General features: G+C 39.2%; 1 protein-coding gene across 2 annotated transcripts; it reads left to right on the forward strand.

Moving 5' to 3' along the window:
- The first annotated feature begins 15745 nt into the window (after positions 1–15745).
- FLRT2 (fibronectin leucine rich transmembrane protein 2) lies at positions 15746–114193 on the forward strand. Of its 2 annotated transcripts, none has more exons than XM_037984350.2 (2): positions 15746–16413; positions 106219–114193. In XM_037984350.2, the coding sequence occupies exon 2, from the start codon at positions 106594–106596 to the stop codon at positions 108574–108576; it is 1983 nt and encodes a 660-aa protein (XP_037840278.1). In that variant the 5' UTR covers positions 15746–16413; positions 106219–106593; the 3' UTR covers positions 108577–114193. The 2 variants fall into 2 exon arrangements, with proteins under 2 accessions (XP_037840278.1, XP_037840279.1); XM_037984351.2 differs by lacking the exon at positions 15746–16413 and adding an exon at positions 19041–19135.
- Positions 114194–144179: the final 29986 nt, after the last annotated feature.

The raw sequence follows: 144179 nt of genomic DNA on the forward strand, positions 1-144179 counted from the left end.
CCAATACTAACCAATTATTATAGCTGTCTGAAATGCTGGGTTGAGAAGAATTCTAAGATTTCACCAGGAATCAATGTGAGCTTACATAAATCTAGTTATACTGTATTCGTCTGTTCTCACACTGCTATAAAGAAATACCCCAGACTGGGTAATTTATAAAGGAAAGAGGTTTAATTGACTCACAATTCCCCATGGCTGGTGAAGCCTCAGGAAACTTACAATCATGGCAGAAGGGGTAGCAGACGCCTTCTTCACAAGGCAGCAGGAGAGAGAGAAGTGCCAGCGAAGCACACAGAGCCCCTTATAAAACCATCAAATCTCATGAGAACTCACTCACAATCACTAGAACAGCATGGGAGAAACCGCCCCCATGATCCAATTGCCTACTTTTCTCCACTTGCAGGGTTTACAGGTCCCTCCCTTGACACGTTGGAGATTATAATTCGAGATGAGATTTGGCAGGGGACACAAAGCCAAACCATATCAGAAACCTTCCATGGAAGCAATGAAAATAACAAGTAGTGCTCCTGTCATATGGTTGTCACATATGGACCAGAGGTACCCAGCTCAGATAGTTTGTGTTGTGGTTTTAAACATCCTTAGCTCATGAAAACTTTCTTCAAAGGAAACTTCACCTGAAAGGTAAACATAACAGATAAAAGTAAAACTGTCTATGTAATGTCCACCTGTTCTACTACTTCTTTCTACCTTCCTCCCCACTGACATTACTATTCATAACTTCTGCAGTTAATTCACTAGTTGAGAAAGATAAGGTTAGCAGATGCTCAGGAAGGCTTGATAGGATGTACACAAACATTTCTACCTTATCAGGGGAAATACTTCTTTTTTCCTTTTCTTTTCTAACATTTAGTTCCCACTTGTTCCTTATGAATATTCAGTAAAGATTTGGGGAACTTCCAGAATAATTCAGTTTTACCAACAGACAATTAAAGGGAGGGATTTTGGTTTCACATGTGGACATCAAAAGAAAAGATTGGCATGTACAGCTAAGGGACCCAGGTGAAGTTGAGGAGTAGATTGGCTGCAGTCACTGAAAGTAGGAAAACCCTAAGAGGAAGACATTATCTGTGGTAAGCAGAGTCAGTGATCTCCTCTCTCTCTCTCTGGCAATTACCCTTGTTGAACCTTAGAGGTTTTGAGATGTATTTAATTACTAGCGAAGGATTTTTTAACTTAATCATCTGTCCAGTAAACTCACAATGAAGTGCAAAGCACAGGCTCCACATGTTTTAAAATCATATTTTGTTTTGTAGTAGAAGTACTACAAGAATAATTTGTCACTTTGACAAGCTTTGAATAGCTAATGAAACTAACAGATACCTGGTTTTTAAAAAAGATTAGATCTAGAACAAAAGCAAATCAATAATTTGGAGTAGGACAATAATTGACAGGTTTTACCGGATACATTCTTGTCAAGTAAAGCAACTTAATGTTCTCTTCTCTAGTTGCAACCAAACAAATTCTGAAGGCTCACAGCTAGGACAGCTTCCTCTTCAGCTTTGCATCTCCAACACCTTGCATACATGCTCAGCACATGTGTAGTAGGTTCTCAGGTATTATTTGCTGATGTAAGGTTATTGTTTTCTGAGTGTCTAGATAATGTGCAACAGCTACCTTACTTCTGAGAGATTTAAACAATAAGGAGGATGAAAAACTCTAGCCCTCTTCTTGGAGGCCTTGTAGATATGTCTGAGAGAATAAAATCTGTGCCCAAGTAGTTGCAAAGTCCAGAAAGCATGCAGACTCTGTCTTCTGACAATTTTTGAGCAATGGGGCTAAAAAAGTTGCTAACAATGCATTTCTATCCATAGATTGAAGTGATTAACAAAGAAGATGGGGTAATTTTTGCTAAGTTACAAACTCCAGTTTATGATAATACAGATTAATAAGTATATTTTAAGCAGTGAATCTCTGAACATTTTCCACATGACTGAGGTAGTTATTTGGTGAGATATGACTTTTTTAAGTGGGTTTTTAAAAAGCATTGATTTTGTGTTTCGAATTATCTAAAATGCATTCTATGCACTGTGGCTATGAAATTTTGAAGAGGTACAATCTTGATCACTTACTCTGGATTTGTTTCAGCCAAAGCAATACCTTTTTTTTTTTTTTTCCAACTAATTGTAAATATCACCTTTCAGGGGTTTTAATGAACCTAATAAAAAGATATGGCAATTTGTCTGCTCTATGCAAACACTTAGCTATGAGAAAATTAAACAAGAATGAAACCATATTAACCCTCATTACTAAGTCAAAGTAGATATATATTTGTATAACTTAAGACAATAAAACAATGTTATATGTGAATGTTCATAATTTTTGAAACAAACATCTGATATTCTTTACAGTTATATTTCAGATGCAATAGATGGGATTATTCCTTATACTTTGAATAAGATGAAACATCTACAGGGACATTTGGGCTTGAACCTGGATAGACCCAGCTTTATTCTAACCATATACTTGGTAAGAAGCAGGCGCTTTTTCTTTCCTTTGTGTGTGTATGTATGTATGTCCTGTTTCACTAAAGTAAACCCTGTCATTATAGAAAAAAACTCAAGGATATGTTGTTAGACCTGTGTAGTCGTGTCTACATGACAGACAGTACAACTAACAGGATCTTTCAAAGCTGATAAAACAATTTTTAAAATTAGTGAACCCTAGGTTCTGCCTTTTGGAACATAGAGAAACCATGCATTTTGCTCTCTGGACAATGGATCCCTCTGAAAATGTAAATCACTACATATACACACACACACACACACACCACTACACACACACACACACACATACACACACACACTCCAAATAAATGGCCTTCAACTGTATGCCTCCATGTTATTTTCTGAGCACACTAAATGAAACCTTATTCTCACACATCTGGACATACTCAGGGCTTGTCATGTTGAAATTAAGAACTCAAGATGGCAATGACCCTGCTGTCATTGGGTTTTGACATTTGTATCAGTGTCCTCTCTTTAAAACAGGGGCATGTAGACAGTTCCTGGAGGGGTTCTGGAGATCTAAAGCATATGAATGTGACTCCATCTACATGAGAAGGAAATGTTTCATTGTTTGGTAGTGGTTTCCATGCCAAAAGTTTCCGGACACTGAAGACATTGACAGCAAAGTTTCAGAGACTAGGAACTGGTAGAATGGCAGGGAGTGGGGCTATGGGCAGAATCTCCAGATTTTGGATGCTAAAACCAATGAAAGCTTGAGGTCCCAAGTTATATTTGCCAGGAATTTAAAAGCTGCATCTTCTCCATTTGATGGGCTCTGATGGCCCACAAGAGAGGCATGCCAAAAAGGAGGAGCAAAGAAGTTTCCTTTCCTTGTAAGAGAATAACATCTCCCAAATGTCTTGCAGAACCCAGTCATCAGGAGTTGCCAAAACATTTTAACATCACATTTGGCACATTATGGCACAACCTCACTGACTTCATGTTCATCTGCAGAAAATGAAGGATGGAAGCAAAAATGGAGATGGAACGAATGAGAAAAAATAGCATAAGAACACCAGGTCATCAAGGCAACAGTAGTGATATTATCTGGGAAACTGGAAGAAATCCAGTTGTGGATAAAGATAAATTACAGATGAAACCAGTGTTTAAAAAAGAAAGAAAGAAATGGAATAGAAACTATAAGGTATGTAACTTTCAAAGGAGAAAAGGCAGATTCTTCACTCATCTTATCTTTTAAGAATGAGATATTGCACCATCTGCTCCCCAAACCGTTATTTCATTTCACTCTGGATTTCTCCTCGGTCTCCTCCCTGTGTTCTCTGAATTTTCAGATTGGCTCTCTTCCTGTGACTCACATCCTTTCTCTAAATGTTTCCATATTTCCCCCTGTCTCTGCTGCTTATGTATGACTCTTTGTTAAGCATTTCAAAATATTACATGTTACTGGGTTGTAATACTTTGCTTGTATCTAGCACCTTTTATTTTTAGAACTTGGTGTTTAAACAAATACTAGCTACTGTGTTAAAAATGCCTGTACATTTTATAGGTGTAAAGTTACATCATAATTTTTTAAATGATAGAATGGCTAGCTCACACTCTCATACTACAATGCTTACTCTAACTTCATGTTTTTGTGGGGCATTTCAAGATATACTCCAAATTATAATAACTTCTATTATTGCATCATTGCCCTTTTCTATAACATTCTTCATAGTACATTAACACACATGCCTTAGAATTATTCACTGGTAATTATCTGCTTCACATTGACTAAGCCAGAAACTTACCATCTCTGTCTCCCTTACTTCTAGCAGGTGACCAAACCCTTGCAATTGACCTTAGCAGCAGCTTTCTAGGTTTTGCAAATTCTGACCTGTGGGTCAGTTCCAGCCACCCACTTTGCTTTGTAAATAAAGTTTTACTGGAACACACTCATTTGTTTACATATTGTCTATGACAGAGTTAAGTAGCAAAGTTATAAATTGGATGTTATTACCCTCCTGTTTAAAAAACCTTCAATGCTCCTTATTTCCCTCAATATAAAGCTCACCCTTCTAAATTCAACCTGCAGAGCCTATTTCTACCTCTGACTCTTCTTTTATCCCCTTCCTTCACATAGACATTTCATGCAAAGTGTGAATGACATTAAATCAGTTTCTGCAGTATTCCATGCCATACCAGAAAAAGCTCCTGGCTCCAAAAGAATATGTTAGATGCCTCTTCCATGCTCTTATATAGAACGTATGTTTCCGCTAATCTAGTCCTTACTAGAATTGCACTGTAATTTTACTTATTTGTCTGAATCCTCTGCAATAATCTGCTGCAGACCTAGCATCCTTGCTGCCACATTTAACTGAATCAAATACAGCACCTAACACATAGTAGGGTTTCAGAAATATTTAATAACATGAGTAATAAAATGCAGATACCATTCATATACTAAAGAAAAAAAAGAAAAATAATCTATAATATCAAGATGAAGTTTAATCTGGAAAAGTGCAAAGAAAACAACCATTAAGGAGAAGTTCACAAGGTCCAAGAGTGGTAGAATGAACATGAATTTTTGTTGGGACATTAGGGATATCTGAGAAAGTGATGATATAGCTATGAGAGATAATGATGTAATAACTAGACATTTATGGATTATGATACACAATGACCAGGAAACAATTCCATAGCTGTATTTCACACAGCTTCGTCCATCATTATAAGCATGTGGATGTCTCCACATCCACATTTTCTTGTTATTAATGATTCTAACGTACCCACTGCAATTATTTAGATATGCATTTTGATTAATTCTTCTTCTAAATAATTGCATAGTTTGAATCTCACTGTTTTAAAATATGTTAAAAGTAGTAGCATGAAAGTGGTAAACTTCTAGAAGGTAGAAGAAGAGACATTAGGGTTGCTGATGAATCTGAAGAAGTTTGCGGGTATAGGCATAGGAAATACATGCTTTATTTTTCATAGACGCATTTTACAGATGGTGACCCATTGTCAGCATATCCTATATCTTAACTAGTTTATCCATAGTTGGTAATGAATTGTCTCAGATACAGCTGTACGCATTTTCCACATGGATGAATATCATCCTGTGAGACATATGAAGTTTTCTTCTTTCTTTCTTTCTTTCTTTCTTTCTTTCTTTCTTTTCTTCTTGAGACATAATCTCACTGTGTCACCCAGGCTGGAGTGCAGTGGTGCGATCTTGGCTCACTGAAACCTCTGCCTCCCAGGTTCAAGCGATTCTCCTGCCTCAGCCCCTGGAGGAGCTGGGATTACAGGCATGAGCCACCACATATGCTAATTTTTGTATTTTTAGTAGAGAGGGGATTTTACCATATTAGTCAGGCTGGTCTCAAACTCCTGACCTCAAGGGATCCACCCACCTCAGCCTCCCAAAGTGCTGGATTTACAAGTATGACCCACCATGCCTGGCCTGAAGTTTTCTATGTTACCTAAGTGGAAGGAAGATAGCTTGCCTATCACATTAACTCCACTTGCCTCATTAGACCAATCCGTAACCACGTAGCCAACGGTTTACCTGGAGTAAAATGAATGGAAGGGTTCACAGGCAAGAAAAGCAGCCAGGAAATTAATGTTTTAATTCACCTTAGAGTATCTGGCCCTCCCAAAACGACTTGGAAATTGGGACTGAATATAGTCTTCTTCAAAAATATTGTAAAACTAATTATATTAAAATATACTTTTATATGCTCTATACAAATTTCACCCACACAATTATTTAAATGGTCTTGTTAGCATTAATCCTGTTGAAATCTTTGCTTGTATAACTACAAAACCAAAGTATGTTCCAACTAATAGATGTGCTTTAAAACAGTTCTAAGAAGGAAAATATGAATAGAATATCAGAAAGTAAATAATAAAACATTTACAAATAAAAGAATTTTAGAGGGTTTGGAAAGCTAGGTATAACCAAAACATAAAAAGGAACCTTAGGTAAATGAGTCCTAGTGAATAAAGAATGTACTCTCACCCATAGTCCCTAAGGTGCTCTGGCTTCTTGCTTGTCCCAAAGTAGCCTCTTCCTACATAAAAGTCTTTGCCAGTAGAATTTATGAATCACTTAGAAATAACACTTGCCTTTTAATCTTAAAATATCCATGGAAAGGACTGTCAGCATTCTTTTCTAACTATAACTTTATAGCATTGGTTTCTAAAGGCAAATAAATGTGGGATATTATCTGATTCACATAAATGACTTGACTTACTCGAAGAAAGGAAAGCCCTCCTACTGTTCTTAATGGTTATGTGACAGGACAAACCATGTTTGAACTGTTTGAATACATATCCCCTTACTTCTGCCTGGTGGGATTCATAGTCACCCACTAGGCAGGGTTAACTAATGACTGAAATGAAATCCAGTCATTTAAAGAAATCTCAAAGGCTTCCTGGAGTTAGGTTGGAAAGATGTCACTAAGAGAAGGGCTGTACTTTATGCTTTTGCAATGTTTACAGAACCTGTAGCACAATGGAGCATGATTAATGAGACTCTTCAAACTCTAGCACAAGCATAGGACTTTGTACTTGTCATGTCTAAAGATCAGCCTTTATCACCCCCATAACATAAGAAATGTAAACCAGAACCTAATCATTTCCTAAAGGAGTTACCTTGGCTGTTATTCTCAAGTAAACTTAGGGGTTAAAGAGGAGACGTTCTCATTTTTTAATAAGAATGGCACCTTTGCTTTGGGAAATGCTTTTCCCTTAAATGTTTTTACATTTATCATTTTATCCTATACTTACAAAATGATGTAAAGCATGTTTGCCAGAAATTATTATCACCTGTGACAGATGAGACATCTGGGGCATAAAGAGATTAAGTGACTTTCCTAAATACCCAGTTAGTTTGAAACATATTTGACACCAAAACTCAGCCTGATTCTATTCCAAATAGACTGCAACATGCTATTATGTTTAAACACACCCTACAAGAGATTAGCAAAAGAACTTGGGCAATTAGCAAATTTTCTTAGTATCTTTGAATCTACTTTCTATTCTTTTCCTAAAGTCTGAGTAATATAAAGAATTCTTAACAAGATAATTTATATCCACAATAAAATATTTTCCATTGTGTTAATTCAAGAAGTTGATCTCAAAACCTTCAGAATTGTGTTTTTCCGTCCATTCAAAGCTCACACCTCATTAAATGTGCTCACCCTCATCTCTCTTCCATTCGGGATACTGTTGTAAATGGGTGATGGATGGCTCACAGGTTCAGCAGATCCAGTAACAATTCTAACCTCCTTCATTCTATCAACAGTTTCCTGAGGCCTGACAAACAAGATCTTCCTGCCTGTAAAAAGGCCATTTAAGAGCATACAAACTCAATTTTACTACATCTTGTGGGCAAACTTCTATTTGAGAAAAATAAACTCAGAATACCAACTAGGGTCCGTTTTCAACTGAGAGCAACTATGTCAGTTGTCCTGAAGCTTCTTGCATCAGAATCACACATCAGTGCTTTGGATCCCTCTATATTGTTGAAAGAGATGTGAATTATTCTTCCTGGATGTTTTCATCAGCTGCATCTAGAAAAGCATGATAACCATCTACCCAGATGTAATAGACATGATACGACCCTATTCAGTTTTCTTCTTTTTTCCTTTTCTATTTTGGTTACTTTTTTTTCAGGTAATCTTCCCAGTAAAATAACATGTTTGCCTATTCCAGATATTACAGTGGAAACCATGGAGAAACACTTTTGGTGGTTGTGCTTATTTATTTTCTCGTTGCTCACAGCTCTGGAGCTGTCATCATTTGAGAGAAGAAAGAGCCTTTATCTGAGTTCCTTGATGGACAGGATGTTGTCTTTACTTGTTTTCCCCCCTTTGGCAACTGATACTATGTCTGACTTTCTTCTTAACCCATCTGTCTTATGCTTTCTTGTTTTGCCAAAAAAAAGAAAAATTTGACATCCTCACAAAATGGTATTTATATTGCCCTAACTGGACAGAGTAAAAACTACGTGACTGATGAATATCTGAAGGAATTAAACCATTCTTGAATATGTAAAAATACTTCTTAACTATATTATGAAAGATAGATTTTTATTAATAAACAATCATGTTAACGTGGGCCATAGTAAATAAACGTACCTTGGGCTGTAAAAATAGAAGAATCTTTTGGCAGAAGATCCTGGTGAGCAGAGAACTTAATACAAATACAGAAAATTTGTTTACTCTTGGTGATTCATAAAGCTTTTAAAAAATGTAAACTTTATTAAAAGGAAAATAGAGTGAAAGAGATATGTCACTTTATATGTTGTTTATTTCATTTCTAAATTTTACAGATCAAAAAGTGTATTTAATTAGATTGCAAATTACCTGCTGTTTTGAAAAGTTAGGGAACTACAGGAAAAATTGTTTAGACTTGCATATTTGTTTACTATTTCTGATACATTTCATATTCTTTATTTATCCTCTTAAGATAATTCAAGTCCTATTTATTGATGATGTATGAGGATCTAACAAGAATTTGACCAAGATATAGGTATTGACCTCTTCCTTCCTAGCTTTTTAAAAAACAATTTTATTTAGATATATTTTGCATATCATATGATTTGTTATTTTTGTGTGTATAGCTCTCCATACATCTTTTTAGTAATTTTTTTTTCTTTTTTTTTTTTTTTTTTTTTAGGTGGAGTCTCGCTCTGTCACCCAGGCTGGAGTTTAGTGGCACAATCTCAGCTCACTGTAGCCTCCACCTCCTGGGTTCAAGTGATTCTCTTGCCTCAGTCTCCTGATTAGCTGGGATTACAGGTGCATGTCACCATACCCAGCTAATTTTTGTATTTTTAGTAGGATGGGATTTCACCATGTAGGCCAGGCTGGTCTCGAACTACTGACCTCAGGTGATCCACCCACCTTGGCCTCCCAAAGTGCTGGGATTACAGGTGCTAGCTCTCGTGCCCAGCCTCTTCTTAGTAAATTTACCAAGTTATGCATCCATCATCATGAATCAATTTTAGAACCTTTTCTTCACGGCATTATGATCCCACATGCATATTTACTGTTAACCCCTATTCCCTCTTCTCTCCCCCAAATCCCACTCCTCTGGCAACCAATAATCTGCATCCTGTCTCCACAGCTTTGACTTTTCTGTAGATTTCTATAAATTAAATCATACAATATGTGGTCTCTTGTGTACATCTTGGACAAATTTAACTCCTTTCTCTATACGATTAATAAAAAGCAAAAATCTAATTCTAACAAACTCACTTGTATTCACAGTAAGTGATTGTCCAGCCTATTTATAATATTGTACTAAAGGAAACTTCAAAAGATAAAATAGAGACAGAGAAACAGACACTATTTGTGAGGAACTGTTTCTTTAACTTTCTTATCAAGTTTTTAGTGTTAATTTTATTTTTCAAAGATGTTTTATGTAGAGAAAAAGGAAACATAAAATCCGAGTGTTCCAACCAAGTAAGTAAATGAGATGACTAAATCCAGAAAACTCAAGCACTAAAATAATTCAGGAATAAAATTAAAAAGCAAAATAAAAGACTCACTTGAAAAACTTTGCAGTTACCTCTATTAGCTAAGGAAAAGAAGGGTGAAAGAAAATTGGCTAAGCAATTTATACAAATTTTTAAATAATATATATAGTGAAAAGGCAAGCTCAGAATTCTCTGGTTTGAGGAAGTTTATTTCTAGGGTAGGTCACGTTTATTTCTAGGGTGGCAGATGGTGAAACCTGAAAGCACTGCAGAGTTAACTGTGCAAGAACTAAGCAGCTCTACACCTTCGAAGCTCTCAGAGGTTATATGGAACAAGGTTACCAACAAAGCAGGAAGTAGCAATGCAATTAAAACTCCATGAAATGGCTGAAGGTTAGATGGACTAAATATATCTCACGCTAAATTGTGTTCCTATTAATTATATAAATTATATATATTTATATATTATAGAAACACATTAATTATATAAATGACAGCTTATTCTTATTTTGAGCTTTGAAACACCTCACTTTACTTGATCTTTTCATATCTACCCTGAAAGATGATCTTTATTATACTCTTTTTATTTGATAGAAGGGATGCTGAGGCTCCGAGCAGTTACGTGATTTCCCTGATAAGATGGAGACTTGAAATAAGATCTTCCAAGACCAAGCTCAGAGCTCTTTGTAACTGTATAAAGTTTGAGTGCAAATATTCATTTTTTTCTGTGAATAAGCACTCTTGAAAATTGCCTCTGTCCTTCCAAAGAAGGCAATTTTATTTTTCTAGCACGTTGATAGTGAGAGAAAGTACATATCAATTTTAATTCAGAATCTTTTATACATGTTCGATTAAGTGTGTTTTCCCAGATTAAAACATCACTTCCCTCTTTATCAGAACTATAGTTAGATATAGGTAGACTCGGTAACTTTTTTTTCCATATTGCTTATTTTATTATTATTATTTTATTATACTTTATGTTCTAGGGTACATGTGCACAACCTGCAGGTTTGTTACATATGTATACATGTGCCATGTTGGTGTGCTGACTCGGTAACATTTTGTACAATGGTAGCATCTAAGTTTGAATAAGTCCCTAAGTAGATCTTTTATCTGTTTGTATGCCTTTTTAAAAACGGTGTTACCTTCACTTATTCCTCCCAGTGCAGTTGGAGAATGTTTGTATCAAGTTTTTGCCAGCTTCCCTGTGGAATAGAGAGCAACTGCTTAACAAATGGCAGGTTTATGTAAGAGGAAATCTCCATGGTTTAACGTGCTTTTGTTTCCTGCCAGTATGTACCTTCTGTTTTTGTTCACGCATAATCATCTTGTAACCTGCACAGAAAGGCAAAGAAACCAAGGCTTGAGGAAATGGATATTCAAGCAATTACTTTCACGCTGATTTTCCAATTCTTGGCCCAAAGGAATTTCCTTGAGACTGGGGACGCCAGTAGCTGGGGCTGCTGTATGCAGAAGGCTGGATATAAAATAATGCCACAAAGTCCCCGGTAAAATCAGTACATTGTCAAAAGAGCCTCATCATCATTTGAATGAGCCTTTTCTCTAGAAAGAACCTGTTTCAGGGCACAAAAGTACTTTGCGCATATCTAAATTGTTATATTTCCCTAAAGAGAGGATAATTATTTTTCTATGGGTCTCCTCTAGACTTTGAGTTTTGACAGACAGGGACTGAATCTATTCATCAAGGGCCTGCTACATGTTTTGTGTTTTCTACAGATGTGTGTTGGATAAATGGATGAGCCATTCACTGTAGAGTGGTGTTTCAAAATCAGAAGGGTATGCATTTCAATGTCACAGATTCACGTGAATCAAGTCACACTCACTAAAGGATGTCATAGACTGAGTATTTTATACTCATGGGAGAAAAGAAACCCACTTCTCCATAGTGTGGTAGCCATGGGTTTCCTTACACTGGTCCACATCGTGGAGAACAAGATGCTCTCTACCTGACAGAGGAGCTTATTTGTGAACTCAGCAATCGTGTTTTGAGCATCAATCAGGTGAAAGTTCTATACGGAACACTAAGAGAATAGAAAAGTAAAACCAACTTAATTCTCGGAGTCAGTAAGATCTAGTCACGATATTAAACATGTAGATTGCTAATATTACTTTAAGAGAGAATGAAATGAGTACCATAATGGTGGAAAAATGTAAGAGAAAAGGTTAGGATGTAATGGATATTATCTTTTCATAGAGAAGTTGGAGTTTTGAGTCATCCAGAAATGTGGCAATGGGACTGGACAAAAGGGAGAATAAAAAAAAAACAAAAACAAAATAAACAAACAAACAAAAAAACTTTACCAAGATTTGGAGAATGACTGGGTTTGGGAATTGTAAAATACAGACTAATTGAAAATTGCTTCAAAATATGTAGCCAAAGGAGATTGTTGAGCACTTTCTCCTTTCCTTTCCTCTCCTCTCCTCTCTACTCTACTCCTCTCCTCTCCTCTCCTCTCCTCTCCTCTCCTCTCCTCTCCTCTCCTCTCCTTTCCTTTCCTACTTTCCTCCCTCCCTCCCTCCCTTCCTTCCTTCCTTCTTTCTGTTTTTTTTTTTTTTTTTTTTTTGACAGAGTCTTGCCCTGTTGCCCAGGCGGGAGTGCAATGGCTCGATCTTGGCTCACTGCAACCTCTGCCTCCTGGGTTCAAGCGATTCTCCTGCCTCAGCCTCCAGAGTAGCTGGGATTACAGATGTGCACCATCATGCCTGCATAATTTTTTGTATCGTTAGTAGAGACAGGGTTTCACCATCTTGGCCAGGCTGGTCTTGAAATCCTGACTTCGTGATCCACCCACCCCGGCCTCCCAAAGTACTGGGATTACAGGCGTGAACCACTGCACCTGGCCTGCTCAGCATTTTCCTAAGGAAATACAGGAGGACTTCTCTAAATTGTATACAGGAAAAATTTTGTGAGAGATTATTCCTGAGTAAATTTGATATTTGAGATGTTTACAAATCATAAATGCTTATTCTGCTCTCTTAAAAATTTTAAATTCATGAGGGTGGGCCAGATTCAGTGACTCACTTTCAAAGAACTGAGTATTGAAAGGGCAAATAACTTTATAGTAGAGAACCCTGATATGAAATATCTTGGAGAATGTTAATGTCATCAGTGGCATCATGCTGCTGTCATGTGCCAGCTGACATGATGTGACCAGTAAAGCATTCCACCTCGGATACTTTTTACCAAGAACTATAGCTAGAGTCTAATCATGAGAAAACTTTAGATGAACCAAAAGTGATAGATATTCTACAAAATACCTGACTAACACTTCTCAAAACTTACAGGATCATACAAAACAAGGAAAGACTGAAGAACTATACAGAATACAGGAGATAGGATGTTTAAAGGCAATGGGGTATCCTAGATGAGATCCTAAAACAGGAAAAAGACTTCGTGGGAAAACTGATGAACTATGAATAAAGTTTAAGATTTAGTTATTAGCAATGTAGCTGGTTTCTTAGTTTTGATAAATGTTCTAAGGTGATGTAAGATGATAACATCAGGGGAAACTGACAATGTTTACACTAATATAATTTGTCAATATTTTGAAGGCTGATATGGTGTGATGGAATGATAATATCATTAGCAGTAACAAGTCGAATTTCTAAAGCACTTTCTCATATGCTGACTCATGGTGGGACAATGTTATAAGGCTGGCAGAACAGGGATTTTTTTTCATATTCATTTTATAAATGAAGAGGCACTTCAGCGTCGAATTTACCCAAGATCAAAACTGAGCTGAAATCATGATCTTATTATACTGTGTTATTTTTACTTTCACAAAGTATTAGGAAAAAAAGGTCAATGTACATATGTGTGTATAGATGGGGAATGATGTAAGAAACATGGGGGTGGGGGATTACAGAATTTGAGATGATAGTCAGTTTCAATTGAAAGGAAAACTATTGAAGACTGAAGTCTTAAGAATAGTGGGCTGACCCTCTGTTTTTTGAAGCTTGCAGATTTGCTTTTCGTTTTTCTTTCACCCACTTCTCTTATGGATCAGTGAATTTCCTAATAAAAATAAAGTAACGTAATTATTATAGTTTTGTGAATCTGCAAAATTATCGCTCTTTGGAGTCCCTGAGCCACATTTCCTATTCTTTTGCTTCCTCTGGCCCCATCATCACACATTTCTAAAGCCGACTCATAGGTCATGTGCATAAGAAATTTGTTACAACGATTCTGCTTGTATTTTGGCATGATATTTTTCCTTACTTAATTTTCCTTGTCCTGATTACAATAGCTGCAACCAATAGCTTTTAATAGGTGGTACATACTCATAACATGGTTTGCTCATGGTTTAGAAACAGCAATAATTTAAAATATGAATTCTGTACATCTGCAACAACTCCCTCCCCCATTTTCGATCTCGTTCGTTTTCTAGCAGCATAAATCAGAAAACAAAACCTTTGTTGCTTTAAAAGTCCTGCTTTGCCTTTTTAAAATGTGTTCTTAAAGATGAAATAATTACGCTGCTTTCTTGGATCAAGATTTCAAAGGAAGAACCTCCTGCGGATACTTATGTACACTTACATACGAAAATGGATGTTTAAATGCAGGTAGATGAGTATTTGTCCTAAAATGTGATCTTCCTTGTTGATGCTGGAGCTTGAGGAGCTATCCCTATGCTCTGCTGCCACCTTGGCAACTCAGACGGATTTACAACGGAGTTCTGCACAGGGAAAGCTGGAAGCAGCATCCCCACAGCCTCTCATGGGGCTGGCACGGCTCAGAGAGGCATTTGAAATGGCTGTTACTGATACCCATAGACTTGGGTATGCTTCAGAGAGGAATTATAACATCTATCTGGTGGGAAAACATACTTTCTCTGTTTTTAAGTAACTCCGTTTCAGCAAGATCCATGTGTGTAGCCTCTGAATGCTCCATAAAGGTTCCGTATTTCTTTCTTTCTCTCCTTAGCCCGGAATAGAGACAGAAGAAGGATTCGGTCGAAGATGTCCGTGTGTGGATCTGAGTTTGCGCTCTGAGCGACGTCCTCGCTCATTTGGGTGTGACGGTGACAGCAGAGGCGCTCTGCTGACAGTTTTTTCTTGTCTAAGCTTGCATTCCACATCCACAATATGACTCGCCTTCCACTCCGGTTAACTTCTTGGAAGTCCAGAGCTGTGTACAAAATGCAAAGCATCTGGGCGGCTAAGGCAGAGGCTCCTGTATTCTCTATGTAACCTCCAAAAAAGCTGGGAAATTTCGCGGATCAAAATGTAGGCGCTTAAAGCTGACCCGCTGCTGTCAATGTTGGGACTTAGATACATTTTTGCGTCGTCATTCTTGTATGTGTTTCCCGTTAATTCCATTTTAAGGCTCAGGCTCCAGCTGTCTCTCTCGCGCGCGCTCTCCCCTCTCTTTCCATTTCCCATTCACACATCAAATTCCGGCCTCCGCACCCCTATCTTCCTGTGTCTTCGTCTTAGTTATGTGAATGTGTGTCATTAGGTTTACTCGGACACTGGATGGGTGAGTGGGAGGCAGCTTTTCTTGCGGTTTCATTTACACTTGGCATGGGTGGCTGGGTACCCTCCACAATTCGTCTCTCATACGGAACACAGTTAAAATCTATAGCTAGAACCAGTGAAGAGCTCCGAATCTTCAAAGCGCAGCTAGGACAGGAAATAATACAGGGTTGGGGGGCGTGGACGGGGGCGGAGAGTAGAGAAGTAAAGGAATAAAACCAACTTCGCTGGCAACTTCAGTAAATTCGGTAACTGGAGGCAAAAAATAGACTCCGAGGGCTGGGTCTGGTCCGGATGAAACGCTAGGGCTCCTTCCCATCCTTGAATCTGGGCGCTGGAAGCCAGCCACGGGCGTCTTGCCACGCGAGTGCCCCTAGACAGCAACACACCCACTGGAAACGCACGTGAACAAAGCTCTCGCCCCCGGGAGCCGCCGCCTGCGGTTTCCTAGTCGATCCTAGCTTCTCTAGGGAGTGTCAGGCGCTCACAGGGTTAAGTTAGTTCCCTCCCTGGTAGGAGGGAGAGGAGGGGGAGGGGAAAAGCAGCGTACTGTCTCAGGCTGGGTACCTTGTAGTTAGTTGTACGTTCGAAACCTGTCGCCGTCACTTGCGCTTTTGGCATTATCCATTGTCACCGCGGAGGAACGAGCGCTTGAGATAACATCAGCGCCCGCAAATCTCCGCGCCAAGGCGCTGCGCTACTCTTTTCGAGGTGCGCCTCTGGTCCTCCGTCCCGGGTGCCCAGCGGCGGCGAGGCGGCATCTCCGCTCCCACCGCCGTGTCCACCGAGCCCCGGGATCAGGGTAGCAGTTCTCAGCGATGGGCAGGAGGGACCTCGGCGGCGACCCCTAAAACAATACCATGCCCCGGGAGCCCCGCTGCTGCCGCGCCAGCGTCTTCCCTTTCCACCTCCCTGACCCTGTCGGATTTGGATGAGCCCTTTGCGAGGAGAAGACGCAGCCGTCAGGTAAAAGGGGCTGCGGTGCCAGGTGAAGTTTCCAGTAATCGGCCGAGCTGCTGCTACGCTGGCACCATGCTGTTTCTTTGGGGGATTTCTTTTTTTTTGAAAGAGTTGGGGTGGTCATCTTAAGTGGGGTGTTCTAAGCTTTGTCTTTTACCTGGAGAGAAAATAGGCAGCTTAGCTTTCTCTCGACTTTGGGGACATCTGTCTGCTGGTCAAATCCACCTCCTCTAAGGAGCTTCATAACTGAGTTCTGGGTCAAGACGCAAATTTGCTTGTCTAGTAGATGCATCGATGCTAAACTGGGGTTCTCAGTGCCCCTAACCTTGCCAGAGTTCACCCTCCTACTTCCGTAGATTGAATCTCTTAACTTTCACCAGTAACAACCGTCTCCCCTCCACAAGCTGTTGTTAATGTCACCAGCGTTATTATCAAGCGGTTGTATCTAAAGACACCAGCGTGCTACCTGCCCATAATCTGGGATCGATTAGCAGTTAAACAGATAAGGTGGATACTAATTCCTTTTCCTTAGAGTTGGCGGGGGTGGGAGTGGGGGTGGGGGGGGTGCTTTTTCCAAAACCAAGTCCCTTCCAGCCCTGCTTGTCCTCTTCGGGCTGGCGGGCACTGAGCTGGGGCCATCTAGCCTTTCTAGAGCGCCTGAGGAGGGGGCGAAGGTTCGGGGAGCACAGCGGACGGAATCGGGATCGAGTTCCTTGAGCCGTGTGCGTGGGACGCAGGGAGAGGGAGAAAAAAGCCCCCAGGTGCCGAATGCAGGGGCAAGGAGCCAGCGAGGGTTACTGGAGCAGGGCCTTGCCAGCTGTTACCCAGTCTCTGAACAGGCTTGGGAGCTTGGAGCCTCCTGGAAAGATCCCTCCGCCGCGCTGACCAGCACCGGGCTCGCCCCCCCACTTCGAGCGCTGCCGCGGTCTTTTGTAATCAAGCCCTAGATCAAGGCTGTAAGTTGAAGTCGGGGTACCGACCAGGGAAAGGAAGCCATAGTGGAAGAGGGTGACTGGGACGGGCTGGATCCATATTTGACACCCGGGAAACTCCTAGAGCGTGTGGGGCTCCTGCCAGCGGTAGTTACTGGTGGAGCTGAGGCCACCGCCACTGTCGTCGTTGGCGCTTTGCTCCTGGAACCTCCCAGCAAGATGGCACTCACTGTCTGTTCCCTTCCGATTAACACCCCCAGCCGCGCCCCCTCCTCCCCGGGATACTTATTAGTCACACACTGGGGAGAAGACGGGCTATGTAAATCAAAGTCAAGGCGCGATCTTAGCCACCTTTGCATAATGCAACAGGAACGGAGACCCGCGCGCACGAACCGGGTAGTGTGAGCGTGTGTGTGTGCGCGTGTGTGAGCGCGTGTGCCAGCGTGCGTCTCCGCCAGGGCGTGCGTCTGGGTGGATCCTTGCGTGGCAAATCGGGCTTTTCTCCAAGTCGTCTTAACATGATTTAGGCTCTCAAATACGTGAAGGCGGTAGACACAACAGGGATGCGAAGGAAATAAAAAACAATTGGGGAAGTGGTGCCAAGTCACTCACGCTTTGAACTGAGGACGAGGAGTGCGGTCGCGCCTGGGGCGCGTCCGGAAATCATCCTCTGCCTGTGGCGGCCACCGCCCCAGTTCAACTCTTCCGCGGGGAGAGCTGAGCGGATCCCTGGGAGGTTGGTCCTGGGCTAGTTTCAAACTCTCCGGTTGCATCTCGCGTGGCCACACCGACGGCGCGTCTCGGCGTAGCTCTTGGAGCGGGCTCGTTCTCCCTCTTCTGTTCAGATTCAGCCTCACCGGACTTGTTATAACATGACAGCAACTTGCTGGAGGCAGAAGGAGCAGCATGAAATAAGATGAGAAAACCAAAAACATCTCCTCCTTCCGACATGGAGACGTGCACCGAGTTTTTTTGCTTGTTTGTTTTTTACGTTACTCTTTAACCTTTGGAAAGAGATTGCGAAGTGGAAACGTTGCCTGTACAGAAATCAGGCTTCTTAGCTGTCAAGACTGTTTGCTAATCTTTAGGCTGAATCTCTCGTTGTCCGCTGCAATCTGTGGGGAAATTTAGCAACGCTCTTGCCAGAAGCAGCTAGCATGAAGGAAGAAAGTGGGGGCGTTTAAATTAATCCCATTCATTTTTTGATCACTCCCCCAGTTAAAGTCATTTAAGGTGGTCGAGGATGAGGGAACTAGTGATGGGGTGAGGAGTGGGGGGCACATCACCAAGGTTGTCTGCATTTGAAATAACGCCATTTTGGTTGAGAGGTTTGCTGTATTTTACCCTCTAATCTCACGTTTCGATCATTTCTCAATGTCTAAGTAATAGATCCTCCCTCTTGGCAGTACACCATTAAGCAGGCACGGGGAAAATCTCCTTTCAGGGTTCAGATGGTGGCATTATCCCTAAGGGCTGGTGGTAGGCACGGTATGTGCTGGGTAGACAGAGAGAAGGTCAGGTTGGCATCTGCTGGGTTAGCCAGGCGCTCTGAAACTCTTTTCAGAGAGGACAGGGTTAAAAGCCAAGTCCGACTTTGCCTCTTGGAAATCGCTGGGTAGCAGCCGCGCCTCCCAAGCATTCTTTAAACCAGAAAAGTGGGAGGGACTCCCAGAGAGAGGGAGGGAATGAGGCAGGGAGAGAAAGAGGGCTCCAGGAGCGGAGCGCGCCAGAGCGCGAGGGACGGAGGGAGAGGAGGAGCGCGGGAGCTGCGGAGACGATCCCGCGAATTCATTACTGTAAACATCTCCGGGGGTGTCAGGAGGGGTGGGGGTGGGGGCCGCGGCGCCTACATTAGCCCGGCCGCGTCGGATTGAGGCAGTAGTGTGGTTTGAGCAGCCTCCAGACCCACGCCGGGCGGGCGCAGCACTTGGAGCGAGCCCTGCGCCCGCCCCCGCGCAGCGCCGCACGCCGGGCTCCGAGCTGTCCGCACACGCGCGTCGGAGGAGCGCCCGCCTCGCTCTCTCTCCGAGTCCCGGGATCCTCCAAATCCGAGGAGCTCGGGGGCCGCGGGGCCGCTTTCTGCCGCCTTCCCCGCTCGCTGTACTTCTTTTGGGGTTCGTTGGCTTGACGAAGCGGAGTGGGGGAGGCGGAGGAGGAGAGAAGGCGGGGGCCGCGGCGGCCGGAGCCAAGAGAAAGTGGCATGCCCGAACCCTGGAGGCGGAGGTGGCGGAGGACTGGGGAAGACGATGCCGCAGCTCCGTAGGGGACGTAGGCGAGAGCGAGCGAGGCGAGCTGGGCGCCCCGGCCCCGGCCGGCTGCGGGGAGGCGCGCGTCGCTCTGAGGCTCTGGCCTCCGCACCCCCGCGCCCCGACGCTGCGGGCGACAGGGCTTGGCTCCAGCAGCCGCCGCCGTCTCCTCCGCCGCCACCCGGAGGACCCAGCAAAAGTTTGGATCTGGGGGAGGGCGCGGCGCTGAGCGGGATTACCACCTGGGCTGGAAGGAGACCTCGAGAACCTTTGCAGGTAACGCGCGCCCCCAAGCCTCTTCCATGCCCCTCGGTTGCGCTCCCGCTTCCTCCCAGAACCTTTCCTGGCCCTTGCGGGTCTGGCAGGAAGTAAGAGGGAGGCGAAGTTCAAGGTCCCGGGGATGGGCACCGAGCACTGGCAGATCACTAGTCACGTTAGAGGGGCAGCTGTACCGCGAGGCAAATCCCCCCAGGAGTGGATGAGAACCCTCAGCCCCAGCTGGCGCCTCATCTTGTATCTCTTTGGAAATTTGGAATGTGAATTTATGGGCTTTTAGTATTCTTCAGTCCAGAGAAATGGTTCATGGATTTCACTTACCGCACGCACCCCTCTTCACACGCTCACCCGTTTACCATTTTAAAAAAATGATTTGAGCCCACTCCCTACTCGCCTGCTTCGTTTAGCTGGTCAGCAAATTTCAGGGGTGAAATACTGCAAGCAAAGGGGAAAAACATATCCTTTCCCCTTTTGACATCCCTGGAGTCCTCGTTCCCTCCCTTCACCTTCTGGCGTCATAAAATAGGAACTTTAGAAGTTACATTTTCATTCAGGGGTGAGGTGAAACGTGTTAGCTATTGGTGATGTGAATTTGCCACGACTGTGCGTATGTATGTTTGTGTGTGCGCGTGTTTGGGGGAGGGGGTTAGTGGTGTTGCAGAGAGGCTGAATTTTTCTCGGGGGCCTGAAGCGCAGTGGTCCCAAGGTAGTGAGTGGCCGCGTGTGCGCATTGAGGCGGCGGCAGCAGCGGAGAGAAGACGGTCACGTTTCCGGAACGACAGTCTTACTCAGGCTAAGAAAATAGCTGCAGCAGCTCACTCCAAAAGCAAAAAGATTCCAGCCCCAACTCCCCGACGCCCCCTTGCCCCCAACTCAGTTTTTACTTTCAAAGCATTTCAGCGTTTGCTGCTGCTATCTTTATTATGATCATTATTTATTCGCCTGGAAACTCATCCTGTCTTCTCCTGTGAATGGGAATCTGTCTTCAAGAGCTTTTGATTAATTTTAGTAAGGGAATCTCTTGTAAAGCTTCCAGTTAGCTAACCAAGTGCAAGGCACAAATCCGTGTAAACGCTCGCTCAAGAGTGCAAGATGCTGATTAGATTTCTTTACATGCTGCATTTGCTATGCAAAGCCTCTTCTAAATGGGAGCTATTGCTCCCCACTTAACTGAGAGGCTGTTTAATCACAGAGGGTTACAGGGCGCTTTGGAGCATGTCTACTCGCCCACAGACTTATTGCTAAATTTATTATGTCTAACTTCTTATAGCCAAAAGCTAACACGAAAGCTAGCTTCCATATCGGACCGATATTGTCTGTCGATTTAACCGATATGACCTTAATAAATATCCAATGAAAAGGCCCCCACCAAAAAAATTTTTTTTGAGGTAAATAGAATGCAGATTGGCATTTTTCCAGGGATATATTAGGTTGTTCAGTGTGAATGTAAAATTTTAGGTCAGTATTTGAAATGTTAGAACTAGATTCTTATTTGTTTTCATTACTGAACAACATGGGCCAGCTACTTACGATGGGCAGGCCACCAGCCACCATATTAGCAGAGAATCAATCTGTGGGTAATACGCGTACCACGAAAAGTTGCTTTTTTCTCCACAGCTTTATTGCGTCTGAGAATACTACTTCTCTTCCTCCCCTCCTTGAAAGCCTGAAACAGGATAGGGTTAAACCGTTTAGGGATTTTTAATAATCACTGAAGACAGCGCAACACCATACTGTCATGTTGAGTTGCAAATATCTTTGACTGGAGGAGGTTGGAAGATGAAATTTCAAACATTATTCCATGTCTCTGCCAGTAGATACAAGAAATTGTAAAAAGAATTGGGCTAGCTGTACTTTAGCAGAACCTATTACAAACCTAGCGTGGAAGGAATGCTGTTTTTTTTTTTTTTTTTTTTTTTTTTTTTTTTTTTTTTTAAAAAAAAAGCCCATGTCTTAACACTTCAGTAGTTTCATTGCAGTTTTAGAAATTCCAGGGGATGCTTTTAGCAGAATAAAGTAGATTCCCAAATGACACCATGCTGGGTTACCCTGGAGTCCCCAAAGCAGTCCTGGCTTTTCCTGTATGCTAGGTTTCAGATGATGTGATCATATCCGAGTTTGACTTTGACCGGCTGGATCTAATTTGAACCTTCTCTGATGCCCGTTACATTTATATTCTGGCCTGCTGGTGAGTTTGATTTAGGATTTAGACAACTTTATATTTTCCCAGTTTGAAGCTGTGGTTTTAAGAAAGGCCCAAGTATGTACAAGTCCAGAAGCTTTATTCTGTAGAGACCCAGTGTGAACATCTGATCTAGTTTGACTCTTGAGCTTTGTACTTTACAAGGAAGAATTCCTGCTTCTGGGATCTGAAGCGTCTGAAGTTAAAAAACAGCAAGGGTGCCAAGCGGCTTTTGGTTTTGCTCTCTCTTTAGAAGATTCAAAAAAGGTCAAGGTGTTGTAATATTTGTATTCAGGTCAGACTTTTCCGGATAATCATCTTTTGATATCTTTAATTTCAATTCAAGTTCCTTTTTCACTAGATTACTTTAATAACTTTGTGGTTTCTGACTACAGTGATTCAAATTCAGTCCATTAGTGACCTCTATCTGTGAGAAGTGAATACTCATTTTTTTTTTTTTTTTTCCTTCTCATCAAGGTCTGAAGATAATATTGGGGGTGCTGGGGGTGAATCCCAACAGCTCTGTAGTTCTTTCTGGATATTTCAGTTTACCTAATTTGATTTTTCTAATACAGAGTTCAATATGGATAATTACATTTAATTACAGTAATAAAAATGTTATGGACTAACAGGCAACTAAATGGTTATTCCATATAGCATTGACAATATGATCAACATAAATAAAACACCAGAGCTATCCACTGCCAATGAAGGGATTGTACAGTCAGGCTGACTATTGTTTTGGGACTCACAATGCTGCTGAATGTAAGTGAAATTTTATTGCTCCTAAGTGCTTACATAACAAGGGAAACTTGAGAGGAGCTCAGAATGTGTATGTGGTAACTAGACTTCATGGTAGCTGTGTGTATATGTCTTTAAATTCAGCTGTGCTTCTACTGTGAACTTATGGTACAGATCAAAGAGTGTGAGAAGAGTATTTATAAACAGATGGCCCTTTTAAGGATACTTTAAAAATCTGATTCCTTATCCAGGTTTGTCTTTTGAGGGTTTTCAGATAGAAATTTCAATTTTAGCTGATTATTTCAAATGCTAATTGAAGACAAAGTTTACTGAATTTCTTAGGTGGGTGGATACCATTATCTGACATTTTCCAGATGGTTTTGGATCTAGAGGTATTTGGGGATATGGAATTTTTAGGAGGTTTTCTTTCTTTTCCCTTGGGCATTTTTTACACAAAAGACTTTTTTAAGACTAGCTATTATTATTATTGAAGTTAAACAACCATTATCATACTGCAGCCAACTTTCTTACCTTTTCTACTCTCCAAATTGCTTTTGTGCAATTATATCTTTCTTCTAAAACTACATGTTGCAAATTGAAGTATCAGTATACTTTTACTCCTTTCGGTAATAAAGAACCTCCAATTACATATCTGTTTATAGTAAAACACACACACACACACACACACACACACACGAAGAACCATTTTAAGACAGAGATTCTTTTAAAGGTTTTAAGTATGTTCCTTTTTTAAAGGCTACGACACAAATATTGTAATAAAAATATCCTGTGTTCTGATGAATAGAGACTTATTTCAGTCTCATGGAACAGTAAAACACTGTATTAGTAAAATAATCAGTGGTATTTTGAGTACATGGTCAAAATCTGTTAGAACCTTCATGTTTTTTTTTTTTTTTTTTTTTTTTTCCTTCCTTGGCGAATTTCACATCTACTGGTCTTTTTGGTTTTCTTTGATTCCTTCTACTGTGGCTCTTTGAAGTGATTCAAAATTAAACAGTAGCTACTTTTTCAGGGGAATTCATCATGTTATGTTCAGGATTCCAGAAGAGTTAATGATGCAGAAAAAGTCCTGTAAAACATCTTTCTAAAAGAAGTCCTTCTCTTGCAAGCTTCCCACTTACTGGCCTCCTGTACCATTTGCAGTGAATTGGAACTCCGTTATTTATTTATTTTTCAAATACCACCTCTAACTTAATTTAATGTAGGATGTGTTCCTGCAAAAGTGTGCAGTGCCATGTGTCTTGAGTCACCCAAACAAAGCAGTGTCATTGTTATGTCCGGATCTGTTAATCAGGGAAGGTCAAATAAAATATTCTTATATAATTTGGAAAGTCAAAAGGGCACGTTGGTGACTCTCAAACACTGGTCAGTTATTCTACTAATACTTAATAAGGACATACTTTTTCTGGCAGTTTAATGGTTACAGACCTCAGCCATTTGTGAAGCATTCACTAAATAACTCTCTGAAGCTACTAACCATTAGATGCTCGTTAGAAACTGAGCAGTTTTCCCCCCTACTTTGTTCCCAGGTTGCTTTTAAGGGAATGTGCAAGAAACTTGGAAAAAGGTCTTCTCTTCCCTTGGTTCACATGTCATACTGTTATATTTCATTTCTCTTTATTAGAGCTTTCATGACACAGATAAAAGAATCTTCCATCTGAACCCCTTAAGAACTTGAGGGCTTTTGGATTTAAACCCACTGAAAAAATACCAGGTCCCAAAGTTTATAGATGATATTAGGCCTCAGAACAATTGAAACCACCTTCAGCAGGGAGCAAAAGAACAGTGGCTTCTAAATTGGTTCACAAATATACTATCCATTGAAGTCAACAGAGGTCATATGACTGAATGGAAAGCATTAGACGCATATCAGTCCTGAAATAGGTTCACATGCTGGTGTCACTCTTAGCCTCAGCTGCCTCTACATGTCACTTTCATCAGAATCCAGCATCTAAACAGCCTCTGTAATGACTTCCTCTCTCACTTTGGCCCCAAAATTGGACTCAAGTACTTAGACAAAGGAAATAATGCATGGAATTATAATATTCATCATATCTAATAGACAAAATGGAGGTTACAGGTTAGTTTGGGTGCATATGGGCCGTAGAGGTTCGAGGAGTCTCTTTTTAAGATTGATTTTGAAAGCACATTCGTATCCACCCCCATCACTCCCGGCCCTTACGTTTTCCAGTTCTCACATCCAGGATTTCATTTATTTCTCACAACTGCTTCTGAATTTATACAAGAAAATCCTACCTGCCTCACTTCTGATTGGGTAACCGGAGCCAGAAAGAAGTTAAGGGCTACTAAGGCTGGGCATTTTATTATACAGATGTAGAATTCTGCAGATAGAATTGAGAAGTTCCATTCTTTATGAACCCACCCAGAATAATGAGAGTTGTTTGTTTTAGTTAGAACAGTAAGAAAAATCACAAACCTAGAAATATTTAGATTTAAAATAATAGCATTTCATTCTTCTGCATTAGATTAGATGACAAGTTTGCCTGTTCTGAATGAGTATAATCCTATGATGTAGGTATTTGGCACTTTGACTGTGGTGGGGAGTGGGAAATAAATGAGGTTGCCTTAGGGGAAAGAACAGAAAATCTGCATTCTCCTGTCAGCATACTTCTTTCTATAGTCAACCTTGTATGAATTACTTAATCTCCTGGAGACTTTATTTCCTCTCTACAGAGTTCAACAGAGTTGTTGAGAGGTCACATAAGATTAATGTGTGTGAAAATACCTTTATAACAATACAGTGTTATATTCCTATAAAGAGGCATTATTCAAATTGATAACATTTATCACTGCATGCCTGTCTTGTGCTATGACAGACTAGGTTTTATATAAATAAGATGGTAACCAAGACAGAGTCCTGCCTTTCAGGAGCTTTCACTCTTACGGGTTCAAGGGATATCGTCTAACCAATACAGTGTCTGGTAGCCCCCGCATCATTTCTTCCATTCAGTTAATAATGGATTATCTCCTTTTCTGAGTTTGTGCTATTTTGATGAAAGTATTTATTTTAAGGATAAAGGATAATTAGGGTGAGTTGAGTTCGAGGGTCAAACTTTTCCTTTGACAGCTTGGCTTGATTTTGGAAATATAATTTTGAGGGGTTTTTTTGGAAAAAGAAATCATCAATGTTTTGTGAAATGAGGTTGTTTCTCTTTTTGACTGGATTTACAGTTTAACCATCCAGGTTACCTTTTGCAAACACACACCAATAGAAATACAATGATTTTTTAAAATTTTGATTTGCAAAATAAGGCAGGCTAGTGCAAAAGAGTCATTTTAGTACATTGACAAAGCTCCGCAGCTCATTACCAGTGAATAGAAAGATAATTTATTGTGAAGCCAACATATATTCCAAAGCTTGGCTTTATTTTGATGTTAGTGTCATTAAACCCTGTGGAACAGTTCTTTACAGTGTATTTCTGCATGTTTTGTTCAGTTCTGTTTTTTCTGTTGTCAAATCTGAGACACTTAATTTTAAATGTTCCAAGAGTGAGCGTGTTTATTTCTTTCTGCTAAATTGTTTACATTTAGGCCTTTGTAAAGGTTAATTCTTAATTGTTTTTGTGTTGCATAGTTGAAGCCTTCAGAAAACAAATTCCTTGGTGAAATCTATATTTATAAAATATGTAGTTGGATTCTGATTCTTGGCCAAAATGAATATTTCTTTCAGTGATTTGAGGTACGAAGTCTGTATCCAACAACATTCTTTTCAATCTATGATTTGCTATTGTAGGAGTTCCGACACTTGCTTTTTTAATGTTTTTGTTTTTGTTTTTTTAAGTTGATTAGTAGTTTAGCAGTACATTGTAAAATATGTGGCCACAGAACTGTATTTTAACATGAAAAATTGCTTGCATAGTTTGGCAAAATTAATCTGAATTCCTTTTGTACTGGCAGTGTTGAATGATATGATATTTGAAGAGAGAAAATATTTGCTACTACTTTAAAGAGGTCTACTGATAAAATGAGAATCATCTGTAGGTATATATGTGGGGAGTTAGTACGTATTTAAATCTCTGAAATGCACCAACAAATATAAGTCTTATGTACCATGGGGAGGAAGTACTGTTATACCCTGAAGCTAGGTGGTGCCAGTTTAGCCCATATGTCCTTAATATGATAAAAATAATGATATAACCCAAATAGTTTTTAATTGGTGCTTTTCTTTTCCAAATAGGTCTTAGGGAAACTGTAAATGAAGAAAAGTACAAAATGAAATCAGAAAATATATTTAAGTCTGACTGGCCTGATCTTGATGAAGGAGATATTCTTATGGAGGTTTCACCAAATGAAGAAAGCTTGCTCATTGATTCAGGAGATGATTTTTAGCACTAACAATGTACTGGGCATAGAGTAAGATGAGACAGGCCAAAAGTAGGTAAGGCACGATCCCTCCACTTGAGGCCAGCTAGGCTGGTAAGCAGAGAGGTAAACACAAAACCTAATTGCACTGCAGTGCTATACAAGATTGAAGGGAGTGCAGTGAACACTAAGTGTGCCAGAAACACATAGTGTTAGTGAAAAGAGCTCTTCATTGGAAGATGGACAGTCCTGGGCTCTAGTGCTAGCTCTGTGACTTGTTAATTTTGTAAACTTGGCCAAATTTTTAAATGTCTTTTACTCTTTGTCTCCTCAAGTAGAAAATGGAGGAAAATACTTTCTACTCGTAGAGCTATTATCTTAGGATCGAGGTAGTTCTTTAAAATACCTACCTGTTCTGGCACATAGTAGAGGCCTAATGAATGACGACTGTAGGTCCTTCTGTCTCCAAAATGGTAATGATTTCATTGTGTTCTCTTACCTTCTACTGACTTGTCTCAGTTTGGGGAATGAACTGGGTCCTAACTTGGGCTTTATTTGTTCGTTGAAAGCATAGCCTTTGTGACAATTAACGGGTTTGTACCCACCCCATGCCTTCTACCTCACAGCCATGTGTCCTTCTACCAATGACACCAGTGCCTGCAGCTTCCAAGGAGTTCCATGTCTAGACTGTGACACCGAGCTCAGTGAGCCATGGTTATGCCTTTGCCAAAGTACAAAGATTTTTATCAGAATGAATTTTAACAACTTTCCTCATACAATTCACTTTATACATGACTCTTGGCAGAGTCATGAAAATACTTTATTGTAGAAGATTAGCATGTAAATTATCGTTATGCTTGCTTAAGGCTTATTCTATCTTTATAGAATGATTATACCTTGCTGTGGACATTAGAATCAGAATGATACTCTTGGGCTATGAGTTCAGTGTGGAACTATTTCTTTCAGAAGATAATTTTCAATTAAGTAAAGGAACTTCTTACTGTTTCTACTGCAGATACTTCTGAACAAATAGCAGTGCTCAGATGTCCTGGTAAAAATACGTGGTACTGGGTTATTTTTCATTTATCATTATAATTGCATGTATGTATAGTATAATTTCTGTGTTCCACTCAACATTTGAGATTTGCCCCTGTTTTTTTCAACACTATGAATCTGTAAATTTATTGATGCAGGAAAGCTATATTTAACAAGATGTTAGGCATGCCCCAGACCTCCAAGCTAGGAAACACATAGGCTTTTTCTGTTAAGATCACATAATATATAATGTAATATATACATATAATTAATCAAATTGGACCTGAGAGAAGCAGTCACTAGAGTGTGTTTTGTAAGCTGTTAACATCTTGGTAAGTTGCTTCTGAACCAACATTCAACCCAACATAAAACAAAAAGACCTTGTTTTGCTACTTTAGGAAATGTAAGAGAGATTAAAATTCTTTGGGAAATGGTTTTAAAAAGTATTTTTGTACTTAAATAGGTAAAGAACAAGTCCAGTGGTGCTGGCAGCAATGGAATTTAAAACTCAATTCTAAGAATCTCTGAGTCCCGAAGGAATGCAACGCAGACATCCGTTTGAGTCACGAGCTTGTAACTGAGGATTTGACAAAGATTGAGTCCTCACTGTGTGCCAGGCACCATGCTAAATTTTGTGCTAGGCCCTTGGGAGACTCTTTCAGACAAGACTTTGTCCCTGTGCACAGAGAAATCTGATAAGTTGGCCTATAGTCACTCTTTTCTAAACTTGACCTATCTACCCGAATTAACCGAAGGAACTGGTTAGAAATACAGATTCCTGGGCCAATAAGAAGAACCTGAAGTCCAACTTCCTGTAACTATCAACACATTAAACCCTGTAAGTTTAGAGTTTATTGTAACCTTCTCATGCCCTTTGCTGTTCTCAGTGTGCAAATCATGAAGACCAAAGTGGATCCTGTTTTGGTGGTGATCCTGGTGTGTTAAGTCTGTAATGAAACCTGGGAATGTGAGTTCTTGAAAACTCCCATTATTGGAAATCACTGAGCAGGATAGTTTTTAGAATTTTTTTTCTGACCTGGAGAATCAGTGATTTTTATAGTTGTCTGACTTGTAGTCACTTGTGACTTTCTGAAAGTTTTTCTGTGTGTTTTACCACATAGAAAATATTGCTGAATTTAACTCCATCTTCCAGAAAAGTATCTTCAGAGAGGCCAGATATTAGGGCTGGCTTCCCTGTTGGTAGTGGCAATCTCCTGTATGTTTTTCCCACCATCAGTATCCCCTAAACCATTGTACTGTTCTTGGTGTCCCCAGAGTTAATTTCCTAAAAACAAAATAAACCACATCATATTCCTTTAGAAACCTACCTCTTGTATCCCCTATACCTCTGGATAAAGCCCATCAAAACTTGTTATCATGCCATGTGAGATCCGTGACAATCCAGATCTCAAACCACTCCTCAGACCTCATTGTTCAGCACACATTCCCTGTACCCTCATGCCAAACATGGTGAGGCATGGCCCTCTGATACTTTGCCTTTCCCGTGCTGTTTACCATTTACCTAGAACATTATCGCATACTGTCCATTTGGCAAACTCTTCCTTCAAGAGGCACGTGGATGACACTTTCCCTCCTGGTCACTCCTTTTTTCTGGGCTTCTACAGCGATTTGTTTGAACCTTGATTGGTTCCCTGTTTATGTTGTATTATAAAATGTGTCTGCTTACATGTCCATCTCTCTCATTAGACTTTAGGAACATTGGCCCATTCATTTCATCTCCATGGTGCCAACAAAGTTGCCCAATGTACCACATTCTGCAAAAATGTAATTGAGTTAGTAAATGGCATAGCACCGGCCAGACCTGGAACACAAGAAGATCTTCATAATCCAGTGAGAAGGACTGCTTCCTCAGAAGTACTTTTTTGTTCCCATAGATTGATTGCCCAATCTATCTATGGGCAATGCAGCCACCACCTTTCTGCCTTACTGTGAGCAGGTTTGTCAGACAAATGTTGGCTGGTTAACCCAACCTTGATAAGGAGCAAGCTTTCCAAACCACACATGAGGCAATTCATATGCCACACTGGATAGGTCTGTTTAAAGAAATAATAATTCCACTTGATGATACATCTTTCTTGGCACTGAGTAAAACTGTCAGTTAAGTAGATGTTCACACAGATGTGGTTTTCCATACAATGAGAAATTTAACTCATAGCATTAACTTTGTGTATCTGTCTTGGCATAATTAACAAGAGCAAAGCAAAGATCTTGTGAAATTTTGTGCGTTTGCTCTCTTCTTGATTTTTTGCTTTTCATTATTTTGTTTATTTCATCCTAGGCCCATTATTTCCTGATGGAGGCCTCTGAGGACCCAGGGCTCTCCAGAGAAGGGAAAAGACTAGAAATCACAACGCCTTAATTTGGCTCCACAAAACAGGATCCATCCTTAGTCTTCATGATTTGCACATTGAGTACAGCACAAAGCTTGGGAAAGTTACAATAAATTCTAAATTTATATGGTTTAATGTGTTGATGGTTACAGGAAGTTGGACTTTAGGTTCTTCTTGTTGGCCAATAGAAAACTCTGACAATACTTTGCTGAGTTTTGCGGTAGATTGTCATTTGATGGACAAAGTTGACTTGCATGCAAGTGGTGTATTTGCAAACACACATTAAACACACTTTAATCCCTTCCTCCCTTTTTTTCAACAAAACTTTTCAGTGGCTGAAAAGAGTAGAAGAGGATAGAACATAATTTGATATGCCCCTTTCTAGCTTTTGGTTCCATCTGGGATGTCTGCATGTTGGGAATATTTCCCAAGCCAGCGGGAAACATGTGAAAAAACACCTGAGATGATTTTTGATCAGACACTACCCCTTAATACTGGAGGCTTGCAACACCACCCCAGATCTTTTCGTGTTAATTTATGAGACTGTTTAGAAACAACGTGCTCTCCTGATTTCTTGAATTACAGAGAGTATTGGCAAGGCCAATTTCTTATCCAGAAGTCCAGTAATACAACAACAATAACAACAATACTAATAATGATATTGATCATAAGGTTTATTGAGAGTGCTGCTTATGCAGTTCATGTATATTATCTCTTTTAAACCTTGTAAAGTAGGTTCTGTTGATTTAAGTTGTGAATAGCCTCATTTCACACAAAGGGAAACTAGAGTTGCCTCAGATTGCTTATCTTACTTTAGAGTTATTATGAATTGTCTTAATAGGGTAGATGAACACTGGATAATTTCCAAAATCAACTCAAAATTTATTTGTCCAGGGCTTAAAAATCAAATTCAGGGGTGATTACTCACTGTCCAGTGGATATAAATGATGAGCTGCTAACCAGTGGTCCAACTTTTTCTATTTGACTTTTTTAATAGACAACTGCCTAAGAAATCATTAGTTAGTCTTTGCCAGTTTTGAGTGAAAGAGATTCATGAGTCTCTCAATGTATTTCTGTAACATGGAAATAGTGAAGAATCATTAATTTGAAAACAAAGCATGACGACTTCTAGCACATTTTCAGTACTAAGGAAAGCTTGCGGATACATGCCTAATGATTAGGGGCTATATTTATTGTAGAGAACGCTCTCCATTTTTTCCCCTTACCCTTTTACCAGCACTGCTAATAAATAGTTAAATGGATTGATTGGAGATTCACCTCTTTTTCCCTGTGGAGGTGATAATGGACAATGGAATGGCCAGAGGGAAGATAATAGCATAAAGTGTGTGTCCTCTGAGAGGGCCTGCGAAAAATGGAGAATTGACTGTGTTATTAATAGATCAGCTTCACTGGTTTTCGAAATCTTTGTAATTGCTCAGGTGATAGACTTTTATTGGGTGAAAAAATCACCAGAGATGGGCTGGGAAAGACTTGTTCCACATTGATGAATGGAAAATAAGCACAGTATGTGCTTGCAAGTTTTTCCACTATTCAGTTAGATTTTTGACCATCCCTCACTTTTTGCACTTTCTGTGGTTGCACTAATCTCTACATGTACGAAAGTTGTGTTTTTTGAATTCTAGGGTTGTAATTAAGACCCTTCAGTTATTTGTCCATGGTATTTCTATGTAAATATTATTAATACTGTCTAAAGTCTGTGATCCATTCCTTAATTCCTTCACTTCCCTTTAAGCAGCTAGACAGTGGCTTCTGTCACTTCTGTGTTCTTTTGTCACCATCTGCTCATTATCTGTCAAGAGGCAACTGTGAATTGTTTTTGCCCTGGGCCAGTCTAATGGAATCCTTGATGGGGCTGTTTAGGGAAGTGGGTACTACCTAGGTGTGGTAGCAGTTAGGTGAATGGCTCCACAGCCAGCCGGCTCCATTACCACATGAAAGCACCAGGACCATTTGGCTTCCTGGTGAATTCTGCGGTGTTTCTTCTGTCTATGGAAGTGCAAATTTAGCTGAATTGGGTGGAACCAAAAACGCTTGCTCTCTGCAATTTGCTACTGAAAAATGGTCAGGCCCTATAAAGGAAACCAGTGTCTCTGCTGCTAGAAATGGCTTCCTGGTTTGGCTGGACTGCATGCATCTGTCAAGAATCAGCCTATGGCCTGGTGTCCCTCTTCCTTCCCTCCAAGTGCCGAACTCACTTGAATTTTCCACTGGACTTCAGTGTCAGTGTGTTTTAGAATGAACCATTTCCAATAAAGTCCACTTGTGCTGAATTAACATTTCTTTATTAAACAAAATATGCTGCCTAGAATCAGTAGTTTGAGTCTTCTTTGATTACTGTCTTTTATTCATCGTCATGTGTTCTGTCACTAGTCTTAGGCACTTAAAACAAATTTCTGTTTTGGTTATACTGGGGTCATTGTAATTAAGCCCATAGTTCTCCCTCCCTTTCATCTTTCCTTTCCTGACCTGCACACCAATTACATTACTCTTCCTCATTCTTGTGGTGACAATATGACTCTCCATTGGTTAGAAGATCAAGTCTAAACTCCCCAGTTTGACTTTCAAGGCCCCTCTTTCTCAAACTGTCCCTAATCTTTCCAAAGAAAGTTATTCTTCCCTTCTTACCTAAATTTAGGATGTGTCCCCATTTTTATCTGCGTAGTAGCCCCAATGTGATATAAAATTTCACCAAATACTTTGCCTTTTCTTTTTTTTTGACGGAGTTTCTCTCTTTCGCCCAGACTGGAGTGCACTGGCGTGATCTCGGCTCGATACACCCTCTGCCTTCCAGTTTCAAGCGATTCTCCTGCCTCAACTTCCCGAGTAGCTGGGATTACAGGTGCCTGCCACTACATCTGGCTAATTTTTGTATTTTTAGTAGAGACGGGGTTTCACCATGCTGGTCAGGCTGGTCTCGAACTCCTGACCTTGTGATCAGCCCGCCTTGGCCTCCCAAAGTTCTGGGATTATAGGCTTGAGCCACCTTGCCCGGCTGCTTTGTCTTTATTTTCTGAGGGTAAGCTCATCTAGGGTATGAACCCCGAAAATCTGAGACAGGTCTTAGGTAATTTAGAAAGTTTATTTTGCCAGGGTTGAGGATGTGCACCCGTGACACAGCCTCAGGAGGTCCTGATGACATGTGCCAGGGTGGTAGGGGCACAGCTTGGTTTTTATACATTTTAGGGAGGCGTGAGACATCAGTCAATACGTGTGAGATGTCCATTGGTTCTGTCCGAAAAGGTGGGACAACTTGAAGCAGGGAGGGGGCTTTCAGATCATAGGTAGAAGAGAGAAAAATGGTTGCATTCGTTTGAGTTTCTGATTACCTTCTTTAAATGAAGCAACCAGATGTGCATTTATCTCAGTGAGCAGAAGGGTGACTGAATGGAGTGAGAGCCAGGTTTGCCCAACCAGTTCCCAGCTTGACTTTTCCCTTTAGCTTAGTGATTTTGGGGCCCCAGGATTTATTTTCCTTTCACAAGGGCAAAAATAATGCTGAATAAATGTTTGAGGAGTTGAGTTGAACTCAGGTGTGTGGCCTCAAACTAACTCTGTGACACTTACATAGAGTACCACTTTGTCTACCTCATGTATGCTACTGCCCATTAGATTTAAATATTGGGTAAATTAATATTTACCAAGTATGCACAAATAACTCTGATATATATGAATTTTAAAATTGTCTCATAGAAGAAGCTTCCTTTGTTCCCTCCATGGAATCTTTTCCAAAGCAGTGCAGCCTCTTGCCTTGAAAACAGGAAGGTAGCACATTCCAACAGTATCATGAGTCCTCTGTTTGTATTTGTAAAACCTGTGCTCTTTCCAAGCCTCTAGGCAAGAACAAATAGAAATAATCAGAGGCCTTAGAACTTGATTGTGTTGAATTGGATTCTTATAACTGAGGCTTGATAGCCAAAATTAATTGTGCTATAGTTTATATTGAAAGAGATGCTTGTGATATTGCAAAACCATAGACTAGCTTGCTGCAATCTTCGAAGACATCTGGATGTTTTGGAAAATACAACAATCACATGCTTTTTATTATCTCTATAATTGTGTTCTTTTTAAAAAGGAGCTGTGTAAATGATACAAACAGGAGGCAGGGAAATACTGGGTAGAAGAAGGTGGTCCCTGGTGAGGGCCACACCCTCAAGCCTGGACCTGTGGCCCAAAGTGAGAACATGCATTTCTGTTTTCCCTGCCCGAATATTTCCTTTTCCAAAACCATACTGGCCTGTCCGGTTCTCCTTCCTGTACCCATAAAAACCACAGGCCCCACCGACACAGCAGCAGAGCAGCTGAGAAAGAGAGAAGGGAAGAAGTAGCTGGATGTTGGAGAGAAGCAGCTTGACTTCAGAGGGACAGCTTGACAGTAGGACCTTGGAGAAGAGTTTGACCAGGGATGACCAAACTCCAGGGGAAGACCACCTTCCCACTCCATCCCCTTTCCAGCTCCCCATTCCACTGAGATCCACTTCCATCAGCAATACAATCCTCTGGGTTTGCCATCTTCAATTCATTTGTGTGACCTGATTCCTCCTGGATGACAGACAATGACCCAGGTACAGGTGCAAGAGACTGTCACACTGACCCTCCACTGAGCTGTCTAACACTTAAGCCATCCGTGAATGGCAAAACTAAAAGAGCACACTGTAACACAGGCCCTCTGGGCTCCGGGGGCTTGTGGGCAACCCCTAGATGCTACCATGGGCCTGCATAGAGTTTTGCTTCTGCCAGTTGCCCAGAAGCCCTTGTCCTGGCCTCTGCACCTGCTCACCCCATGAGGGGTCGAGAGCTGTGGGCTGAGTAAATGAGCCAACCCCTTCACGAGTCTTGCAAAGGGTCCAAGGGGAATATCCCATTTCATAAAGATAGAGAGTGAACATAGAGAGAAGGTCATGGAGTTTGGAATCAGATAGACGAGATTTGAATCCCGGTTCTGTCTCAAGCAGCTAGGATGACTTCAGCATGTTTCTTGGTGCTTATGTTTGTGTTTACTTCCTCAGTTTTTCAGTAGAGAAAAAATAATACTCATAGGACCACTCTGGTGAATTGTTGAATAGATTGCGTGTTATCTGCCACACTTCAAGTACTAGTATGCATTAAAATTCCTATCCCTTTGCCCTCCAATGTAAAATAATATGAATTCTGTGGCTTACACATAGCTTTTTTTTTTTTTTTTGTCCTGCATAGATAAGGCAATTCTGTAAGGCCAGTGTTACCATTCTCCCAAAGGGCCTCCCTGTGGGGCCACAGGACATCTTGCGTAATTTCTTTTTAACAATATTTATTTCTGTGGTCAAGAAGAAGATAAGGTACCTTAGAAGTAGTCACTGTTCTGTCTCAATGTGGATATGCTGGTTGAAGAACTCTTACAACCACTTATTTCTGGGGAAAAAAAAGAAATATTTTCAGACATCTCGTCACCTCAAAAACAGCAGGCATCATGGATTATTGGAAGGGAATTACCCAAAGCAAATGCTCTTAAAAACAACTGCATGTAGAGGAGGTTGGCTTATCAACAGGCAAAAAAGGAGATTTTTTTCTACTAAATTTTAGCTTGTCACTATAAACGAGAAAATAGCCCCATTTGTAATATAATCTATGGGGACAGTGCTGTGAGTGTTTCCACTAGGTGGAATTCTCAAGTAAGAGGTTCTAAGAATGAGCATTTACTCTTAGAAAAGCCTAGGGAATAGCTATTAGGAATCAGGTAAACAATGAAATGAGAGCCCTTTCAAACAGGGAAGCAAAAAAAAAAAAAAAAAAAAAAAAGGCAGATCAAGTAAATGAATTCACTATAGACCACATTGTGGAAAATGTGATGTGATATGAGACACATTTCATTTACCTTGAATGACCAATGTAATTACAATCAGCTAATGAGTATTTTTTTTCTTTTTCTGCATAATATTAACATCACCCAGAGTTAAGAAAGTATTTTTTTCAGATGAAAACCTAAAGTCATGTAAAATTATGTGGACTTTTTTTCTGATGCTTGGAGAGAAGTTAGGGTTGTTTTAGCCTTTACTTACATTTCAGTTTAAGGCTTATCCATAATCTAGAAACTCAATGTTAAAAGATAAGGATCTATAGAACACATTTTTTTTCAACTTAAAACATGGATATTAGAACTTATATTTGATTGTGTTTTTCTTTGTGCTGAAGGATTGATCTTGTCTAACACACTTTGAAAATCCGGAGGGAGTTTCATGGGAAAATTGTAGCATTTCCTTTATTAGCTACCCTTAAAATAATAAGAATAATTAATCTGCTAGTTTAGCTTAAATTTGGTCTTATGACAGGCATGCACACTAGCTGGCTTGTCATTACCCTATCCTCCTCCATAATTCTGTCTTGTGAAATCATGAATGGAATTTCTATGAAAATATATAGCAAATGTGTTCCTGAAAAAATTGCTGTTCACATAGTTCATCATCCTTAAGTGACAAAGATTTGTAAATAATGAAATCTAGTGAGAAATCTTTAATATAATTTAGCTAGTAGCTTAGAAGTGATTCTGATTCCACCTTTTTACCAGAACTCCTAAAGAGAAAACGAAGGAATTTAAACTCCAAATCTCATTTCTTTTTCTTTTTGAAATTAAAAGCACCTTGCTGATGGAGGAGCAGTGGTTGGTATCTGTGCAAGGTGGTTATGGGGCCATTTGATCATAACTGATGTGATGTAAGGAGTGGGGTTGTCTGGAAAAATTAGGAAATGAGAGGCGCGGGAGAGAAATTTGAGAAAGGTACAGGCATGGCACTGGTGGAAATTACCTTCTAGTATCTCCTTTTCTGTTTACAGTAGCTCTTACCCTTCTCCAAGGGATATGTATTGAGTATTCATGAAAAAAGTAAAATGGCTCCAGTGTTACCTCCATTTGTCCTGTTTATTGTTGTGGCTATGATGTTTTTGGCTAATTATCATTGTATCCTAAGTTCTTTACTAAATGAGTGGATGAATGCATGCATACATGGGTGGATGGACACATGGAATGGATGACTATATATAGGGGTTTCATCCTGAAATACCTTAAGATTTATGGTATTTTAGATTTTAATGGACCTGACTGAGATTACTGATGACTTAATTCAGTTATTGCCAGTGAGAAAAGGTAGCCATGTGATGAGAAACTTGAAGGTGAGAACCATTTTCCACAATCTTTTCCATTTTTGTAACTCACATATTTTCTATTTCTTAAAGTTTCCATTTTGGTTATCATTTCACTTCTTTATCTCCTGTGGTAGGTAAGGCATATGTATTTATCCCTGTTTCTAGATTTCCAGAGAGGAAAATGAACTACCGAAGGTCATGTCCCTTTTTGTTTTGTGCATCTGTGTAGCAGATGGACATCTTACCAACAACTCTTGCCATGAATTGGATTGTCAAGCAATGAGGGATACTCAAAATATCAATAAGATAGTGAGCGGGAGCATTAAATTCTAGGTTTTATGTTGCCCCTAAAAACAATCTGTGACTTCTGTCAATTTACCTAACCTTAGAGGCACAGTTTCTTCATCTGTACAAGGCCGGTCAGTTCTAGTAATTCTCTGATTCTCAGACTCTAGGGAGCTTGTCTTATTGGTTAGAGTTTGGCTCTGGATTTAGTTTACTTGGGTTTGTAGCTGCCTTCACTGCTTCATAGCTTTGTTACCTTGGCAAAGTACTTAACCTATATAAGCCTCACTTTTCTCATTTGTATAGTGGGGATAGCAGTAATAAAATCCCTTGAAGAGTTGCCAGGAGAATTAAATAAGATAATCCACAGGAGCCTTTTTGCATAGTGCCTGTTGCAATTAAGTGCTTAATAGATTAGCAGATCTTCTACTGTGGCTTATTCAGAAAAAGTTCAGGTGAGTTTCACTGATGTTTTTAGAAAGCAGTTGATATTAACAGGTTACTATATGACTGATCCAACTGCCTGAATCATGCCCAAATCATGAAAGCTCTCTAAAGGGCAGAGCCATCAATAACTAACCCCACAATGTCCCACAGGCCTCTTCAAAGAGAAAAATGGCCCCTCTAGGAGCTCAGCAATTGTTTGAGGATGATAATGTTGATAATTCCGTCGCAGCATTGGGTTTTCTGGTGCAGACAGGTAAGACACAGAGACCTTTGGGTTGATGGCAAGATTCTGAGGGCTGATGGTGGCACCTTCGATGTGAGGAGGTATTCCTGCAATCCTTCCGAGACACCTGTGCTGCTGTAAGTAATGAGTCTTGTTGCTTATGTATCTGATGCTTCTGCCACTGTGTTAAGTCTCTGAAAAATTTGCCAGCCTGACACCCGGGATCTAGTTGTAGAACACCGCAGGAGTAATGGTATTTTTTCACATGGTGCTCAACATACAACTCCTACATTGAATTTCAACTATGGGATTTTTGTGAATTAAAGACTTTCAGGTAAAATAGATACAGTGAATAAGGCAGGGATAAGAGAGCAGCTGCCTTTCACCCATTGGCCCTTTTCTTTTGATTTGGTTAAGATTCTGTGAATATCTGCACTAGTTATTGTTATGAAATGCATACGCAGCTCTTCTTTGTAGCCTTCAGAAAGAGCAAAATAATTTAGTATAGTGCAGCATTAAGGTTTATTGGCCAAGAAACACAAATAAGGACAAGATGTGATGATAAAATCTTAGAATGCAGACAGGGAGTTTAGTAGTGGCCACCTTTTAAATGCCTGTGTCCAATAATCCACGTGCTCTCTCACTTAGTGAGGCTGTGCTACTGGGACCATCTAAGGTAAGGGCATCCAATCTTTTGGCTTCCTGGGGCCATATTGGAAGAAGAAGAATTGTCTGGGGCCACACGTAAAATACGATGATAGCTAATGAGTTAGAAAAAAAAATCACAAAAATTATGTTTTAAGAAAATTTATGAATTTTATTGGACCTTCATTCAAAGCTGTCCTGGGCCATAAATGGCCCATGGGCTATGGGTTGGACAAGCTTGATCTAAGGGTTATTTTTTCTCGTTGAATCCTGTGGGGACTACAGACATTAGATTCATACTTTTATTCCCAGATCCAAGCACTGATTAGTCACCAAGTGAGGAATTAACAAATATTTGTGGAAGGAAAGGGTGAGGATGGAAAGGAAAGATTGAGAGAGAAGGAAAAAGGGAAAAAGATTAGCGCCTACCTCCAGTAGTTGGTTATAAATATTTTGTTGTTGTTGCTTTTAGTTTTCATTCTGCATTGTCACTTTGGGGTTGATAGAGTGTTTTCGTGCTGTTGAAGAAATAGCATTAACAGATGAGTTTTCGGGTGTCTTAAAACTGAACTCTGCCTACAAGATGGACACAGTTGTCCAAAGTACTTTAAAAACAGTGCATTCAGTTTTATGTTAATTGCTTACAGGGTAGGATAGATACTTGTCAAATGTAGTTTTGAGGGTTTACATTGGAAAGAAAAATCTCATCAAAAATAGGAAGCAAGGCGTCCCTTCTCTTTTCATTCTCATTTGGAAGAAAGGGGAGAACATCTTATTTTATTCTTTTTTAAAGAGCATAACTTATTTGAAGGCTTTGTTACACTCTGCAGGACACCACCCATATTTAAGTAAAAAAAAAGATTCATGAGTGAGCCAGCAATCAACAAGTATTTATTGAAGACTCACATACCAGAAAGTTCAAAGTGCTAGTTTAAGTGGTCTTCCTAAGGGATTTAACAAAATCTTGTCACAAAATATATTGTAGAAGATAAACATTTATCAGTGAGCCATCACAGGCCACAAGTGCCCTTACAACAGAGCGGACTTAGGTTCTTCATTTTCTGACGTATTAGTAAATCTGAGAAATTTTGTCCAGTATGTATAAGATGTACAGTATTTTCATTGTCCTTAAGTGCCAGCGGACTGCAGATGGCTCTCAGATCCCCTCGGATCACTTCTGTGTGGTTTGTGTACCTATTTTGAATCCTCTAGACTTTTCCTGAATTGAAACCTCACATTCCGATTAAAATTGCTTAGAAATTCAGCTCACCTGATAGGGTGGAGAATATTTTCTTCTCAAACTGTGGGATTTCTACTTGATCCCTTATCTGTGAAACTGAATTCACTGACTTTGATCTAAATAATTAGGGTTGTGAATATTAGTCTAGGTTTTAACCTAATCCAAGGAATGGTTACTTCTCTTTAGTTTTTCCTTTCTGATGATAAAAATAGAGGGTTGCTGCTATGAATTTCAATAAACGGCCTGGTTGAAAGAGCAATTCTGTCTGTATCATTACAGGATGCCCTCTAAGGGTTGACTCTAAGCTCCGTTTTCCCTGTGGGTGAAGTTGGTAGTTTGCCGTCCTGCAGAGTCAGTGGTGGCATCTGTCACATGCCACTTCTGCAGAATGCACTGATGTGTAGTAAAGATCTATAACATCATCTAATAATGCCTACCTATTGGAGATAGGCATCACTTTGATAGTATAACTGTGGGCCTTAGAGATGTGGTATGCAAGTTAGAAATTTGATTGTACTATTTGTATAAAAGCTGTCTCTTTAATGGAAAAGAAAGAACTAAAATCTAAGGTGGTAGTACACTAATGCTTAGTTTCTTACTTTAAATATCATAGTAGATTCAGATCCTGACTTATGGGCCAAAAAGTTTAGCAGTCCTGGTAATCTTGCTGTACATTTAGAAATGACCTAGTCAGTATGTGAGAATATGCGTAGATTCCTAGAAGATGTTACACATCGGCAGATCAGCAGTGTATTAGTCCGTTTTCACACTGCTGATAAAGACATGCCTGAGACTGGGTCATTTGTAAAGAAAAAGAGGCTTAATGGACTTTCAGTTCCATGTGGCTGGGGAAGCCTCACAATCATAGTGGAAGGTGAAAAACACATCCTACATGGCAACAGACAAGAGAGAATAAGAACTAAGCAAAAGGGTTTTCGCTTTATAAAACCATCCGATCTCATGAGACTTACTTATTCACTCCCATGAGAACAATGTGGGGGAAACCACCCCATGATTCAATTGTCTCCCACCAGGTCCCTCCCATAACTGGTGGGAATTATGGGAGCTGCAATTCAAGATGAGGTTTGGGTGGGACCACAGCCTAATCATATCAAGCAGTTTAACTATTTCTCCCTTATCTGAAATCTTTTTTATTTTATTGTATTGTATTTTATTTTTTTAGAGACGAGGTCTCACCCTGTTGCCCAGGCTGGTCTCAAACTCCTGGCCTCAAGTGATCCTCTTGCCTCAGCCTCCCAAGTAGTTGGGAATACAGGTGTGAGCCCCTGTGCCTGGCCTCTATCTGAGATCTTAAAATGAATCTGGTGAGGAAACAAGAAAATTGGAAGAAAGCCAATTATTGAAAACTAGAAAACACTTTTAAGGACTTGAGGAAGAAGTAAGCATTAAGACATACACATGTTTCTAATTTCTAGCAATGATATGTTAGTGTAATATAGATGGAAGGCATGTAATTAAGAAATTTACCATTAAGTTGGTGAATCCTATCCCATGAATACAGATGTTTTAGGCTTGCATAAAACTACATGGAATATAATCAATGCAATGATAATAAGCAGTGCTGTCTGGACATTTAAAACTTTTTTTAAAAGTTTGGTATCCTAGAGACAGCTATATAGATTTTGCGAGAAAATGCCCACTGGGTTGTTGAAAAATAAGCTTATAGGGGTATATGCGTGGCACAGTAATTTCATTGGTAGGAGATTTTTAGATTTTTAGCTTGCCTTCAATGAGCTCTATCCTGTATCCCAAATACCTTCTTTTCTTTTCCTCCATTTCACATACAAGTGGTGATCTGCTAATTTCAAAATGCTAGTGATAAAATACTATTGCTAAAAATATTTCAGCTTGCCTGAGCTTGATCTGGGGAGGACACATGTTTCTGGGAGAGAAGCCGCATTGAACCCTGTAATGTTGTGTATATGCTACTCTGCAGGGCGCACCTATGCCAAGAGGCAGTTGGAGAAAATGGTTAAGCTGGTTGTGGAGCCAGACTTCCTGGGTTCAAAGTCTCATTTTGCTACACACTGGTTGACTGTAGATAAGTTACTTGTTTCTCTGCACCATAGTTTTCTCATGTAGAGCCTGGAGATAAGACCAACTTTATAAAGTTGTTGAGAAATTAAATGAGTTGCTACATAGAATAGTGCTTGACACATGGTGTATACACAGTAAGTATTAGCTATTGCTATTAGTTGTAAGTAATGCCTTACTAGCACAATTTCTGTACCTTTTGTGATTGATCTGGTAAACCATGTTGTATTAGTCTGTTTTCATGCCGCTGATAAAGACATACCCAAGACTGGAAAGAAAAAGAGGTTTAATTGGACTTACAGTTCCATGGCAGGGGAGGCCTCAGAATCATGACGGGAGGCAAAAGGCCCTTCTTCCATGGCAGCAGCAAGAGAAAATGAGGAAGTTGCACAAGCGGAAACCCCTGATAAAACCATCAGATCTCGTGAGACTTATTCACTACCACAAGAACAGTATGTGGGAAACTGCCCCCATGATTCAAACTGTCTTCCACTGGGTCCCTCCCACAACATGTGGGAATTATGGGAGTACAATTCAAGAGGAGATCTGGGTGGGGACACAGAGTCAGACTGTATCAGATGTTATGAATAAACCTGCAAAACACAGAGACCCTCTTACTAAGGTAGAAGCTTAAAAACCATGACTAATTTCAACTGTTCTTTTTCTTTTCTTTTCTTTTTTTTTTTTTGAAGCATTTTTTTTTTATTAGCCAGCTACCTTACTGGTTTGCAAATGCCTTAAGAACAAGGTTTATATCATATTCATCTTGTAATACCTCTGCCACACCTAACGGAGTATTGAAGTGTTGAATAAATAAATCTTCTGGAATTTCTTTTTTTTTTCAGGTTACATTAGGAATATGAAGTATTATGAGTAGGGCACCTAGATTTTCAAAAAGGAGATAGAATAGGTGGTATCTCCACTAGGCCCAGATAGAATATAGAAACAAAAGCACGGCAGAGCATGGTGGCTCATGCCTGTAATCCCAGCACTTTGGGAGGCTGAGACAGGTGGATCACCTGAGGTTGGGAGTTCGAGACCAGCCTGACCAATATGATGAGACTCTGTCTCTACTAAAAACAGAAAAATTAGCCTGGTGTGGTGGCATGCGCCTGTAATCCCAGCTACTTGGGAGGCTGAGACAGGAGAATTGCTTGAAGCTGGGGGGCAGAGGTTACAGTGAGCCGAGATTGCGCCATTGCACTCCAGCCTGGGCAACAAGAGTAAAACTCCATTTCAATAAGTAGATAAATAAATAAATAAATAAATAAATAAATAAATAAACAACAGCAAACTAAAAAGACACTTCTCAGGGCTACTTTGCTTATGCCACTAGTTTATGGTAGAAGGAAAATGGTGACTGTAGGAAGAGTCAAACTGGGATCTTTCTCAGGAAATGAAACACGTAATGTAGACTTCCATGGAAAGCATCCATAGACTTATGTGGAAAGCATCTGTAGACTTCCGTAGAAAGCATCCATGGACTTCCATAGAAAGCATCCGTGGACTTCAGTAAAAAGCATCAATGGACTTTCATAGAAAGCATCCGTGGACTTCTGTAAAAAGCATCAATGGACTTTCGTAGAAAGCATCCGTGGACTTCTGTAGAAAGCATCCATGGACTTCCGTAGAAAGCATCCATAGACTTCCGTAGAAAGCATCCATAGACTTCCGTAGAAAGCATTTATGATGTTGTATGAACAGATCATAAGGAGAATGAAGCCCTCCACGTATTCTGTTTGCCCTGGGAATATATGTGCATGTACATGTGCTTGTGTGTTTATTTTCATTTGGGTTTATGCCCTATTTTTATTTTGTAAGCTGAAGAAGAGGCAAAGGACTCTCCTGTGCCCCTAGAGTTATGTAGTCAGGCTTTTCAGGAATTTTTTTTTTAATCCTTCAACATTTATCTTTGCATCAAAAGTAAATTTTTTTAAAAAGTAAATAAGGATAAAAGAAAAACTGAGTAGGTGGGAGGGAAGGAGGAATTCAGAGTCATGGGAACAGGCAGGTGTTCAGCTGATTTAAAATGAGAAGTAAAGCAACGGCTGATATTCCTAGATAAATGTCGATATGCATTATTAAATGAAACAGTGGTAAAATATAGACCGTCAGAAGCATTTTTCTTCTAGAGACATGAGAATTGAAATGCAGTTTCAAAGGAGAAGTCTCGTTCAGTGCTTCTTCAATCATTTTTTTGTTTGAAGCTTTAATTACAGTGCTCCTTGCTACCTAATACCTTCAGTTTAAAATCACATCACAAAAGAGAGAGGGGAAGATGCAATTGCTCAGATGAAGGGCAGCCATCGCAGCAGCATTGAGGTATTTATTCACCCAGGGAGTTCCTGCTACATGATTCTTTTCTAGATCAACATTTTGTTTTTGGAATGCTTTTGTGTCATGCATATTTGACACGGTTTGTCTTTAGAGTGATTGCTGTGATACTGCTATTGCCAGAGCAGATAATAACCTTCAGGAAATAACATATTCTGAAATACGGCAACTAGTTATTTGCATAGTTTTCTCTGGATTGGATAATGTGTACAGGTGGCTAGTGGCTTCCTAAAGGTTTAATATTCTAATCAAATAAACTTGTATTTAAATACATCAACATGGACCGATACACGCACATAGAAGCACATGTGTACACATAGATAGGTGCACGTGCTTATGTACACGTACATCACTGTCAGAGCTCTTCACGCAGAATACTTTGCTATTCAGCCCCATCAAGACATACTTTTTGAAAATGTGCTCAGCAGAGGGGTGCAAGCATACAGAGGACTCAGACCCCATTTTCAACTTCTTCAAAGTCTTGTGGGAACAGACTTGGGAGCAGAGATGCTATGATGGGAGAGGGTGTGTACACTGCAGCCCAGGAACAGAGTAGAAAAGGGCCCTTTCTCCTGCGGGCCCCTGAGAAGACTCCAGGAGGTGATGGATGACCTTTGAGTTGGTCCTTGGTGAAGGGACATGGATTAGCTGAGCAGAAAAGAAGAAGGAATACTGAACGCAGTAAGTAACCACTTTGGGACTAAATTTACACCAAAATGAGTGTTAGGTCCTTTCGTTCCAAAGGGTTCAGATGTTCTTTAAAGGCACTGTTCTTACTGCCGAGAGGAAAGGGAGTGAGCTGAACAATAGGTGCTTGTAGTAAAGATTATATCTGTGTCACATATGTATATCTATATATAATATATCTACCCATGAATATACGTTGTCTATGAAACCCCTTTACACTTTTTTTTTTTAACCTCATAGCAGCTCAGCAGGTCAGTTTAATATGATCATTATTTTTCACCTAAGGAAAGGGAGGCTCACAGAGATACATGGCCCAGTTTCCCTCCAATGATGTTCTGGGACTCACTGCTCTTACTCAGGTCTGTGCTGCCCATTACCTCCCTGAGGTTAGATCACAGGTTACAAGTTAGATCTCTGATATCCAGATCTCCTGATGGCATTAGCAGCATTTAGTCAGTGACTTGGATCACTCTCACTTCATGTATGATGATCTGCTTCAGGAAGCCATAGAATTTGAGCAAAAATGCAGACTTCCTGGAGGCTTTGCCGAGTCCTCCATCTCACTCCCCTCAGGAATTTCAACAAATCTCTTAATGCTGCTTTGTCATTTCTGTACTTCAAAGTGTTTCTGCCAGGCATACCTTGTCTGTCTCAGCTCTGACTCTTTGGGGCTGAGTAGGTTTACTTGTTTATGTTTTGGTTCTTTCTTGTCTCCAACTCCATGTGGATTTACATCCTATTGGGTGAAGTTTTGTTTTCCCTTGTGTCTATAGGTGAGAAGATGTGAACATACAATTCATTGAAACTAAGTCTAGAATCATGAAGCCTGAAGGAGAAACACATCAGAATTAGAAATGACATCACAGGCTGGGTGCGGTGGCTCATGCCTGTAATCCCAGCACTTTGGGCGGCCGAGGGGGGTGGATCACGAGGTCAGGAGTTCAAGACCAGCCTGGCCAACATGGTGAAACCCAGTCTCTACCAAAAATACAAAAATTATCAGGGCAAGGTGGTGCGTGGCTGTAATCCCAGCTACTTGGGAGGCTGAGGGAGGAGAATTGCTTGAACTGGGACCCGGGAGGCGGAGCTTTCAGTGAGCCAAGATCGCACCACTGCACTCCAGCCTGGGCTACAGAGCAAGACTCCATCTCAAAACAAAAGAAAAAAGAAAAAAAAAAAAAAAACAAGAAATGACAACACAAAAAAGGGCTGGCTCCTCATAAGGCAGTCTTCACACATAGAATGCATGCTATACGACCAGGAAATTCTAGCAGCTGAGAAACCATAGTTGTTCATAAGAAAAAAAAAAAATTAGAAGGCACAATATGCCCGTGCTTTAGGGTCTGTGTGATGCTGATGCTAAACTTAAAAAAAATATGAAGAATTTTCTTTTTTTCTTTTTGTACAAGTACATCTTCTTGACTAAGAAAAAATGCAGACGAGCAATTACTCTGTTACTTTAATTACTCTCCTAATTATAACGATAACCTTGTCACATTATCATAATTCCCCAAACAGAAAAATGCATCTCCAAATTGCACCAATATTTGGTAATTTTACCTTGTTAACGGCTCACTGTCAGTACGTAGAGCACTAAATTTTTTCCCCATTACCTTTCTATTGCACAGTCTATATTTCTTTGCCTCAGAAAATGATAATACATTCCGTACAACATGTTTGTGTTGCACGACCCCGTGATTTTAATACGGTTTTTTAACATCTCGCAGTTTCAGAAGCTATCTCTTGAGCAGTTTGTAATTCTCCCCTGGCTGTTTGATGGTAATAGGAGCTGTACATGTATCTGGAGAGAGGAGAACCAGCCTGGGGTAAGAAAGTAGCTATTTATCAAGGTATCTTACAATCTCAGTTTATGTTGTTGTAAAACGTTACTGTGCATGTTCCCTGAGATTATATCCGCTAGAAATTTGTCAGCCATTGTCAACATACTGTAAGGAATAAGCAAGCGTATTATTCTAGTCAACTTAATTTTATTCTGCATTTCTTTGCCCTCATTTTCAAAGAGACTGACTGCTGGGGACACTTGCTTCATGGTGCCATCTGTCAGGTCATGAATTGTACAGAATGAATTTTGGAAATGTACTAGAACACTCACAGCACCCTGGCAGGTAGATGGCGAAACACCCTGATGCATGGCTCCTGCCATTGTGGAAATTCTCCCTCCACTATTACAGCAGATGATATTGTTGACAACCAATAAAGTTACAGAATGACTGCCTAGAATACAATGATAAAGTAGGAACGAGACAAAATAGAATCATACCAGAAGCCTTTCCAACTAGAATGTCAAATTGCCCTTCTTTGAAAATGTATAGTAAAGTAACATTGAAAATCATTAGTTCTTTAGACAGCCCCAGCCTTCGGTAAAATTATGAAATTCTGTTGCTGTCATCGTCTTTGTATTTTGTTGTTGTTATGGTGGTTGTTTGGTTTTAGTGCCCCTAAAATTCCAGAGCTTCTCATCCTCACATCTATGTGACACTTCCGTCATTTCCATGGACACATTCACTCATTTCTTTTCTGTCCTTAAGCTTTCTTAGCAATGAAACTGGTCTCAAGATAAGTTGAAGACTCTTTCCCGCTACAGGGAATATGACTAACACTAATGCTTAGTGTTAGTTTTCTGACAGCTTTTACACTTTAAAGCTATGAGTAAAACCTTTGACTAAATGCAAGTATCTGAGAAAGTAAGGAACACTGCTCATGGAAGGAAAGGCATCACTTGTTGAGTACACAATTGGTCACCTTTCTTTAGTCCATCAGACTCACTTCCGTTTCCAAGAGAATATTTCATTTCCACTGAGACATAGACATTTCTGAAAGTTAAACTCAAAGTAGCTCAAATGTTACATAAAATTTTTATATTGGTTTGTGTGTTTCTTGGGTGTGTGGCCTTTGGCATCAAGAAGACCCACGTTTCAGTGCAATCGCTACCACATTTTGGCTGTGAAGACAAATGCAGGTTATTTGACTTTCGGGAAGCAGTCTTCTCCTCTGAGAACTGAGGTTAGTAATACCAACTCATGAACTCATTCTGAGGATCAGATGAGATAATAGAAAGATCAGAAAGAGTAGGTAGGTTTATAATGTTAGTTACTTGAAGCTAGTTCCTAAATCTCCTCTTAACCCACCTTTCTTCTTTTTTTTTTTAATCCAGACTGAAGATACCTAGTTTATTTTATCATTGCCTTAAAAACTATGCTCATGGGCATCAATTCTTTCTTGTCTTTGAGGGCAGTATTCAGGCCACACAGTTCAATAACAGGAAAGAATGTCATCACATGATTGCATCATGTTCTTCAAAATGAAATCTATTGAACAATATAAACAACAAAGAACATCATTGGTCAGAATGACCTGGGGGAAATAGCCCAGTGAAACTAAACAAAGGGAATTTTATGCTGTGAGGGAAAATCAATGGATTGTAACAGAACCCTGTAAGAAGAGACATAGCTTGCAAATCCCAGATACCTAGAAGTGATTGAGAAGCAGGATGTCCCAGAAACTGGGCTTCTTGTTCTCCTTACCTAGCGCCCTTTCCACAGTGTTATACATGTAAATAAATAGTAAAGCAGTGTGATTAAAAAACAATTCTTTTTAAACTTATGTAAAGTTAGACACCCAAAAGCATCTGTTGGACTTCCACTCCTTAAACAGAACACATACTAAGTTTGAGAATTGTGGGTCTCTGGGCATTGCTGCCTGACATGATTATAGAAGCCTAGGGAAGTAGGGGTTATCACAGTTGTTCCCAGGTAATATCACAGCAGTTACCCCTGTCACCAGGGCCTTACCACTACTTCTAATGGTGAGACTGGAATGAGACTGGATGTGTCTGACTCCGTGGTCTATGTTGTTTAACAAATGCCAGATACATTGAGTCCCACACACCTTGTGTTAGTTTGTTCTCACACTGCGTGTGATGAGCTACCTGAAACTGGGAAATTTATGAATAAAAGAGGTTTAATTGACTCACAGTGCCTCAGGCTGTACAGAAAGCATGGCTGGGGAGGCCTCAGGAAACTTACAGTTATGGAAGAAAGGCCAAAGGGAAGCAGGCACTTTCTTCACATGGTGGAGCAGGAGAAAGAGAGAGAAAGGGGAAGTGCCACATACTTTTAAAAAACCAGATCTCCTCAGTCACTGTCATGTGCACAGCAAGGGGAAAGTCTACCACCATGATTCAGTCACCTCCCTCCAGGCCCTTTCTCCAATGTGGGGATTACAATTAGACATGAGGTTTGCGTGGGGACACGGAGCGAAACCATGGCTTGGCTCAGATCTCTTATCTCTAAACCCTAGTACTTTAGGTAATCTTAAATAAGAAAAACAGACAAACAAACAAACAAACAAAAACAGATAAAGTTGACTTCTTTCTCAAGAAAAGTGAAGTGTTCTATTTGCTCTTAGGTGGAGACCATAAGTATGTCTGCTATTTGTGCATAACTCAGTGAATGATAGTTGATCTAAATTCCAGTGGAGATATGAGAGTTTAAAGAGAGAGGCTCATGTAGAAGCCCTAGCGCGAAATGGCCCTTACATTTGACACTTAAATGGACAGCCAAAAGTCAGGGCACTTGTCCTCTTCCTACATAGGTGACCTTATTAAGGGAAGGAGAGGGTGGACAGAGGGTTTTGCTTTTCTATGGCTCTGTTTTCAATGTTGACATGGCAGAACACCAAAGTGGCACTTGGCTACCTGCTCTTCTCTGCCTGTACATAGAGAATATTTCAGCCAAATGGCATTGTTTTCTCATAACCCACCAATTGATTTGGCCAGTGACTATGTATTACTCGAATATGTATTGATTGGATTGGCTTCAATTGCCTATATCAATTTAGAAGCTCTAACAATGTTTAACCCATATGTCGAGTAGCAATTTGGGAGTATTAAAAGAAAACACTGGTTTCCTTCATTTTAGTACAAATGAATCGTCTTAGAGAAATAGAAAGTAATCAAAAATTAAACAAGTAAATACAATCACCAGTAACCTGGGTTAAAAATGTATTTAGGTAATTAAAAACCTAAGTCATTACATTTCCATTGGACCAACAAAGATTGTTCCAAATGTATTTGTGGAAGATTCATTCAAGGATATTTTATGAGACTCAAATAACATCAAAAGGCTTTGAAAGTAAGATTCTGTCATGCACACCTTTTCCTGTGTCTTTTGAAGACGTGGGTAACACTATTACAGAAAAATGCTATTATACCTAGCATGATTGAAACAAACGATACGTAATTTCATGTAATAGTTCTTAAACTGTGCAGCTTCGCCTCCTCTGCAAATCAGCTCCTACATCTGGATGATGAGAATTCTAATAGCACGGATCTCAAAGGGGTTTTTGGTTGTGATGTGAGATAGATATTTATCATGTGATCACTAGTTGTATCAAGTGAAGGAGATAAGAGACTCATCAGATGGTCACTAGTTATCTTGGCTGGCTGTCTTACCATTTCTATGACGGCAAGAAAAGAGTAGCAAAGTTATGAACTCTGCCAGTCTTGGTATGCAATTTTTAAGATAGTATGTATAACAGTCAGTGGTACAAAGCCACATAAATCCTAAAGTTTTATTTTAAACCAGATTTCCATTTTTTTTTTTTTTTTTTTTTTGTCACCTCCATTCCTTTCAGGGACCTTGGGAAAGGGAACAAACTACTTTACTTTAAAAAACAGTTTTTGTTTTTTTTGTGAATGGAAGCCTTCCTGACCCAAATAGCATGCAGTCTGTAGTGTCATATATTGTTTTTGCCTAGGAGTGATATTAATAACCTCAGTAAGTATGGAGTCATAAAAATAGCTGTTGTCGTAACATCACTTGTGTGCTGCTACTTGTCTCATAAGTAATCTGTCACATTCATTTTAAGTTAAAGTGTGGATATGTGACAGGTGGGATCTACAATTGTTTTATGGGACTGGATATAGAAATAATGACCTTGATGTTGCTATTCAGAATATTATGTGGCATCTGGAACCCCGATAGTTTCCTAATCTTATTGATAGTGATATTACTACCTCTCCATTACATGCATGATTAGTGATCAAATTTGTTTATTTATTTAAATTTTTGAATGATTTTGGAAATCATATGCATGGAGATGTATTAAGAATCATATGCTTCTTGTGGTGAGGTTATTGGTTTTAAAATACACATTGTTAGCTTTTGCAATCAAAGTTGGTATTTCGAGTTGTCATGCTTGAAAGACACTTGGAAGTAGCATTAAAAGACTCCTAGATTGAAAGCTATTTTAGGTCATGAGGGAAAATGTGCTTGATGTGAATTGAATAACTTCATACGAATTGAATCCATGGGCCCTTGGAACCTGAAATGGTATTCGTTGTAAAATACCCACCTTGAGGTCTTATCTTAAGGGAGAAAACACATTGCTTTGTTAGTCCTGCAGACAGAAACTTTACTGTTTGGGAAATGATTTCAGTACAGGATGAAAGGACGAATAAGCAAAATACACCAAGTTTTTGTAAACCACCCCCCAACCCCACATCAATGCTCCCACCAATCATTAGAATAAGAAAGATTAATCTTTGTCCTCTGCCAAATCTAAACCATGCTAACAGGTAAACCCATATAGGAAAATGACACAATTAAGGACATTTGCAAGTGGTCTTATGCCAGCAGTAGTTTTTTACATGAAGTAATCTGATGTTTCATACACTGGAGATCAGGAGACAAAATAGATTCTACCTGGATAGAGACCCACTTTCACAATGATAGTTGGCCTAATTCATTTTGGTTGAGAGCCTTAGAAAATGGACACAATCTGACAAATAATAGTGCCCAGATGAGTTAGGGGAAAGAGTCAAACTGTTTTACCCTGATGAACCATGCATGCATGGGTCCGGCAGGATGGTTTTCACTGGATGTCTGTGGAGTCTGATTGTAGAGACATTCAAGAGAGGGTTTTATTAAGAAAAAACAAACAAACAAACATAGCAAAGTATTATTCTGCTTTAGACTAAAATCGGGCTGTTTTCTAAGAATAAAATGACTTCATAAAGGAATCAAGAAAAGTATCTTGATGTTCAGCCTGTAAGATAATCAAAGGTAAATTCTCAAGTTGAATCCTAAAAAAACACTCAGTCCTTTTAACTTCCATGGTTTGTGTGTGTGTGTGTGTGTGCGCGTGCAAGATGGAAATTTCTGCAGCTATTTTGGTGAAAGCACTTTGGAAAATGCAACATTTAGTATTGTTCAGTAGTTGATCCAAATAGATATGGTAGAATATACAAGGTTTATATTCCTGGCCTGGTTGCAGGGGAAGGAAGTGTCATCTCATGGCTGAAAAATAGTCTCAGTGTTGGGTACCACGAAATCTTCGGCATGGAAAAGAAAAGCAGTCTATCCCTTCTGTATAGTAGCTTTCCCAGGAATGAAGCAAACATAAATATTTTTCAGTTTGGTCATTTGTGAATTAGTCATGATGAAAAAGCCATCCGTTTCTGCCAGATGAGGAGTAATACAGCACAGGACTTTGAGGCAGTATTAATATTTCTATTGTGACTAAAAAGTAATCAACCTAGTTTCCGCGGGTCACACAATATTTCTCATGATTGAAACAATGTCATTGTAAGTTGGAGGAAGGACACATCTGTTAGAATCTTTTTAAATGAAAAATGTGTTTATGCTTTCACTTCATGATAGTTTTATCAGAGGGGCTGGGTTTGGGGAAGGTACCTGCAAACACGTGCATAAAGTTTGGGCTTCACAAAAGTGGGTGATAGCATCATATTTGAACTGCCACGTTTGACATGTCCCCTCAGAATCCCATGGACACTGGACAGTTTCCTGAATGCTGTGGTTTCCCCATCCCTGGTGGGTGTCTGCATGTAATAGAAGCTCCAAAGATACCTGGGATCTCGAAGCTTCCTTCAGCATCTTCCTTTATTAGACCAACTTGAGGTTTTCTAGAAAAGCATACACTCTGTGTTTGCAATGTGTATGTGTGCCCAGTTGCCACATTATGCTGGTTAAGAGCATGGATTCTGGAGCCAGACTGCGTTGGCTCATATCTTAGCTCTGCCACTTCTTCAGGAGCGTGAGTAAGTTACTGTACCATCCTGCCTCAGTATCTTTCTGTACAATGTGCATAGTTAGAGTATCTACTCTTAGGGTGTTTGTGAGGATTGAAAGAGTTAGTATCTGTGAAAGGCTTAGAAGAGGGACTAGCACCCAGGAAGTATCTTATGTGATTTCTTTTTTTTTTTTTTTTGAAATGGAGTCTCGCTATGTCACCCAGGCTGGAGTGCAGTGGCGCTGTCTGCTCACTGCAACCTCTGCCTTCCGGGTTCAAGCAATTCTTCCACCTCAGCCTCCCAAGTAGCTGGGATTACAGGCACATGCCACCGTGGCCAGCTACTTTTTGTATTTTTGGTAGAGATGCAGTTCCACCATGTTGGCCAGGCTGGTCTGGAACTCCTGACCTCGTGATCTTCCCGCCTCGGCCTCCCAAAGTACTGGGAATACAGGCCTGAGCCACCTTCAATGCCTGGTGTATATCAGCTGCCTCTCTCTGCCTCTCACTCATTCCGTCTCCCCTTTTCTGTCGTCTCCCTTCCCTTAAGGATTTGCCTGCCAATCTATCTGTTATTGTAGAAATCCCAACGGTGGTACTGATGGATCAGTAAACCCTTTCATGATACATAGTAGCAGTTTTCTAGTGACTGCAACTCTTCACTGAAACAAAAGACTTCACAGGTGGTGGATTTTTAGGCTTTGTGACAAACTTGTGAGGGCTCTGTGGGGACAGAGGAGGACATTTTAGCTGCTCCAGATTACCATTTTTGCCTTTGAGCATTGTTCTTGGATTCCTCCTAGAAAGAAAAGAGGAAACGAATCTGCCTGAAGCAGCTCTGCCATCCCCCCACATCCTTGGCAGTTTAACACCGATTGTCAAACCTACCATGGGCAATGCAGGTTTCCTTTTGCCAGCGTGGCATGGAGTGAAGGGGAAGTTTGTGCTCCTCTGGTTCCCTCAGCTGACCAGGAAACCGTACCAGGAGCAGCAGGGAGGGCAGAGGTTAGTGGAGTCCTCTGTGCTGGGACTGTGGGACCGGGACAGGGCAAGGGCAGCAGGAAGGAAAGATCAGCTCATGCAGCAAACACCGCCCACACTGGATGCATTCAACTCGGTCCTTAGAGATAAATGTTAGAGAGACAAAAGCACCATTAGGAACCAGGACATTGGACGTGTACTTTAGAGTTCTCATAAAGTCGGCAGACAGTCACCATGAGGAATGCGCTGTAAGAATTTCTGATGAGGTTTATTTTGTCCCCCAGCCCTTTGGTTACCACGGTTTGTTTTGGTTTTAGCAGAGCTAGTAAAAAATACATTTATCTTGCTACACAGTGATTTGACAAGAGCGAAATACTGGTCCTGAAATCATGTTATTAAAGCATTTTCTTTTCTGTGCTTTTGGAGGGATTTTGCATTAGCCAAAAAAAGGATGACAAGTGTTGTCATGACCAAGTTGTTTTCTTTTCAGAGTTTCGGCCAGATTGCATTGTAGGATCATATTAACGTGACAGTGGGTCTTAGTGGTATTTGTAAGATGTTGGTATGGCCATTTTGTCTACCACAGTGTTCTTTAAACAGCCTTTCTCCAAATGGGCATATCGTCTTTCAGCCTTACAGAAATCAAAAACAGAAAGTGACAAGCTTTCACACCAAGTGAGACTGTGTATCTCCACCATCCCATTCTCTAGCTTCTGATATTTACAGCCATCACCCAAGAGGGTAGAGCTGTTATTTTAACACATAAATTGTACCTTGGGCTCCTTCGAAAATGTTCTCTTGTTCCTTGTCAAGTTTGCATTGAATATTGAAGATGGAAGACCTTGGTTTTTATAGGTATCATATTCCAACTCCAGATTAGATTCTATGTGAGAATATTGTAAATAACTCAGTAAACGTGTGAAAATTGAACATGTAACAATTCAACGTCCTTTTCATTTTAGGCATTAGAATTCATAGTCTTACTTTCTTACCTTAATCTGATTACTGTATTAGAAGTATCCAAATGGCTTTACATTTAGCTATCAATTATTTCTTTTTTTAAACATTGCATAGGTGTGCTTCAATTTGCATAGTTAATGAAGGAGCAAAGAGTGAAGTGCATAGTTTTACAGAACCTTTTATGTTTGTGTTTCCCTTTAAATTCTCCTTAATTTTTTTAAAAACCAGCTCTGGTGACTTAATGTATTCCATTATACTTTCCTTTTCTTTGCACTGTACTGAGTCAAGAGTTTACATTTTAAAGCCTCTGTTACTTAAAGTTTATGGTTTTCAGTAGTGTTGCATTTGGATGATGGTAGATGGTGACAGTAGATCTAGGGTCCTGGTAACATCCTGAAGATTTGGAACTCAGGGCTTTTCTTCGTCTGCTTTGCTCAAGACTGAGATGTTTCAATGGATATACTTTACTTCAGCCCTGGATGATATCTGTGAATGTGTTTCTGTAGAAAATGATGTCATTTTAAGAATCCCGTCATGTTAACCTAGGGTCTGCTATCGTGTTTTTATATTCTGGAATTTCTTTCAGAATAGAAATTATCGTCTTCTTATGTAATAGTTTCAGAAATTTTAACAAACCATAAAAAAAGTTGGGGGGGTAGAGAGAATATTGAATTATTAAGTGGTCAAATAGTGTATAATATGACATTTTCACTTACCTGTTGACAATTGGCAGCATGAACAGTGTAACCAGTGGAAGAGGAGATTGATGTGTAGGCATAAGGAAGAAGAAATGGGTGGTATAATCTCTGCTCTTCTCTTCTATTGACATGCTCAAAGGCTGGCTATACCAAAGACTGATTCCAAGAATCAGAATCAAATGTGATCATTGTTAGTCCAGTATTAAATATTTCCTTGACTTCTTTACCATGGTGGAGTGCGAGGAATCTTATTTAGGTGGGCTGTGGTGGGTCAGCATAGGGACAGAGCCATAGGGAGGCACAACTTCTCTGACTTCTTGTGTATTTGATGTCTGAAGAACACAGTTAGGACCTTTTTTCCTTATCAAGTGTCTCATGATGTGGTGTGTCAGAGCTCTCAGTGGCTCTTATTTCTCACTACAGCGACCTAAACCATTTGTCAGGAGACACCGTTGTTTTGCATTCAGTGAAACAGAAAGGTGAGTATGTGTGTATTTGTTCTGGAAGGATACGATAGTGCCAGTTTGTTAGCAATTTCCTATAATCTGCAACCAGTCTTATCTGTGCAACCCCAAATATTTTGGGGTCCAGAGTCTTGAGAATGATCATTATTGTTATTTGACAGCTGCATAGGGGTGAGACAAACAAAACAAATACAATGTTGAGAACCCTGGGCCTAGACAGCTATAGCCTCACTGTTGTGTCTGGCATTCACTGCTACAAACAACACAAATCATGTATTTTATATCTTGAAGTCATCACTCAGCCCTGTGTTTTCTCATTTCTGTGTCTTTACTTAGATCATAAACCTAGGATTTCCTCTTCCCTGCTTATCTAAATCCTACTCCTCTTTCAAGGCCAATCTTAAGTGGCTTATCTTCCATGAAGAATTCCCAGACTGTTTGAACTCATGGTGGTTCCCGTTTTCTCGGAGCTCATAGTCATTATCAATTATACCACTTTAGGCTATTCATCAGGAACTGCCATGTGTACTTTTATGTTCTTTTGTAGTTGTTATTTGACTGTCATTTTCATTAACTTCTCAAGCAGGTATGCGTTATCTCCTCAACCCAGACATGGGGAGCAGGACAGTATATCCAATCATATTTTGTGTTGTCTGCATAATTATTCATGTCCCGTATTCATGGCAGGGGTTGTTATTAAGCATGTATTGGTTAACTGATTATAAGACAGTTATGTGCAGACAGTAGGCCTCACTATTCTGTTATAGCTCGTTTGTCCTGCCTGTTGCTAGGCACAGAGTAAGTTTTGTGCTTTAGTCTCTGTAAGTACACGATGACTGGCTGACCCACTGGGTCCACAGAAACACACATTCATGCTTCTCGTTCTGTATATTTAGTGTGCCTTGTGCCCTGCTTGTGGAAGATACTTCAAACATATTAATTGACTTACTCATCACAGTAGCCCTCTGAGTTAACTGCTGTTATTTAAATTTTACAGATGGCTAAGGGACTTAGAGGGTTTGAGTAGCCTGCCCAGATCTCATGGCCCATGGAACCTGGATTTGAACACAAGTCTGAGTGACTCTCTCAAGAGAGAGTTTTTATCACTCACTGTTTTCCACTCTACTGAATTCTTACTACATATATGCCATGCTTCAGTTTTTTAGTCATTCCTATAGCTGATTAGCCACAGTTTTGTGTGCATACCTTTCTTTCTGAGTGAGTCATCATTTTGGGCATAGAACTGGGTTGGAACTCATAGTCAGCAACCCAGATTTGCCTATCATAGTCTCCATCAGAGAAAAGTTCCTATCAATGTAAGTAGGGGTGGGTGGTGAGTTATTTTAAAAGGCTGATATATCACAGAGAAAAAAATCCTGCTGATAAGAGAGGGAGACCCTCCCTCTCCCACCCCTTCACTCTTACACCACACATCACACTCACACATCACACACATCACATACATCACATTCACACATCTCTCTCTCTCTCACACACACACACACACACACATATCTCTGGGAGCAAAAAGTAATTGAGTTTTACTTTTAGTGCAGTGCAATAAGATTTTTCTTTACTCACTTTCAATGTTATATTAGCTTTCTCTGATAAAATGAAGAAGCAGTTTACACCTGTTGAGGTAATTTCTGAATCAGATGTGGGTTTCTTTATGCTGCATCGTGATTGGCCAGTTGCTTTGTAGTGAAGGAGTCTGCACTTCAGCTAAGCCTGGAAAAATGTCTCCACTCCTTCTGCTGGGTGTGCCACCCCTTTCAGCTGTTCGAGACACAGGATGTGAGGAGGAATTGTTTAACAGTTACAGCATGGGGTAAATTCTGACATCAGGTGTCAGGGGTTCTATTCTTGGTTTTGTTTCTGGACTCCTAATTTAGGGTGAGGATTATTTTCCCCTCAGTGTCCTCATCTGGGTAAATGAAGAAGTAGTCCAGGACAGTATTTTTGCAGCCATTATTTGGATTTACATGATCTCCTTTTGACATTCTCAAGTAAACACTGCTTTAAGATTTAAGACTTTTATGCCACATCTGAAGGCACAATGGAGTCAGTCGAGCCATCAGAGAAATCTGGTTTGTTGTGTCTTCCTCATTTATTTTGATTAGTCTGAGTTACCAGATCATTTTCAAATGGCTGTGCATCAGGGCTCACCTGGGAACTTGTAAACATAGTGGTGCTCGGCCCATAAGAGGCCGGATCCACAGGGGAAGGCCGCAGTAGTTCAGATTTTCAGAGTTCTTCCCAGGAAAGCGTGAAGCATACTAGTGATAAGGGCATCTGGGTTGCACCATTAACCAGCTCAAAAATAGTTCATTCAAAATTTCCTCATGACTATTTCATTATTTTGTTATTAGAGTTGATAGTTTTAATACATAAAAATAGAGGATAAATAATAACATTTTATATATAAGTAAAATATATAGTATAGATAATACTACATTAATACATAAGAATAGAAGATAAATAATAAATAAAAATAGTTATATTTGAATTTCTGATAACGCATATTCTTGCATACTTATGTCCCAGGCAATATTCAAATCTTATTTTATCTTATTTGGCAATGCTTCATGCCATAGAGCCAGGAAAATCTCAATTCTTTTACAAAAACTAATGCTGAGAGGTCACAAAGGACCTTGAGACAGAGGGTTTGTGGAGGCTTTGGTACTGTCCATTAAAATGTATTCTGCGTCCTTTTGAGAACCATTACACTGGACATTTGGAGACGCCTTTTTAATTTTTGGTTCCATTTCTTCTCTTTCTGTTGCATTTTGTCAGTGCAGCATTCACTATTATTTCTTAAATAAATAGAAGATTTTTTTTTTTAGAGTGCCAAAGAATTTCACCACATGCTCCTGTTAAGTCATCATTTCATACAGAAATTTGTTACACATTTTCTTGTGGATACTACTGCCTTCTAGATTGGAAAGTATCTTGATGTGAGGCGTGTAAGAAATCTAAGACCTCCTCAGTGGCCAATTTGTTGTCTTCACAAATAGTTATTCTTTCAAATAGAATATTTCTTACCGGCTTGAAATTGTACTTCTGTAGGCTCGTTTGGAAAAAATTTACCCAGGACATACCAAACAAGGTAGGAAACCAAGGCATTGGCCATTGTTCAAGAGCAAACCAGGTCAGAACAAGCAAAGCCAGGATTCATTGCCGCTGAAATTGATCTCTGGGTACCACCCACAGTTATTACAAACTGACTCGGCAAAAAAGGCCTGGGGCCATTCGATAAGCAAATATTTTTGCTTTGGCTTTTATTTAATACGTTTTCAAATGTGATTTTCTAGGCCTCTAATAGGCACACTTATCTTGTGAATATGGCACATACCAGCACTGAGCCTGCAGTGGCAGTTGTGATTGTCAAGGATCTGCTGCTTCTGGGTACTTTGGGGTGGAATGTGGGTGGATGGAATAATGGCTTTGGTGACTGAGAACCGCATTCCTCTGTGTCTGCAGTGAGGACAGTTTGATTAATTCTTAAACTATTTGTCTCATACTTAAAAATATCTACCAATACTTCTGATTTTCCACCTTAAAATATTGTTGTCGAAGGAATTAAGGCGTTCTGCAGCTCAAAAACGAAGTGTTCCCAAATTTACTTACCTTTTTGGTAAGCACATGTTAGGTCGGACCTGGGGAAACAAAACAGTTCTCTGTGTTGGCTCAGGCACTGTGGAAATCCCAGGCAAAGGGTAGTCAGCGGGGAACCGAGATGAACCGTTTGCTTCCCTGAGGCCCCAAACCACTGTTTTCTACAAGGAGCATTGGAAATCCTTCCCTCAACTGCACTTTTTTTTCCATAGGTCAAATGGACTAATGAATAAAGAACAATGGGCAGCAATTTCAACCTCTGTAAGAGCTGCAGAGAGTGAAAGAGTTTAGGAGGGAAGACAGAATGAGCCTAGCTTTGTTGCCCTTCAGCCAGCTCCTGAAGCCCTAGTCTACAGCTAAATGCCTTCACGTCTGTGCGTCAAATGTTCGTCTTTAAAGAAGTGATAATGCCACTTACTTGGCCGGGCTGTGGAGAAGATTAAAGCAAGTAATATGTGTTAAGTGCCTAGCACAATGCCTGGGAGGGGTATAGCTTTTAAGGAGTTCAAGAAACCTTAATTCCCTCCTGCCTTTAAAACTCCATTTGTGAGGGTATATTCTAGAATTAGAAAGGGTGCTTATTGCACTAACTCGTTAAGAGATTATTCATGGACTTGTTTATTTATATGCTGTGTTTCCTCTGATTAATAACCTACTTTGGAGCTCACTGTGACCAAACATGAGGTAAAATGATCTTCCTTTACTCAAAATGTATGCCGTATTTGATATTCTGACTGACAGTGGCAGTCTCAAAAACTCATGACCTCAGTCATCCGGGTTTCTTTCAGCTCTGGTGCTGTTTTAATGATAAGTATTTACCTTTTTTTTTTTTTTCCTTTCGTGGCAAGAGCTGTGTATTTCCATCACCATAGTTATCTTCTGATGCCTCAAAGTATTTAGGCATAAAGGCAGAGACATTACAATTTGTCCAAAAGTATTTGCTGTCTCCACACAGTAGACAGAACGGCATACGTTTACGAAGTGCTAAAACATTACCATTGTTTTGTGTTTGGTGCTTGCAAACTGGGGGATTTACATGTTATGAAAAGCTTTCAACACCTTCTTTTCTTCCTTTGAAAAATAATCAGCATATTGCTTGCCTCCAGCATTCTTTTAAGGAAAGCCAAAGACAGTGTTTTTCAATTTCTGAAAATCTAATTCCAGATGCAATGGCATTACATACTGGTTGGACCTTTTAGGGGTAGGTTAACAAGCTGTCCGTCCTATTTGTTTTCAAACCATTTCACATTTGCAGCTCTCCATATTAAAAGTAGTTGCTTGCTTGGTGGTGGAAATATTCTGTTGCATTGGAGAAAAGGTATTGTAGACACACCTTGAAAGCATTCCAAGTCTACCTGAAAGAGCGCTGACATTCAGCCATCAGAGGTGAGCAGACATTCTGCTGGCAGACCCAAATCTTTGACATGAAATTCACAAAATGCGCACATGTTTTGTATTTTTATTTAGAAAAAGTGGAAAGCCAGTTCTGCCCACGTGTGCTCCTGATCTTAAATACTGTTATTCTTCTAAATATAGTTCAGGACATTTGTCAGTGAACTGTGAAGCTATTGTTAAAAATAAAATGGAAATTCAAACCTCAAAATAAACGAAGACCGATTTGTAATGCATTACCACTTGCGGTTTTCACTTGGGGTTGGTAAATCTGAGGCCCATGGAATCCCATTGTGGGGGAACCCTATTTAAATAATATAGTAAAAGGCTTTTGAATCTTATAACTCTGGTGGCTACTTTTGCATTTGAGTAGAAAACTACAAAGCTGGATTGATTTTTCAAAAACGTATTTTTATAGTTTGTCAATATATATAAAAATGGAGGAGAGGAAGTGAAATGATTCATTTTAGATGACAGATGAATCCATTTTCCCCTGCAGTGCTCTTACAAAATTCCTGTTGACATTAAAGTTAAGCATAGGCATGAAGGGGAGAATTCTAGTCACAGACTCACTGCTGCTGTCTCTAAAAGGAGATGCATGGATTTCTGTTAATTCCCTGCAGCCATGCTCCCTTTCAAGACTGTTTTCTAGGCAGTCTCCTCTCTTTCAGTTTGGCTATTAGCCTCTGAGGACTATGCCCTACCTTCAATGTGTCTTTTCCTTTTGTTGTTGTTGTTGTTGTTGTTGTTTGGAGACAGGGTTCTCACTGTGTTACCCAGACCAGAGTACAGTGGTGCAGTCATAGCTTGTTGTAATCTGGAACTCCTGGGCACAAGTGGTCCTCCTGCCTCAATCTCTCAAGTAGCTAGGACTACAGAAGTGCAACACTGCACTAGCTAATTTTTAATTTTAAAATTTTGTTTGTAGATATGGAATCTCACAGTGTTGCCCAGGCTGGCCTCAAACTCCTGGCCTCGAGCGATCCTCTGGCCTTGGTCTCCTAAAGCACTGGGATTACAGGTGTGAGCTACCACACTAGGGCCTGATTTAATTTTTTTTTTTTTTTTTTTTAACTGTCAGTAGGACTTGTGCGAGAAGGTCATGAACAGAGTTTGGCCTTTATTCAGCAAATGGCTATCACTGTCTCTAGAGATTGTGTCAAACTGAATTGAGCAGGAAGAGGCCCAATCTTGCATCCAGTGCCACCTTTTTGTTGTCACCTGTGCACAAAAGGACACCCAGTTTGTTGTTTAAAAAAAAAAATACATTGGCACCAGTGTTTTAGCCCCTAGTTCTCCATGTAGCCATTTGGAGAGCTGCTCAATATTCTCCTGCAACAGTTTTTGTGTGACTCGTGCCAGAGCAAAAAATCACAGGCTCACTATATTAACTAGGCAGTGTAAAAGCATATTGCAAACATTATTATCAGAAGAGAACAACTTTATAAGTCTATAATCATTTTGAATACTAATGGCAGCAATAACAACGGTAACCGATGGGTGATAAACCGAGGACGGATGGCTGAGTGGCTGTCTTGGAGAAGTCAGCTTATAAATCAGAGGCAGAGCGGAGGGAAGGAGAACAGGCCTGTCTTCAGGACAAAGCTTTCAACCCCCGACACAGGCAAAGAAAATAGTCATCGTAGCATCGTGGGGAGATACAGGTTGAGGGATGTAATAAACCTCTTTTAAGGAACTTTCTGATTTTTTCACATGTTTACTCAACTCAGGGGGCATTTTTCACAAAAGGAGTAATGCTTCAAATTGAATCAATGCACACACACAAAAAAACACAGGCAGTTCTATTGGATGGTGAAATACGGCTGCCTTGTCGTGGGAGGAGTTAATTGAGTCTCATTGAGACCTGGATGGCCATCCCTGCTTCTCTAACCGGAAGGCACTCCAAAGGCTGGAGATGTCTTGCAATCCTGGGAAATATTTGAGCAGCAGAAACACATCTCTACCAGTTGGAATCTCAACTTTCTGATCCACCTTAGCACCCCTGATAGAAATCAGCTTTGGGAAAACACTTTGAATTCTTGTTTTGAGACGACTGGTGTCTGCAGTGAATCTCTGTTCATCTCCCACCCTCCCCTATGGATAAGGTCCTCCTTTCTGCCGGCCCTGTTGGACCTTTGTTTCTCCTTTCCCCGGGAGCTGCCTTTGAAGTCAATGGGAGCTGTGCAGTAGGCTGGTGAGAGTGGGAGGCTGGAGTGGGGGAACCGGGACCAGATGCAATCCATGCTGCTTAATGGGATTATGGGTTTCTCCTTCTCCTTCCTTTTTATATATTTGTTTTTATTTTGAAATGTGTGTCTTCTCTTGGCTAAAATAAAGACCAGGAGAATTGGTCTGGCTTTAAAGAACCCACTGGAGCCATTTTATTTATACAGAGTTGACTGTGACAAGCAGCCACCAACAAAGCCACGAGTACCAGAATTTGGAAATTGGACATAGACCCATTTCATTTGTGCTTAGGTTATTTAGGAGAGGTGGGGAAGGGCTGGAAAGTGTCAGAAAATTTATAAATGAATCCTGCTGTCCTCTCATTTCTAGTGTCTCGTTTTCCAGCCACTTGGAGCAAATTAATTTGCCTCTCAGAACCCCAATTTTCCTTATCTGTAAAATGGAAATAAAATTCTTAGTCCACGGGGTTGTTTGGAAGATGCAAAGACTGATATTCTTAAACACTTTGTGTAGTTTCGGGTTCATTTTAACTGCTTAATAATTTGAATTCTTTATCATTATCCAGACTGTATTTATGAGATGGCAAGTTTCCACTGCATATGTAATCAGGGCTTAAAGGGCAGAAATGACAGGGCTGTCGTTAAAAGCAATGCCACTGGGATACCAGTGAATACTTCTTTGTGAATATGTCCACCAATGCTCTAGATTGTGTCGGGGGGCGGGGTCATTCCGTGCACAGGGTATTGGAATTTTTTTTTTTTTTTTGAAGTAAGTGGTTATCCAAAGGGGTTGATGCCTGGGTCATTTGGAGATTTGTCCTTGAACATTTCTCCAGTCTGGCTTGGGTTGTCTCAGTTTTGTCACTCAGATTTGCATCTTGTCTTTCTTTCTGTGTTTAGTTGTTTGGATTTCTCCCAAAGTATTTGTGGCTGAAATTCCTTTTGGACTCTGAGCTGCCTTTTTTACATAAGCTTTGGATTGGAATCAATAGAATGTCAAGATGCCAGGCACATTCAGCCTAATAGCAGGTGGGTGTCTGCTGGACAGTGTGCCTGGTTTGCCTGACAGTAGCAAATTTAGGCCAGAATTAATGAGCCAGGAAAGGTACTGTTGGTGTTGCAAGATTGTGGCAGTTTTCAGAAATAATTTTGTTTTTCCCTTTGAATGGGATTTGCAGAAGTTTTCAGAAGTAATTTTGTTTTTCCCTTTTAATGGGATTACATTTGCAAAACAAGTTTGTGTTCATATATGTGCGAGTGCATGCGTGCTCCTTTTTTATAATACCTTTATGATGGCATTGAGCCAATTTATTTTTAGAAAATAATATTCACACATACCTAAAAATCTGGTTCATAAACCTTAATAGAGTTTCGTTAAAGTTAACGGTTTGTCTTAGTCTGTTTAATGTTCAAAGAGAAGAAAACACCCAAAAGTGGAGTGAATTGCTGAAGTTTTTTGTGTACACTTATTAGGACATATTCCTGCTATATGAAGGGCTATCATCAGAAAACAGTCAGTCAGCAAAAAGCCAGGTCATGTGGGCTGGTGAGTAAAGGAAATGGGTGTACAGCCAGACATTCCTGTATTTCAATCTTGCTTCTGCTATTTAGAGGATTGAGAAAAATGCCTGCCTTTTGATTTTCTTTTTCCTCTGGGATTTTACTTATATATCAAGGAGTAAAAAAAGAAAGCCTTCATTTATCTAGGTACTTTTAAAGAATAAATGTGGAAATGCAAGTGAAATACCTGGTGTACGTCCTAGGCATTCCAAAAATAGTAGCATTCTGGCTAATCCAAAGAGATTAGATTAGAAGTCCATAGTGATGATTCGGGTTTCTGTCATGTTTTATATATTAGCTGGCCTTTTTGTTTTTCTTATTCTCTATCTTGCAACAGGCATTCTCTTATTTCGGCTTTTAATTTCTAACATAAACTCAACTCTGAAACCCATGCCTTCTAATTGTTGACCACGGATACCCTTGAAATTTGCACCACCTCCCACAGTGGGACGGTATTAAAACATCCTGATCTAGATTTGGGCAGAGGATGAATAAAATGGAAATGAGGCTTATGCAAATTAGCTTCCCATTTGTTTGGAGATGGTCGAGGGCAGCAGCAGTCCTTGAGTCTTCCAGATTTTGGAACAGAGCAAGCAGTGCTCTGAATGACAAGCCCGTGGTTCCACATGGCTCATAACAGGATACCACTTACCCCCAGAGAAGACTGACCTCTATATTTAGTGGTCAAAGAAAGGAAAATAATTGTTTGATGGTACCATTGAGTCCTAGTTCAAACCGTTTAGAAAACTACCACATCTCCACTTCTTGGACCAATATGGCGGTGGCTCCCTTCCCCTGGGTTCACGGTCTGAGTCTTCATGGGCCTTCATAGCACAAGTAAAAGAATATTAATGCTAGAAGTTGACTCCAGAATGAAGACTTCCATTTTCTTCTGGAATAAAAGATTAAATTATCTCTATAAAGTAGTAACATTATATACATTCTTACAAAGTTTGTTTTACAGTATTATTTTAAACTTATAGCAATGGATTTTATATAATGAAATTATTTATTTTTATTCAGGGAAAGTGTGTACTTATTAATGGGGCTTATGAGATTGGCGCCCCAAAGTTCTTGAACCATATTTCATTTGAGTAAAACTTGGTGTGATGTGTGGAATCATTTTGTAGTGTTATTTCTTAAGATCTTTCCACCCACAGTTAGGAAGTGTGACACATGCGAGTCTATGTCATTTCATTTCAACTTGGGTCTTATTTAGCCTTTGAAAGGATGAAATCTTGACTGTGGTTGACAGCTGTGTCTGTAAACATGGCTGCAGTCTGGTATTAACTTTTATCTTTCCATACAGTGAAGGGTATGGAACAGTACCACTAACAATGGGAGGTGCTTACATAATGCTAAATACCACTCTGCAATGTGTGTGATATAGGAGGTTGAATCCATATGCAGATCCTGCTCTTAGATCCTGTAGATTGGTGGTAAGGCAAAAACAAATGGAGTGTTGATAGAATTCTGTTGAGTAGCCGTATGAGCATTATTTTGATACATATGAAACACAGCCTTGTGATTATATGATATATGTTTGTGTATGCATGCAGGGTGTAGTTGTGGTTTGTTTCAATTTATGAACCTCTATGAAAGTGACAAAAAGCTTGAATGGAGACCCTAAGGAAGAGGTAGAAATTACTTGTTCAGTAACTCTTAGAGGTCTTTTTCAATACTACTCGTTGATTGCTATGTGTACTTAGTGTTTGTTTGCGGCATTGTAGCAAAGTGGTCAAGAAGTCTAGAATTAGGCCAATCAAAGTTTAAATCCTTGAATTTATTATCATAGATTTTGGGTGCATTATTTATCCTCTCTGGGATCAGTTTCTTCATCTGTGTAATGGGAGTAACTGGAGCATTGACCTTGTAATGCTATCGTGTGAATTAAACAAAGACATCTCAAGGTGCCTGGTACGTACTTAGGCACTCAGTAAACCATAGCTATTGCCATTATAATCATTACTATAATATGTATAATGGGAATAATAATTAGTCTATCTTACGGACTAATATAGTCCTTGTGTGGATTACATGTCTAGTTGTTTTTATTATTAATTTAGGATGACAGCACCTAATTTTGAGAGTTGTTAAGTAGTGGCTAACAAAAAGGACCTATTTTATAGGAATCTGTGTATGTTGGAGATATACATACATATATATATATGGTTTTTTTTTTTTTTACTGTATATTTCTATAATTTTCTGCCCCATTGTTTGATTTCACAGCTCTGGAGGTTAAAGCTAAGCTACCTCCCCACTCTCCTCTCCCTGTCCTTATCTAAAATAGAAAGCCATCTGAAAGAAAAGAACCTAGGGGAAATTCCCATGTGAGAAATGAAATTGTCCTTGTGAAGGGTTAGGGCTCTAGGAACTGTGTGCAGAAAATCGTTGAAAGATAATCTTTATAGGATGCTGAAAATTACTGGCAGAGATCAACTCTGAAGGTTAAATTGTCTCTCCCAGAGCTTCTAATAGGAAATACAAGGGAGATTTATTTCCTTATAATGTCCAACTTCATTTTTGTATACTGTGTTGTAATACTTAGAGAAATAAAGATAATGGAAAAGAATAGGTAAAGTTCATTCATTTTGTTCAATCAGAAATTAGAGAAACACTCTTCACCCACTCAGAAGCCTTGCAGCTGGTGTACTGAAGTGGCCAGATTTCCCCTAGTTGTAGCTGTCAAGGAGTTAATCCATTGAGCCACTGATGAGCACTCTGTCCCATGAACAGAATTCAAATGTGGATTAAAGCAATGAATTTTAGGAGCAGAACGCTCCTATTTTGGCAACAGTTACTTAAGCCGCAAGTACTTCCAGAATTAAGCAGTAGATGCTGTGGAGGGATGCTCGTAGCACAGCCCTGGACTCCTACAGGATAAAGTCAGGATCAGAGCTCCTGGTCTGCTTGAAGACTATTCCCTCAAGGCATTGTGCACGGAAGGAGATATAACTTACTTTGTATAACGTGGAGTGCTGCATGTTGATTGCCATGCCCTAGAAAGAGCAGAGGCAGGAGCCTCCTGAATATCAGGCAGAAGAAAGAGAAAATGGACTTTTCTTAAACTGATCAGAATCTGACAATGGATATATGGATGTTTTAAGAATAGGTGGTGGCTGAATGCAAAGGTGCACCTATAATCCCAGCGACTTGGGAGCCCGAGCTGGGAGAATCCCTTGAGCCCAGGAGTTTGAAGCCAGCCTGGGCAATGTAGCAAGACACTGTTTCTTAAAAAAAAAAGAAGAAAGAAAAAAAAGAATAGGTAGTGATTGGCATTAGTGTTTTGATCTGCGTCTGTGGTGCAGTGGACCGTCTTTATTCTTGCAATAGGATTTCTTTCTTTATCCTTCAGAGAATATAGGCTGCCTCACTTCCTCACCAGTGAGTTTGCAGGCTCAGGAAAGCTCTACAATTAAATTGCTCTATTGTTTTAACCTCTCTGTTTAAGCACTGGTGAACTAGGGCTCCTTAGCTACTTGCCTAGCAAAATGAACAAGTTGATTAATATTTGCACAGTACTAGAAAATGCCTTTTGTGAATGAGATGTGCACATATGGCTGCATAGTATTGACTCAGTACATTGCACTTATTTCCTTGTTTAAATAATTAGCAAAAGAAATCACATAAAAAGTGCTGAAAGGTATAAAGACAAAAATGTGATGGCCGATCGAAGCTGTGAATGGCCTTTCTTATGCTGCGTCTTAATTCTGTATTTCTGTAAAGCAGTAGGCATTGAATGCCTAGGTGGAGTGGCTCAATACAGTCAGATTTTGAGGTTTTTCCTTAGACATTCTGCCGTTCTCTCTCCCCTTGCTGTCTTTCAGGACATGACAGTATGTCCCACAGAGCCACAGAGGACAGACATCCTTCTCTGGGCCTCCATGCCTGCTCCTCTGCAAACAGGGCAGGTCCTGCCAGGCTGAGCAGAGGATCACATCCTGTGCCGTTGCTGGCTGCCCCTGCAGATGCTGGCTGACACAGGGTTCTAAGTGGTGCTGAAAGCTGCTTTATGAGCCTTGCAGAGGCGGTGTGCATGTGTGCAGCTGCACATCTGCGAGAATACTGTTGGGTTCAGGCAACGCTGGCCCTACCTTAGCCAGGCCTTCTGCGTGGGAGCTATATGAGGCTTTTGTACTCCTGCTTGCTTTTCATTGCAAATGGGGCTGTATCCAAAAGGCATAGAATGGGGGTGGGAGGCGGGTGGCGGGGTCGGGAGAAGGTAGGGATGATGGATAAAGATGTAAGAAGGATAAGGAGAGACCAGAAGCAGTTGAGGGCTTTTGTGGCATGAGGAAAGGATATTTAACTTGTCACCAAGAAATGGGGTGGCATTCTAACGCTGTCCCTGACCTACTGTGTGACCTGGAGGTCCAGTTTCCCTCTTTGTAAAATGGTGGCCTTGATGACTACCTACAAGGTTGGAGGTGGGAATAAGGGACCTAATGCGTGTCCAATCATCTGTCGTCATCACTCGATAAGCCTTTTCCTTTCGTGACCATCCATTTCAGGTTTGACGGAAGTGAGGATCTGCCCTCTGGGTTGAAAGGGCAAGATGGTTTGCTCAAATATTTTATTTTTCTTATAAATCTCTTGCCGGTTTGGTTCATCCCAGACTATTATTTTTCAGGGCAGTATCTATATGGTCACTGTGTTCAGGCTGCCTTCCCCATTTCACGGGGCCCGGCAGTGTTCAGTTATACTGATAATACCAAAATTATCTTCATTTTTGAAAATGTATACCTTTTTATTATATCTGATCATTAATGTAAAGTAAGTGTATTGTTGATAATTTGGAAAATCCAAAGTTAAAGGATACAATTACTAGTAATTGTAATCTCAGCACATAGAAAGAATCGTGTGTGTGTGTGTGTATTATATGCATGTGTGTGTGCATAGAGGATATTCTATTTGTATTATATTTCTTTATTATTTAGGGTTGTTGATACTATAAAATAAAGGGGTTTTTTTGAGAATGAAGATGGGTGAACCTTATTTTTCTCATATTTAACTAAATCTAAATGACAGGATATTTGGTAAAAGGAGATACAAAGCTACAAGGGCCCTTGTGGCACCTGCCGTGAGGTCTGTCTAGGTGAACAGCCGGGTAACGAAAGATGAGCAGCAGAATTTTCTGTTCTTGACATTCTGCGGGAGTAGTGATGCACCAGAGGATAATGATAGAATATATTTTGATAATTTACTTCTTTGGTATTCGTTCTACATACTTTTAATTAGGTATGTATATTTTTAGTTAAATATGTATATATAATTAAAAGCATATATTTTAATCAAATATATATTTAAATAAAATAAATATATATTTAAATAAAATAAATATAAGTAAAATAAGCATTAAAATATATGCTTTTAATTATATATACACATTTAACTAAAAGTATATATACTTAATTAAAAGTATGAAATATATATTTCATTAAATAAATATATATTAATTAAAATATATATTATACTTAAGTTATATAAACGATATACAATTTTTATATAGTCAGTGTATATATATTATATTTTTATATAATCAGTGTATATATAATACATATGTACACCCATACACATACGCATATATGTATATATTACATGTTAATATAAATATGATTAATTCTAACAACTCCATGATACATAATTATTTTATCTTCATTTTACAGAAGAGGAAAAGAAGCCACAGAGAGGTTAGTGAAGTAACTTGCCTATAAGTCACACAGCAGTAAGCACTGGAGTCAGGCTTCAATTCTGGGGCACTCTGGAGCCTGAGCTTTCTTATCTACTCTGCTTACTGCACTGACAATACTGATAATAAGAAACAATGCTCAATCAATAACATACAATTTCGTTTGTGGAAAACGAATAAGTTCCAGAGATTTGCTGTATGACATTGTGCCTATAGTTGACAGTACTATATTGAACACCTAATTTGTGAAGATGGTAGACAGCATGTTAATGGTCTTACTATAATAAAATGAATACTTAAGAAAGGATACTTAAAATTGGTGTTTTATAATCATGATACAACTCACTCATATTTATGTGCCGTTTCTCACACAGTTTAGAAATTGAAAATATGGTATTTTGATATATATATGTAAATATATCGAGTACATATATATGTACACACACACATACATCTCGAAGTACAAAGGAAAAAATTAAAAAGGTCTTCGTTTAGATTTTTGTTTTAGCAACTGAAATTTTAATGCCAATCAGGCAGATTCTCATGGGCATGGTAGATATGGAATCAGTTTAGTCATGATCCAGTCATTTGTACAGTGGGATCATGCTCTTTCTCAAAGTCAGAAGAAAGAAGTTCACATCCAAAAGGTTGACGTGGGAAAATAAGCTAGTTTTCATTGAGCTTAGGTGGAGCCGGTTTTCCTTTATAGACCACTATACATTCTCCTGCTTGGCCATAGGGAAATTATATGCTATTTTATACACAATTATATATCACTTTCTACAACCAGTATCTAACTTGATATTTAGCCCTTGGCTGTATCTAAGACAAAGGTATTGCAATTGCCCATTTTACCATCAAACGAGGAAGCTTTGTTTTACTTTGCTTTCAAAATGATACTTGAAAGCACACACACATACGCACACCAGCACTTACATTCTTTTAGTATTTCAGGAAGTGGGCATGCGTAGGTTTTAGCCTTGAAACTGCTTTGTCGTCCAGTTTGTAACTGGCTAAGGAATGGAAAAAAAAAAAAAGAAAAGAGAAAGCAGAGCTCATCTTGATCATTGTAATTGGCACCGACAGCAGACACCAGTGTGCCAATAGCTCCAAAGAATTCCTACGCAAAAGCTACTTCAGCTGTCCGAGATTTTCCTGATTTGTTTTGTTTGTGCATTTGATGTATAATCTTGTGGTTTGGCCCTCCTCACCACCTAAAACAGAAAAAACATATTCAGTTTCTAGGTCGTTTTAACTGGAACTTGCTCTTCAAGTTCCAACTATGTCAACAAATTAAAGGACTTGACCATGAATTTTTTTTTTTTCTGAGGGAACACTTTGCCATTCCTCAAACCCTACCGCAGGTTCAGCAGACGCATGCAAGCGGCCTCTTTAGATGTGGTCACCGTGGACAGCTCAAAAGAACAAAATCAAAACCCTGAAGACTTTACATAAAAACTCTTCCTTGGAAGAAGAGCTCGTATTTCAAAGATGATATTAATACGAGAATATTTTTTAACATCCTCTTTTAGCATAAATTTCTCATGATTAAATATTAGCCACAATGCTGTATTGTCTAATCACCTGGTTAGTAAGATGTCTGGAAGTGTGGCATGGTGAATGATGAGGAAATGTTCTGAGAGACTGCTTTTATTTCAGCTTCTTTCTTATTGATGATGATGGGATTTGACAAAAATATTGTAGAACGAACCAAGTGTGACTATTTGAGTCCTGAATTTTATTTTCTTAATACTATTATACACTTAAAATTAGTGCCTGTTTTTGTGGCCTCATATAGTTTCTTTCTTCTCATATCTTGTTAAGTGAAAGACAGATGCGCGTTAATATTACTAAAAACAATAAAAATACTTCCAATTCAATAAACATTTCAGTAACTGGGTGAAGGGCTTTGCTTGAATTGTCTCTTGTGGTACCCTCATCTACCCTTCAAGGTTATTGATAGTATTATTCAAATAAGACTTGGCCTTCTAGAAATTAAATGACTTGATCCAGGTCCTATCACTAGCTCAGTTTTTTTTTTTTTTTTAATTTTTACTTTTTGTGGGTACGTAGCAAGTGTATGTATTTGTGAGGTACAGAAGATGTTTTGATACCGGCTTGCAATGTGAAATAAGCACATCATGAGAATAGGATATCCATGCTGTTAACAATTTATCTTTTGTGTTACAAACAATCCAGTTATACTCTTTGAGTTACTTTAAAATGTGCAATTAAGTTATTATTCATCATAGTCACCCCGTTGTGCTGTCAAATAGGTCTTATTCCTTCTTTCTATTTTTTTTCTACCCATTAACCACTCACCCCTCCTCCACCCCAGCCCCCTACTACCCTTCCAAGCCTCTGGTCATCATCTTTCTATTCTATATGTCCATGAATTCAGTTGTTTAGATTTTTAGATTTCACAAACAAATGAGAGCACGTGATGTTTGTCTTTCAGTGCGTGCTTTATTTCACTTAGCATAGTGGTCTCCTGTTCCATTCATGTTGGATGGATGACAGGATCTCATTCTTTTTTGTGACTGCATAGGACTCCATTTTCTTTATCCATTCATCTGTTGATGGACACTTAGGTTCTTTCCAAATCTTGGCTATTGTGAATAGTTCTGCAACAAACATGGGGGTGCAGATACCTCTTTGATATACAAATGACAAACATTTTCTTTCTTTGGAGTATATACAGTAGTGCAATTGCTGGATTATATGGTAGCTTAATGTTTAGTATTTTGAGGAACCTCCAAACTATTCTCCATAGTGGGTGTACTAATCTACATTCTCACCAACAGTGTACAAGGGTTCCCTTTTCTCCACATCCTTGCCAGCATTTTTTATTGCATCTCTTCTACATATAAGGTATTTATTTATTTATTTATTTATTTATTTATTTATTTTTTGAAACGGAGCCTCGTTCTGTCACCCAAGCTGGAGGGCAGTGGCACGATCTCGGCTCACTGCAAGCTCCACCTCCCGGGCTCACACCATTCTCCTGCCTCAGCCTCCCGAGTAGCTGGGATGACAGGCGCCTGCCGCCACGCCTGGCTAATTTTTTGTATTTTTAGTAGAGACGGGGTTTCACCGTGTTAGTTAGGATGGTCTCGATCTCTTGGCCTCCTGATCCATCCACCTCGACCTCCCAAAGTGCTGGGATTACAGGGGTGAGCCACCGCTCTCGGCCTATAAGGTATTTTAACTGGGGTATGATGATATCGAAATGTAGTTTTAGTTTGCATTTCTCTATTGATCAGTAGTATTGAGCACCTTTTCATATGCCTATTTGCCATTTGTATGTCTTCTTTTGAGAAATGTCTATCCAAATCTTTTGCCCATATTTTGATTGTATTATTAGCTTTTTTCCTATAGTCATTTGATCTCTTTATATCTTCTTGTTATTAAGCCCTGGTCAGATAGACAGTTTGCACATATTTTCTCCCATTCTGTGGGTATGTCTCTTCACTTTGTTGATAGTTTCCTTTGCTGTGCAGAAGCTTTTTACCTGTGATCCCATTTGTCCATTTTTGCTTTGGCTGCCTGTGCTTGTGGGGTATTGATCAAGAAATTTTTGCCCATACCAATGTCCTGGAGATTTTCCCCTAGGTTTTCTTGTAGTCGTTTAATTGTTTGAAGTCTAACATTTAAGTGTTTGATACATTTTTATTTTATTTTTGTATATGGCAAGAGATACAGGTCTATTTTCACTCTTCTTCATATGAATATCCAGTTTTTCCAGTACCATTTATTGAAGAGACTGTCTTTTCCCCAGCATATGTTCTTGGCACTTTTGTCAAAAGTGAACACACTGTAGGTGTGTGGATTCTCTATTCTGTTGTATTGGTCTGTGTGTCCGTTTTTATGCCAGTACCATGCTGTTTTGGTTACTGTAGCTCTGTAGTATAATCTGAGGGTAATGTGATTCCTCCAGTTTTCTTGTTTTTGCCCAGGGGTTTTTTTTTTTAACATAACAGTATGGACCTTTTGAGCTCTTTGTTGTAGGATGCTGAGCTGTGCATCGTATGGGATTTTGCAGCATTCATGGCCTCTACCCACCAAATGCCGGTAGCATCCCCAGGCAAGACTATCAAAAGTGTCTCCAACATTGCCAAATTTCCTTGGGGTGGGGGCAGTGAGGCAAAACTGCGCCTGTTAGAATGACTTTGCTAGCCATGTGACAGAGCCTGGGAGTGCCCTAGATGAATTTCCTTCCCCTTAACCCATGTGCTGTATAATACCTGTCTTCTTGCCCTTCTGTTTTTTCATCTGAACATAAGAGTGTAGAAATTGAAAAGCAAATCACTAATGCCTGCTTCTTCATCTCAATGATGGGTGAAGTGCACTGATAAATACTTCCTTCTCTCTTTGTGGGTATAGTACATTAAAACTTGTATAGAGATCCATGTATTGTGAAGGCAGTAACATTTGCACAGTATCATGCATATGGAGAAGGGACAGAGTAAGCATTTTTTATTTCATTTTATTTTTATTTTTATTTTATTTTTTTGAGACAGACTCTTGCTCTGTTGCCCAGACTGGAGTGCAGTGGTGCTGTCTCAGCTCACTGCAACCTCTGCCTCCTGGGTTCAAGTATTTCTCTGTCTCAGCCTCCCGAGTAGCTGGGACTACAGGCACCCACCACCATGCCTGGCTAATTTTTGTATTTTTATTAGAGACAGGGTTTCACCATATTGGTCAGGCTGGCCTCAAACTCCTGACCTCAGGTGATCCACCTGCCTCGGCCTCCCGATGTGCTAGGATTACAGACTTGAGCCATAGCATTTTTTAAATTGCTCACCTCTCTTTCGTAATTGTGTGCTTGGGATATGCAGTAGTTACATGTTCACTGAGTCAGACTTCTAATCAATATTTCCTCTGAATTGCTGTGTGGCCTTGAGTGAGTCATTAAATCATTTGTGCTTCTTCTTTATCTTTTTTGGGAAGCAAACACCATCTTCTACTGTAATATCTTTTACTTTCGACTTTGGAGGGTAGCGTGATAGTAACTGCAAAACTCTTTGAAAGGAATTCCAAGACATCCAATTCATTGAAAAGCAAATACAGATTTTGGAAAAAGAAAGCATTGTTCATTGGAATTAATTGTGGAGATGAAACAGTTCATTTGTCAGCCATCAATATTTAAAATACGATAAGAAGAAAGCAAGGAGGTCATAACACAACCCCTTTCCAAGCCATTTTCTCGGGGATAGACCCTTTCTCAAGCCTTGGAATCACTGAGGATTGGGTAAATACAAAACCGTTGTAGAAAAACTGAATGAAAGCACGCATCAGTAGTGACTGGATGTTGGTATCACCCATTCATTTCATAGAAGCTGAGGACGCATCTTACCCTTTTCCAGTACAGATATGTTTGAAGTACATTGTCCTGTGGGAATGCCTTTCCCAGTTAGAAATTCTGCAATGGAAAAAAAGATCTGGCCTCCGAAGTTCTGAAGATGCATAGACAGCGGACACACCACAGCCCTGCCTCTTCCTCGAGGAAGTTACAGAGCAGGTTGTAATTAAGCACTTGAAATGTAACTTAGTTGAATCCTTAGGTGACTGGGAATCCCATCACCTCAACCCTGCAAAATAACCATCCGATTGCTTTTGCCAATTAGTATATGAAACAGCTGAGAATATGACAAATCTCCATGTATCTAGGACAGTAGTCAACTAAATGTTTCTTCTTAACTGCTCTTGATTTATTGAGTGACAGGTGTACATGGCTACCTAATTTATAAATGAGGTGGTGTTTTCTCTGGTGAATACATAGCATTTGTATCGCTTATTAAATATTTCATGAGCTAAGCCCTGACTCTTATAGATGTGGGGAATAGAGAGGCATTATGCTTATATAGAATGCTATATAGTTTTAGTATGCATTTGTGTCATTGTTTTAAACACATAAGCAGTCAAGAAATGAATAACTCACTCCACGAAGTTGAAATTAACAAAGTAAATTACAAAGTGACTTTAAAAGTGTCACATTAAATATTTTTTTACATAGTCGCTGATTTTACTCTGCCTGCAGTGGGTCGTTAAAACAGATGTGACGAGAAGAAAACAAAAAAAAAATTATAAGATTTTTTTTAAAAAACAAGTGATAGGATAAAGATGGTTTTCTTGTGATGATAGAAGAGAAAATAGAAAAATAAGAAAATGTCCCAGAGAAAGAAGGTGGTAGCTCCTCTTTCTTCTGCTCATTACATCCCAAAAACCACATCCTGATTCCTCTCCTAATCTGGTAGCAAATGGGCTGCAAATTGTGGGACAAGTGGTAAATGGGAACCTCCACTCTCCCTTCTTTTTCTATCAGATAGATAGAACTAGTTCAGATAGATAGAACTGGTAGACCATCCTGTTTGGTGATAAATATACGTCAACTCTAAGACCAAATGGGGTCTGGTATGTGCAAAGCAGTATCACCATTACTTGCCAGGTGAAAACCTGGAATCAGCCAGATGCAGTGGCTCATGGCTGTAATCCCAGCACTTTGGGAGGCCGAGGTGAGCAGATCACCTGAGGTCAGGAGTTTGAGACCAGCCTGGCCAACATGGTGAAACCCCATCTCTACTAAAAATACAAAAATTTTAGTCAGGCATCGGATTGGTTACCTGTAATCCCAGCTACTCAGGAGAATCGCCTGAACCCAGGAGGTGAAGGTTGCAGTGAGCCGAGATTATGCCACTGCACTCCAGCCTGGGCGACAAGAGCAAAACTCCATCTCAAAAAAAAAAAAAAGAAAATCTGTACCTGTTCATACATTATACCCTGCAGAGTATAATGGAATAGTCATAGCTGGAGGACATTCTACATTGTTGGCTTCATGTGCACAGGACTTTCTTTGTAGTCATTCTATAATGTTTTCAAAATACGTAAATGTTTAACACAGTATTTTCAAGTAATAGTTTCAAATCAGTGAATTGAAAATGCAGAAAAGGTATCTTCATCTGTTGTACACTAAGTATCAATTCACATTTGGATATGGGTAACCTTTCCTTTTTTTCCTTAGGCTAAGTGATTGCCACCAGGTTATACTGTTTCTTTAAGAACACTGAGGTTAACTACAAAAGAGAAAAGTAAACGGACATTTTGCTAGATGTTTATATAATTTTCCTAGATTAGCTTTTACTTTTTTTTTGAAGCTGCTTTCAAATGGTTAATTTTAGACTTTTCCTAAAATTTTCAGATTTTCCCACAATGTCTATGTACCCAGTTCTATGTGACTTTTGAAATTCCATGAAATTAACCACTATCTCTTGCACATAATGTTCAAACTCTTTTTCTCAGACCTCACCTTCTGGCTGCAGGGCTAGTAGGGTTAATTTAGAGCTTGTCACACCTTTCATACGACTCTTCCTTACATATGATTGAAATTCTGTTGATTTGGTAAGACTGAAAATGTGTTGTGCCCAAATCTGTAAGTGCCAGTAGGGTTTTGAATGCCATGTACTTTCTGAGGATAAGAACCAAGGTATTGTTTGGTATTTATAGTCTACTTCAGAGCCAGTGAATAATGTTTTACAAATTGTTGACTCTTTACATCATTGCCAACCTTCAACTATTTCTTTTGGCGATTTAGCATTGTTCATGTGACTCTTAGTTACCTGGACATTTTTTTCCCTTTAATTGAAACAATCTTGTACCTGGCTCTGAGCCTTAAAGGTACTTAGCATCTGATTTTTTTAAATTATATTTTTGTGTAATGCCAGTGCTTTGGGAGGCCAAGGCAGGCGGATCACTTGAGGTCAGGAGTTTGAGACCAGCCGGGCCAACATAGTGAAACCCCATCTCTACTGAAAATATATAAATTAGCCAGGTGTGGAGGTACATGCCTGTAATCCTAGCTACTCCAGAGGCCGAGGCAGGAGAATCGCTTGAATCCAGGAGGCAGCAGTTGCAGTGCGCCAAGATCATGCCACAGCACTCCAGTTTAGGAGACAGAGTGAGACACCATCTCAAATAAAATATATATACATATATGTGTGTGTGTGTGTGTGTGCCTGTGTGTGTGTGTGTATTTAAAATTCCTAGTCACCTTACATATTGTATATCCTATCATTTGTCTACTTACTTAGAATATTCGGGTCCCAGTATTTGTTAATAATTTGTTTTTAATTTCATTAAAATAAGTATTGTTTAATAATATTAAACATACACTAAGCATATAACATTTAACTGTTATTGTTTAAATATTAAATACTCTTAGTTAAGGGACAAGAGGAAAATGTTATGTAGGCCTTGATCAGTATGGCTGGGAAGGCCTGGGGATTTGCATTGTGTGTGGCGTGTGTGCACATGTCTTTGAGTTTGGTTTTGTGTGAGTGAGTAGAACTTCATCAAATAGCTCCTCCCAGAAATGTGTGTGTACCTCTCCCTCGTGCCTGTAAGTCTCAACTCACATACCCTAGGTGCAGCTTACCTTGACCGTGACTATTTAAACCTTGGCCCTTTACCACACACTCTAAATTTCTCTTACCCCAGTAGGTGCTCAATAAACAGTTGAGAACTTTCTCCATGAGCTCTGAAAGAATGAGGGTCTTTGGAGTTGTTTAATCTCACTCACTGGCAGTTGAGAAACACATATTTTGGTACCTTTGAATCTAAACCCGTCTCCTATTCAATTTTCCTATAATCCTCATAAAAACTAAAGTTTACTTAATAGAGTTGACTCTTGAAAAATGCTGGGATTAGGAACACAGACCCTCTGCACAGTTGAAAAATCTGCCGTTACCTTCTGACTCCCCAAAAATGTAACTTACTAATAGCCTGTTGTTGAGTGGAAGCCTTACCGATAACATAGTCGATTAACACATACTTTGTATTTTATATGTATTATTGACAGTATTCCTACAATAAACTAGAGAAAAGAAAATATTATTAAGGAAATTGTAAGGAGAATACATTTACTATCCATTAAGAGGAAATGGATCATGATAAAGTTCTTCATCCTCATCATCTTCACATTAGTAGGATGAGGAAGAGGAGGGGTTGGTCTTGCTGTCTCAGGGTGGCAGAGGTGGAAGAGATGAAGGGTAAAAGGGAAGCAGCAGAGGCAGGTACACTTGGTGCTACTTTTATTCAAAGAAATCCATATCTACGTGGACCTGCATGGTTCAAACCCATGTTGTTCTAGTGCCAACTATACTTCCATAATGGCCGAAGTCATTAACTAATAAGAGATAGGTGCTATCAGTTAGAAAGACCGTGGCTTTGGGAGTCACATAATCCTAGGATCAACTACTGATGTTAACAGTCTGTGTAAATTTAAGCAAATGAATTTACTTTTCTTAACTTTAGTTTTAAAATAAATCTCACTAATGGGCTAGTAATAATGACCTACAAGAATTTTGTGACGATTAGCAGTAAGATGTAAAAATAAAAAAAAAAAATGCCCAACAAGGTGCTTGACATTGAGAAGGTGCTCAGTAAATGATTTGCATACATTTCAAGTATACACGTGTGCTTGTTTGTTACCTATCTGTATACGCACACAGCTATGAGAAATCATGGATTCCTTTCGAAAAGATGGAAGAAAGAACTGTTTGAAGTCTATATGAAAAGAGCTTAGGAATTAATGTCCTGCTTTTATCCAAGGTATAACTGCCTACCATGTTCAAAGGGCATCGATAGGATTAATATTCAAAATTTTCTTTGAAGCCCTGATACAGAAGGACCTGGAAAAATCCATAACTATTTCTATAGGGGGATAGGTTCTCAATATCAAGTAATAGACCCAGTGGGAAAACTAGGCTATTTCTGGTTTGCTATGTTTTCTTGACTTCACACGTGTATTTTCTTGGTTCTGTGAAGAAGATTTGGAAGGGTTCAGTTGGTGGGCAAGAAGTGATTGTGTTTCTTGGTCTGTCACTTGGAGTTGAGCTGAACAAGTCCCCTGGGGCAGGTTCGGAGGTCTTTGAGATTTCTGCAATTGGGATTGGACTGGTTTTCATTCCGATTCAGACCGGCTATAGCTGCATCTCTCAGGAAATTACAGTTCATTTTCTGACTGTCCAGGAAGAGCCTTTTAAAATACTGATACCCAAAAAACAAACACTGACTGCCTACACAGGGCAAGGAGGCCGCATCTCACCCAGGGGCCAGGAAACAGGCTTCCCTGAACCTTTGCCGTTGTTTGTTTTCACACGTTATCTTCTCTTCCAGATCTGGAGACTGACATAGAAACTGTCCTTGCGGATTTAGGTGCGGTCCGTTAAATTACCACCAATACTCATCTTCACAAGAATCTTAAATAGAATCAGGCATTTCTGTAAATATTAAAACAACTGGACCCACACTTTTCATGTCGCTCTGTTTTCTTTTCTGAGGAGCTCCAGCACATTTGTTAGCTATTTGTCATGTTACGCCTTCTACAATCATGGGCCAAACCAGAGATTAGACAGTAACGTAAAACAGACTTTTTTTTTTTTAATGTGGAAAAAGGATTTTAATGTGGGAATTTATTTTCTGGAATTGTCCAATATAAAAATAGATAAAATAATTTCAGAGGTAGAGATTCTAAAGTAATTGAACCCATCACCTTGCTAAAGCTTTTTTTTTAAAAACATTTTCATTGTTTAAATTCTCTTTGCCTATCATGATGGTACCTGGGAGAATTCAGATTTTTCACAGGTGAGCAGTTACCATGCAACTGGTGCAGATAAGAACATGCCTTATTATGGGGTGTGTTGACTTTCAATTGATTTTAAGCACACTTGAAATGGTAATGAGAATACTGAGCTGGGAGAGAGCATATGGCCTTAACGATTTGATTCTCAGAAAACAAGCAAACATTTAAAAATGATAGAGTTTTCTGAGTGTCAAAGTCAAGGTGAAAGCTGGGTGTTTGAATGACAGAAATGATTTCTTCTTTATTATTTTTAGCTATGCCTTTATTATATTTTATTGCATTGAGATGAAAAAAATGAAGAGGAACACCAGCGTTTGCTATCCAAGTTTGGATCAAATTAAATATGACATAAAGCTTTGCTCAAAAGGTATGACAACTTTGGTGCTTTTGAACTCAAATCATCCTTTCAAGCAAAATGTAATATGAAAAAGTCAATTAAAATATAATAAGGAAAAATGTAGCTCAAGGAGCTGGAAAATGAGAGAATATATATCAGGCCATGAGAGAAAGGTGAAGAGAAACATAAGATGTTAGGGCATGAACTACATTTATATACACAATACTCCATACATGTTCTTTTATTAACTAAGAGAGGTATGTGAGAAAAGGAGATGGGCGATTTAGAGAATGTTGTTTTCTTTATGAGAAAATACATCATATAGGTCATTGTAAGTTTGTCTTTTTATTTGTTCTACCTGATTTTGCTGGCTGCCATTACCAGCTAAATGGCAAAGTCTGTGAGCTTATTTTTTTCTGCAGTTGCTCTATTTTCTTGATTAGAAGCCTGATACTGGAAGTAACAAGATGTGGTCGACTTTATTTATTTATTTATTTATTTACTTACTTACTTACTTACTTGAGATGGAGTTTTGCTCTTGTTGCCCAAGCTGGAGTGCAATGGCACAATCTCGGCTCACTGCAATCTCTGCCTGCCAGGTTCAAGCGATTCTCCTGCGTCAGCCTCCTGAGTAGCTGGGATTATAGGCGTGTGCCACCATGTCCCGCTAAGGATGCAGCCAACTTTAAGATATTTATTGGGTTTAAACAACTTGTGAGGAGTCCAGTCTGTTCAGAGACACAATTATTTCTACTTCTGTGGAAATCTAAAAACGTGAGTGAATTACATGGAAACGTGTGGCTTAAAATTGTATACTGATAGATGTTAAAGCTGAGTGGGACTGCTGAGATGATATATTCTGTTGGCATTCCTTTATACCCACAAAGTAATTTATTTACAGTCAGAAACATAATGGTCTGCAGTTGGGAACTGATCTGAGCTGATCTCAGTTTCAAACTCTTTTTCTTATGGCTTGCCTACACTTGTCACTATTTCCTTCAGTTGTTTCACTCAAAACTGTCAATCTAGTCACTTCATATAGACACATCTTACGTCTAATGATGATTGCCATTTATTGAGCACTTACTCTATTCAGGCCATTTACTAAATAAAAACGTTGCATAAGTAGCCTCATTTAATCTTTATAACCTTGTTGCAAGGAGATTTGGGATCAGAATAGTTACATGATTTGCTGCATACTTGCCCACTGCTCATTAATGACAGAGGAAGTGTTGGGACATGCAAGTCTGTCTGACTGCATTTCAGAGAAAAGGGAACGATGGAGTGGGACTTGGGTCAATTGTGTTTCATTCATCCTGGAATTAAACAGATTTTGTAACTGAATAAAGGCATTATACTGGAATGCTAAACTTAGATTTTCAAGTGATTTTGGGGTGCAGTGCACAAGTGATACCAGATACTGGGAGCAGATTCAGAAAACCTTTATCATCCTTATTAGCACTTTATGTCCACTGAATTCGTCATAGGGCGTGGCTTCTGATGGTGATGTTCTGATGCTGTGAGAAGTTCTTTAGAAGTTTGTGTGATCATAAAGCTGCTTCTCAGTTGGATCTCATAGGATTTTCAAGCTGAAGGAAACCTTAGACATTATAAAATTCCTCTTCTTCCTGTTACGGTTTTAATATGCAATCCTAGATAAATGAAGTGACGACACTTCCCGATAGTGACAGAACAAAGTAAATGATGTAGGTCTTTGGAATTCAATGGTTTAACTCTTTCTACTATCATTCAGACAGCCTCTCTTTAAAAGCCTGTGTTGTGAGATAGGTTTAATGATATGCAACTTATTTTAGATAGCTATGCATTAAGATGAAATAAGAGAAGTGAGATTTTTTTTTTTTTTAAAAGATGACAAGTACTGCAAACAGCTTTTGGTCCTATGAAACACTCTTAATAAGTTAAAAGTATTTGCAAGGTGCAGAAATGGGCATATTTTGGCTGCTGCCTCTCGAAACCACTCTGAAGAATAATCTTATAAGTAGGGGGCTACCAAAGATACAACACATTTCTCTTCCTAATTCTTAAAGCAACCCTGTAAAGTAGATACTGTTATTCATATTTACCAGGAGACAACTGTGACCTAGTAAAGTTAAATTACTTTCCACAGTATCACAGAGCCACTCACTAGAATATTCAGGCATTGAACACTGGTTTCTCTAATGTATTTCCCTCTATACCACATTGGATTGAAGGAAGAAGTTTTAAGTTAGTCTGATAATGCCATGTACAACTAAACAAACTTAAGTCGTACCTTAGCCATTAATTAATCTTTAATCAGTTCAATTAATCTTTCTCCTTCTCTCTCTTTTCTTTTCTCCCTCCCTCCTTCTTTCTTTCCTCCTTTTCTTTCTTTCTTCCCTTTATCAGTTGATTAACAAATTATACGTGTATTTTACAGGTGAAGAAACCAGGCCACAGGAAGATTAAGTAACTTCCCCAAGGTCACATAGCTAGGAAGTGTTAGATCTGGGATTTAAATCCAAGATCCAAATAAAAAGGCTGTATACAGCCATGGAAATGTTAAAGATTATTGTCACAGGCAGTAGAAATAAAAGTTGTTAATAGGACAGTATATGATGGGCACAATCATACTTTCAGAATATCATCTGTAAGTAATTGATGGTGATTTAGAGACTGGAGACAAAGAGATGTGAGGCAAGTGCAGTTCAGCTCATTTATGGGGATAGCTATAAATAAAGGAGGGGAGGCATGTGAGCGATGTTGTAAAAGAAGAATTGACCTCACTAATGATTCATTTGGGCGATAAGAGGAAGTAGTAGGCATAAGAGGAAGTAGTAGGCGGCAGCATAGGCCTCTTTACTGTAACAAAAGATGTTGATGCCATTGGTCAAAATGGAGAAGTCAGAAAAAGAGCTGGAAAGATTTGGTTTGAAGTTCCAGATGGATGTGTGGCTGTCAGTATCCATGGATTTGGAAATGTAGGGCTAAATTTCTGATCAGAATGTTCTAATTGGGTTAAAGATTTGGGATCCAGATTTATAAGATTAAAGTGGTAGCATTTAATCATGTATATTTAATCTGTGTACTGAGGAAGAGGTGCTTGGAAATAGAACTATGAGGACTGCCCATGTTTACGTGCAGGGAAGAAAACAGGTGTGGTCAGAAAAAGGAAGACTCTGATAGGACATCAAAGAAACTGATGGTGGTTAGAGCTTGGGGAAAGGAAACGTGGTCAAGAGTATCAATCCTTGCAGAGAAGTCAAGGCAAAGGAAAATTGAAAGAGATCATTAGATTTTGTACTTTGAAATCATATTGTGGATTTTTTTTGCAATTTCAAAATTATTTCAGGATAGTGTAAGCTGGATTATAAGGAGCCCGAGAGTAAGAAATAGAGACAATATAATTTACATGGAAGCAAAAATAAAGATGGAGTGGGAGCTTGGGAACTTCCAGTGCTGGGAAAGAGTTTTTGGAATAGTGAAGACCTGATCCTCTTTCTCATCAGAGAAGACCTGACTGGGGGTCAAGTCTGTGACTCATGCGTTATGCTGCACAGAGTGTTATCCACTCTACCTATATAATAGATGTTTGTTGAATGACAAGTTTAGTCTTTATCAAGCCAGGAGATAGATATTACTTTCATTTTATATTTTATAAAAAATCATAGAAATAAATAAGCAAATGGAAGTCATGTCCTACAATAACAGGATGGCGAGAGGGAGATTGGATGAGGGCCACAAGCTTCGCCTCAGAAAGGAGAATGTTCAGCTAATGACCAGGTAGGGACTAAGGTACAGGAAGCAGTAACGATGTAGAGATGGAAGCTGAAGTGCTGTAGGTAGTGTAGGATGAGATGGAAGGGAGATGCAGTGTGGAAGAAACCAAGTGAAATAATTTTGCCATGGGCAGGCAATAAATTGTTAGGCCAAGCCATCACGGCCAGGTTGAACTCACCATGGACTCATGGACCATTGTTGAGCCATTTTTAAAGCATTACTTACAAGGCTCTTTGAACTTTAAATAACACAGCACGATCCTAATAAAGAAGTTCTGGAACACAGCCAGACTTCCAGGACTAAAATTATGCCCAACATCACCAATTCCCTGGGGAGACCACAAGCCTTTGGATAATGCAAGACAGCAGGCTGTCCTAGCAGCTGGTGAATGGCAAGCTGCAATGGATTAATGGCTTAGAGAGCAAAGCCCTGAAGACCTTTCCAGCCCATAGGAAACAGCACAACCCTAGAGTCAGAACATGTGGGTTTGAACCCCATCTTTGCTACTTGCTAACTAGACAAGCTTGAGCAAAGCCCTGCTACTCCCTGAGCCTCAGTTTGGTCACTTATAAAATGAGACCAATGATAATACTTGCTTTAGAGAGATGTGAGGATCAAACGAGGTGCATCAGAGAAAACTTTGTACCTTCTGTGCAAATATTAGTTTTTTAAATAATTAGAATTATTACTGGTAAAGTCACAGAGATGTGAATGGCTAAGAAAGAGTACTAGCAGAAGGATTTCCCTGTGTCTGACATACTCTGCTCAAAAATGGGAAATTTTCCCTTGAGGTCACCGTGGAATATTTTGAGTATCAGGTTCTGGAAACAGTTGCTCTTAGAAGTCAGGTTGGAAGAGTTCATTGTCTGCCACCAACAATGATTATTGATCTGTATGAAGGAGCAGCCCTTTTCACAATAGAGGATAGAGAAATGGAGAATTTTAACCATATCTAAGCCTGTGAATGCAATTTGTTATTATTAATTTGTAATGAAGGATAGTAAAGTGTCTGCTTAGATATATAGTGGCTTATAAATGTATTTGCACATGTGTATTTACATATACACTCTTATACATATGTACACCCTGTAAATGCATATGTAAATATGCATGTATATTACACAAAAATACATACGTAACTACTTGGTTTTCTTTACTGTCTCCTGACAAAGCAATCTATTCAAATTCAGTCTCTGAAAGTAACCATTTTGCTAACACAACCTTAGAACAGTCCGTTTGCTCTGACTTGGAGTTGTCACTGCAGAATTATTCCTGGGACACTACTGGCTTTGCTCCGTGCTCAGCTTCTCAATTGGAAGGCGAGATGGCACTTCCGATTTTATTAAAGCACCCTGGAGCTCAAAGAACAAATTGGAGAAATCAGGATTGATTACATTATGTGCTCTCTTTGTCTTCCTCCGGGTTTGTTCAAAGCCAAGTTTGAGCTTTCAAAGCCAGAGTAGCTGAATGGAGTTCTACGCTCAGCACAGGGAATTATGATTTGGCAAAAGTTCCAATTATGAAGAGTGAAATGAAAAGAGTGGGTGTAATTTTGCTTTAGGAAAATGCACCTTCACATTAGTGACTTTTGCCCTGTTAACTGAATGGATCTGGCAACTTATTAGGAAACAAGTTGCTAGAGTGTCACAAACGGATGGTGTCTGCTTTGATGTTATGTGAATTCTTTGTGTAGGGGACCCTTCATTTCTGTTTACAATGGAACAAATAACCCATTTGGAGGAGGTATTGCAGAGAAATCTACCATAACCCCAGAATAATGATTACCTCTGTTTTAGGATTTCAGGTTTTTTTGTTTTGTTGTGTTGTGTTTTGTTTTTGGAGAATGGAGGCATTTGAGCATAACTTCCTTTACATCTGATGCGGAATGTGAAAAGTACAAATGAAGTTTTTCTTAAATGCCCTGTTCTCTTCAAGTCTTTCAAATATTCCAGTTAAATAGGATCTCTCTTTTGTGCCTGGGTATAATTTTGTTGATACCTCTATGGCATTTATGACCATCTGCCTTAAATTATTAACTGAGCCATCATCCTTGTCTTCCTCTCTCCTAAATAATGTTCAAGCCAGGACTTGAACTGATTTATTTCTGAATTCCCTGAAGGTACTTGGTACAAGCTGCGACAGAGAACAATGCCTATAGAGCTATCTACAGAGAACAGTAGATAGAGGCCCCTTTGTGTCTATGGGAAAGAGGAAAGTTGAGGTTCTGGGCATCGATTATGAAGGAGAAAAAAAAGATGTGTCATGATGCTTTCTAGAATAATGGGATTGATTGAATAACTGATAGCCTCAAAACCAGCATATAAAGAATAGCTGTGTCTCACTGCTCATTGCTGAGTGAGACTTTCTGATGAGGACGAGATAAGGTCAGATAAATAACTTCTGATAATAGATGATGGGATTTTCTTTTCATTCTTCTCTTTCTTTCCTTCCTTCCTTCCTTCCTTCCTTCCTTCCTTCCTTCCTTCCTTCCTTCCTTCCTTTTCTTTTTCTTTTCTTTCTTTTCTTTCTTTTCTTTCTTTTCTTTCTTTCTTTCTTTCTTGTCACATCTTGTTAGGTAATTAATACCTGACCAGGCATGGTGGCTTACCCCTGTAATCCCAGCACTTTGGGAGGCTGAGGTAGGCAGATCACCTGAGGCCAGGAGTTTGAGACCAGCCTGTCCAACATGGTGAAACCCCATCTCTACCAAAAATACAAAAATCTGCTAGGCATAGTGGCATGTACCTGTAGTCCCTGCTACTTGGGAGACTGAGGCACAAGAATCAGTTGAACCCCTTAGGAGGCAGAGATTGCAACGAGCGGAGGTCTCTTGCTACTGCACTCCAGCCTCGGCGACAGAGCGAGACTCAATCTCAAAAAAAAAAAAAAAAAAAAAACCTGGATTGAGAATGGAGAACAGATCAGAAATTAAATGTATGCATGTTTCTGAACAACACAAGGTGACTTTTCCTTGTGTCTTGAGGGTGCCATTTTTACTGTGTTAAAACATGGCTGCTTTCATGCAAACCCATTTCTGTTGCTCTCTTCAATATCATTTTGATGCGCTGAAGAACTTCAGGAAGCCATCCTACCTAAACCTATCCCAACCTGTCTTACTAGTTAGTAAAAACATTTTCGTGGAGTGTTGTTACTTCTTGAGGGTGAGATGGATTGGAAATGGTCACATATTTTAAGATTGAAAAGGAACTTAACTATCATCTGCTCTGTCTCCTTGCATGCTGGTGTGTGGCATGACGCCTAGGAAAGGTAAGTGATGTGTCTGCCTTAGTGGAACATTCAGGAGTAAAATCATGCCTTCCTGACTCTTATCCAGATCTTCATTTACTTACACCTATTTCCTCCGTTTTCAACATTTATATATTGCCTGGTAATCTCCAATGTGCTCATTTTATTTACGTGACTAGATTGTAAATTTACTAAGCACTCAAATCATATCTTTGACTTCTTTTGAGCTCCCACCATCTAGCCCAAGTCTTTGAACATTATAATTCACAGTAGTATTGTTCGCTTTAAGGATTAATGATTGCTGTGGGCTGCATTTGTTTTCATAAATTGCTCTGGGTGAAGAAATTGAGAGAGTTGGAAAACTTCACCAAAAAAGAAAAAAAAAAAAATCAGAAACAAAATAAATAAACCTAGGACTGTTTTTAAAACTGAGATGATTTTTTTTGTTGTTCTTCTTATTGTTTTTGAAATTGGACTAATGGTAGAGGGAATAAAAGGATGCAGATAAACTAAATTGCTCTAAATAGCTGTAGTTCAGAGCAGTGCTAAAGAAATACCTTCAAAGAGCACTTAGAAAATGGGAGAGAAATTAGTCTTTCCTGCTGCGTGTGTTGACAGAGGGATGAAGTGGGTGGAGGTTAGGAAGGAAAATAGGAAGACATTTGGTCCTTCCTGCCTAGTCTGGCCTCCTGTTAGTGCCAACATGATTCTTTGACACAGACAGTTCAGAATCATCACAGGTCACAGAGAAGATGCCAGTAAGAATTCATAGCCCTTTTGGGGCCTAACTGCAGTGAACCTGATAAATAATTCAGGCAGTCAGAAGTGCCTGGGAATGGAAGACTTTAACTGAGCATTTTTATCTTTTCTTTTAATATCATCTCAGGCCTTTCCAGCTAATTTGATTAAAACCTACATTTCCCCACACCCCCTCTCTATTGTCAAGAAAGATCATTTAGGGAGCCCAGAGTTTTGTTTTCTCTCGGCTACATTGTGCGTTCGATAACTCGGAAATAGAGTTGCAGACTGGGAACATCATTAAGCCGGTACTGGCAGCTCGCTCCTGTGAATGGCGCTCAACACTTTCGCTTGAGTCTTTGCCTCAAAAAGTCACAGATTTTCCAGAAATTTAAGGCTGATAGAACCATGATACACATTTGAAAACGTAGAGAGTGTACAAGTTACCTAAGATCAGACATCATTGGGACAGTTACTTAAGTTGAATTAAGAAATCACAAAGATGTTTAATAATAACTTGTACACAGAAACATCCAATTGGACATTAATTGGCCAATCTTTTGACGTAGAGCTCAGTTTTCCTCTGCATATTTCCATAGCACCGATTGAATTCGTATATTTTCTCCCCAAAATATGTCGACTCTGACTTCCAGTTTGCTTTCTTATATTGAGAGGAAAGATTCGTAAGATTCTGTTTTCCTTCCTTCTCCCTCCCCCCGCCATATACCAGCAACTTTAGCTTGCATTCATGAATTTTTCTGAACCATTCAAGTAACTTTTCATACCATGAGTAACTCCTTTTTGTACTTCTAATACTGCTGGACCAAATATTTCTTTTTATTATATAATTACAGTTAAAAGGTATAAGTGGCATCATATACTTAGGGACTGTTGGTGAGCACACAGCTCAGTGGTTAAGAGTACTGTGTGGAGGTATTAGAAGAATATCGTAGCAACCCGCTAACCCTCAGTATGTCATGGGCTGGTGTGTTTTGCTGAGGGTGTGAGAACACAGCGTTTTCTATAATTAAGTGGAATATTGGTAGGCAATTTTCTGCTACATATATCCCATCCACCTGTAATCTTGGGAAAGTAGTTACTTAAATACTTGATGTCCCAGTTGCTACATCCCTAAAATGGCAATGTAATATTTACTACACAGTGTGGCCACCAGAATTAAATTAGGTAGCAAATTTCAAGCACATGGCATGGTGCATTACACGTTACATGTTACATATTACATGTTAGCTGTTTTTTGTTTGTTTGTTTGTTTGTTTTTTTGAGAGGGAGTCTCACTCTGTTGCCAGATTGGAGTGCAGTGGCACGATCTCAGCTCACAGCAGCCTCCGACTCCATAGTTCAAGTGATTCTCCTACCTCAGCCTCCTGAGTAGCTAGGATTACAGGCACACACCACCATGCCCAGCTAATTTTTGTATTTTTAGTAGAGACGGGGTTTCACCATGTTGGCCAGGGCAGTCTCGATCTCCTGACTTGTAATCTGCTCGCCTCAGCCTCCCAAAGTGCTGGGATTACAGGCATGAGCCGCCGCTCCCGGCCTGTTCTTATTTCCATGCTTGGTAGTCTATGACAGTCTCTCTCAATTTTTTTGTATTATCGCACCCCCCAGTCCCCTGCCACCATCCAAAGGAGATTGCCTAGATTTTTTTTTTTCTAAAGATTGCATTCCCTCATGACATTTTAATACTGCAGATCTACCGTATACCTGTGGATGTACTGTAGCCACCTGGAGGGACACAAATTCTCATAACAGCTAAGATTTTTTTTTTGAATCTCCTTTCCCCAAGAACCAGCTTTTATCCTGCTGGGGAAGACTCCACATGCTCACTGGAAATGCATCATCTATTGGGTTATAGATTATTGTGTTCCTCCTCAACCCAAGGCATCAGAGCACCATGTTAGAGGAAGGTTGACTTTCTAATGTGGGACTGAGCAAGTTTTGACCCGAGAGTCATGCTCCCTCCGCCCCTGGAAGTTTTCCTGCCAAGATGGAAGCTTAGACTTGGGAGCCGTTGGCGCAGAGGATATACATAAAGGGTTGATGCACATCAGTGAATTTTAGAGTCTGAGAAAGCAATTAGAGTTAGGCGATATTACTTTTCCTAATAACCACTTTGCAGCAGTTTTCATTTTTGTTAATGGATTGTCATTGAAGATTCAAAGTCATTATTCATTGAACAGAAAAGCAGGGGGTGAGTGGATTCTTGCAACAGCCAGGGGTGGGATCACAGCACCTGGGAAAAGAAAGTTTTCAGCTCCAAGAAGAAGAAATGCTTTTGGGGAGGCCTGGAAGCTGAGATCGAATTCAATGTGAATGTCTAGAAGAAGGACTTGCCTTCAGTTTACAAACAAGTGTTTGCTTTGCAGTCCTGCTATGAGAGTTGGGCGTAAGTGAGCTGTTTCTTAATCACCTTGTGTTGTAATTAGTTGTGGCGTGCTTGTCTTATGTATTATGTATTTTATGTGCTTTCTACTGTATTAAGAAATCAAGCGTCTTTGTATGAGTCAGCTCAGACTGCCCGAACAAAGTACCACAGACTGCACACACTGGATGACTTCAACAACAGAAATGTATTTCTCGCAATGCTGGGGGCTAGGAGTTCAAGCTGTCAGCAGGGCTGGTTTCTTCTTAGGCTTTTCTCCTTAGATTGTATTGATAGATAACTGTCTTCCCTTCTCTTGGATCCTCACATGGTCTTCGCGGATGACTTGAACAACAGAAATGTATTTTCTTGCAATTTTGGGGGCTAGGAGTTCAAGCTGTCATCAGCAGGGCTGGTTTCTTCTTAGGCTCTTCTCCTTAGATTGTATTGATAGATAGCTGTCTTCTCTTCTCTAGGATCCTCACATGGTCTTCGCGGATGACTTGAACAACAACAGAAATGTATTTTCTCGCAATTCTGGGGGCTAGGAGTTCAAGCTGTCATCAGCAGGGCTGGTTTCTTCTTAGGCTTTTCTCTTTAGACTGTATTGATAGATAACTGTCTTCCCTTCTCTTGGATCCTCACATGGTCTTTGCTCTGTATATGTTTGTGTCCTTATCTCCTCTTCCCATACAGACACCAGTCATATTGGATTAGGCTCCACCCTAAGTACTTTATTTTAACTCAGTGCTCTCCTTAAAGACTCTATCTCCAAATATAGTCACATTCTGAGATACTGGGGGTTAGGACTTCAACATACGAGTTTTGGGTGGGAACAGTTTAGTCCATAACAGTACACTGTCTGTCATGTGTTTATTTAATAAATGATTTTTTTTTTTTTTTTTTTTTTGAGACAGTGTCTTGCTCTGTTGCCTAGGCTGGAGTGCAGTGGTGTGATCTCGGCTCACTGCAACCTCCACCTCCCGGGTTCAAGCAATTGAACCTCAGCCTCCCAAGCAACTGGGATTACAAGAACGAGCCTGCCACCATGTCTGGCTAATTTTTGTATTTTTAGTAGAGACTGGGTTTTGCCATGTTGACCAGGTTGGTGTCGAACTCCTGACCTGTAGTGATCCACCCGCCTCGGCCTCCCAAAATGCTGGGATTACAGGCAAGCGTCACCATGCCCAGCTGATAAATGATTATTGAATGAATGAATGAACAGATGAATGGATGGATGGATTTTTATTTAATTGTGGTGAATCTGTAATCTAGCAGTATTCATGAGTTAAGTCATAATGTTTCCTAAAGTTTTTGTGTTTCTTCCACCCTGATGATATGCTTAAAATATGACTTTCTTCAGCAGTGTTTCTGTTTATTCAGAAATATGCACGACCCTTCTCTTCTTGGAGGCAGGTCCGCTCATTATGTGAAGAGCCACTGCCCTCAACAGGCCCACGCAAACATTTCCCAGGGTCCTGAGCGAGAACACGGGGAGAGGCCTGCTTTAAATCTAATTGCTCAAAAGTTACTAATCTCATTAGCAAGTTGTTTAAAAAGTGTAGTGACTTTGCTTATTGGGACCCATCTGGCTTTGAGAATGTCCTGGAAGGCCAGGCAGATTTGACCTTAGAATTCTCAAACTCTACCCAATACAGAACAGAAAGTGGCAGTGCAGGGATAACTGGTCCCAGGTCTCTTCCTTTCCCACTGAAGTTCCGTCCTGAAACCCAGGAGGCTTTGCACACACACCCCAGCTCTGCACTCCTCCTCCCTAATCTGAACAAGCTTAGAAGTGTCATAACCTCAGGAGGACAGACCCAGTGGAGAGGTTCTCCAGGGCCCTGTGAGAAAGTTGGAGCCAGGAAATTCTGGAATCTGGGTACCCAAGACGGAGCCTGGAAGGAGTAATACAGGTTTTGGATGGTCGTATCCCTTTGACCGTGTGCTTTCCTTACCCTGATAGGAGGGGCGTGGGTGGTAGGTGTAATGTTGGTACTGTGGTCAATTGCAGCTTTTTCAGGAACTCTCACTGGTTTTGAGAGTATTCCCATCTTCTGAATTCCCTGCAGAATGGTCAAGAGAGTTGGGGAGATAGAACATTTGGAGAAAACACTAGAGTCAGAGCTTAGCCACATGCAAAGGTAGTTAATGGAGGTGGCTGTTTCACTGCGAATTTGCTTCATTTAGTCTTGACCCTAAATACCTAGTTTCTACACCTGTGAGTCCCCCCAAAAGACGAAGTAACTCCTTTAGGAGACTGAGTTCTAGAAACATATGAGCAGATTTCAGGAAGAACTAGAGCATGAGTGGGCACCTGCACTCCTTAAAATGGGGCCCGCCCTCTGCAGTAAGCCAGGAACTGGGGGAGCAGCCCCGGAGCTCTATTCTCAGGTGAGACAGGGTCACCTCTCATGCATGACGTAGCCCAGGCAGCCTTCTAGAAATGTGTCAGACTCTATTGCACTAGTAACTTTTTTATTGCTAGGGTCACTAAAAGCCACTTTTTCAAATTATCGGAGGTTGTTTGCCAGGCTGTGCACAGAACTTCAGAAGAAGGAAAAAAGCCAATGTTTTTCTTCACCACACATAGAATAATTTATAGGTAGGGACCAATTTACTCGCTAGGGAACAGCGGGTGGCCTGTGCCTTCCCCAGTGGAAGGGACATTATGCTAAGCAGGGTGGCAGGCTTCAGTGCTCATGATAGGAGTCAGGAGACCCTTCTAATTAATTACATGACTGTCTTTACCCAGCATGGGTTCCTCACTTTCTCATCAAAGCCCTTGTTTAGTCAAAGCTGTATTTCTTTCATTTATTTATTATTTATACTTCCTCTCTTTCTAAAGAGAATTTGAGACAGCCGGAAAAAAAAAATGTGTGGGGATGTTTGCGAGAAGAGACTCTCTGCAATGGGACATTTGGAAAGAGAATTCTGACAGAAGTTTAGTGCATACTTTTTTTCTCTAGGCTCTTGTTCTTGATGAAATTTCCCTTTCTACGTCATCATTACTTCTCAAGAACTTCTTTCAGCTCTTTATTGGGTAGACGCAGGTAGCCGCTTTGATCTTTACCTTCTCACTATACCTTCCCTGTGGGCTTTTCATTGCCATGAGAGTAGAATCTCAATGGTTTACCAAAGCCATGAAGATTTTCCCTGTTTAAGTCCATTAAAACTCTTGACCCTATTTCTGCACTTTGCCTTCTCCTCATTTCTCATAAAGTTTCCCAGACACAGTGATCTTTCAGTTCCTGCCAGAGCTAAGGCTCTCTCTTCCTTGTATCCTTGTGCCTACTCTTGCCTTTACCTGGACTTACTTATTGGCCGCTCTTCTCCCGAGCACTATCATTCGTCACCCTGGATCCCCCATCCTTAGCAACTCCTCATTCTTTAGGAATGCCATTTTCTAAGATGCCATCTGTGACTGCCATATTCAAATCTACCTGACACCCACCATTACCATCCTCTGTGACACTTCTTTATTTCCTTCATGACATTGCTTACAATTTTATCATTTCTAATCTCAAGTTTTGTAGTTTTGATTAATTAATTTTTTTTTTTGAGACAGAGTGTCACTTTGTTGCCCAGACTGGAGTGCAGTCGTGCAGTCTCAGCTCACTGCATGCTCCACCAGTATACTGGGTTCAAGTGATTCTCCTGCCTCTGTCTCCACAGTAGCTAGGATTACAGGCACCTGGCACCACACCCAGCTAGTTTTTGTATTTTTAGTAGAGACGGGATTTCACTATGTTGGCCAGGCTGGTCTTGAACTCCTGACCTCAGGTGATCCACCCGCCTTGGCCTCCCAAATTGCTGGGATTACAGGCGATCTTGCTTTCTAAACATAGCACCTTCCGGACGGTAGGGACTTTATCTGTCTTGCTCACCTGTGCATCACACGGGCGTCCTGCTGCATCAGACACACAGCGGCCACTCAACTGTCTGATGAATAAATGCATGAGAAATACTAGCCTTAAAGAAAGGTCTGATACACTTCACTTGGTTTGGAATGTTTACCAAAAACTTTTGCTTTTCTAGAGAGGGTTGCAGGCTGATCCAAAAGAATTGGTTTATAATTATGAAATTTTAAAAAGCGTCAGAGAACCAACAAGGAAAGATTTTTGAGGAAATGGAGGCTCATCAGGAACGCACAACATATGAAGTTGTTGCCCACTCACATGTCTTTTTCCTTGACCTGTTTCTAGAATGTATTGTCTCAGACAGCTGACCTGTCTTGGAGATGTAGTACTTTATAAGAGGAACCAAGTATGATCTTCCCAAGGACCAGGGCCTGCAGTCTAGTCAAGAGTGGGAGTGTAACTGAAGAAGGAATGAATAACCCACTCTCATTTCAAGCATGGGATTCTCTCATTACTCTCACTGTTTTAAATCTTCATTATCATCACAGACTTTACATTATTCCCTTATGTATGAATGTTATTTTTATTGACCATAGAAGATTGGAACCTTTTTCTGGAAAAACATCACATGGTTGAGTCAAGGATGAAAAGTCAATCAAAACTACCTTTTCATGTGTTGGGGGGCGGGGCGGAGAGAGAGAGAGAGAGAGCACCTGTGTGTGTGTGTCTGTGTGTGTGTGTGTGTGTGTGTGTGTGTGTGTATTGGGACCATCTTTCAGCTGTGTTGCCTCCCTCTGGTGGCCATTATATGCACATGGCCTGAGTGACAGGGACTGAGTCAGAACGTAACTTACTTTTCAAAAAAAAAAAAAAGAAAAAAAACCTAAGTCATTGTATGCTCCTGAGTTTTAAAAATTATTATTGATGGGAGCTCTTTAAAAAAAAAAAAAAAGTGGTTGAAATTGATTAGCACTAAGAAAAAAGAGCTTTTTGCCTTTAGGGTAGAGTTTGAAAGCTGCCATGGCCCTCAGTGAAAGGAGCATTCTGATTGTGTATAAACCTGTGAAAGGATCTGCCTGTATGTTTAAATTCTTCTGTGTTTGGAGAACACATCTCAGAATTCATTCACATGATCAAGGCCACCAGTATAGATTATATTAAAGGTAGCTTTTAAAACCTGCTGTGTATTTTCAATATTCTCCTTCAAATTATTCTTTATGAATATTGTGCAGCTACACTGGATATGATACTGAGGCAGCTTATCTGGGTTTTATTTTAAGCTTTAGAATGACTTGATTTGATCTTAAGCCATTTCTAGTCATGTTCTTGGGGTAGGGATGGGGGGAATGTCCTTGAGAGAAGAAGAGGGTCAAGGATAATAAGCAATACTAATTTTTCTTCTGTTTCTTATCCCCTCTTGTTCCTCAAATCCAGAAATAGTCTCCTGAACATAGCCTGACACCTCGGCATGACAGGTGTTCTGAAGATGAGAAGGCGCGTTGTAAAAACCTATTTATTCAGTGAGGAAATTTTATACCATTTACATTCAGAGTTATCTCTAGGATACCAAAATAGGCTTAAGCAATGAATTTTTCATGTTTTAGACTCAAAACCAGATAACTCACCTGGAAATACACAGTATGTAATTTCATTTCATGCACCTAATCAATATCTTTGACCAAAATCTGTATTCCTCTTGTGAAGGAGGCGTAAGATTTTCTGTTTTGTTATGTATATTACATGTGTGCAATATTAGGGTAGGGAAGTAGGCCATGTTTACCTTTTTGGATTCAGTTTATTTTTTTCATAAGTCTTTTTATAGTTCTCAAAGATACTGGCCTATTTTATGTTGATTCTAACTGTGGAACGGTAAAGGAGTATGCAATTAAAGTTCGGTTGAACTGTCACATTGAATTTATGTAAATATTTAAAATATATTGTTATTATATAATAGAAATTCATATTTTTTTGTGGTAGATCACAAATACTTGATTTCAGGTCACAACCATCATAGAGGTGAGCTATTAGGTACGGACATGCCTCTCGACAAACCAAGTATGTTATAATGTTTCTGAGTGGCCCTATTTCTGCAGTACTATAAGTCAATTAGAGCATGGAATTTGATGTTATTTGGTAAAACAAATATAGTGCTGTAGTAATTGCAACTATTTCCTAGTTGCATGCCTTTTACGAAGGACATCTAGTTTCTTTAAGCCCAGGGACTATTCATCCATCGCTCTATCTATCCCTCAATCTTTCCAGATAGCTTTAGGTAGCTTAAAACTCTTGAAAGCTATTCTGAAATATTATCTCGCTGATTCCTTATGGGACCTCAGATTGAACTATGTCAAAGAGTTTTTGCAGACTGCCTTTTCAAACAAAGCAATCATCTGAAGGTCGTTCTTTGACTCGTTCGTTTATGCTACAAACAGTTCTTGAATGCCTGCCACGTGCTGCTGTAGGCTCTGGGGAAGTAATGGTGAGTGAAAGAAGGCCAGCCGGTCTGCCTAGAGCTTACAGAGAGGCAGAACAGGGGTTAGGAGCAGATAACTCCTATCAGCCCATCCCTGAGTTCAAGTCCTAGCCCTGTCACTTACTCACTGATCAACTTCATAAATGTCTGAACATACTTTCAGGATTGATGGGTGGAAGATATATATGTATATTACCAAAGAAAAGAACTGTGATCAATGAATGAACAAGGAAAGTAAAAGTTGATGGATTCAGTACAACCAATTCTCTACCAAATTAGGGACAAATGCTCCCTGGCACAGGAGCTTTTGTTGTTATTTAAAGCTGATCTTAGGAATGACCAACATAATGAGTGTGTGTTTTCCACACGTTAGGTAATGTTCTAAGTGATTTACATTCCTCTAACAATTGTGAACTATTAATACTAATATTTTCTCCATTTTATATGAATTAACTGGGACATAGAGTAGTGACATAGTATGCCCAAGTTAACACAACTGGTAAGTGAAAAGCTGTTCAGGTCCTCTGTCTCCAGAGCCCAGCTCTTGCTCATAACACCTTTTCTACTTCTCTTAAACCAGTTTATTGAGTGCCTGATTGGTACTGCTAGTCACTTTATGTGATTTATATCTAATCCTCCCAACAATTTCCTAAGCACAGCTGATTATCCTCTTTGAGATAAAAAACAGTAAAATTCAGAGAGGTTAAGTCAATTAAGTCAGGTGCCCTTTGTCATGCTGTTAGGGAGTGGAAGCGCTGAGATAAGAAAGTAAATTCTGACTGACTCCAAACCCTTAACTCTTTCCACAACACGAAATCAGACCCAGAAGAGAGAAGGACCAGTTGTTTCAGTTCCCCGAAAGCAATTCCTGATAGGGAGTGGCTGGGTGGTCAAACCTTAAAGTGACTGATCAGCAGCCTCACTTGGGAAAGTTGACAAGTTGCACCTGACCCACCTCCTTTGCAGACCTATTAAACCACAAGCTGCAGGGGTGGGGCCCAGAAACCTTCATTTCTCATCACTTTCCGCTAGTGTTTTTGATGACCCTCAGGTTTGGGGAAACAGTGTACCAAGTGATGAGGGGGAAAAATTTTTCCCAAGAGTCTAAGAAATCAATTATTTTCTGTGAAACATAAGATGGTTGGAATCTGTTTGAACAAATGAATTAATATTATGAATGAACTGAATTATATTCCTTTGAAATGAATTGAAAGTATATAGACATCCACTATAGAAGATCCATCTGTTATGGGCCATAGACTTTTATATCTTATTAGTACTCTCTCAATTTATTTGCCTCCTGAAATCCTGCTCTACCAGCTTCCCTTCACTACTGAGGACCAACTACCCAGCCAGTTGCTATCAGGAATAGCTTTCAGAGCATCAAGACAATTGGCTATTCTTCTGAATCCAACCACCATGCAGGCAGTAGTTGACGTGGAAAGAGGCCACCCAATCCTGCAGTTCCAGATTTTAAAGGGAGCCAGGGATGATCAGTGGGATCTCCCTCCTAGTGGGCTGAGAGAGGCATGTAGCAGTAGTGAAAGTGTCCTCAAGTTCATGCATTTGAATTTATAACACTGGTTATTTGTTCTCAAGTTACCCCCATTACTCGAACCAATTGGAAACCATGTGAGAACAACGCTTCAAATGTATTAGAGTATTTTGTGTTTGCCAAGAGCGTAGCTTTTCCTTTTTAGTCTGATTTTAATGTTTTCAATATTAGATTGACTGGAACCTGGAGATGGTCATTGTTTAAACAAAGTGTTGCTTTTCTTTTCTTCCCTCCTTCCCTCCCTCTCTCCTTCTTTCTCTTTTCCCTTTTTTCTTTCTCTTTGTCTCAGTAAAGATAAATATCTGCCTAATGAACAACTTCCAGAGGCTTGGTTGAAGTTTAGTGAATGAGATAGAGAAATGGTTTCAGGCTACCGGGTGGCTATTGATACGTTTCCCTAAATTCCTTTGCTAATCCCCACACCTCGGTCAGCTAACTATAGGACTCTCCTGATTATTGTGCAAACAGTATTTATAACCTATATAACCTATAGTCAAGAATGTGGAAATGTGCATAAAATCTATAAATTGCCTTAATGTTTCCAGATTTGTAGTGCAGTTAGGCCTGTGGATTATGCACCTGCCTGTGTCTGATTTTCGGCGTGAACTGCTTAACTCCAGAAGCTATAAGTCAGATATGACCCTGGGAAACTTTTCTAAGAGAATTCCTCTTCAGTATAGCTTTCTCATTTGTATCACTTCATGCGCCGTGCGGCCTTGTCACAATTCAGCCAGTGCTGAAACCATTAAGATTTTATTAGGTTTGTCCTTGTCATTCTATTATGTGATTGGCAATGCTTATTGACAATTCTTATTTTCTGTCCTATGATTTTTATCGTCTTAGTTTATTAAGCGCTCCTGGAATACAGACTCCTGGAATTAATTAGAAAAGGAAAAAACCTTCTTAGGCAGCACTAGAAGAGAAACGCTGTGCAGAAAGCTTTTGCATGACTTACGTGCTTTGAGTCTCAGTTCCTATGAAAAGAGTTAAATTACAATAAAGTAGCCTGGCATAGCTGCTGCTTTTACTGTCATCTTTAAGAGACTGGCAAGGCCGGGTTCTTGCTGCCTGCAAAGAGCATTTTTTTTTTTTTTTTTTTTTTTTTGCATGTTGATTTATACTCAGGTTTTTGAAACTGTGATCTCCCTTAAATGAAAATTTTTGGCTTTACCTAGGACCTGTGATTAAGCCATTCTTTATCATTTCTAGTTTCCTGGAGAGGAAGCAACATATTCAATACAGTATTCACATAAACAGGGAAATATTTAAAAATCGAAAAATACTCTTTTCCCTTTGAATTTGAAATTTATCTTGTAAAGCAATTCTTTTTATCACCAACATTTAGGCTTACAGGTGAAATGCCCAGTGATTTTGAAACGTGAGTTTGTTTATCGTCTTCTAGAAGCATGACTACCTCAGTGAGAAGCAGACAGAGAGTTGGGAGAAAGCATTGTGCAGTTAATGTTTTGTTCCTCCTCTCAGCTGAGCTGGGATTCATCTCTGGCTTCACATTACAAGCAGCTTGGATCTGTATTCAGAACTTACACTTCTTCCCGGCTTGGGCCTCTCTATCCTTCTGATTTTCACAGAGCCATCCTTTCCCTGCAGTGTTTTTCCTGATACCTCATGGGCTAGGGTAGAACTCTTTACACAGGACCAGGATTAGCTGATGCTCTAGGGTTAAGAACTCTTTACTTAGAACCCGAATTCCCCACCTACTCATTGTTCTCCCCTCACTTAACTTTTAAGCCTCATGAGCCGGAAACTGCATCAGCTCTGTATACAGCTATATCCTCGTTCTAGTGCTCAATAAATATTGGTTCAATAAATCAATGGAAAGTATATTATGTTTTCATGCTTTTTGATGTCCATGGGAGAAGCATTTTTAGGTTGTGTTTATTAGAAATTTATCTTAGTTTTCTCTAGAAAATGACGGCAATAATGCAAACTTTCTAAAGCACTTGTAAGAAGGTGTGTGTAGATCTTCGATTCTCAACAGGGGATGATTTTCCCACTCCACGGGACATATATGTGGCAACATCAGGAGACATTCTGGGATGCACACCACAGCCCCACCACACAGAATTATCTGCTGCAAAATGTCAGTAGTGCTTAGGCTGAGAAACTGGGGTGGTTGAAAGTGCATAAAGCTTGGCAGGTCAAGGCTGATTTTATTTTGTTCTACACAGTGGAGTTCACCCCTTTGGATATCGTTAATAACAATTACATAGAGAATAATCAGCATTATTACGTTTTTGCCATGTACAGACGTAAGTTTTTTTACAAGTATTATTTTATTTGACCCTGTCAACTGTGCTGTGAGTCAGGAACCATTATTATCATTTTTCAGATAAGGAGACTAAGACTTGAAAAGAGAATTGTGTACTCGAGATCCTGCTGCTATTTGGTGATAGAAGTAGGATGAGAACTCAGGATCTATACTTGTTGACCATTATACTTTCTTTCTCTGTAAATATGGTCCCCAACTTAAAGTCTAAAAGGATCTCTATCTTCATTATTCAGTAGGCACCACAGCTGGAAATGCAAAGAAAATTTAAATTTAAAAATTTAAATTTAAAAAAATCATTATGGCCTAGGTGGTTGTAATTTTACTAATATTTGTACTGATTGAAAGAAAAATACAGTGCATTCACTGCTAGGTGTAAGCTGTTGTTGATACGTGGAATAGAACAAATCTGCTATATGCTGTTACTTTGTGGGACTCCCAAGAAAGTCAAAGAAAGCTCTGAGAGTTTGTTTTCATTCCAAATTGAACTTGTCATAGCCGATCAACACATTGTGGTCTAGATGGGACGTTTCTCCTATTAAGGTGTATGAACAGTGACAGTTTGCCCCGTGTAATCTTATTAGGAGCTTTCTTCAGAACCACATCATCGTCTTATATAATTATAAAAGAACCACTCATGAGTAAAATATGCCTGCAAGAGAGCAAGGCACGGGGGCAAAGGGTTGGCTGATGGGGACCTATTCTCTCCTTGCAGAGGACACAGTTCAGGAAATGGAAAATTTACAATTTGGATGCATAATAATAGTTTCTAGGCCCATCCCTGAGTATTTGGTTGACTCCCAGTGTTAATGTCCTTGAGGCTGTTAGCTGATGAACTCTAAGCAAACACCATCGTCTTCAAGTATTGATTGTTTCTTAGCCCCTAATACTTGGCCTATAAGACAATATAGAAGCATCTATTCTTTTCACATAGGAACTTAGAGACCCTGGTGTTGCTGTTTTTCTACCTTAGGACATTCTTTTCCGTGGTTGTTTCTATCACACTTTGAAGATTCCAGTAGAATACTCAAAAACATTACATTTAATTCTTTAGTGTCACTTTCCTAGCTCTTGCGGAAGTAATTATTAATAGAACCAGTTTTTTATTCTTAAATGTTTTACAGAAGTGGGCTACTGTGATGACAAGTAGCTCTTTAAGGTCCTACTAGACGTTAGTACTTGTCAACCAGAGAAACATTTTCTGTTAAGGCCAAGTGTCATACATAGTCATTGCACTGCTCCACCCAGAAGATGTAATTTACATATAAGATGTTATTTGAGACTGTCTCCCAGGGACAAAAGTGATTAGTGTGCCTTATGCCTTAACTCTTCTCAAAAGAGTCATGTGACATGCTCTTGCATCTATTTTAAATCTAATAAATTAAAACATGAATGATTAAATAAGATGTTCATGGTGCTTCACAAATTTGAATGCACCCACCCCAGGCTCTCACTAACATGCAGATTCTGGGCCTGAGGTTTAGCTTTTCTACCATCTCCCCAGGTTAGGCTCATGCTACTGGACCAAGGACCACACTGGAGTACCAAGGTGCTAGGGAACATTAAGATGATTTGAAACCTGAGCTAAGGATGCCATCAGGCTGATTGCATTAAACTCATTTTTCCTATGCCACCTCAGTTATATAAATTATTCTTTAAGTCTATAGAGAGGTTTCTTTTGGAAGGAATGGCATCCTTTTCAGCATCAAAACGCATATTAGGTTTTGTAAAAAATTAAATAACGCTTGACTTTTTTTTTTTTGAGACAGGGTCTTGCTCTGTCACCCAGGTTGGACTGCAGCAGCATGATCTTGACTCACCTCTGCCTCCTGGGCTCTGGCGATCCTCCCACCTCAGCCTTCAGAGTGGCAGATACTACAGGCTCACACCACCACATCTGGCTAATTTTTCTAATTTTTAATAGAAATGGGGTTTCACTATGTTGCCCAAGCTGGTCTCGAGCTCCTGGGCTCAAGCTATATGCCTGCCTGGGCCACCCAAGGTACTGGGATTACAGGTGTAAGCCACCATATGAAATCAAGCCCGGCCATGCTTGATTTTTAATAAAGCATCATATCTCTCTCTTTTACCTGAAAAAAATCCCCTCCCACCCACCTTGTATTTCCTAAACAATAAAAAATGAATTTTACCATTTCTGGTCATCAAAGGCATTTTTTTAAGATGGCTTACAATCTTTTAAATTATAGAACACATTTACAACATCCTTGACACTTAAATAACATTTCCAGTGTTCTTTTTTTCTTTTTTAATTATATTTCTAAAGATAGCTAAGGGAACAATTTCAAGTAGTTCCTCTGTGCTTTTAGATGTAAGTTGTTTCAATCTCCTTGTATTCCTGAGAATTAAGAGACTCGCAGTTTGCCATGTCCTATCATGTTAGCTTATTTTGTAGGGAAATCAAATCTGGCACCTTTCAATTAACTTCTTTACCTCTCTAATCTAAAAACAGATGGAATACTTTCTGGAGCAAGAAGGCATGATTACTATCTGTGGATTGCCTTGACTTCCTCAACTGTGTCTTCTGTCATTTCAAAATTTACTAAAAGACCTCTAATAAAAGCAGGAAAGCACAGACAGAAAGAAGGTGATGGTGTTGAAAAATAATTTACCCCTAGTCATGAGCTTGGCAACTCTTCAAGGGATCACAATGGTGTATCTCATCTGGACCTAGAGGTCCCGAAGGAGGAGATAAGTGGAGATGTTTTGTACCCTGGAGCTTAGTCATTCTCCTCGGTGACTCGAGTGCAAGCTATTTTGGAGGAAGATAAAGAGGAAAGGAGACAAGAAGTGGAAAAGAAAAAAAGTCTCTGCCTTCATACATGCTTCTGTTCACTACGTTTATACTACTTTTTTTTTCTTTGAAAAATTTTTTCTTTGAATTTTTTTTCTTTGATTCCATTTTTTTAAATTACGTGGTCATAACATATGTTAGGTAACAAAAAGAAAAATAAATAATGATTCCAATTTTGTTAAGTATAGGTATAGAAAAAAGGAAAGTAAGCAAATTGATCAGTTATCTCTGGGTGATAATATAATGAATAATCTTTATCACCTTCATACTATATTCTTTATATTTTATTCTCTAAAATTTTCCGTTAAGCCTAAGTTTTTGTATCAGAGTTTTAAAATACATTTTAAAAGGAAATGGCAACTAATTCAGCTATAGCTTTTTTATAACATCGTATATGAAAGTTCATATATAGTAAATGTATTTGGAAATGTAATGCATTTGGAATAATTTTTCAGTAAGGATGCATCTTTTTAAGTGACTTTATTAGTCTCCATTTTGCATTTTTAAATATATAACTATGCAGGGCTTCACATTTTCCCCTTCACTTTTGCTAGCTGTCAGTCATCACCTCTACCTTGAAACAAGTCTATGACCAGTGGGATTTGTAGATAATTATCATTAACTGATTGAGTGGATTCAGCAGTGTGCCTGTTGTAATTAAGTGTTTGGATATGCAAATAGATGAAGAATAGATAAAAGAGAAGGTACTGATTGGGCTGTTAAATTCACAATACGATGGTTGATGGTGACAAGTAACAGCATGATGTCCTTTTGAAGATACTATATTATTTCTTGAATACCTTTTCAACTAAGTTACTGTTATTTGATATTCCACTTAATGCCAACCCTGGCCTCTCAACATTTCATTCCAATCTCATTGTTTTTGAAAGGCTCAGGGTTATATTGGCACTTCTTTCATTACTGCCCTTAACTGACCGTTTCCTCTTTTCTTTCCTACAACAGATTGCAGATTGAGCTTACCCAAGAAGTTCGTAGACTAATCAAGGCTGGCTTGACCTACAATAGAAGAGAGTTCTGCCTGCCCACTTGGGCTTGTGTTGACACGGCTGATAACTTGCCATCACCTGTTGCCAGTGTGGAAAAATTCTCCCTGTTGAATTTTTTGCACATGGAGGACAGCAGCAAAGAGGGCAACACACGCTGATAAGACCCAAGACAGCAGGGAGATTATTTTACCATACGCCTTCAGGACGTTCCCGCTAGCTAGAGTTCTGGACTTCCGCAGAACCCGGTCCAGTCATTTTGATTTTGCTATCTGTTATTTTTTTTTCTTTTTCTTTTTCCCACTACATTGTATTTTATTTCTGTACTTCAGAAATGGGCCTACAGACCACAAAGTGGCCCAGCCATGGGGCTTTTTTCCTGAAGTCCTGGCTTATCATTTCTCTGGGGCTCTACTCACAGGTGTCCAAACTCCTGGCCTGCCCTAGTGTGTGCCGCTGCGACAGGAACTTTGTCTACTGTAATGAGCGAAGCTTGACCTCAGTGCCTCTTGGGATCCCGGAGGGCGTAACCGTACTCTACCTCCACAACAACCAAATTAATAATGCTGGATTTCCTGCAGAACTGCACAATGTACAGTCGGTGCACACGGTCTACCTGTACGGCAACCAACTGGACGAATTCCCCATGAACCTTCCCAAGAATGTCAGAGTTCTCCATTTGCAGGAAAACAATATTCAGACCATTTCACGGGCTGCTCTTGCCCAGCTCTTAAAGCTTGAAGAGCTGCACCTGGATGACAACTCCATATCCACAGTGGGGGTGGAAGACGGGGCCTTCCGGGAGGCCATTAGCCTCAAATTATTGTTTTTGTCTAAGAACCACCTGAGCAGTGTGCCTGTGGGGCTTCCTGTGGACTTGCAAGAGCTGAGGGTGGATGAAAACCGAATTGCTGTCATATCCGACATGGCCTTCCAGAATCTCACAAGCTTGGAGCGTCTTATTGTGGACGGGAACCTCCTGACCAACAAGGGTATCGCTGACGGCACCTTCAGCCATCTCACCAAGCTCAAGGAGTTTTCAATCGTCCGTAATTCGCTGTCCCACCCTCCTCCCGATCTGCCAGGTACACATCTGATCAGGCTCTATTTGCAGGACAACCAGATAAACCACATTCCTTTGACAGCCTTCTCAAATCTGCGTAAGCTGGAACGGCTGGATATATCCAACAACCAACTGCGGATGCTGACTCAAGGGGTGTTTGATAATCTCTCCAACCTGAAGCAGCTCACTGCGCGGAATAACCCTTGGTTTTGTGACTGCAGTATCAAATGGGTCACGGAATGGCTCAAATACATCCCTTCATCTCTCAACGTGCGGGGTTTCATGTGCCAAGGTCCTGAACAAGTCCGGGGAATGGCCGTCAGGGAATTAAATATGAATCTTTTGTCCTGTCCCACCACGACCCCCGGCCTGCCTCTCTTCACCCCAGCCCCAAGTACAGCTTCTCCGACCACTCAGCCTCCCACCCTCTCTATTCCAAACCCTAGCAGAAGCCACACGCCTCCAACTCCTACCACATCGAAACTTCCCACGATTTCTGACTGGGATGGCAGAGAAAGAGTGACCCCACCTATTTCTGAACGGATCCAGCTCTCTATCCATTTTGTGAATGATACTTCCATTCAAGTCAGCTGGCTCTCTCTCTTCACCGTGATGGCATACAAACTCACATGGGTGAAAATGGGCCACAGTTTAGTAGGGGGCATCGTTCAGGAGCGCATAGTCAGCGGTGAGAAGCAACACCTGAGCCTGGTTAACCTAGAGCCCCTATCCACCTATCGGATTTGTTTAGTGCCACTGGATGCTTTTAACTACCGCGCGGTAGAAGACACCATTTGTTCGGAGGCCACCACTCACGCCTCCTATCTGAACAACGGCAGCAACACAGCATCCAGTCATGAGCAGACGACGTCCCACAGCATGGGCTCCCCCTTTCTGCTGGCGGGCTTGATCGGGGGCGCGGTGATATTTGTGCTCGTGGTCTTGCTCAGCGTCTTTTGCTGGCACATGCACAAAAAGGGGCGCTACACCTCCCAGAAGTGGAAATACAACCGGGGCCGGCGGAAAGATGATTATTGCGAGGCAGGCACCAAGAAGGACAACTCCATCCTGGAGATGACAGAAACCAGTTTTCAGATCGTCTCCTTAAATAACGATCAACTCCTTAAAGGAGATTTCAGACTGCAGCCCATTTACACCCCAAATGGGGGCATTAATTACACAGACTGCCATATCCCCAACAACATGCGATACTGCAACAGCAGCGTGCCAGACCTAGAGCACTGCCATACGTGACAGCCAGAAGCCCAGCGTTATCAAGGCGGACAGTTAGACTCTTGAGAACACACTCGTGTGTGCACGTAAAGACACGCAGATTACATTTGATAAATGTTACACAGATGCATTTGTGCATTTGAATACTCTGTAATTTATACGGTGTACTATATAATGGGATTTTAAAAAAGTGCTATCTTTTCTATTTCAAGTTAATTACAAACAGTTTTGTAACTCTTTGCTTTTTAAAACTTAAAAAAAAAAAAGTTGCTGAAGTACTGTACAGGGTTGTACAATGAGAACCCAATGCCGAGGCAAAAAGAACGAGTGATTCTTCCTTAGGATACACATCAACCACTTCGCTGTTGGAAGCTGTCAGAATAAATTCCTGGTGGTCAGATGAAAGGGCAGATTAAATGGACTCATCAGGGTACGAGGAATAATATGGGTGAAACAAGAAATGGCCCAGAGAGTTTCACACTATTCCTATACCTCCAGGTCTGGAAGACAGGTAAAAAAATTCTATAATGTGAGAATAGAGGTAGTTACCCTGATCTGACCCAGTGCGGGAAATGCTGAAAGCACCAGGAGGAAGCTAGTTCCCGTGAGATAAGTTAACCTGGCCTGACAGAATCAAGAAAATTGAGATGAGATTTGAAAAGACCTGAAAATGCAGGGGTTGGCTTTCTGACTGGGAACTTAAAAATCACTCTTCATGCTTCCCTGGTTCTAAGTGATAACAGAGTTAGAGACTTGAGTCTGATTTCAGTCATCTTCAGGGACGGGTCTGATGTTGTAGCAAGAAAACTCCCTTTAAAAGTGTTACTGTTCAAATCATATGTCAGGTTGAATCACATTCAACAGAGATATATTCTAGAATAATTTTTTAGAAGAGGCTAATAAAATTAAGGGAAGAATTATATTGAATGGAATTATTTTTGATAATGAGAATTATTTGGGTAGATTCACTGAGGCTATGTCAACATGATATTTAGACCAACAGGTGATCAATGTTTTGAAAATACAACAATGACTTATTTAAAAATTACCCTTACTGCTATTTAGACAAAAACAACTGGTCAGTGGTTCTGTTATGTCAGCTGACTTTGTTAGTATCATGTTGAAATAGCTTGAAGTAATATCTTTTATCCCCTTGCAAATTCTTGTCTTCCAATCATCTCCCATATATCTTCATAATTAGTTGTGTATAACACCTTCGTTTTTCTCCCTCTGCTCAGTATTTCAAGGAAAATTATGGATACCAGTCTTGGCTGCACAAAATATCCATATGTACTTATACATTTTTAAATGCATACTAATTTTCACTGCTAATAATTCTGTAAGGACACATCAAAGCTGGCCAAAATAATTAATTTTTAAAAAAGCGATACCTGGTTTCCACCTTGTACTGACTTTGATCCTGTTCCACTTTTGAAATTTTATTTGTTCCTTTTCCATCGTGGATGTTCCTCTACTTTGGCAGTTGCGGAGGGATCATCAATCTTCTGTTAGCAGGACAACACATGAAAAACAAGTCAGAGAGTGAAGGCTTGTTCCCCTAATCCTGGCAGAGCAGGGCATAGAAAAGAGAGGGATGTCCTTGCTTAATTCTAGATACTTTTGAGGCAACATCTTCATAAAACACGTAGTTTAATCTTTGCCGTCCTTAGACAGAGAAGGGCTATGGATCACATACATTATCAAAAACTACTCCCTTGGAAAAAAAATCTTTTTAAACATTTCACTCTGTGATGCATATTTCTTTTACCACTGGCCATTATTATAAGGACCCATGAAGTAAATGTCACCGTCATCTTACTTGCTCTCTCACTCTCAGCAAAATAAAACTGTGATGTGTCTTCTTTGTAAAAGTTTAGGTATAAAATGCTATGCAACTTTTTCTTTATAGTAAGAGCTTTATTTTCTTTAATAATGTAGCCCAACTTATATGTTTTAATCTCCCTTCTCCCTCAGAATAAGCAGAAAATATAACTGCAGCTGTATGTTAGACACAAGAATTGAAACTGTGCAGTCAGTAGAGCTGAACTTAGCTATGAATTAATTTAAATTAATTCTAAAGTGACTCTGGTTTCCATTTTAGTCTATTAGCTAGAGGGTTTTGGCTGTTGCTTTTTTTAAAGTTAGGTCCATGCAGTGAAGGGAAAAGAGTGTGAAGGTGATCAGTGTAGCACTAAGACATCTAAAATCAAGACAATGACATGGGGGCTTTGTGTACTTAGCTGGGTAATTCCCTTCTACTGTCCTCTTCCCCTTGGCTGTGTAGATAAAATTGTGCATTCAAATGATGGTACTTTGACTTTTGAGGGTTTTTATTTCTGTTATTCACCAAATAATCATTCTCGTTTATGTATATTGTATGTTTAACCCCCAGTGGGATTTCTGGCTGCTGAAATCGCTTTAGGCCAGGAAAAACAAGGATAAAGAGGTTCCTGTCATTTCTTATGGAGTTCACAGAATTATTTGGGGCTTAAGTAGTACAATGGAGACAGTCACGTGCAATGCTTAAGGTGGTCTGACGGGGTCCCTTTTGCTGGAGGTGTTCCTGAAGAGATTGAACCTAGTAACAGGCTTTATTTTCATCTTGTGTACAACATGACAAAGACTGCTAAGATTAAAATCCGTCTCCCATTTGTTACAGCCTCACCTGCACCAGGATAGAAAGCACATGATGGAATCTGTGATGTCTAATGTGTCTTATGAAAATAGCCAAACAACTGTCCCTGGGGATTCTGCTTTGATTGGCATTTTTAGTCATGGGAATGTATTTTTGCAGAAATACCTGCTTTGTGTTTGGGCCTCTCTTGCTGTCATTATGATGTATTTTGAGATGATTAGTCAAGAGTCAAGGTTGAGAGTACAAGCCAAGACCATGGAAAAAAATCCATGCTCACTGGCCAATAAAGGGCTTGATGCTACCTGGCCAAATAAGGTGATTCAGATAGAATCTGATCCCGTTCAGAGAGCTCGGTAACTGTCACTGTACAGAAGACATTGAAAAGGAAGTGGCATAGTCATGATCACAAGGATATGTTGACAGTTATCTATAGCCAGGGTAGTTGTTAATACCTGCTTGTTTGGGGAGATATGTTTGATTATAGAGAGACTCTGGGCTACCCTCAAACACCATCAGATGCAATTAGCAGCCCACAGCATGGGACAATCGCAGGCAGCTACGAGGATTGTATCCCCTGCCTATTTTCCTTGTGTATCAAATGGAAAACATTCTCCCCTGTGAGAAAGAATGCAGTTTCTAATTATCTGGATGTTCGTTGAAAATATATTAGACATTGTCCCTGAGGTTACAAACAAAACCTATAATGTGACCTGTCTGGTAAAAAGTATTAATGAAGTAGCTCATATTACAACTTCATTTTCTACTAGCACCTATCATAATAGTCTTAGTCATTTCACACAAATCAGAACTTACTTCCCCACCAGGGAGGACAACTTCATGCTGTGATCGAAGCATCCATTCAGAACACGAGGCAATATTGTAGTCCACAGGGAATGGATGCTTCACTTGATCGCCGGACCTCAGCTGCAGAGGCCATCGCAGCTCTTGAAAAGGGAAGTGGTTAATTTCTATTGGCATCTTTGCTTATAGCATTTTTCTCTAACCTATAACAAGGAGACATTACGTTTTACTTTAGAACATGAGAATAGCAGTTTTGCTCACGATTTACCATTCCAGCTGCAGGGGAAAGCAAAGCAGAAAACAGTGCCCCAAACAGAAAAAAAGATACTTACACAGAAAAAAACAGTTCTTGGTCTTTTTCTTGGTCTTGTCAAACCTTGCCTGATGCTCTTTCTGAAGTCAAAATACGAATGCTAAGAAGGCATAACCTACATCCTTCTCTGATTTCTTCAGCAGGGTCAAAAGACAGTTACCAGCAATGGGGAATGCTTGTCACTGTGGAGAAAGAGTTTTGTACCTGTCTGGTACCGTTGTTATAACAAATCAGATTTTCTTACTATAGTTTTTTGTTTTCTAGCTACACACCCACCAGAAGAGCACAAAGGAAGGCCATCGCAACAAGCGTTTTAAAATTAATATCAAACATGCACATGCGTGTACACACACACACACACATACACACACGGCGGCATTTGTAAAGGTGTCCCTGGAATGTAAGATTTATAACCGTTTAAGGCAAGGTGAAGGCATTGCCAACTGTGTGTCCCTCATAGGACTAGTGTATATTCACTGAAAGTTAACCTGATGATTTGTTATTGTTTGAACCATATGCTGATTTGCTTCTGGTTTCTGTTTAGTGTGTTCTCTCTGACAAGGGGCTGGAAGATTCTGCATCACACATCCTCTGAGACCTACCATGTCGCACACTTTGTTAATGACAAACTTCACTCTACACTATACAGTATCTTGTTGATATATTCAGTAAAGTCTTATTTTAAAAGAAAACCACATTGTGTTTATCTGAGTAAGTTCATTGGGATACAGTCAATACTTACGCTGTTAATGTAGAATAAATGATGCAGGAGGGCAGAAATAAAGGAGGTAATAGGATTTTTGTATTCTCCTATCATGAAGATGACTTGCATTTCTAAAGGCCATTTGATCCTTTTCGTGTGAGGAGTTTATATGAAATCCTCATGTTCTTTTAAATTTCCTAACTAAATTGTGTGTTCCTATGAAGACCTCTTAGGTATACACACATACACAGAGCATCTTATTTCATATTGGTGAAATCTATGTTGTTTAGGATATAGATAATGACATTGTACTTATCAGAATAGTCTTTTCTCCTATTCAGAATATATGCTATTGGCTTTATTTTTTATTTTTTAATTTTGTTTAAATAAGGTGTCACCATGTTGCCCAGGCTGGTCTCAAACTCCTGGATGCAAGCAATCATCTCGCCTCGATCACCCAAAGTGCTGGGATTACAGGCATAGGACACCATGCCCAGCCACATTGTTGTTTTTAAATGTCAGTTTTCTTTAAGAATTCTCATAGTACTTTTCTGCTTCAGAGTTTATAGCACATCCATCCATCCTTTCAGTAGGCACTCATGGAAATGTATGTCCATGCTCAAGTTCTGTTCTGATTAGTCTCATGATTTTTCAGAACCCCTTTTGCTAATCCCTCTTGGCCATTTCATTAATAATGTATTTGACAGAGATTGAATCAGGAAACGTGACATTTCAGTTAACTAGTATTACCTGTTTGTAGAATCTCTGTTGGAACATCGACTGTGAAAGACAGTACTAACAGGTAATTCATATTACGTTTGGGGAATTAATGTAAAGTAACATCCATGCTATTCTTGGTTTGCCAAGAGTTACAGACCTTATTCTGTGCAGACTAAACCATTAGTCAAAAAATACCCTTCATTCAAAAGTAATGTATTAGTGTCTTCCTACTCTGTTCCAAACACTAGGCTGAGTTCGGAGGCCTCACAGAATAATGAAATGTGTTCTTAGCCAAATCAGGCAAATCTCCCTCACTATGTCCCTGAAGAAATCTCTTCATCTGATATATTTACTATTCATCTCCTTTGTATAGCACTATGTTAGGGTCTTCTGGGGATTCAGAGAAAAAGGTCTGGGAGCCATTAAGGAACTCACAGATCAGGTAATAAACACTTTTTCTCATGCATTCCAGTGTCTCAGAGCCTGTGTAATTACTTTATACTCCTTCGTTAAAGTGACAGAACATCGAAGGTGACAAAAGAGATGTTTCCACCCGTTGGTAAGGTTGATGCACCTGTCATATGTTAGATGTTCTTGGTTTTTAATAGATGCAGCAATGAGAGAGCACATTGATAAAGTCAGAACTTAATTTGAATTAAATTTTCAAGTTTCCACCAAGTATTTGAAAACTTTGAAATTATATTTGGTAATTACACAGGCAGCCGTTTAAATTTTTATTGAGCATCTCAATGGAGATCAATCTAAAGGAGTAATAATGACACCTGACAATTACTCACAACCTGTGTGTATGTAAGACCTTGTGCAAACTGTGTGATAACATACGTTTGCATTTTGTCTTTAAAATAACCCTGTAAGGTGCATTATTTTAATTTTTAGATCTTAAAACTTAGCTTCAAGAGAAACTAAGTGGTTAGTCTATAGCTACAAATCCTATAAATGACAGAGTCAGGAATTACCCCCGAGCATGACTCCACGGACTCTTAATTGTTTTCCTGCCTCTTAATAAATTGACCATCCTTGAGACTGACTAGCCTTCAGATTTTTCATGATGGAGCTATCACAACTTCTCAGTGGATGCATATATTATTATGGCAAATCAAGGGAAAATTTTAGAAACCTCAAAAATCCTGTCTTCTAAAGCCCTTGGTCATCCATTCCTACTTTTTATAAAAATTCTTTTTGTGATTATTTGATGGCTGCACACTTATCTGATTTGAAAGTTTCAGATGGAATCAAGATATGTCTATACCCATAGGGTGAGCTCAAAGAGCCATTAAAAGGTCTTGAGTTGGGTTATTGTTAGTAATGAATTTGTTTCATACTTGAGATGTTGCTCTAAGTGTTTTGTAGATTCCGCTGAAAAAGCACACATGTCACAATCTATTAGGGCATTAGTAAACTGGCTTCTGAATTTATGCTCTTATTTTTTTTCCATAACATAGAAAAAAATGTGTGCTTTAGGGGATATTATATAAGCTTTATTTTCATTGGCTCTACTGAAAGTTAAGGATACAAAACTTTTTAACGGTAATACCCCAAACGATATGTCATTTTAGCACACACACACCAACTGGAGATCATATCTGTCTATTTTTGTTTGTTTGTTTCTTTTGGTGTGAAGTCTAAACTAGACGAAAACCTCAATATACCCTTAGGGGAATTCTTATTATTTCAATGACATAATAAACCTCCGTATTGGGTCACTCTTTTCTTAATGTAAAACTATGCTGGCTCAGAAAGTCTTCTAAACTCCCTAGTTGGGATAGGATGGGCCTTCGTTGGTTTGGCTTTGATTTCATTCAGCAAACATTTACCGGGGCCTCGTAAGTTCTGGTACTGAATAAGAATATTTTCCAGGAGAGTTAAATTTTGCACATCAAAAGTCTTTCTTGGAAGCTGCTGGTTTTTAACACTCTTTCTGGGCCTGGATTCTTTCTGCCTCTTTGCTTTCTTTGAGCACTCACACCGCTGTATTTAAATAATCAGCCTAGGATTCTGCTAGTTCCAGCACTAGAGTGGTCTCAACTGTTTTCTCCTCTGGGTTCCCTGACTCTGACTTGGTTAACACCCTTCCTTTAGTCTTTTTCTAATTTAGCCTTTCCAACACATTGAAGGACAAATGCTAATCATAATCTATAAGGAATGGTACTGTAGTGCTTGCAAAATATGCATTTTTATTGCTTGCAAGATAGAATTCAAACTCTTTGTGTGACATATGTGTCCTACTGCACATTGCTCCGACATTCCTTACCAATGTTGTCTCCTCCATTACATGCTCTAGATTATATATATATGTGTGTGTGTATATATATACATATATATGTGTGTGTGTATATTTATATATGACATGAGCTAACAAAATGCTTTCAGTTTATCTTCCTGGGATCTCAAGCTCCTTCAGACCACTGTATATTTGCTGAAGGTCTTGCATCCTATGACATTCCCCTTTGCCTGATGATATATTTATCCTTTAAGATGCAAGTCAAATTCCTCTCTTCCAAAGCTGCTGGAATCACACCTGCCAATTATCTGACCCCTTTGTGCAGTTAATACAACTTTAAAATACTTGTATTTTTAGCACCTATATATTGTAATTTTTTGTGAGTCTGCTTCATGCCTATACACTGGGGTCCCTGGAGAGAGAGAGAACGTATTCTGTAAATTGTTGTACGTCATCCAGCATTGAGAGCCATGCCCAGGCCCTGGTAGGTGCCCAGCTACAGGGGAAGAGCCACTCTGTCAGTAGCTTATGGCCAGATGGTTTTTTTTTTTAAGCCCCAGAAAGAGCTGCAGAGTTCTGACTTATGCAACATTAGCCTTGCTCAAACACCACAGTATGCATTTTACAAGAAAAAACAAATATACATATTTTCTTTAAAATCTCTTGATTCCTCATTAACATTTTTAAAAGAAATGTTTTGATGATTATTTGGTGGCCATGCATCTGATTTGAAAGCTTTAGATGAAATCAGTATATGTCTACATTCATAGGGTATGCTGAGAGAACAATTAAAATGACTTGAATAACATCTTTTTATTTTTTCTTTTTTTGAGTTGAAGTCTCACTGTCTCACCAGGCAGGAGTGCAGTAGCACAAACTCGGCTCACTGCAATCTCCGCCTCCCAGGTTCAAGCAATTCTCCTGCCTCAGCCTCCTGAGTTACTGGGACTATAGGCATGCGCCACCATGCCAGGCTAATTTTTTGTACTTTTAGTAGAGACGGGTTTTGCCACGTTGGCCAGGCTGGTCTTGAACTCCTGACCTCAGGTGATCCGCCCATCTAGGCCTTCCAAAATGCTGGGATTACAGGCGTGAGCCACTGCACCAGGCCAAGAACATCCTTTTTATATATTGCAGACAAACTCAAAACTGAATCAGCTTACAGAAAAGCATACAAAAAGGTATCTTTAAAAATCACCTTAAGGCCAGGCACGGTGGCTCACGCTTATAATCCCAGCACTTTGGGAGGCCGAGGCAGGCAGATCACAACGTCAAGAAATGGAGAGCATCCTGGCCAACGTGGTGAAACCCCGTCTCTACTAAAACTACAAAAAACTAGCCAGGCTTGGTGGTGCATGCCTGTAGTCCCAGCTACTCAGGAGGCTGAGGCAGGAGAACTGCTTGAACCCAGGTGGCGGAGGTTGCAGTGAGCCGAGATCCTGCGGTTGCACTGCAGCCTGGAGACAGAGTGGGACTCATTTAAAAAAAAAAAAAAAAAAAAAAAAACCCTTGCAACAAAATATCACCATCATGAAAAGTCCACAAAGCACAAGTAGACACCAAGTTAAACATTTTGACAGTTTGCTAGTCAAAATGAATTCTTTGCATGTGAAAAGCAGAGAGAGAGTTTTTTTTTCATCAGCAAAATCAAAAGAGACAGTCATTTTTCACTATGTCATATCCCATATAAAAATATAGCATATATCATTTAAAGGTTTATGTCGTGTTATCTTGGTTATTGCCATGAGAATAAATAGTCTTTCCTAGAAATGATATGCTCCTAAAGAAGAAGGGAGTGGAGAGTGGTAGTTATTAAGAAATCAGTTTGAAATCAAACTTACTTATTTTGGAATCCTGCTTCAACCACTGACCTGCCAACTGGCCTTGGCAATAACTTGCACTTTATGGTTATCCGTGTAATTTTCCTAAAATGGAGATGATGGTGTCTAACACATATGGTGGTCGTCAGAATTAAAGGCATGTATAGTAGTTGACACAGTATCTGGTACTGAGTATACATTGAATAAATGACATATTATTGACATGTTATTTTCATGCAGATGTAATTCACAAGCACATGGTGACAAATTGCCACCTTTTTATGATGAAAACCAAATTTCTCGAGTATTAAGATCAGAATTATATGTAGAGATGATCTATTTAAAGGTAATTAGCACACAGAATTCCTCATTACACTCAATAATTTGCACAGCCATTATAAAGATGAGTCTATCAGGAAGGATTTCATTATTTTCTATTCTTTCTGGGGGAAATAGTTGAGAAGATGAAGTGCCATGGGCTAACGCGCAACCATGGCAGGCCTTTTTTCTCATGGTGAGTGGGATCATTGAACAACATTGTTGAACAGAAAGAGAACAGACTTCTTTATGATGTAGCATATATTCTATCTGGTAGAGTACACGTAGGTGTGGTTATTGCTGAAAATTAATTCAGAATATGTGGGTGTCAGAAGAGCCCCAGGAACAAGCATTCAGAAGGCATTGGAAATCAAAATGCTAAAAACGAAATCAAGATAAGCTGAGCACAGTGGCTCATGCCTATAATCGCAGCACTTTGGGAGGCCAAGATGGGAGGATTGCTTGAGGTCAGAATTTCCAGACCAGCCTGGGCAATGCAGTGAGAACCCATCTCTATAAAAATAAAATAAACTAAAATTAGCCCAGGTGTGGTGGCATGTGCCCATAATCCCAGCTACTTGGGAGGCTGAAGCAGAAGGGTCACTTGAGCCCAGGAGATCAAGGTGACATTGAGCTCTGATTGTGCCACTGCACTCTAGCTTAGGCAACTGGGCAAGACCCTGTCTTTAAAAAAAAAAAAAAAGTAATAAATTTCTGATGTGCTGTTTCAGAAATCTATAATTTTAAGTAAGACACAGTTTTATCTGATTCTAGTACACCACCAATTACGGCATCTAAATCCACACTTGGTTTGCTGATAGTGGGGATGGTAGCAGTCAAATGGAAGAACATTTTAATGTCTCTGCAATGCAGATGCGATCGTCTACCACCTGTCATGCAGTTACTTTTCACAAGCGATATCATTATTAAGTTTGTAATCTGTTTGTTATTATCAGGCATGCATCCTCTTCAGCTGGGCCATGTTGTTTTCTTTCTGTACACTTTGTGGTAGTTAATAGTCTCAAAGCAATTCACTCACTATGGTCTGTATTAGCATTATTTTCCTTTCTATTTATGTCTTTCCTTGCTCAATAAATGCAGAAGTTCAGATATTTGATGACGGGGGAAATACACTTTCTCAGTCCTTGACTGCATGATTTAATTGGTTTCAGGACAGTTATTTGGCAAGTGTCAATGGCTACTGGCATTCCTGTGGTCTACTGCTAATCTCTATTCTGTTTGGACCAGTGTCTGTTTTGATTGGTAGGCCTCAGCTATCCTATTGTTAAATATTTTACAATTATCTGCCCTCATTAGTTGGAATACAGCATACCTTACTAGTGTATCCGAAGTAAGGAAGAAGCAGGAAGTGAGCTGTTTTGTAATGGAGGCCAGTTATATCTAATAGAGAGCAACAGTGTCTCTAAGACCGTAGCGTATTGGATGGGAAGCTATATTATGCAAACATGATGAATCTTTTAAGTTCTGAGTTCAGTGCTGTCTACAGCTAAACTGAAACCTTGGCTCATACTTACCTTGGTTCTTGGGCATGTTTATGCATCAATTTTCTCATCTGTACATGGGTTAATAACAATACTCACCTCAACAGTAACCATACTGCACAGTGCCAGACACATACAAAATGCTCAATGAATGTCAGTTGCTTTCTGAAAATATATGGAATTAGTGTGCAAAAAGTTGGGCTACATAATTCAAATCCCCTTTATATCTTGGGTAAGACCACTTCTTGTTTGTTTCTTATGGCTTGTTTGTTTCTCTGTCTTGTTTCTTATAGTCAAAAGCACAGGAATTTAGTTGATCTCCCAAGTTATTTTGGACCTTAAATTCTGTTTTATGCTTGTTCATTTTCTATGTAGTTTAGATTTAGTTCATTGGACTGATTTGTGTTCTGTGTTCTTTTAAAATTCAGAAGATGTGTATAGGATAGATAGAGCAAACATAAACACTCAGTTTCATTGACTTGAGTATAAAGACTAACATGTTTCTATTAAAATAAACTTAAACTTGTTATGTTTGGGAAGCAACCTGCATAACCATTAAAAGCAGGAGTTACAGAATCACAAAGAACTGCGACTTTGTATCTGTGTGATATTATTTAATGTCCCTAAACCTCAGTTTCCTCATATACGAAATGAGGTACTAATAGTTTTAAGGATTTGATGAGATAATTTATATCATCTTCACTTCAGTGGTTGGCATATATTAAAATGCGTTATGACTGAAAAACTACAAATGAATAGAAAGAGAAGGGAGTGAAAACAAAACTCATTAGTTCAATCACTTCTCCCTCAAAACAAGGAAATGCAAACTATATTACTGAATAGACTATTTATAAAGTACTCTATTTCAGTAAAAATTATCAAAGATATAGTGTCCTACAATACAAATTGTATAAAAAAGTTTCTTAAAATATTAAATATTTTATGTTTTCAAGCCTTTATGTAACAGCTATTAAACCCTAATATTTGACAGAAAAGGAATTATAAGAATAGCTAGAAAATATTAAATAATAAATGTGGTTTATTTTTGATGGAGTAGAACAGATTTTAACCCTGATCCCTGCCACTTTTATCTGAATCTTGAACAAATGTGCAATTATGGTTTAAAAACAGAAAGATGACAAGTTTTTAGAATAATTAGGAAATTATTCTTTCCCAGACCTTCAATACTTTTATAAAAGCACTACTTAGCAGGTAACAATGGAATGTTAATTTCAAAATGTTTAGTCTTTAAAGTGGTTTCCTAAGAATATCTGCAGTGAACACTAGCTTTATTTCATCACATCATACACCTGAATATAATTAACATGGCTTTATTAAAGATGTTTACATAATGTTTATATAATACAGACTTCCAATAATTGATAATAGTCTAATGATTGATATTTTAAATTAATGGCTTTTAATTGTGTAATTGGAAAGTGGTCCTTGGGACTCAGATTGAGGTATCATTATCTATTCTTTCATAAGCTGTTATTTATGATTCTCATTAATTAGTTCTTTGTTATGAAATCTTTAAAAGTTCATTAATTCTGTAAAGGGAATTTAATAAAATGCAACCAAATTAGTAAAATAATTATTTTTATAAAGTTAGTATTAAATATTATGCTACCTCTATAAGGACCAAAATAGTATTTTTAAAAGAATTTATCAAAGTAAATATAATAAAAGTATTTAACGGTATTTGTATCGCAAACATTGAAAATCTACCCGGCAGTTTAAAGAACATCACTAACATTGCTTAAATGTAGGAAAATCAAAGGTGAAGTCATCTGTGGAAAAAAAAAAATCATATTCTTATTAACCTTAACTAATTTTCTATAGTGACAGAACTTCAAACTTCCAGAGACATGTTTGAAACATTTTATTTCAGTAAATACAGCTGTCACCATTGAAAGAATTACTCCAAAGGAAATCTGTTTTAAAAACTGAAAAGTATAAACTGAAAAGTAAGCAACAAACCTTCTTCAGGAAAAGAAAAAGAAAGGCAAATAAAATACTTATATGAAATTATGAACATTCTTGGCCGGTTGCGGTGGCTCACGCCGGTAATCCCAGCACTTTTGGAGGCTGAGGTGGGTGAATTATTTGAGATCAGGAGTTTGAGACTAGCCTGGCCAACATGCTGAAAGCCGGCCTTTACTAAAAATACAAAAATTAGCTGGGCATGGTGGCAGACACCTGTAATCCCAGCTACTCAGGAGGCTGTGACAGCAGCAGAATTGCTTGAATGTAGGAGGCGGAGGTTGCAGTGAGCTGAGATCACAGCACTGAATTCCAGCCTGTGCAACAGAGCGAGACTTCGTGTCAAAAAGAAAAAAAAAAGGAGACTAACATTCTAACAGGTGAAACAAAACAAAAACAAAAACAAAAAACATGTTTTACAAAACAATAGTCAAAGTGGGCAAGTAAATAGTGGTGTCACATACATTTTTAGGGAAAAACAAACATGTTTTGTGGAGATAAATGTAAACACATTTTACATGTATAAATCATTTCTGGCATGGGTACAAATTTAACTAATCAAGTGTAATTTATAAATTATAAAAAAATTTTCATCTAGACCAAGAAGTTATTAAAAGCATTAACAAGTAGTTGAAAATATTATCTCTGTAAGTATTAGAAAGTTAAACTGCAGTAATTAAAACTCATTTAAGAATCACCATGGCATAGACGTGGTAGGAAAAGCATTAGCCTTGGCGTTTAAATATTGACTCATTCACTTGCCAGCTGTGTTCTCTAGTCAAACAACTTCACCTCTTTAATGTTTGGTTTCATATTTTTTAAAAGGTATAACAAAAACACCTACCATAGTGTTGGTGTGAGGACTCGTTTAAAGTTACTAGCACAGTGTCTAGTATATACAGTTGCTTTGTTACATTAACTCCATTCAATATTCTTTCTTTCCACAAATGTCTGTCACTCCTGGTAGAAGTAAGTGATTTTCCATGCTCCTGCACTGACAGCAAACATCCTCCAGTCTGTTCTTCCATGAATATATCAGACAGAGAAGGGTGCCTTCTCGTGTGATCAGGAGTGATGGAGTGATGTAGCTTTGAGGGTGGACCCACCATTCCTGTCATATTCTTTGGGTAGGTTCATCTATCACTTGTCTTAAAGGAAGATTTGAAACATAATGGTTTCCTCTGGATTTCTGTGGATGTCTCTGGAAAAACTGGCAGGGGACACACTCTTGCAAATTTTTCATGTTGTAATCACCCACTGGTGGTAATTATAGGGTTAATTATATGAAACCATATAGTGGTGTCATTTAAAGGGAATTTAAATTCTCTCTTGTCCTTATTCTGCTCCACTATCTTCCACTACTCTTGAAATGCCTACCATTATCCTCATTCTTTTGATACCAGGCATCACTACCAAAATGTATACACATTACCTAGATTTTCAAGAAGTGAAATGTTTAGTAACCATTATGATGGAAGCTGGGGACTAGGTGGCTTATACTAAATGTAACAATTACCAGTCGAGAATGGAATAAAGGACAACTGAGTGTGGACAGAGAAAGGAGAAATGGAAGAGTTTGGAGCATGGGCCATTACGATGGACAGACGCCACCGGGGAGAGCAAGGTTTGCCTGTGTGGTTGGCATTCTTGGAAGTGGTCTGGTTCTATTGGCAGAGAGCCTTGCTGTTAGCCCCTTGCCTGTTGTCCAGGCTAAAGAGAGTGATTTCCCATGGTTCTGTCTTTTTCTCCAGGCAACACTTCCTGATGACTGATAGATATGGGGGTAGGAAGTCTTAGACATCTTACCCCAGCTCAGATCTGCTCTGATGGGCTGCAGGCTCAGTTTAGTTTTCCCTTGAGATTTCATCATGGCTTTACTTCTCCCTCTACCAGTCCTGGTTCTTCCTAGCCTTCCACAGGTGTCAGTTGCAAAAACCCTCCCAAGTAAGCCTCTCATGTGCTGCTCTGTCTCAGAATCCGTTTCCTTGGGAACCCAACCTGCTACAGCCTACTTCACAGTTCTTCTTAAGGCTGTCTTGAATTCCTCCAACAACAGAACTATAATTATGTGAAGGTGTGAGGTTGGGCCCAAGGGATTTCTGTACTTATTGAGCAGAGCACAGTAACATTAATTCGTGTTATAACCACCGACTGTTCTAATTCCATGAATTTAAATGACGCACTTGAACATATATGAGGCCCAGAGTTTGCTGCATGTCTGCAAATCTATTTTGATTAACCAGTGCTGAATATTTTCCCCTTCTCTTATGACTGTCAAATAACCTTGGTATATGCTAAAAATAAAAGATTAAAAAACATACAGTGCAAAAAAGCAAACAAAACTTAGCTAACAATCAATTCTTTGAATGAAGCCCAGTGAAACCAAGTTTATCAACTCTATCTGAAAATAAAAATGTCCAAGAAAATGACAATCACAACGACTGGTGCATTAGGATAAGTGTCGTCTCTTGTACCTAGATAAAAACTAAACTGAAACCCAAAGAATTTCTGGAGCAGGCAGTCTCTATTCTGTAACAATGTTTTCTCATGATCCAGTTATTTTAAGGATACCTGCAGGATCCCACAGATTTTCTCAGTGATTGACTGGAAGCTGGGGAAGTGATGACTCTCATTCACTGTGGTCCTGTTTCCTTCTCCTTGACAAATTCAGTTAACCAGATGGCAAGTTGTTTATGAGCATGCCTTCTCGTTAAGTTGACAAAATCTTGACAGGAGTAAAAGAGAACTGAATTCTCTTTGTGAAGTGATTTATGATTTTAAAATAAGCCACTTTTCTTGAAAGTAGTTTACTGGGATGCGCAAAAAGAGGAAGAGTATTAAAGGCCGTTAGGCTTTCAAGGAAACACATTTACTTTCTATAATGCAAGTAGAAGTGGTTCCACCAGTCATTCTGAGACTTGTGTCCATTTTCTGCTACTTTTTAACGAGCCCAAATGATGGTAGCAATGATTGATTTGTCTCAATCTTCTTGGATAGCTGCTGAATTTCTTCTCATGAGTTTCGCTAAAATTAGAGTGTGTGTTAGTAGAATTTATATTTATAGACTATTGCTATTATTATGTGCATTGCCCATTTTAAAGATGGAAACACTGAAGGCCCCAGAAAGGACTGGCTAAGCTCTTACAATAAGTGGTGGAATGAGCTTTGAAACACCGGGATTAGGATTTCAAATCAGGCTGTTTTCCCTCAACTCACCATAGTGCTTCACTAGCAGAAATTCTTAACAGTTGTTGTTATCTAACTGCTTGACTAATGTGGACGCTGCTGTGAGCTTGTGGTGGTTCCTTCCGCAGATAAAGCAAAGGAAATCTGGAAATGGCCAACCTGAATACTTTATTTCCAAAACTGTGTATTTTATCAGGACAGTAAGGCAATCAGTGGAGTAATGACCCTTCCAAACTGCTGACTACATTTAGAATCATGCAATTATTAGTTTTTAATGCAGATTGTGACCAAGCTTTCCTTGGGAAGTAAAGTTTGGTCACTACAATATACATAGCAAGTATTAAATATCTTGAGAGGTTTTCTTTAATTGTTTAATTCATAGGAAAGCCACTGGGAGACTTCTGGGAGCCAGAAGCAAATTAGGAGACACAGAATTATTTAATAATAATAATAATGACTAAGTTCTCTCATCAAGGTCTCTGCCATGATAGAACCACTTGCTGTCATAAATTTTTTACTATTGAATAAATATGCTTTGTGAATATTCCATAATGTGCTAAATTCTCACTGGTCAGGCTCAGTCTTTGCTATTAGAGTCGAGCATCTCTGCAAAGAGATTTGATCCCCCTGAGTAGAACATAGGCCACATAGTGTGGCAAACACATCATTAGAAACTGCCTCCTATTCCTCTCTTAAATCGCTTGAGAGCATTGGTGTACACAAACATTTCTAAAATACAGATCCCACCTTAGGCTTTTCAGCAGCACAGCTGAATTGCCTACATGAAAATCCTGACCTCACTTTCCTCTGGCCTTTCTTCCCTGTGACCTTGGGCAAGTGGCTTAAACTGTAGCCATAATTTCCTCATAGATTTGGTGTAAGTACTTAATGAGTTAAAATGCATAGAAAGCATGTACTACATCTAGTGCAGTTCTCCATAATATGGGTGGCAATTATTCTAATCCCATCCACAAAGTATTTAGTCTATGACTTATTTCTGCGAAAACCCACGAAAGTGAAAACTAACAATAAGGAAGGACTTTAAAAACCTAATGGCCTCCAAAGACTAAAGGAGAGAGCATGGTATTTAACACCGGGGTGGAAAGCTGTGAGGGTCAGCTTTTTCCCTGGGTATGGCTTAATGGTATTCATTATTCCCAATTCCTTCTATGTATCTTCCTTTCTGGACAGAATCGATCACATTTGCTGGACTCCTTTATGTTTGGATTCTACGTATCAATTCGGTTCTACGAATGACAGGCACGTGTGCAAAATTTTCAAGGTGGAAGTGAAGTGGAGGCTCTCTTCTTACTAATGTCAGTCGTGGGCCCAAGAAGCAGTCAGGCACAGTGCCCATAATCAGTGTTTTAGTGTCTGGTCACTACCTTCAGTGAAGTCAGGGGTGATATTAATAGTAGCAGGAGAGACCTGGTTTCTGGATAAGGGCTACAGTGGTATGTCCTTGGATGCAACAGTTTAAGAGGTAGTTCCTGATTTATCCCCCTCCCCTGTCCAATTCGTTCACTGATTTTGTGCACACCTAATACTTATATTAAATACCTCTCCTGCTTTGAATAACTGGAATAATTTCTGTTTCCTGCATTTTATCTTGTTGGATTAAGTATTTATACTAAAACTGATGGTAGGGTCTACTTACCTAAGGGTAGACATTGGATATTGGTTACCTAAACTGGCTGAATTTGAAAGAAGAGACAGTCCTACTCATGCATAATGGGTCACTGATAATCTTTTGGTTTACAACGAGAAAAAAAATCAGCAACTGAAATTATTACCTGAGATCACCTGAATGAAGAGCCTATTAAAGAAAAGGCTTTGGCGGCCAACGTGGTTGCTTCAGAATTTTATGATGAGAATGATAATTGTGAGATAGGCTGAAGCATGTATAGAAAAAAGAACAAATTCAGAGTTTTAAATACTTGGCTCAAGGCAAGTCAGAGGTCCAAGGAGCATCTATGATTATGTCCCACATTATTTTATGTCTTATAGTTTCAAGGTTGCTGTTGACCAAAAAAAAAAAAAAAAAAAAGAGAGAGAGAGAAAATGGCACACAGTGTCTCATCTTGTTTATTGCTGAAATATAATTTCAGTTGAATCACACCCACACCAGGTCTTCCCTGTGAAAATTAGGTCATTGAGTGAGAAATATCAGAAACCCAGAACATTATAATGAGAATGTTAGGTAGGTTTAAATTATTCTGACTATACTGAACCCCCAAGTAAGTCCAGTGAGCCTTCTTTGCCATAGAACTCCTTCATCTTTGTTATATAAGGTTGATTCTGCCTTCGTGGGGAGAACTAACTCACCTAAGGTAACTAATGTAAAATAGCTTGTTCTGATCACCTCATTGCCTCCAGATCTAGAGTTAGAGTTGGTTCCCAGTGTCTCAGTAGGGCTTAAATATGAAGTATAAACTGGGAAGAAAAGGCTAAAATAACAACAAAAAATGGTAATGGTTTGTTATTTTTTTATCGGGAGAAATCTGCGGACTATGTATGGCAGCAGATTCAAAAGGAGGTACACCAGGTAGGAAAAATCATAAACAGATTGGGCAATATTAGCCAATATGAGTACATGTACCAGAGCCTTGGCATACTGTAGAATCTGAAATATAGGGTGTATATTAGTCAGTTTGGACTGCTGTGACAATAATACCATAGAATGAGTGGCTTAAACAATAAACATTTATTACTTCCAATTCTTGAGGCTGTGAAGTCGAAGATCAAGGTGCATGCAGATCTGGTGTCTGGTGATGCTCCTCTTCTTGAGTTGTAAACAATTGCCTTCCAAAGGCTCTCTCCTGTCTCTTTTTATTAGGTCATTAATCTCATCATGAGGACTCTACACTTATGGATTAATTACCTCCCGTAAGCCTCATCTTCAAACACTATTCCACTCGAGGCTAGGATGTCAACATATGAAATTGCTGGGCACGGTGGCTCAAGCCTGTAATCCCAGCACTTTGGGAGGCCGAGATGGGAGGATCACGAGGTCAGGAGATTGAGACCATCCTGGCTAACACTGTGAAACCCTGTCTCTACTAAAAAATACAAAAAACTAGCCAGGTGAGGTGGCGGGGGCATGTAGTCCCAGCTATGCGGGAGGCTGAGGCAGGAGAATGGCGTGAACCCGGGAGGTGGAGCTTGCAGTGAGCTGAGATCGCGCCACTGCACTCTAGCCTGGGCGACAGAGTGAGACACCATCTCAAAAACAAAAACAAAAACAAAAAAAAAACCATATGAAATTTAGGGACACATAAATATACAGTCCATAACAAGGAGATATGGACATTGGAGTGACCCATGATGTGCTTCACTTTAATGTCTAAAAACATCTCATCAGAGAGTTCAGAGGGTCTCTCTCTGTCACCCAGTCTAGAGTGCAGTGGCATGATCTCAGCTTACTGCAACCTCCACCTCCTGGGTTTGAGCAATTCTCCTGCCTCAGTCTCCCGAGTAGCTGGGACTACAGGTGTGGGCCAACACGCCTGGCTAATTTTTGTATTTTTAGTAGAGATGGAGTTTCACTGTGCTGGCCAAGCTGCTTTCAAACTCCTGACCTCAGGTGATCCACCCGCCTCAGCCTCCCAAAGTGCTGAGTTACAGGTGTGAGCAATCGCACCCGGCCAGAGGGTGTTTAACTAAGGCATTTATTAATGCATTGATGAGGACACTCCTCTCTTAGAGAGAGATGAAAGTATAGATGCTGCCCACACGATCTGCTCCCTGTTTAAGTAGGGGTGATGGAATCCTGGAGTGACAGAGAACAAATGACAACATTTACTCCAGTTGCAGCAGAGTCGATGTGGTTTTCATTATAAGCATCCAAGGTATAGTAGTAGGAAACTGGGTTTCACCTGTTTTCAAGAATGGATAATTGCTCATTATAGCTTCGTGAATAATATAGATGTTCAGCCAACTTAAGTTGTACCTGAATTGTACAAATAAAGGAAAGACGCAGGTTTGGGCAATTGAAGCCAGACTAATTAGCACAATATAGTATCATTAACACTCACACAATTCCCAGATTCAAGGTGCAGCAGTGGATATTTCTAAGATATCCTCATTTAACTTGTTTTTTTTTTTAATCTCTGAAGAAGTTGGCTATGTTTTGGAGAATATACAATTGATGTAAGTTTACTCAGGTGGTAATTCCAGCTGCTACTGTTGTGGAAGATATGGTTTCTACTGAAACAAATTCAGCTGAGCTATGGCATCTCCAATGCAACTATCAATTTAGAAATTTCTGTCTCAGTAGGCAAAGAACAGTATAATAGTCTGCTTTCACTTTCATTAACATGGCCCATGGAGATATCACGAATTACTCCCAGTGACCTTGATTGTCTTATCATACCAGAGATGGTCACACAGGTCTACGGCTTAATAACATCATGTGACTGAAGTGGAAGAACTGGAAGGAAAAGATATCCTAGAAAGCTCAGTAATTCACATGCATTCAAGAAGGTAGGAGAAATTTTTCAATAAAACTCAGGGACATGCCACCTTTTGCAAATTTCTGGCAGTTTAGTCGGGGATGTCTGGAAACCCTTTCCAAAGAAATTGGGCCTGTTCTTGATGGGCTCCCTGGATGTTTGAAGGCAACATCTACTAGTTTTAGATGTGCTACTTTGATACTTTTGATTCAATACTTAGTATTCCCTAAAGCTGTGAATTTGGTTTGTTCCTGAGGAAGAGTAGACTCTCTAGCTTTTACAGGCTGTGATCCAAGCTGCTGTCTTTGCTACTTGGTTACAATGATTCAGCAAATTCAACGGTGCATAAAGTGTTTCAGGCAGATGGTCATGCAGTTTGTAAAAACCTTGCCAATCTGGTAGGAAATTAAGAGTGTAGACTTCTGTGGTTCTGAAGCAAAATCACATCTTGTTTTTTAGATTATTAATCTCCTTGTCAGGGACAGTTCTTGTCTTATACCAATAGAAATGATGCCGAAAGAGGCTAAACTGTTGGCCACTGGATCCTGGGTAGTCATGCAACTGCAATTATAATCATGTGTTTTGATCAACCAACCATAAAGTTGAGCTTGGGCAGCAGAACTTCTACATCAAGTAAAAATTATATATATATACACACATGTATGTATATGTATACATATGTATATATGTATGCGTGTGTATATATGTGTATACATATATGTGTATACATATATGTATATGTGTATATATGCGTGTGTGTGTGTGTATATATATGATTCACTGAGTGCTCCATTTGTTGCTTGAGCAGGTGTTCACCTTCCCACATAAATTTATACTGCTGAATTGCCACCTTTTCTTCAACCTATACCTGCTTCTCAGAGAAACTATGGAGAAGAGGAAACTTCCAAGTAAGCAGGTCTTTGAATGGTACATCTATTTGTTCACTCTGCTTGGAAACAAAAGTTTCACTAAGCATGGATACAATCTGGATAATTGATAATAAGGAGACTTAGGGAAGAAATACGTGTTAAGGACTGTTCATGAGTGGCAGAACCTATGAGAATATTCATAGGTGATCTATCATATGAATGTCAGCTGTCTCTTTTCCCAGCCACCCTCCCCATGTCTTGCTCAATGACTTCATGAATGAGAAGTTTATGATAGCAAAGACGTTGGTAACATATACATTCAATAACATAGTTCATCTGGTAGAGTCAATACTGAGTACCTAAGAGCCAAATTTCTGATACCCTCATATTGCACCATTCACTAGGAGGTTCAGCAATCTATTTAATGGCAGGTGATGATAGTGGACTTCTTCCCTTATGCAAAGGACAACTGTCCATATGGAAATAGACAATTACTCTGTATATAGATTTGCCTGCCTTGTAACCATGCCTTTGCATCTGTTTACTTACTTAATGGGACATTATTATGGTGAACCATACAACATCGCTTTTAAACAGTGGATTTGTTTATGGCACAGGGGTTAAGAAAATGAACTCAAGCCAATAAGAGTCACTGTTACCACGCACCACAAGTGGCCTGAAGCAACCAGCCTTTAAAAATACTATAATGGACTGTGGAAAAATCAGTTAGAGTGCCACGTGGGTGAAGCTGTCATTGGAAGTTGAGGACACTGTCATTCAGAATAAGAGGTATGATCTGAATTAGTGGCCAATACCTGGCCCTTTTTGTCTGTAGTTAAATATGATGTGAGGAATTACCTAAGCTCATGGTAATCTCAGATGTCATTGGACAGAGAAGCTCCCAGACCAAATTAAGATACTGAAATCAGATGGTTTATGAATCAATTTAAAACAAATCATGAGAAGGAAGGGAGGAAAGGATGAGGTAGGTTTGCAGTCCTCTTAGAAGAAGGTAAAAGTGGGTAGAATGAACCATAGTACTTGAATCTTGAGTTCAGAATCAGATAATCTTCCTCCTTGGCCTCTTCTCCTTCAAGGCTTCTTGAATTTTTTTTTTTTTTTTTCTTTTTTGAGATGGAGTCTTGCTATATCACTCAGGCTGGAGTGCAGTGGCACAATCTTGGCTCACTGCAACCTCCGCCTCCCAGGTTCAAGGAATTCTCCTGCCCCAGCCTCTTGAGTAGCTGAGATTGCAGGTGCCCACCACCACGCCCAGCTAATTTTTGTATTTTTAATAGAGATGGGGTTTCACCATGTTGGCCAGGTTGGTTCTGTCTCTTAACTTGATCATGCTTCCTCTCTGATGGCATGGTTATGTGGACCAGAACTGAAGTTTAAGGAAGGGCCTTAAGATATGGAAGTTGCCTGGGATCAACATACTCTGTCCAAGAAACACAGTGACACATACATGCACAGCTGGCCAAAGCTATAGCTTCCCAATTACTTGATGAACAGCTATGAATTTTGGTTCTCTTTCTTAGACAAAGTGCATGTCGGTTCAGGATGGATGTCACTAATGTGCAACTGATCACAACCTCATAGAATTTTAGTATCCTTTATGCTTCGTGTACATGTAGTGTGTGAAGGTACCTGAGGTACCCCATGTATACATAGTATATTATGAATGTTAGGCATCTTTTGGTCTTTCCTTTCTATCTATGTTTAGTATGCACAAGACATACCTTTGCTTAATATGCCTTATAGTTTATTAACTTACTTAACGTATGAGTTTTGTTTTCTTGTTTTCTGTAGCGGAATCGAATGTTTCCCAGCAGTACAATATATGTAAATCATACCAAATTATATATGTTTAAAACTCAAGGGATGGAACTGGGAGAGATAACACTCATTTTTCACCTGTGCATCACTCACAATATTTAGCTCTCCATCCACATGATGTTAGGATATGATGGCTTAAAAATCTTATTAGTCAAAGGAAGAATGTTTCTCTTCCAAGAGGACACAACAATGATTCCTTTGAACTCTATGATTACCACTGAATAATTTGGTCTTTCCATGCCTATAAGCAAAGAAGTTATCTGTATTAACTAGAACAACTGGTCCTGATTATTAAGGAGAGTAAGTTGTTCCTACAGACAAGGAGATATATGTATGGGACCCAGGGAATTTTACAGAAGCATCTCTAAGAACTTCTATGCTTTTCTGTCAAAAGTTAAATGGACAACTATCACAATCACATAGAGGCAGAACTACTAAGAGTAAAAACCCCTCAGGAATTAGGATTCAGGTCACCCTACTGGGCAGAGCTCTAATTAGTCACAGTGCTAGCTGATGTCAAAAGTTATATGAAATGGGAAGAGGATAAACAGTGTCATAAACAACTGTGATCTCACGGCCAGTTGCAGAATAAGAAATTAATAACTACTCCTGTTTTTTTTCTTGCCTTGTTATGCATGTACTGACTTTTCACCTCTTTCTTTTTCCCTACGATTTTACAAAAATTGGGATACATTTGTAATTTGTCCCTCAAATTACAGACTATCAGCTTGAAACTATGATTGGAATTGAAGGTTAAAGAAAACCCAGTTATGAATTCAGTGACTAACAAAATTTGGGGACAGTGTAAGTCTAATTCTAATTACATAAGGAATAGTTACTATATGTTAGGCAGGTGCACATTGTTATTGCTACTTTTTTCAAGTCAGTTTTAGGTACAAAGTGTACACTGTAGTGGATTTAGTATTTGGCATCTATTTTCATATCCTTCTAGGGGTCATCTTGTACTAAAGAAGCTATAAGCCCACAAGTGCATTTCCCAGAGTCCCTTGTTGGTAGGGGTCTGAATGGGAATGAGGTTTCACCATTAAATATACTCATATATTTTGAAAGGCAAAAATGAGGCAGAGGCCATCTCTGTGTTGCTAGTTTTGGTAGCAAGTTTACTAAGACATGAGTGTCAAGGGAAGTTGAGGTGGAGATGGTGGCTATACGGTGCAGCTGTGTTTTCCTGATTCCCAGAGAGCAATCACTCAGATGTGCTGTTGAACTTAACACTTCCATTGGCGGTCCCTTTTCTTTGCTCCTTTAGTTCTTCTATAATTTTCTAAGTATATAATTGCCCATTTTCCCTAAATAACTCGGTAGGTTTTATTTCCTGAACTGGACCTCTTGCCAAACACAGATGAGATGTCCTGTCTGCCTCCCTAACCGCCCACAGGACTGCACCAATGATGCCAACTCTAAGTGGTCATTTACCTCTGTGATTGTGTTTTTAATGCCTGCCTCCCATTAAGTGATAAGATCCAGGAATTTAAGAATTTATTTTGATAAGTACTTAACACAATGCTTGGCACATAAGAGGAATTTAATAACATTTTTCTGAATGAATAGACTTTAAACCATGTGTGAGTAGTCACAGAATTCACTGATCTGTTATAATTTACGAATTCCTTTGCATCATAGCACCCATGCAAAATATTTTGGCTACAGGCAATGCTCCAGTTTTGATATTCTCCCTGTCAATATGCCTATTACCTCAGTATAATTTAAGATCAACAGGGAGAGCATCAGGTTTCTGTAGTCTGATTGCAGAAGCATACATGTAAAAATATACCTTTTAGAAATGATTTTCTTAATCTAGTCTGTCACTGATGGACATTTAGGTTGGTTCCAAGTCTTTGCTATTGTGAACAGTGCCACAATAAACATATGTATGCATGTGTCTTTATAGCAGCATGATTTATAATCCTTTGGGTATATACCCAGTAAGGGGATGGCTGGGTCAAATGGGTATTTCTCTGGAAATTTACAAACTATTAATTTTCTTTTCTACAGTTTCCTCCAGAAAGCCCCTATGTATTTATTCTGGGTAACAATTTACTTGAGTAGAAATCATTTGACTCAAATTTTGATGATTTAATAGCTCATTGAAAGAGCTAGCCTGAAGCAGATAAAATCTGTTGCAGATGCTGTAACTCTTATTTGCATCCATTGGTCTTTTGGTTTGTGTGCTTTAATAATTTGAAAAACAAGAAGATAATCAGGAACCAAGATGGATATGTGTGTCTCGAGGCACAACTTAATTCAAAATTGTTCAGAGTGTTTTGTCAGATGAACTCCTTAACCACATTTGTTATCAGTAGCATACAATATATTGGATTAAGTTTTTCAATGATGTGCAAAGATGATGCCAGATTGATCCTAACAAACACAAAGTTCGGAATCAAAACGAGAATGTTGTTTTGATCGTATTGGTTTTAGGCAAAGGATTGTAAGATAAATTCTTTCATATTGGAATTTGTGTTACTATCCACACTTTTTCTCACTGTAAAATTTAATGAACTTTATATCATTAATATTTTTGTGTCAATGGTGAGTTCTTCTTTTTTCTTTACCTGAGTTGTATCAACTAGTTTCAAAGGAGAGAGAGTGTTTTGGGTAAAGCCAATAAATTACTTTTATTTTTTAATATACATCTTATACACACAAAGTACTTTTTCATATTCTGAAGAAGAATGAAACATTTCTGTCCTAGATGATTATATAGTTTGTTGCTATATTATTTCATTATTTTCTTTTTTGTTAAAAATATTTTAATAACACAAGAAAATAAAGAAAATAATAAAAGGAACACTCATGTGCACATTAACCAGCCTTGTCTGAACTTAATATCATCCTAAATTTGCTTCATTGCTTTTATTCATTAAAAATTACAAATACAATTGAAGCCCTTGAGCCCCTCACCTGTCACACTATCCTCTTTGCTTTGTCAAATACTTACTACGTTCAAATGTGTTATGTACAGTATAGTCTTATTTTACGTGTTTTAAATTTATCCATACAATTTCAAACGTAATGAATCATTCTACATTTTGCTATTTTATGCTCAATATCCTGTTGTTGAAATGTTTCCATGTTCCTTTAATTCATTCATTTTCAAGACATTATAATATGCTATTGTATAAATACATATATATTTAAAATATATAGGTATTTTAATTTTACTGTATTATATTGATGAACATTTCCCACTGTTTTACATTTTTTAGTATCATAAACGATCCTTCAATGAACATTCTTTTAATGTGTTCTGGTGTCAGGTATGAGAGTTCCTAAACACACACAGTATATCTAGAATTTGAATTGCCAAAATTGAACATTCAATTTTCATTTTTAACTTTACTAAATATTGTAAAATTGTTCTCTAATGTGTACCAATTTTCTTTACTACTGGGAAAATATGAGTTTCCACTTTCACATGCTTGCCATTTCCTATTGCAAAACATTTAAGTATTTATGTGAATGATAAAAATGGAGTCTCATTTTGATTTTAATTTGTACTTCCCCAGATCCTGTTGTGTTTAAATTTCTTTTTTATTTATTTATTATGTGTTCATGATTTTCTTCCTTTTTTCTCTTATTGGTTCATGTTCTCTATACATGCTGAATAGTGTTAGCTAGCTATATTCTCTGCAATAATTATTAAAATTTTCTTTTTCTTTTCTCTTTTTAAGAGACAAGGTCTTACTGTGTCATCCAGGCTAGGATGCAGTAGCACCATCATAGCTCACTGTAGCCTCCAACTCCTGGGCTCAAGTGATACTCTCCTGCCTTGGTTTCTTAAGGTGCTGGGATTATAGGCCTGAGCCACTGGACTGTTTTGTTTTTCTTAATATAAGGCTACACATTTCCCTCTAAGAACTAATTTAGTTGCCTCCCTCATCCTTTTATATGTAATTTTAAGTCAATATTCAGCTTTAAACTCTTCTAATTCAGTTACCTTTTTTGATTAATCAATTGTTCAGGAAAATGTCTCAAAAAGTTTTTTTGATATATAGATATCTTTAATTACGTATTTCTAAATTATTTTCATTTAAGTCAAAGGATATGGCCTGGAAAGTATTCATTTGTTTGTGTGTGTATATGTGTATTTGTTGTGATTTGTTTTATGTTTTAGTAATTTGGTCAATTGCTTTAAATTAGAGATTTTGCCTGATTGTTATCTACAGAATTCTATGCAACTCTATTAGATTAAACTAATATCGCTTCATTTTATCTCTGATCACATTTTGTCTTTGTCTGTTCTATGGATTATTGAGATAATGTGTTAAATGTATGTACCTGTGTCCATTTATTTCAATAGTATCTTATATCATGACTCTATGTTATTAATTGGAAAGATTTTAGAATACTTACATATGTTTTCTAATTAAGCAGAGACCCACTTAATGTCTCAGAAGTATATTTTGTTATGTTGCTTTAAACTCTATTTTGATTGTTCTTAATCTGATCATACAGACTTTTATTGTGGCTGATTTTTTTGTTATTTTTTTCTCATTTTTATCCTTTCTATGTCTTTATGATTAAATTTTGTATCTTACAAAGAGGTTTTATCTTTTCCCCTCAATTGATTTGAAAGACATATGTTCTATTTTTATTCCTGTTATTGGTTTCCTGAAAATCTCAACGTGCATATTTGACTTTAATTCTAAAATTAATCAACACTTTCTTAATTTCCTGAACAATAAAAGGAATTTCAAACATATTATTGGTAATCATCACCTGCCTATTTACATATGCTTTCCCACTAGGGCTGGGAACTAATGGAAAATATATCTTAAAAAGTCTTCTGTGTAAAACATCGGATTCAAAACAACACTAGGAAAATAGTGTAGATCAGATAATTCTCATTAAATCAGCTGTTTATTAAAAAAAGCATTGAGCAAGGAACAACAAAGACTCCTTAGGAGGCAAAACAAAGTATTATTAAAAGTATGTTTGATGTTGCTGAAGATTCTTTCATAAACATATTCTTTAAAATCAATTATAATTCTGTTTTTAATGACCTTATTAGCGCAGATGATGTTTTAATGATTTGAGTTTATGTATTATTTCAAGAATCTCAAATAGCACTATTAAATGCTCTGATATGCAGTAACATTTATATTGAGAAGCAACTTTTTTAATTGTCTGGGGAAAAACTATTTTTTATGACATCCTTCCTTTTCATTGAGGAATATCCAAGATACCAAGTTTTCTTTCAGAAGTAATTTCAATTTTCCACCTTAAAATTGCCTTTGCCATTTTGTTTGTTGCTGTAGAAAAATTCTTTTTTGAGAATTTTTTTCTTATAACGTTCTTCATCTGATTAAACAAACAAAAAAAACCCATCTTTATTGTTAGACCAAAAGCCTCTGAATAAAATATTATACAACTTTAAATACATTTAAGAAGAGATTATGACTTTTATTAGGCTACAGTTAAATAAGCTTCCTCTATTAGTGAATCAATCATGGATTTTCACACGTGGCTTTTGTTCACAGTAAGTTATATCAATTAAGTTTCTTAGAATGAATATATAGCTGAACTAATAAGCATAAAATATTTTCACTGATTTATAAGAATCCAGAAAGTATCAATGAATTTTCTTTTTCTATTATTTTAAAAGGTTTCTGCTTGGCAAATCTTCCCCTCTAGGAAATTAACGTGTTTTTTGGTCGTTAATCAATGTAAGAACACCTTACTTTACATTCATTGAACTCTGAGGTTATAGAACTGTTAGCCTTTTGATTTGTTCAGCTTGGGGAATGTCATAGCTCATTCTGTGAATGGAAGTTGCCTTTAACCACATGAGAACAAATAAGGGAATATTAAGGTTTTAACTCAGGTCAGCTGATAAGCAATGGCTGGGATAATGGCCATTACCTAAAACAAAGAAAGCAGCAAATGGTTCCAGATATCTATAATTATGCATTTGAAATCAGAACACCTTTTCTTTTTAAACATTTTTAATTTGTAATCTACTTGAGGACTGGTATATAGATAGGCTCAAGATATTTTGAGTCACATATGTAAATGAAATGTTTTGAGCAAAGTTGTAACCCTACCCCCAAAAATAGCTTTGCTAGGGAACAGATGTAACTTGGAGAAGTACCAATTTTGTCATTCTAGGTGAGAAATCTTCTGGTGCCATCAATAGGATGCCATTTGGCTAGTCACACCTGGGTGACGAATATCCGGAGGAGGTTCTATGTCAACTCATTGAACATGGATGGATACTCCATTAAGTTGTTTAAACTAAACTTCCTAGCAAGTGATCTCTAGCATCTCAATTTAACTGTATCCTTCGGAGATTTAAGGAAAACTGACAAAGCTGAAAATACCTCCACTAGGGGATCTATTAGTATTCTCCACACTGCTACTGAAACTTGCTGCCTTTTCCTAAAAGCACATGAAAGAAACCCTGGTCCAAGTGAACCGTCTCCTTCACCAAAGCCACCTTGGAGAGAGCCCGCACGGAGATTGGAGATGTAGACTGTTAAGAGCACTCAGCCACAGAGTCACTTTGATTGTGTCACTTAACCTCTGTGCTCTTCTAAGTCCCATTCCTGGCTTGTGTTGCAGGGATGTTTTGAGGATAAGTTGATGTGTGTGACCCCTTCTCTGTTTTTTGCTATTAGAGACATTAAGAACAGAGCTGAGTAGCAAACTTTCTAGAAATGAATGAAGAAAACATAGCAAAATGGTGTCTAGTTTTTTAATTGAAGTACAAAGAAACTGCACCTATAATTATCTTTCTTGATACTAACAGTATATGATTCCTAAATGCTATTGCTCTTCTCAAGTCAACATTACTTTGTATTAATGGACTTAATGTCATTTATAATCTTGTTTCTGAGGTCGTCTGATGAAATCAGAATGATTTCACTTAAGGCAAGGCATATTAAAATACAAATTCGTAAAGATAATACCTTGATGTTTATGTCTATGCCAAACTTGTTCTGCTGAGTTTCTGGGGAATGAAAAGACTGTCTTTTTTTTATTGTGATTTTTTAAAATGACTAATAGCATGGATTTGAGACAACTATGACAATGCCATGTTATCATTTTGTAAATAACTTTGTCTATGTAATTGTAGTATTTACTTATCATCGACAATTTGAAAAAAGTACATAAAGTACAAAATAAAAGTTACCCGTATTCTTATCAGCCAGATCTAACTAATTTTACCATTTTCATATCTCTATGCATACTCTTAATAAAAAATGGTATAATACATTTAAGCAGATTTGCATCCTACTTGAGCAATTTATCTTTATAAAATACACTTTTAAAACATAGTATTTTATCTTATTAATGTAACAACATTTATTTAATAGGTGGTCCAGTGAAGGGTATTTAGATGTCTTTTTTTCAGTATCATATGTAAGGCAGTATGTACATTGTTTTGCTTGTGCATTTCAATTAAGTGGAACATTTGGGCAAAGGAATGAATTTGTAAGCTTTTATTTTACACTGTCATATTCTTTCAATGAAATTTGTACTACTAACTTACAGATTTACCTGCAGTGTATGGAAACCCCAATTTTACTGTATTCTCAACACAGCATTGTTAATTTAACAAGGTAGGAGATGTTGCTGATGTCTTCTTGGTAAAATCATAAAGCAGACTTTAACCAGATGTTGAAATAACACCTGGCTATTAACAACAGTTAAACAAATTGAAGAAGCATCTTTAAACTCAATCCTGAAAGCTCTTCATCAAGATTTGAAAAGCTTTAGGCAAGAGAAAAAGAAAGAACGCATTAATTGGAACCTAGGGGTCCATATGCTGTCTACAAATCAAACCCATTAGCTTTGCTTACCTTATGGTTTGGCTATCACGTGGAAACAATCTTGACTGTCAAGAAAAGATAAAAGTGTACATTAAAAATACATTGCACCTTATCTCATGGAAGCAGGTGAAGAGGCTTTCATTCCTTAAGCAGACTGACTGTACCTTTTGTTACTCGTGTTTAATGGGGACTCAACACAAATGCTAGCAACATGCGATCTGAGCACGCTGTTTTAGGAGCAGTATCTGCCATCTGTTTGGGCTAAATGGAACTGGCCCAGCCCTTGCTTCCCTGCCCCTGAAACTTGACTATTGGAATTTAATTACACGGTTATATGATTAAATCCAGTAGATGGAAAGGTTAGAGCTAATGTCCCCAGAGGTGAAGCAGGCCCCAGGCCTCTGAAACAGCTGCATAGGGGAAGCAAGCTCCCTCCTAGCACATAAGGGAAGGAGAAATAATAAACTCTTCTGAAGGTGATGCTGGTTTTATTTTATTACCTGTAGTTGTTATTGAGAAAGAATTTCAAGCTCACAAGTCCAGAATGTGATTTGACAGCCTTTGTATTTTTTAAAGTCAAAACACCCAAACAACATTATTTCTCCTGATTTTGCTCTTTGATTGATCCTTTTTGCTCTATTTGAATAATTTTGAGAGCCTGGAAAATCTGGACACATTTTCTGAAAGTTAAGGAATTAGGAAAGCAAAAGAGAATCTGGGATTCATTTCCAATAGATGAGTTGCCTCTTTCTAATGTGCAACAACTTAATGTAGTGGTGGTGTCAGCATCAAGATCGATATTTCCTGATGGATTTTGACCTGGATAGTGAAATTCAGCATACTTTTAAGAAGTCCCATCAGAAATCAGCAAATGAAAAGGATACCAGTTGCAAACAATCTGCTGGATTTTACAATGCAGTGCTGCCCTCGATTTTACAATGCAGTGCTGCACAGAGCATAGCAAGAGGTAATACAGTCCAGACCCAGAAGGCCAGGATTTGCATCAGAGGGCAAAGCCTAAGCTCTACCACTTCCTGGTGTTAGCAAATTACTTGACCTCTCCTCAACTCAATTTTCTTATCTATAAAATGGACTAATAATAATAGCTGCCTCACAGAATTGTTAATCAGGATTAAACTAGATAGTTACAGCCAGATGTGTATAATAGAGCATTTTTCAAACGTAAGTTTTTTACTGCTATGAAATCAGATGATGGGCCTGGCGTGGTGGCTCACGCCTGTAATCCCAGCGCTTTGAGAGGCCAAGACTGGCAGATCACCTGAGCTCGGGAGTTTGAGACCAGCCTGATCAACATGGAGAAACCTTATCTGTACTGAAAATACAAAATTAGCCAGGCGTGGTGGCGCATGCCTGTCATCCCAGCTACTTGGGAGGCTGAGGCAGGAGAATTGCTTGAACCCAGGAAGCACGAGGTTGTGGTGAGCTGAGATCACGCCATTGCACTCCAGCCTGGGCATAAGAGCAAACCTCCATCTCAAAAACAAACAAACAAACAAACAAACAAAATCAGATGATGGGAACTTTGATTTTTTTTCTCCTGATTCTTCACATAGTTGCAAAGTATTCCTCTCCTAGAGGTCTGTGAGGTACTACTATGGCTCTTTGACAAATTATCCTTTACATGAACAGAGTAGGTTGTGGGAATTCAAATTATCACATGGATTCATGGCAGTATCATATGAACTTCTGGCCACAACTGTGGAATTTACAGCATCATTTTGGTAATAAAAAAATATTTTGACCAGGAGAGATTAATAGATAAGGAGGCCGTGTTACTCAGAATCCTTCCAAATCCTCATTTCACTTTATATCTTCCTTGGTTTGGCTTTCTTTTTTCCTTTTTTTTTTTCTTTTTTTTTAAGATGGAGTTTCACTCTTGTTGCCCAGCCTGGAGTGCAGTGGCGCGATCTTGGCTCACCACAACCTCCACCTCCTGGGTTCAAGGGATTCTCCTGCCTCAGTCTCCTGAGTAGCTAGGATTACAGGCACATGCCACTGCGCCGGGCTAATTTTTGTATTTTTAGTAGAAACGAGGATTCGCCATGTTGGCCAGGCTGGTCTCAAACTCCTGACCTTGTGATCCACCCACCTCGGCCTCCCAAAGTGCTGGGATTAGAGTGGCGAACCACCGTGCCTGGCCAGTTTGGCTTTCTTGAATTCCAAGGCATTGGATACTTGTTACTTTTGTTTACAAAAAGCTTATTCACAAAGGATGGGGCAATTTACTGCGTGCACCTGGGAAGCTGTGTCTTTGCCAAAGCAACAGTTACTTGCTGAGATTTAGGCCAAGGGGGAGGTGTGACATGCATATTAACTCTTTCTGTGACTACTGAGATAAAAGGGAAAATAGCCTTTAAATGCAGAATGACACAGTCATGGCCAGGCACCCCAGCTCATGCCTGTAATCCCAGAACTTTGGGAGGCCAAGGCTGGCGGATCACCTGAGGTCAGAAGTTCGAGACGAGGCTGGCCAACGTGGTGAAACTCCATCTCTACTGAAAATGCAAAATTAGCCGGGCCTGCTGGTGCATGCCTGTAATCCCATCTACTTGGGAGGCTGAGGTGGGATAATCGCTTAAACCTGGGAGGCGGTGGTTGCAGTGAGCTGAGATCATGCCACTGCACTCCAGCCTGGGCAATAGAGTGGTGAGACTCTGTCTCAAAAAAAAAAAAAAAAAAAAAAAAAAAGAATGGCACAGTCATTGCAGCCATGGATGAATATTTTCTAAGAGTGAGCATGGTGAATCGCAAATGTCAATTCATTTACTCATCTGTTCTATGGGTCTTGTTCCTGCAATGATAATAAAACTTGCCTGCATTTCCACAGCTAGGAAAGTGATGCGTGATTTGAACTCGGCTCTTGGCAATCTCAAAGCCCTCATTTTTTACCATAATGTCATATTGTACCGTGCAGAGCAATACAAGTGTCATAATCATAATTACACCAGTATTTATGGACCTCTTTTTGTGGGCTGTGCTCTTCCAAAGCACTGTAAAGTGCTTTATATACATCCTCACATCAAAAGCACAGTGAGTTGAATGTGATATTAGCTCCACTTTGCAGAGGAAGAAACTGGGTTGAACGTAGGTCCTGTGAGTCAAAGCCCAGACTCTTGTTAGCCACATCATGTTAAAAGATATAAGATTATGTTTCTGACTTGCTAAGTGCATACGTAAAGCATTAAGAAATGATATAAAATGGTGGCAAGGATTTGGGTGAAAGGATCTGGAAACCCACACTGTAGACTGACCTATCACAACTCAGTGTGTCAACTTAGATAAACCCATTAAGACATTCCAGAAAATAAAGGATTGATCATTACACATCCTGGCAGATGAGTGTTGCGAATGTCACTAACAAATTATTGCCACAGATCTGATTAAAGTGATTAAAAAAAGAGAGATCTCCCTCTGAAAATTATTGACTACATCTGGTGTTGCCACTTCATCAGTTTTCTTTTACCTTTCAATATGTTTTTACAGTACATTGTTTTTATCTGAAGCACTTCACGGAGCTACTTTAATAATGGTCTCCACTGACTTTCTATTTGATTTATTTATTTTTACTATTATATCAATTACAGGATTTATTTCCTGTGCCATGAAATGTGATGAAGATTCTGATGAAATCAATAGGATATTTCCCTACAACATTACACTAATGCATAAAAACACATCTCTATATATGTCTTGGATGACATCTAGTGCCAAATACCTCATGGGACTCAGGAAGAATGGGCCTGAGTAAAGGTCTTTTGAATTTACAAATTTAAAAGATTTCATAAATTTCAACCACTAAAGGTTTGAGAAAAGTCAATTAAAAAGTAATTACAGAAAGAGGAATATGAAACAATGTCTTAGATATTTGTGGCATTAAAAAATAGAATTATACCAACAACATTAATCCTGGGGAATATTAGAGACAATCTTATTCAAAGTCCTTATTTTATAAATTAGACAAATTATCTACAAAAATAGAAAATTGACTTCGATAGTGTGAAATTACTTAATGGATTTCTCTCTACTTTTCACTTGTCCTTCCGACTCCCAACATAAAACCACAAGTCGAGGCAATTATAACAGCATATAAACCCTATATATGTTATAAATTTCTTTTTAAAAAAATATGTAGAAAGAGTTTTCATTCCTTTCAAATTTCAGTTGAGGCACAGCACCATTATGGCCCAAAAAGGAGAGTCTTGCAACCTGTTTTGGCTTGAATTTCTCTCTATGAGTTTGTAGGGATAATAGAAGAACAGAGGGCTAAGTGAAATCTTGCTCTGTAAGTAGGATAAAGATGAGGAGATGAACAGAGTGATAACCATAGCTTGGGTGACAAATACAAGCTTACTACTGCTCATTTCTTCCCAGTGGAATCAAATACCTCCTGTTACTATTTTTCCTGATACTTCTTGTTACTATTTT

Source organism: Chlorocebus sabaeus, chromosome 24 (assembly GCF_047675955.1).
Source record: "Chlorocebus sabaeus isolate Y175 chromosome 24, mChlSab1.0.hap1, whole genome shotgun sequence".
NCBI lineage: Eukaryota > Metazoa > Chordata > Mammalia > Primates > Cercopithecidae > Chlorocebus > Chlorocebus sabaeus.

What these genes read in the sequence shown, in the direction of transcription:
- FLRT2 (XM_037984350.2), top strand. Translation starts at nt 106,594, where the DNA reads ATGGGCCTACAGACCACAAAGTGGCCCAGCCATGGGGCTTTTTTCCTG.